We start from the raw sequence: 144,179 nt of genomic DNA, 5'->3' as shown, positions 1-144,179 counted from the left end.
AGGAAACCTGATATTACTGTTTTTAAATTACTTGGATTAGTTCCTCTCAGGTTATGCTTCCGACTCAATACGCAGCGAAGTTCATTTGTTTAATTTGCTTTCTATTTTTAGGAATAGCTTCTTTTCATTTTGATTTAATGTTGTTTTGTAGTTATGTAAAGAATTTACATGGTTCCAATGTCAAATCTATACAGTCAGTTATATTCAGAGAAGTTCTAGCTTCTGTTCTTATTCTCTCCGCTTTGATCCCTCGCTTCCCCTAAGGTAACTATTAAACAAATATGGTTTATCCTTCTAGTTTCTGAAGTATAAGCAAATGCACACTTACATGTGTTTATATATGTACATAATTTTATATACATACAAATATATAAATTTGTGTCTTCCCCTTCATTATTAGATAAATGGTATCATACTATATATACTTCCTTCAATCCTGCTTTTCTCACTTAATAGCTATCCTAGAGATTGCTCCATAATGGTATATAGAAATCATCCTTGTTCCTTTTGACTGCAAACTGTTCATCGAGTGGGTGCAGCACATTTTATTCAACCAGAACCTTATTGTGGGTATTTTGCTTGCTTCTAGTTTTTTTGGTTTTTGGTAATAACTAGTGCTGAAATAAATAACCTTGTACATACATGTTTGGATAATTTTTCCAGTGTATCTGTGGGATATATTCCTAGAAGTGAGATTTCTAAGACAAAGGGTAAATGTAATTTTGCTAATATTGCCAAATTCCCATCCACAGCGTTGTAATACCATTTCGCGTTCCCGCTGCTCCCACTAGCAGTGTACGAGAGTAGTTCTTTCTCCATAGCCTCTCCAACAGGACTTGTATTTTAGGTTTTTATTAATCTGATAGTTAAGAAATAGTCTTTAACTTACAATTGTTTTTTATTTTTAGTGAGGTACAGTGTTTTTCTCATATGTTTTAGGGCTATTTGCATTTCTTTCCTGTAAACTAGTGTTCATATTGCTTGTCCATTTTTTTTTTTTTTTTTTTTGCGGTACGCGGGCCTCTCACTGTTGTAGCTTCTCCCGTTGCGGAGCACAGGCTCCGGACGCGCAGGCTCAGCGGCCGTGGCTCACAGGCCCAGCCGCTCCGCGGCATGTGGGATCTTCCCGGACCGGGGCACGAATCCGTGTCCCCTGCATCGGCAGGTGGACTCTCAACCACTGCGCCACCAGGGAAGCCTAATTCTTTGAACAATATTGGCTGCTAGGCCTGGTCTGAGCTGAGCTCCAGTAAAGCTAACCACTTCCTCATTAGCTCAGAGAGAGGGTGACCTTCCTCCAGACCAGCTGAGAGACAGACTGGATCCAAGTCAGCCAGGTGATGCTCTTGCTGCATGACAAGGGAGGTCAGGGGGACATCTAAGAGGACACAGCTGGGGAAGAGATCTGGGGAGAAGCGCTCTATGGGATAAAGCGGTTGGTGTTATCAGCGCATGGAAATGACACCCGGGCAGGTTTCACAGCCCAGGCAGGATTCCCAGCGAAGGAACTCTCAGAAAAGGTGGAGTGGAAGGACAGCTGATGAGAATGCTCCTAGGGTGGAAGTGTTGACGTTTTGGCTGTGGCTCTGTGAGCTGATGCATCTGCCTAGCGGACTGAGCTGCGCATCTGATTGTCGTGCCTGGTAGGTAAGTAGAGCTGCGTAGGAGACGCATTCTACAGGAGCTCAGCCCAGGGCAGCTGTGAAGTGCTTTGATTTTTTTTTTTTTTTTAATTCACACCTGGATTCAAGCCTTGGAGAGTCCATTTTTATCTTCTTTGTTCCTCAGTTTCCTTATTTGTAAAGTAATAAAAATAATGACCTCCCAGTTTCGTTGTGAGGATTAAATGAGGTACTATGCTTAGACCAATTCGGAAAGTGCCCGGCAAAGGCCCGCATTAGATCGGTGGGTCTCAGCCTGAGCTGTGCCTTTGGTACCAAGAAGAACCTAGAGATGGTTGCTGTCAGGTCATCAAACACCAATCCTATCAGAATCCCTATGATTCCACGCAGCCAGGGCTAAGAACCTCAGTCCTGAAAATTTATTATTTGTCTTCAGAAAATTCTTTCAGGGGTTAGAAAAGAGTGGTGGGTTTTGGTTAACTTTTAGTCAAGTCCTGTGTTGTTAACTGTTATTAGTTTTCTTTTGTATTTGTAACTTAGAGACGGTACAGCCACCTCTGTCTTGTAAGTCTGTTTGGATATAGTCCTGGTTCTAGGCAATCCCCTTTGTTTCTCATGTTTAGGGAACAGATTTAAAAATAGTCCCTCTGGAGCCCTGCCTCTGTGACACACTGGTCAAGCTCATCAGGTTTAAATTAGGGGCATGGGGGTGAGTGGGATTCTAGCAGTTTAATTCAAGATGCTCTGCAGGGCCTCCCCCATGCTTTGTGAGGGAGACCTGGCGTTTCCTGAGCGTTCATTGGTGACCCCCGAGAATCTCTCCCCAGTGGCCCCCCTCCTCCCCTCCTCTGCACTGTGAGAAGCTCCTGAGGACTGGCAGAGGCAGGGGAACTAAGTAGATCGTAGATGTGAGATTTCAGCTCCTGGATTTTCTCATGTAGCAACTGGGAAATTTCAGGCTTAAGATAACAGAAGTTTTCCAGAAATTCTCCTGGGTTGTTACTGACACTAGGCTTAATATTACCCTGAGTGGAAAGAGCAAAGGGAGAAAAAAATTTCTCCTTTTTCTTCCGAGTTGCTAGGTGTGGTCATGTAGAAAGAAAATTTTCTTCCCTTTTGGGTGGGCAGTGAGTTTAAAGGGTTTCTCTAGTGTTGAACTGCCTGACCTGAAACACTAGGAGAGAGACCGAAGGGCCTGTTGTCGGTCACACTGTCTTCTCCTTCCTTCTTTGCTCAGGGCAAAGATAATCTTCAAGTACTGAAATGTTCTTATTCACATTTTTAACAGTAAAACATGAAAGAGGAGATCAAATAATAGGTAAGCTAAGTAAAACAAGTATATTTAAGTGAAAATAAAATAATTAAAAACCCTCAAAACATCTATGATAATAGAACACAATGAATTTGTTCTGAAATGCCTGGTCTGAGGTAACTGCAAATGTTTAGCCTGTGTCTTGTATTTCATATCAGGGTGGGTTTGGCTGCAGGACTTACCTCTTCCTTTTTTTGTTAACAGCTTTATTGAGATAAAATTAATGCACATAAAATTCACCCATTTAAAGTATAGAATTCAATAGCTTTTAGTATATTTACAGAATTGTGCAACCATCATCACAATGAATTTTAGAACATTTTCACCAGCACAGAAAGAAACCCCAGATCCTTTAACTATAACCCTCCACCCCATCCCCCTACTCCCTGACCTCAGGCAACCATTAATCTACTTTCTAGCTCTATGAACTTCCCTGTTATGGACATTTCACATGAATAGAATCATACAGTACTTGGTCTTTTTTTGTCTGGCTACTTTTGCTTTATCCATGTTGTAGCATATGCCAGTGTTTCATTCCTTTTTATGGCTGAAAACTATCCTATTATGTGGATATACCACATTTTGTTTACCCATTTGGCAGATGAATGGACATTTGGGTGTTTTTACTTTTGGTTATTATGAATAATGCTGCCAGGAACATTCAGGTACAAGTTTTTGTTTGAACATACGTTTTCATTTTTCTTAGATACATACCTAAGAATGAAATTGCTAGGTCCAATGGTTTAAGTTTTTGAGGAAACTTCCAGATTCTTTTTCCAGAGTGTCTGTATCATTTTACATTCCCACAAGAAGTGTATGAGGATTCTGATTTCTCTACATCCTCTCCAATACGTGTTATTATATGTGTCCTTTTTATTATAGCTATCTTAATGGGTACAAAGTAGTATCTTATTGCGGTTTTGATTTACATTTTGCTTACGCCTAATCATGTGGACCATCTTTTCATATATTTGTTAGCTATTTGTGTTCCTTCTTTAATAATGTCTATTCTTACCCTTTGTCTATTTTTATTAGATTTTTATGTATTTATTTTTGAATTGTAAGAGTTTTTCTTATGTCTTCTAGCTACAATTCCCTTCTCAGATATGTGATTTGCAATATTTTCTCCCATCCTGTGGGTTGTCTTTTCACTTTTTCAATAGTATTCTTTGAAGCACAGATTCTTAATTTTGATGAAGTCCAATTTGTTTTTTCTATTGTTTGTGCGTTTGCTGTTATATCTAAGAAACCATTCCCAAATCCAAGGACGTACAGATTTACCATTGTTTTCTTCTAAGGGTTTTACAGAGTTCTTACACTTAAGTCTTTAATCCATTCTGAGTTAATTTTTCTGGATGGTGTGAGGTAGGAGTTTGACTTCATTCCTTTGCATGTGGATATGCAGTTGTTTCAACACCATTTGTCGAAAAGGCTATTTTTTTCCCCAGGAAATACTTCTTAAGGACAACATTTTCAGAGGCAGTCCCAATGTTTTGTTGTCTAGTGAGAGACTCATAAGCAGAGGAGGGAAACCAATGTTTATTGAGCCCCCAATATCCAAGTCACAGAGTCCTAGACAAGGTTGGTGATTTCCAGGCATCTCCATTGCCAGTCTCCTATTTGTACCCATGACAGGAATTACTAATCAATCACAGCACACGTGCTACCAGGGCTAGCATGAAGCAGTGGTGTCCCAGGAGGATCTGTTTGGGAGGAATTAAAACCGTGTGGTTAATTTTGGATACGTTGAGTTCGTTGTGCGTTTGGGAAGTGTAGATGGTGCTCTGGCAAAAATTGGTTGGAATAAAAAGACTGAAGCCCAGACCGAGAGAGAGATCTGGGCGGTGAGAGAGACTTGAGACTTTGGTGTACAGATGGGAACAGATCCAACCTCCTAGAATGAGTGATGAGGCCAGACAACTTGGGATTGACCCCAGGAGTCTGGTGAGGCTACAAATAGGACTACCAGGGACTGGCTCGAGAGGTAGAAGAAAAACCAGGACCGAGTACTGGCAAACAAACCAAGGGTAAAGGGCAATTCAGGGAGAGCTGTGGATAGTGTCAGATGTTTTAAGAGGTCTGGTAAGGTGCAGCCCGGACAGCGTCTCTGATTATCATGAGGAGGTGTTATCACCTTGGCGAGGGCAGTTTCAATGGGGTACAGGAGGTGGAAACAACATGCAATGGTCTGGGCTTCAAACTGGATGTGAGGAATGACCCATGCTGGTGAAATCTGATAAGAGAGACAGAGATAGGTCTCAGAAAACCAACAAGATTATTGTAATTTCTTGGAATTAAGAAAAAAACTGAGGTCAAATAAAACATTCAGTAGACTGTGAAAAAAAATGTCTGAGGCAAGATGAGCATCTTTGTGTCTGCCAGATTCGTTCTTCACGTACAACATCAAGTCAACTGCAGTGTTGTATGAGACAGATCCTGCAGAAATGGATCCTAAATGATGGGGGGAAATTACTATCGAGCACAGGCCTTGCTAAAGAATATTTACTGGAGGATAAAGCAGAGAATCCTTAAGCTGTGTTTCTCAGAGAAGGGTCTATGTGATTACCCACATAAGGAATCCAGAGGGCTTTAAAAATGTTGACCCTTGGGATGCACCCCAGACCTACTGAACCAGGATCTCATGATATAAGGCCCAGTTTTAATAAACTCTCCAGATTTAGAAAGCTCTAGAAGGCATTTGTCCAATGTATGGCTGATGTGGATATTTCCTAACCATTCCAGTCACAGGATTCTCTAGCAGTTTCCTGACATGGGTAACTAGCGCCAGATCAAGGACCTTGTCTAATTGCCTGGAGCAACCATCTGTAGATGGAGTAAAAATATTTCTGAAATAAACAACTGCAAACCGGATCTACTTCTGTCAGAATAGAGAGCAGGGGAAAAAAACCTCTTGATTAGCCTCAAACTGTCTTTTTTGAATATTTTTATGTTGAACACAGGTGACTCTTAGCTAAGATTTTGCAACTGCATTATGTATGGTTCGGTGTTTCTTGGCATTAGTGATTTATTTTCTTATCTGACTCTTAAATCATTTAATAATGCCTTAAAGTGTCCTGGTTTGGAAAATTGCCCAAAACAACAAAAGAATCCCAAACTCAAACAAACCCACAGACGAGTATAAGAGCTGTAAATGTAGGGGGTGTATTGCTTATATTTAAACGCACACTGTCCTGGCCAGTGAAAGGAATTAGGGAAAATTCTGCTTCAGCCTCAAACATTCACTAGCAGAAAATTAGTTTCACCTCATCCCACTAAATAAATATGGAACAAAAGATGTAAAATATTGGTTTGAGGGGGTACAAAATCGTTCACTTGTCTGGGTTCCCATCAGCCTTGGTTGAGCCTGCCTGCAATCCTATTTGGAAATATGGAATTAAACAACTGAAAGGAGTTCAATTCTAAAAAGTATTTACTGAGTGCTAATGGAAGACAAAGTTTCTGCCATCATTAAGTTAACCTTAAGAGACAGATATCGAGTAATTAAAAAATATTATTGTTACGTATGTATGTATTATCCAACTTCTGTCAGGTGAGGCTGTATGTTGATAGGCTCATGATAAAATGTTCTCAAGACACATGATATGTAATGCAAATAAAGTCCATTTTAAAGTGCAAGTGCATGAAAAATGGAAAAATTTAGCATTCGTAGACTTCGTTTACCATGAGTTTTAAGTAATAGGAATATTAAAAATGTAACATACTTTGAATTTTAAGAATCATTCCAAATTTCATAAAGTTTTTATCTGGGAGGCTCTCCAAACTTTATTCATTGCTGACTAGCACTGTCCATAAATTAAATATTACTTATATATTTTCTAGGGCTAATGTTTGAGGAATGGTTAAAACATTATAGACAGAAGTGCTAATATGTTTTAATACCATGAAGCTGTTCGTCAGAAGTATTTGCCCAAATCTTTCCAATTGTTCACTTGTTTCCATCATATACATAATTTATGTCTACTTCGCTCTGATACAGGGAATTAGTCATCTTCATCAATTAGATTTTCCTTATTATTCCTATTATTACTGAGTCAGTATTAAACTACTGAACTAGAAATTCCTCATTTTTGTGTGACAATGGGTTCCTAAAATGCACTGGTGTTCACTCTGAAACACAGGGCAAAGCGTGCATGCTCTTAATCTTTGGATTTAATCTAGAATTATAAAATCCAGATAATTTTATAAATTATAAATGCATAATTTAATACATAAACGATGAAACACACAGCTCTGAGCACCATGCTAACCTGTTATCATGGAGAGCACAGGAAAAGCCTTTATAATCCGGAGATGCAATCACCTGTTAATTTCTCTGATGGCTTTTTTAATCAATCTGATGTTCTGACTTGGAAGCTACAGCCTAGAGGTAGCATAAAATATATAAGAAAGCCCAGTTCAGGAACTTGGCCATCTCCTGTCAGTAACGGCCTCACACAGAGGAATTTCTTCCTGTAGATTTTTTTATTACTTGGAGCCAGAAGGAAAATAATCTGGCAAGTTCAACACTTGTGGTGAATAGGTTGGGCTTTGACTCAGACAGACGAGGGCTGGAGTCCTGATTCTGTAATCACAGGCTGTGTGACTTGGGCAACAGGTAAAACCCCTCTGTGCCTTTGTTTTCTGTTTATAAGATGGAATCCACTTCAGGCCATGTTGTAAAGACTAACAAGAAAACATCTTTTTTAACATATGTATGAACATAGCTGTATAATATTGCTAAGAAACAAGGATTAAAAGTGATATATATACATCCTTTTACAGAAAACTTTATAGATTTAAACGTACTTTTTGCATACCTTATTAAAAAGTACAAAAAATTTCCAAAGAAGAAGCAAACTCCTTTCAGAGCAATGCCATGAGATTCTTGTCATTGATACGGGAAGTGAAACATACAAGAGGAAGCTATTTGATTTTGTGGAAACAGGTCATTTCATTCAGCTCAGGGGAGGGCACAGATGTTAAGAATGTGAGAGCTGCTTAGCCTCACTGACCTCATTTCGCTCAATGTAGTTATCTTGGCTGTGAGACAGAGGAAGAAGGATCTTTCCTGGGCCTGCTGGTCCACTGAGTATGCTAACCACTGGCACGCAACTAGATGGTTTCACGTCACGGTCCCCAAGATAAACGAGGCTTAGAGCAATCACTAAGTCTTCTCGAGGGGATCTGGGAAGCAAGAAGCCCATCTAGACAGTGGGCTGTGCTCTTGTGCTTTCATTGTGCTCGATGCCCACCTAGCAGATGGAAAACACAACACAGCTCAGGAGAAGCCCAGAAATGAATATCAGAATGGATATCAAATTTGACACAAAGGTGACCTTGATTCTCATCTTTAGTGTAGATTCCAAGAGTGACTGAGGGGTGGGAATCAGGAATCTGTCTAAAAGAGCCCTTGCCTTAAGAAATCTGGGGCCATGTTGTTTCATCGGAAACCTCATTCTGAGTGAAAAAAGTAGTAACTTGTTCTCAGGCAAATCCATTCTCAGAGTGGTGAGAAAAAGGACTTGGTTTGTGGTTTGGGTGAAGGCTACTGATGGTTGTTTCATGCAGACTTTGAAGAGGACCCTTGGGTTTCAGAAGCAGGTGCAGCCCGTTTACATCATTGGCTGTACCTTCTGAGTCATTTCCCATGTCTCTCGTGGCAGGTTATCAATGAACTGAGTCACTGCTCAGACATGGCACCCTGTGCTTGTCTGTGTTTAAGACGGAATCTACAAATATATGTCAGCTGAGTCTTCTGTGCTAAGTGGTGGGGGAGCAAAATATGGATGAAACTCTTGGATGTCATGGACCTCGCACTCTACAGATAGTTGAATACACAGAGAGTTTTTCCACTTTAACTTCTTGTCTTCTAATTTATTAAACCTACATTCCAAAATTCAGAAACCTGTTTTGAGATGTATTAGATGTGAATTAACTTCTTTTGGTACAAACGCATTTCTTTCCTGGAGTACAATACCTTTTATGACATCTGATGGTTCCTGAAAATCAATAAAGCCATTCGACGGTTAATGTTTGACTGAAGGTGAAGGGAGAGGCTGGGGAAGCAGAGCAGAGCAGGAGAGTGTCCTCTGGGGAAGATACTCAAGTCCCAGCAAGAGTCTCAACAGCTGAATGGAAGAAAATAACTTTTAACAACCATTTTGTTACTTACAGAAAGGTAAGCGTTGACATGTCTTAACTATGTCGATAGCGTATTTCTTTAAGAATGACAGAATAGATGGTGGAGGGATTAAGTTGCTGGACAAATTGATTCCTTGAGGGGTGCTATGTTATCATTTGCTGGGAAGGAAAGTTTATTCCTAGTGTGATAAGTTTTGTTTACCGAGCATAATTTCTTTCATGGTTTCTTTTTATTAGTCTATATCTTTTATAAATTCATTGGATGAAGTGGTTTGGCTTGAATCTAGCTTGGTAGTGACATTAAAGAAAAGAATAAACTTTTGGATGTTTAAATGTGGATTACACCCATTCTTTGTAATTAAAATATAAAAAAAGTTCCTAGCCCTGAGATGCCCTGGGGCTCTTATACTCTACAAATCAGGGCTGGAATCTCATTTTCACAAAGTGTCATTTCTCAGATGTGGTCTTCAAAAATTAGAGTGAGATTCAATTCAGGATTCTTTTTTTTTTTTTTTTTTTTTTTTGCGTTATGCGGGCCTCTCACTGTTGTGGCCTCTCCCACAGTGGAGCACAGGCTCCGGACGCGCAGGCTCAGCGACCATGGCTCACGGGTCCAGCCGCTCTGCGGCACGTGGGATCCTCCCGGACCGGGGCACGAACCTGTGTTCCCTGCATCGGCAGGCAGACTCTCAACCACTGTGCCACCAGGGAAGCCCCCAGTTTAGGATTCTTAGGACTGACTGCCCAGGACACAGCAGGGAAGGGGAAAGTCATAGGAGGAAAAATGCCCTTTCTTAAAAGAAGCGGAATAAGATTTGAAAACAGACAGATCTGCCTTCCCAATTGGGAAAGCAAGGCTGGTGTGTATGTTGGTCAGATTCTGGTCCTTCTTTTGGCCACATTGGCAGATGTAACATCAACTAATGTGTGATTATTTTGAGATGTCAAAACGTGTACAGCCCCTGCCTCTGTCTCAGTTTTTTCTTCATTGTGAGTGACCTTCTGGGAACAGATGCCCTCTGTGATGGGGGATACCAAACAGGAGATTGGAAGAGCAATGTATTCTCTAATATTTTCTTGTCTTTATTTTTCTTCAAAAACTTAGAGAGCAAGAGAGGAATAATTTGAAAGAAGAAGAAAGCATATGTTTAGGTGACATGGAAAATGGATGGCATTCAGCTCTCACCAGGAAACAAATGAGTCTTACTGAGTGAGGGTTTATCATGGACTGTTGGGTATATAGTTTATGAGTCTTCAGGGTTGGGCAGATGGGTTAGGCCAGTTTCATCATTTACCAGCCAGCAAGCACTGAACAGATTGCTTAAGCTCACTGTACCTTAATTTTTTCATCTACAAAATGGAGATATTTGCCTAACCAAGTGATTGTGAGAGTAAATTAGATCAGCGTGTAAAGAACTCATTACCTTATCTGACACCCAACAGACGTTCGATGAATATTATCTCTTCTTTCCATGAGAAAGTTCAAGCAGGTGATGCAGGTCAAACTGAGAAGTTGCTGTTTCATTCTCTAGGGGAAAAAGCCCAGTAATGCTGCAATAACTACATTGTCCATTGTGCAAGGGAGAAACCAATTCTATGCCAAAGAAGTGGGGTCCAATAGTATGAGAGGATGAGAAAACACTTGAGTTTTGCTTTTGTTTTTAATGAGGCATTTTATTTATTTATTTTTGAGGTTTTTTGTTTTTTTTTAACATCTTTATTGGAGTATAATTAAGCAATTATAATGGTGCATTAGTTTCTGCTTTATAACAAAGTGAATCAACTATACATATACATATGTCCCCATATCTCTTTCCTCTTGCGTCTCCCTCCCTCCCACCCTCCCTATCCCACCCCTCTAGGTGGTCACAAAGCACCGAGCTGATCTCCCTGTGCTATGTGGCTGCTTCCCACTAGCTAGCTATTTTATCTATTTTGGTAGTGTATATATGTCCATGCCACTCTCTCATTTTGTCCCAGCTTCCCCTTCCCCTTCCCCGTATCCTCAAGTCCATTCTCTAGTAGGTCTGTGTCTTTATTCCCATCTTGCCCCTAGGTTCTTCATGACCATTTTTTTTTTGTTTTAGATTCCATATATATGTGTTAGCATACGGTATTTGTTTTTCTCTTTCTGACTTACTTCACTCTGTATGACAGACTCTAGGTCCATCCACCTCACTACAAATAACCAATTTCGTTTCTTTTTATGACTGAGTAATATTCCATTGTATATATATGCCACATCTTCTTTATCCATTCATCTGTCGATGGACATTTAGGTGGCTTCCATGTCCTGGCTATTGTAAATAGAGCTGCAATGAACATTATGGTACATGACTCTTTTTGAATTATGGTTTTCTCAGGGTATATGCCCAGTAGTGGGATTGCTGGGTCATATGGTAGTTCTATTTTTAGTTTTTTAAGGAACCTCCATACTGTTCTCCATAGTGGCTGTATCAATTTACATTCCCACCAACAGTGCAAGAGTGTTCCCTTTTCTCCACACCCTCTCCAATATTGGACCTGCCCACCAGAAAGACAAGATCCAGCTTCAGCCACCAGAACACAGGCACTAGTCCCCTCCACCAGGAAGCCTACACAACCCACTGAACCAACCTTAGCCACTGGGGGCAGACACCAAAAACAACGGGAACTATGAAACCTGCAGCCTGCGAAAAGGAGACCCCAAACACAGTAAGATAAGCAATATGAGAAGACAGAGAAACACACAGCAGATGAAGGAGCAAGGTAAAAACACACCAGACCTAACAAATGAAGAGGAAATACCTGAAAAAGAATTCAGAATACTGATAGTAAAGATGATCCAAAATCTTGGAAATAGAATGGAGAAAATACAAGAAACGGTTAACAAGGACCTAGAAGAACTAAAGAGCAAACAAACAATGATGAACAACACAGTAAATGAAATTAAAAATTCTCTAGAAGGGATCAATAGCAGAATAACTGAGGCTGAAGAACAGATAAGTGACCTGGAAGATAAAGTAGCGGAAATAACTACTGCAGAGCAGAATAAAGAAAAAAGAATGAAAAAAATTGAGGACAGTCTCAGAGACCTCTGGGACAACATTAATGAGGCATTTTAAAGCCCCTCTGATGTTTCACTATAAGCCTTCTGGTGAGGTGTGGGCGTGGCATCCTTTGAAACTTGCTAAGATGTCCCCTGGGAAAAGTCACTGTCATTCAAGGTGAAGATTGCATTTCTGGTACCTCCTCCATTCTTTTATGAAAGGCAAAATCTATCCTGGCAGCAACTCGACTTCCTATTCCTTTGTCAAAGGAACTCTCTGGAGAGTGTGCTCTCTCTTTTCTTCCAGGTCAAGAGAGATGACTCTGAGAAGGAAAGCTGAGCACTACTGTGTCCCTTTCTCCAAAGGCTGACAAATAAGTGCTTTTATGGTTCTTAGTTTACACAGATAGAAATATACATATTTATTTGTTGGCATACAATTGTATTCCTTCAGAAACCTCTGGTGTTGAATTTAGAAGGAGCTAGTTGTTCTGTGGTCTCCCCAATGATTAAACAAGGAAAGAGTACTGATTTTTGTTAGGGGAATATCTATCTATTTGTTACTTGTGAGAACAAACATGAATGTTTATTTAGGTATAAGAAATATTAACTTAATAAAAGCAGACATTCACCTAGTGGTTGAGGTTTTAACCATACTCAAGATGATTTTTTCACTTATGCATATATGACAGACAAAGCTATCCTTGGCTATTGTGTATGTGACACAAAGAAAACTTAATTTCTCTTAAAATATTCTGTAAGCCTGACAATGAGTTCTCTCATCCATGATATTCTGAATCAATGATTTCTTACCGTATGTTAATTATTTTAAAACATTAGGACTTGTGTTTCTGAGTAAGAGATAAAGAGAAATCAGAAAAGTAGATTTATGCCCTTAAAGGATATTTAAACTAAGGATGAGCACATCTTCCTCACACAGAGGGTCTGTGCTTGGTCTCTGCAGTCAGACTGACACCCTTTCCTCAACCTCGCTGAGCTGTTTCCTGTCCTGTGGGATGACAACAGGACCTGCCTATAGGATTGTTGTGAAACTTGAATGAAATAAGTCTTCCAAAGTACTTAGCTTAGTAAATGTTCATTAAATGCTAGTTTTTTAAACTTTCAATTATTAAAAAAAACTAGCTAATGAGTGAGATTTCATAGTGGTATGGCATCCTTTATGAAGATAGAACTAAATTTATTTCCACCTTACTCTCTTCCCCATCCCAGTTGTCAATTATGATTTAATTACAGAAATCAGAAAGTTAGCCTACTACACTTGAGCATGACTGTGCATTTTTGTCATTGGAGTCCTTGCCTCAAGGTCACCTCATAAATGAGCTAGTATTATAGCAAGTCTTTTGTTTTGTTTTGTTTTAAATCTCAGTGTTTAAACCATATGGGATGGGATCTAATTGAGATTTACCTCATACTGAATTTCTAAGGCCAGAATGTGTAGTTTTATTATCTTGACAAAATACTCATCTGTGCACTTTATAATACACAAAGAAATGTTGTATAATGCATGAAGCAACACTTTGTAAAAAATAATTAAGCCACTTTTTTGAGAAATAGTGATTTCTACCCTCCTTTTTAGGCTAGAAAAGACCCTTGTGATGTTGTTCTGCTAGATATGGAAGAAAGAAAGTCCTCCCTCTGTCTCCCTTGTAGAGTTTCTGGGGTGGAAACCTGTGCACCTCAGAGAACTCAACACTGACATCCTTACTGCCAGCCTGCTTAAGATGTCAGAGAAGCACCACGGGGTGGGGGGGTCGCCATCTGTGTCCCCATGTGGGGGGCCTCCCTTCCCTCTGACCTCCTCACCCCTCCTGCCCCTTCCCTTGCTCACGCTGGGGGAGTGCCGGGTGGGACAATAGCCGGCTGGGAGTAAGAGTGAGCACGCTTCCTAAAATATCCCTTAGAACTCATTATTATTTTCTTTAATAATTATGCTTGTAATTTGTATTTAAGTCAATCATAGAAATTTAAAATATTTTAAGAGGAGCCATCTATCCTCTCATAAGACTATTTACCTGATCATGAACCTATTGATTAAGTAAGAAATCACCCTCAATTTTGCATATGTGTAAATCCAGATTTTCATATGCTGAAAGATTGGCATACTTATTGCGAAGTTTAGGGAGAGGACAAAGTGCTTACATTTATGTGTATGTTGGGTGGGGAGGGGGCAATCCACCCTTCCTTTTCCTTCCTTGGTCCTTCCTTCCTCCCTCCTAATCAGTCTGAAGTACAAGGCAGCAGCCCAGATTTTATGCCTGCCTGTCTGTTTCTAGCTTATTGATGGTCACTTTCATTGGGTCCTTAATTTGCCAAGAGTGCAAATTTGTCAGATCCTCCTGTGATTTTTTTCTAAACCTTAAGTGATATAATTGGTACCAGAGGTTTGTGAGTGAGAACACAAAAGATGGGCATGATTGATCTGAACATTACTTGATGAACAATGGTGTGAGCAGGCTTTTTATCTGATCTTTATTCATATCTGGCCTTGCTGTATAAGTTATGCTGCTCTTAGCAATATACAGTGCAGAGGTAAAGTAAATGGCACACAGGATTATTTGGTGCTGTTTGGTTCTGGTGATGTTATGAATTCTAGTCACATTCTTTCCTGTCCACATCACCTATGATATTTGAAAACAAATTTTGCAGTCCTCTCCTCTGTACCTTCTTTGTTCTTTGGAAATGTGTGGTTTAGCCTTAGAGTATGGTGAAGTGTTTTAATTCAAAGCCCTTAACTTTTTTTTTTTTAACAAAAGGGATGAGCCATGACTGACTCGATTTAAGGTTCGCCTATCTATCACTTAGCTTTCGTAAGAGGGGGGGAAAAACTCAATGCTTATGTATTGATTTACTTGCAGAGTTTGAGAACTGGGACCTAGAAATTTCCTGTCCTTACTCAGATAAATGGCAAAATGACAGGAGTGTCTAAAAATGCCTCTTGGAGTCTCTGGAGCCCAGCAGGAGATTCAATCAAGCTTGGAGTGGATCGCCTGGGATGCCGTGGGCACTGCATGTATAATAACTGGATAAAGTCCCATCCGAGGCCACCCTAACCTGGGACGGCAGTGCCTTTATCAGTCAAAACTAGAGTTCCTTGATATATTAGTTTGCTAGGGCTGCTGTAACAAAGTACCACAGACGGAGTGGCTTAAGCAATAGAAATTTATTGTGTCACGGTTCTGGAAGCTCGAAGTCCAAAATGAAGGTGTCTGCAGGGCTGGTTCCTTCTGAGAACCATAAGAATTGGTCTGGGGCCTTTCTCCTGGGCTCTCAGATGGCTGTCTTCCCCATGTGTCTTCATGTTGTCTTTCCTCTATGTGTGTCTCCACATCCAAGTTTTCCCTTTTGATGAGGACACCAGTTATATGGGATTAGGGCCCACCCTAATGACTTAGTTCTAACTTCATTACCTCTGTAAAGACCCTGTCTCCAAATAAAATCACATTCCGAGGTACTTGGGGGTTAGGCTCCAACATGAATTTTGAGGCAGGGGACACCATTCGACCCATAACACTTGGCTTGGTTGAAAAATGAGAGACTGCTGAGGTGAAGGTCAGAAGGAAAGGAGGAGAGAGGGTACAAATCAGAAATAGATGTGCTGTAGGAGCCAAATCTCCTAGACTGACGGCCCTCTGAGAAGGCAGACTCATGTCAGCGTCTGAAGAAGAAGGGCAGCTATGGAGTGAAAAAAAACCTTTTTGAATTTTTGGAAAGATGTGTAATAGATTCAGTGCCGCTAGATGTCTTCTTTATCAGGATGCTTGTGCTTTCATAGAGAGAATAATATATGAATAGAGTACAGGTGTGCAATTAGCCAGGCAGTGTGATCTTGGACAAGTCTGGTAACTGTTTTGACCCTCACCTCTTGATTTTTGATCTCTGAGAGAGCAATTTTAACAGTACCTGCTTCATAGGGTTCTTATGAAAAATCAATAAGATAATTCGTATAAATCTCTCAGCATGTGCTGAGACAAAGGGCTTCTAGTAGATGTTAGCTGCCTTTGTGTTGTTATCCTGGCTGGACACAGATTCAGGATATGGAGGGTTTCAGTGTTTTCTGGGCTACGGTTAATTAAACGAAGGCTTCAGCCCTAATCTGCAAGTCCGGTAGCCCTGATTCTGCATTTGTGAGTGGTCCAAGATTAAAGCAAGTGGTGGTGGCTTTTTAAAACTCCCCCTAAACCTTTGACCTCTGTTGCTAAGGATGTACTTGCCATCTCAGATAGTTGCCATAGAAACTGTCTGAATTTAGTCTTTGTACCTGAGGAAACCCTGACAAATAGCAAAAATTCCCAGCAGATGGTTGGATCAACTATTTCAGGTAGTTCAGAAGAAATGTCACTGAATTATCTGGAAATCTACTCCAATCCTTTGCCGGGTAGGGTTTGTGAAATAATCTATCAAGTGTGTATGGCTTGGTGATTTTAGGCCATTTGAGTTATAAACCATGGTTTCCCTCCAGCATCATTATGATCCAGGACGTGGTATTCATTAGTGAAATGATGGCTGTAAAAAGAGGAAATATAGGCAAGACTTGTTTGAGAGGCTGAAGTCCTCTTCTGGAATCATCCTAGCAGTGGTGTAGTTTGCCTCGGATCATTCAGATGAAGGCTTTGCCTGGCCACTTCATCTGGCTGTGAGGGTGTTGCTGTGAAGGGTACTTCTTGAGTATCCTTATGGCCAGGGCCGTTGAAAGCTGGAAATTGTGATAGGAGCTGTCCTGTGGGACAATATTTAATTTCTGACTAAGCACACTTGGGTGGCAGAAGGAATTTTTATTTGACAAACACTGTTCAAAGTATTAACTTATTGAGTCCCATAACTCTCAAAAGTAGATACTATTATTATCCTTGCTTTACAGTTGAGTAGACATTAGTCAGTGAAGGAGCCAGGATCCAAACCAGACAAACTAACAACCACATGGTATGATAGATTTGTCCACAAAGAAATCACGAGACCCTAGGCATGGGAGCAGAAAGCAATTACTTCTGTTTCCCACCAGAAACCCTTCTGTGAAGGATGAAACTGAATGTAAATGACAAAAGAAAGGATGAGTGTAATGCTGCGTTTACTTTTTAGGTTCCATTAAAACACCCTGGACGGTGGCCTGTTTGAGCATCTGACCAAAATAAGGCATTTAATTTATTTGTATTTGCTTTTTATCATTCAACTTACATGTCTTTGGGAGATTGAAAGTGCTAAAAAAATCATTTCAAGTGGAGATGATATATATATCAACCAGCTCTTAACCTATTTACTGAACAGAAATCTGTTCATGTATTTAAAAGAGAAATAATCCTCTTTGTCAACAATAAAAATGTATTACTTTGCATCAAAATAAATCTTTAGATTTCAAATTAGTTTCCTTTAACATTTTCTGTTTATTCTGAAAGCTCTTATAGATTGGACAAATTCATAGAATACCCATGTTAGACAATCACAAGTGTTTTAGAGGTTAAGAAACATCTGTTGAGAGCTTAGTATGTGCAAGCCATACTATGAAGAGCCATGAGAGGTTAAAAAAATATAATTTTAAAATGAGGCCTCTGTCTTGAAGGACTTTGTATTCTAGTAGTGGCAGCAACACAGACATGTAAATACGTGATAAAAAATAAAATGCAGGCAGGAGGGGCCTTGAGAGGAAGATGCTTCTGGCTGGAAATCAGGGAGATTTCATGAAGGATGTAGGTTCCAGCTCCATGAGGCAGACCTTGTACCCCTTAGTTTGTCATCCCCGTTCTTAGCACAGTATCTGGCATATAATAGAATTATTAAATTCAGTGATTTTAAAATAAATGGATAAGTTGGTCTTAGATGGTAGGGTATGAGAAGTAAAAGTAGAAGTGAGAAAGGATAATCTCAATCCAGCTTGATTCAGAAAATATCAATTGTCATTTACTCCAGGTGGGGCCCTGTGCTCTGTGGGGAGAACAGCCAGTGACAAATTGTGGAGACAGGGAAGCTCGGTGCAAAGTCCGTGGGGTGCTCAGCATTACTGGGTGTGGTGGGTGTGGGAGATAAGGCCAGACGAGTAAAGTGGAAGCAGCATTTAAAGGATCTTGAGGGACTTCCCTGGTGGATCAGTGGTTGGGAACCTACCTGCCAATGTAGGGGACACGGGTTCGAGCCCTGGTCCGGGAGGATCCCATGTGCCGCGGAGCAACTAAGCCCTTGCGCTACCACTGCTGAGCCTGCACTCGAGAACCCGCGAGCCACAACTGCTGAGGCCTGTGCGCCCGGAGCCCGTGCTCCGCAACGGGGGTGGGGGGCCACAGCAGTGAGAAGCCCGCGCGCCGCCATGAAGAGTAGCCCCCGCTCACCGCAACTAGAGAAGACCCACGTGCCAGCGAAGACCCAACGCAGCCAAAAAAATAAAAATAAAAGTAAATAAAAGTTCTTGAACGCTGAGGGGTTTGAGGAGAAAGATCCTCCAATGTGTCATTATTGTCTGTATTTTTACTTCTCTTAAGCAAATACTGGTTGATAGCTGATCATGTTTCTTTGGCTAATATAAAAAAAGACCAATTAGACTTAAGAATACCAATTTATTCATTTAGATACATTTCATATTGCAATATGCTAGAACCTGCAATTCTTATTTGTTTCTGTGTGTTTCCAAACCCCGTGAGCAGTCTAAAGCAGCAGAAAAATGTCTTGTTTGTGTTTGACAAGGAGCCAATTCTAAAATGATGTTTGGACACAGCGACCAGACTAATTCTGTTGCAAAAGCTCATTTCTAAACATTCACAAAATTTACAGCTCTAATTGCACTGAAGGGTTGTAGTCCTAGCTCTTCCTTAACATAGCTGTAGATCCTTGGGACAAGTTGCTTCATTTATATAGCATATACAAGCAATATGTACATTTTATACGTCTCTACATCTCTACACCTACAGCTACGTCTGTCCAGCTATCACACTGTGTAGGGTATAGCAGAAAGACTCGAAAGGCTCTTTGGACTTTGGCATCTGACAGATCTGGTTGGAAGCATGGCAATATCACTTCCTAGCTATGTGTCTTTAGGTGAATGGCTTAACTTTGAACCTCAATTTCCTCATGTACAAAATAAGAGTAACATTTCCTAACTCATGTCTGTGAGAAACTCATAAGAGCACTCATTTATTACTGAGCAATTGCTATGTATTTTCCATTTGAGGAAACTGAGGCACAGAGAGATTAAGTAATAACCCACGGCCACACAGCTAATGAAAGGCCAAGCTGGGTTTCTGGTCCAGGCTGACGCAGAGTTTACCTTCTGTACCTCTGACATCCTGTTTGTAAAGGTCCCTCCACTAATCTACCCTATAGAATGCTGCTTAATAAATGCTCATTTCTATCTTTATCTCCCAGGGCATTTGTGAAGCTAAAATGTGATAGTACTTTGACCTCTATAAAGTTCAAATATAAGCTATCCAAGAGTAAGGAATTAAACAATTTCAGGGTCTAAAGTTTTCGAGTAGTTAGAATTTTATAACCATTTTCCCATGCTGATTATATTGATGATATAAGTTCAATGCAGAAAACTTTAAAAAATAAAGAAAAAATAAAGAAATAAACCAAGATCATCCACAATCCCTAGAGGCAATAAAATAATTGGAATTTTAGTGAAGTGAATGCATTCTTCACTTCCCTGGTTTTTCATTTTGTTTTGTTTTAGCAGTCCAATATTATGATAGGCAGCAACCCTGCTTTACAGGCCGTGTGGAAAATTTATCTCAGATCTTAAAATCAGTTAGTCATGATGTGTCTTAGGGTGAAAATTATAATTTCTGTGAAATGCAAAGGCACGAGGAAAAAGGAAAAATAACATTGAACAGAATAGAAGAGGGGCAGAGTTTGGATTTTTACTGGGTTGCTTTTGAAGTAATAAGAAGTACATTTTTTCCTTAGATGTATGGCATAGTTAACAGCAAGGTTTAGAAGAGCAAAGAGGCAGCTGGTGAGGTCTTTGAATGAAGGGTTGTGAACATTCTTGGGTTCTTCCTGCTTGAAGAAGCTCATCTATTTGCAGGTTTGAGTCAGCACCACAAACATTTTAGTATCTACTTATTGTGGCATTTGCCAAAACATATATCCCCCACGCATATAATGAGTGAAAGTTATACTTATTGCCTATCATTTAAGACTCTTAAATGAAGAAGACTAATAAAGTGAAGCGGTTAGTAAAGATGGAATTAGCACACGCTTGTTTCCGGATGTTGACCTGTGGTTGCTGTGGAGGACAAGGTATCAGGAAGCTTCTGGAAGGCCAGGCTGTTCCACAGAGCAGAGGCTGAACTTCAGGGATGCCTTCTACTAGGTTTATAAATGAATGTGATCCAATGACCCTTTATGCTTGGAGAAACATAGTTTTAACAGGATTGGCAAATAATCAACTTATCTCCGGTTTATTCACAGGAGTTTGAATAAAGAAAACCATGACGATGCAAGCCCAACTGCACTGCTTGTGTCTCTTTACACTTTACTTGGTAAGAGAAGAGAATGTTCTTTATTTATTTAGTAGAATATTCCCAGTCATCCTTCTACCCCATACCAGGGAAGCAACGGCTATCATGATTTAAAAAATAGTCTATCAAAATTAACTCATTGTGAGCAAAGGACACTTTGCCCTGATGGACTATTTTTGTTGAAATAGCTACAAGTCATATGTCCAACCTTTAACCAGAGGTGTGCTTTCTCCTCAGCTCTTAAAAGCCAATGCCACTTCACGGGCAAGGTTTAAGCAAATCCGTCTACTTAGCTTTAGACCCTTGCATACAGCTCAGGGAATCTGGAAAGAAAAGTATACTGATACATGTGTTAGTCTATGTCCCTTAATCTTGATTTTTTTTTTTAAACTTTGACCATGAGAAATTACCACCGAAATTAAGAAAAGCATTTTCTCCATTTTTGACCCTGCTCTGCTCTGTACTTTTCTTCCTGTATATGGCTTGGAGTTTTCTGACCAAATTTGTGCTTAGTCACTTGTTGAGCTAACCCTATCGACTCGGGCTTCTAGAAGTTGGAGCTGGATGGAACCTGGGGAGACCAGACCTTAACCTCGGGTAGAGACAGGGATGCTGTCTTCACTTTCCTTATGAAGCCCATAAAGGTTGTACACTTGCCAAATCTGTTGCATTATGAAGCAAGATTATGGGGAAGCTTTTGCTTTCTCCTTAGAGGGAAGCTACTAGATCCTCATACCTCTAATCTTGGTTCCTTTCTTCTAAAACCCAAATATACCATATTGAATTTCAAGTTCCAGAGAGCCCACACAGTTCAAAATATTTAGAGTGAAATACAGCCAAACTTGTAAACCTACCAGAGCTCTCCCCTTGGGGGGAAAATCTGCAGTTCAAACCTTACGAGCAAGGTGCATCCTCACAGACCAGGGCTTGAAGCGTGTAGCTAAGACTGCCTAAGGACTGGGTCTAACATCCCCACTTGACTTCTCTCCTCTTCCTACCCTCTCAGATGTCCTTTGCTATCTGTATTATCTCAGAATGGTGGTGAAGTCAGTGCCTAGTTCAAACTCGGCACTGCTATTGATTGGTGATGAGAACTTGGGTGAGTTATGAAGCTCTGAACCTCAGTTTTCTGCCCTGTGAAATGGGTCTAATAATAGTACTTGCCTTATGTGGCAATTAAATGAGATAATGCATTTATCAAGCCCTTGAATCAATGACTCGCACAGTCTAAGGACTTGATAAATATTAGCTATTATTATTACTACCATGTTTTAAATATCCAGCATCTACACTCAGATGGACTCTGACCTCCATGAGGTCATGTGCAGCCTCAGCACATAGCACAGTGCCCGGAACAAGTTAGAACTTAAATACATACTACGGATTTATATTAGGAAACATTAGGAAACAACAGTGAGACCTAAGAGAGAGAGAAGATTCTGTCATGATAATTTGACATTAGCAGGCTCATCAGCTTCTTGTCTGAGAAAGGGACATGCATTTTTCTTCCTAGATAAAGGATGAAAGTAAGTTTTCCTTTTTCCCTACTCTCACCCCAGTGGGATTTTTACCTGGAGTAAGAAATACTGCCCAAACTACTGCTGGCAGCAAGAGCCTTGCCCAGGAGACAGCCACATGCACAGCTGTCTCTGGATGAAGGAGGGAGGCTGAGGCCTGTGTGCTGGGATTTCAGGGGCATTGGGATGGAGCCATTTCTCTTCTGCCTTCACCGACCCCTATGCCCAGACCCTCTCCTGTGAAGGCTGGAAGTTCAGTTGGAGTGTCTTTCCTTCAGCATAAGGCTTTATTCAGCAGAGGTAGCCATTTAAAGTGATTGCCAGTCATTTACTCTATACTATGAGTGGCTCTCCTGTTCTTTCCTGAGAACTGGTTCTCATAGGGGGTTAGAAACACTGCACGAATATATTGTAAGGGCACTGATGAGAGGGTTTGGGAAAGAGTGCTGAGTAGGGAGGCAGGGAAATCAAGGAGAAGCCAACTGTTTTGGAGTTTTGCCTGGGACTATGCTTCTTCTGGAAGGAAGAAGAGCTGACATACATACTATATAAACAGAGAACTCTTGCTGGAAAGTACAATGACGGTGGCTGCTAGGCAGGCAGATCTGATAACAGCATGCGTCCTTTGCTGACCCAGAAGGCAGTGGAGCAACGTGGTGCAGAGTTGGGGCTTGGTGGTCCAACAGAGCTGGTACCATCCCACAGCGGCACCAGTTATATGTGCCTCTGCTGTGGGACTCCTCCAGAGCTTTCCTGATATTGTTGAGGATCAGAAGAAATGACATGTGTGGAGGTTCTAGTTCCATAGCTGCCACACAGGAAACACTCAAAAATATCAGTTCCATTCTCTTCCTACTTTTCACCTCTTTATGCAAGATGGTGGGTTTTATTCTTCCAACTCTTTTCACAAATTTCCACCATAGCATTCCTCCCAGTTATGGATGTATGGCTTGATGACTCATGACGTGCCCATGCATTTTGAAATCTTTATAGCTCAGATAGCCAGGTTAATGGGCAGGAAGAGAGATTTGTTGCCCTGATACGAGAACCCAACCCAACTTTGAACATTGCAATTGAGACTTATCCTTTATTTCTCATAGGTGAGCCAGCTCGTCTACCTGGGGAAAATGCAGGCTTATTTGTGAGGTTTGCCTGACTAATGTAGTTTTCCTATAGATGTCGTCACTGGTGTGATCAGCTGAAAGATGGGCTGCTTGCTGATGTGAGCAGAAAGTTGATGAAGACATTTGCTGTTAAGCAGTAGCCCCACAAAAAGCACTGCCCTAGTCCTGTACCAACCATGGCACCTACTTCTTGTGTCCTGCCTTGCAGAGGAACTGCTGGAGCTGGAGAAGATGTGGAAAGGAGTGGAAGGGAGGAAGAGCCCCCAGAGGAAAATACACTTTGAGAGGAACTGATGAGCTAGAAGTCTGTATAGTTATTGTGTCAGTTAAGAATGCTTTTAGCTACAAGCAACTTTAGAGTCTTTCCAGTCAATAGGGATTTATTTTTCTCAGACAACGAGAAGCCTGTCGTGGGCAGTCCCGGGCAGGTTTAGCAGTTCTGTGATGTTATCAGAGATTTGGGCTTCTTTCTCTTTGCTCCACCGTTGTTTGAGCTGGTTTATCCCCTTGTGGTTTCATGATGGCGACCACAGCTACAGACATGAGGTCCATTGCTTGAGCAAGACGAACAGGGCAGAGGCCAGCCACATCTGTCTTTCTTAATCAGGAATACAAAATCTTGACCAGAACCATTCCCTCACCTCCACCCAGGCACAGCAGACTCCACCTTTTGTTTAACAAACCAGAACTGGGTCACTTGGTCACCCTCCTAGCTGCAAGGGAGTCTGGGAAAGAGACCACTTGTCTTCCCAAGGGAGAGAGGCTGGCAATGGCTGGGGACAGCTAACCCAAGGGCCTGACACAACTCTGAGGGAGAGGAGACCAAATTCCAAAGTCCTCAGTGTTCTTTTTGTTTGTTTGTTTGTTTTTTACATCTTTATTGGAGTATAATTGCTTTACAATGGTGTGTTAGTTTCTGCTTTATAACAAAGTGAATCAGTTATACATACACATATGTTCCCATATCTCTTCACTCTTGTGTCTCCCTCCCTCCCACCCTCCCTATCCCACCCCTCTAGGTGGTCACAAAGCACCGAGCTGATCTCCCTGTGCTATGCAGCTGCTTCCCACTAGCTATCTATTTTACATTTGGTAGTGTATATATGTCCATGCCTCTCTCTCACTTTGTCACAGCTTATCCTTCCCCCTCCCCGTATCCTCAAGTCCATTCTCTAGTAGGTCTGTGTCTTTATTCCTGTCTTACCCCTAGGTTCTTCATGACATTTTTTTTCTTAAATTCCATATATATGTGTTAGCATACGCTATATGTCTTTCTCTTTCTGACTTACTTCACTCTGTATGACAGACTCTAGGTCCATCCACCTCATTACAAATAGCTTAATTTCATTTCTTTATATGGCTGAGTAATATTCCATTGTATATATGTGCCACATCTTCTTTATCCATTCAACCGATGATGAACACTTAGGTCCGGGCTATTGTAAATAGAGCTGCAATGAACATTTTGGTACATGACTCTTTTTGAATTATGGTTTTCTCAGGGTATATGCCCAGTAGTGGGATGGCTGGGTCATATGGTAGTTCTATTTGTAGTTTTTTAAGGAACCTCCATACTGTTCTCCACAGTGGCTGTACCAATTCACATTCCCACCAGCAGTGCAAGAGGGTTCCCTTTTCTCCACACCCTCTCCAGCATTTATTGTTTCTAGATTTTTTGATAATGACCATTCTGACTGGTGTGAGATGATATCTCATTGTAGTTTTGATTTGCATTTCTCTAATGATTTTTTATGTTGAGCATTCTTTCATGTGTTTGTTGGCAATCTGTATATCTTCTTTGGGGAAATGTCTATTTAGGTCTTCTGCCCATTTTTGGATTGAGTTGTTTGCTTTTTTGTTATTGAGCCGCATGAGCTGCTTATAAATTTTGGAGATTAATCCTTTGTCATTTGCTTCATTTGCAAATATTTTCTCCCATTCTGAGGGTTGTCTTCTGGTCTTGTTTATGGTTTCCTTTGCTGTGCAAAAGCTTTGAAGTTTCATTAGGTTCCATTTGTTTATTTTTGTTTTTATTTCCATTTCTCTAGGAGGTGGGTCAAAAAGGACCTTGCTGTGATTTATGTCATAGAGTGTTCTGCCTATGTTTTCCTCTAAGAGTTTCATAGTTTCTGGCCTTACATTTAGGTCTTTAATCCATTTTGAGCTTATTTTTGTGTATGGTGTTAGAGAGTGATCTAATCTCATACTTTCACATGTACCTGTCCAGTTTTCCCAGCAGCACTTATTGAAGAGGCCTTCCTTTCTCCACTGTACATTCCTGCCTCCTTTATCAAAGATAAGGCGACCATATGTGTGTGGGTTTATCTCTGGGCTTTCTAACCTGTTCCATTGATCTATATTTCTGTTTTTGTGCCAGTACCATACTGTCTAGATTACTATAGCTTTGTAGTATAGTCTGAAGTCAGGGAGCCTGATTCCTCCAGCTCCATTTTTCGTTCTCAAGATTGCTTTGGCTATTTGGGGTCGTTTGTGTTTTGATACAAATTGTGAATTTTTTCATTCTAGTTCTGTGAAAAAGGCCAGTGGTAGTTTGATAGGGATTGCATTGAATCTGTAGATTGCTTTGGGTAGTAGAGTCATTTTCACAATGTTGATTCTTCCAATCCAAGAACGTGGTATATCTCTCCATCTATTTGTATCATCTTTAATTTCTTTCATCAGTGTCTTATAATTTTCTGCACACAGGCCTTTTGTCTCCTTAGGTAGGTTTATTCCTAGATATTTTATTCTTTTTGTTGCAGTGGTAAATGAGAGTGTTTTCTTGATTTCACTTTCAGATTTTTCATCCTTAGTGTGTAGGAATGCCACAGATTTCTGTGCATTAATTTTGTATCCTGCTACTTTACCAAATTCATTGATTAGCTCTAGTAGTTTTCTGGTAGCATCTTTAGGATTCTCTACGTATAGTATCATGTCATCTGCAAAGAGTGACAGCTTTACTTTTTCTTTTCCGATTTGGATTCCTTTTATTTCCTTTTCTTCTCTGATTGCTGTGGCTAAAACTTCCAAAACTATGTTGAATAATAGTGGTGAGAGTGGGCAACCTCGTCTTTTTCCTGATCTTAGTGGAAATGCTTTCAGTTTTTCACCATTGAGGACGATGTTGGCTGTGGGTTTGTCATATATGGCCTTTATTATGTTGAGGAAGTTCCCTCTATGCCTACTTTCTGCAGGGTTTTTATTATAAATGGGTGTTGAATTTTGTCAAAAGCTTTCTCTGCATCTATTGAGATGATCATATGGTTTTTCTCCTTCAGTTGGGTAATATGGTTTATCACATTGATTGATTTGCATATATTGAAGAATCCTTGCATTCCTGGGATAAACCCCAGTGATCATGGTGTATGATCCTTTTAATGTGCTTTTGGATTCTGTTTGCTAGTATTTTGTTGAGGATATTTGCATCTATGTTCATCAGTGATATTGGCCTGTAGTTTTCTTTCTTTGTGACATCCTTGTCTGGTTTTGGAATCAAGGTGATGGTGGCCTCGTAGAATGAGTTTGGGAGTGTTCCTACCTCTGCTATATTTTGGAAGAGTTTGAGAAGGATAGGTGTTAGCTCTTCTCTAAATGTTTGATAGAATTCGCCTGTGAAGCCATCTGGTCCTGGGCTTTTGTTTGTTGGAAGATTTTTAATCACGGTTTCAATTTCAGTGCTTGTGATTGGTCTGTTCATATTTTCTATTTCTTCCTGTTTCAGTCTTGGCAGGTTGTGCCTTTCTAAGAATTTGTCTGTTTCTTCCAGGTTGACCATTTTATTGGCATAGAGTTGCTTGTAGTAATCTCTCATGATCTTTTGTATTTCTGCAGTGTCAGTTGTTACTTCTCCTTTTTCATTTCTAATTCTATGGATTTGAGTCTTCTCCCTTTTTTTTTGATGAGCCTGGCTAGTGGTTTATCAATTTTGTTTATCTTCTCAAAGAACTTTTAGTTTTAGTTTAAAACTAAACTTTTAGTTTTAGCTTTTAGTTTTATTGATCTTTGCTATCGTTTCCTTCATTTCTTTTTCATTTATTTCTGATCTGATCTTTATGATTTCTTTCCTTCTGCTAACTTTGGGTTTTTTTGTTCTTCTTTCTCTAATTGCTTTAGGTGCAAGGTTAGGTTGTTTATTCGAGATGTTTCCTGTTTCTTAAGGTGGGATTGTATTGCTATAAACTTCCCTCTTAGAACTGCTTTTGCTGCATCCCATAGGTTTTGGGTTGTTGTGTCTCCATTGTAATTTGTTTCTAGGTATTTTTTGATTTCCTCTTTGATTTCTTCAGTGATCACTTCGTTATTAAGTAGTGTATTGTTTAGCCTCCATGTGTTTGTATTTTTTTACAGATCTTTTCCTGTAATTGATATCTAGTCTCATAGCGTTGTGGTTGGAAAAGATACTTGATACAATTTCAATTTTCTAAAATTTACCAAGGCTTGATTTGTGACCCAGGATATGATCTATCCTGGAGAATGTTCCATGAGCACTTGAGAAAAATGTGTATTCTGTTGTTTTTGGATGGAATGTCCTATAAATATCAATTAAGTCCATCTTGTTTAATGTATCATTTAAAGCTTGTGTTTCCTTATTAATTTTCATTTTGGATGATCTGTCCATTGGTGAAAGTGGGGTGTTAAAGTCTCCTACTATGAATATGTTACTGTTGATTTCCCCTTTTATGGCTGTTAGTATTTGCCTTTTGTATTGAGGTGCTCCTATGTTGGGTGCATAAATATTTACAATTGTTATATCTTCTTCTTGGATTGATCCCCTGATCATTATGCAGTGTCCTTCTTTGTCTCTCGTAATAGTCTTTATTTTAAAGTCTATTTTGTCTGATATGAGAATTGCTATTCCAGCTTTCTTTTGGTTTCCATTTGCATGGAATATCTTTTTCTATCCCCTTACTTTCAGTCTGTATGTGTCTCTATGTCTGAAGTGGGTCTTTTGTAGACAGCATATATATGGGTCTTGTTTTTGTATCCATTCATCCAATCTGTGTCTTTTGTTGGGAGCATTTAGTCCTTTTACATTTAAGGTAATTATCGATATGTATGTTCCTATTCCCATTTTCTTAATTGTTTTGTGTTTGTTATTGTAGGTCTTTTCCTTCTCTTGTGTTTCTTGCCTAGAGAAGTTCATTTAGCATTTGTTGTAAAGCTGGTTTGGTGGTGCTGAACTCTCTCAGCTTTTGCTTCTCTGTAAAGGTTTTAATTTCTCCATCAAATCTGAATGAGATCCTTGCTGGGTAGAGTAATCTTGGTTGCAGGTTTTTCTCCTTCATCACTTTAAATATGTCCTGCCAGTCCCTTCTGGCTTGCAGAGTTTCTGCTGAAAGATCAGCTGTTAACCTTATGGGGATTCCCTTGTGTGTTATTTGTTCTGTTTCGCTTGCTGCTTTTAATATGTTTTCTTTGTATTTAATTTTTAACAGTTTGATTAATATGTGTCCTTGCATGTTTTTCCTTGGATTTATCCTGTATGGGACTCTCTGTGCTTCCTCGACTTGATTAACTATGTCCTTTCCCATATTAGGGAAGTTTTCAACTCTAACCACTTCAAATATTTTCTCAGTCCCTTTCTTTTTCTCTTCTTCTTCTGGAACCCCTATAATTTGAATGTTGGTGCATTTCATGTTGTCCCAGAGGACTCTGAGAATGTCCTCAGTTCTTTTCGTTCTTTTATCTTTATTCTGCTCTGCAGTAGTTATTTCCACTATTTTATCTTCCAGGTCACTTATCCGTTCTTCTGCCTCAGTTATTTTGCTATTGATCTCATCTAGAGTATTTTTAATTTCATTTTTTGTGTTGTTCATCACTGCTTGTTTCATCTTTAGTTCTTCTAGGTCCTTGTTAAATGTTTCTTGCATTTTGTCTATTCTATTTCCAAGATTTTGGATCATCTTTAGTATCATTATTCTGAATTCTTTTTCAGGTAGACTGCCTATTTCCTCTTCATTTGTTAGGTCTGGTGGGTTTTTACCTTGCTCCTTCAACTGCTGTGTGTTTTTCTGTCTTCTCATTTTGCTTATCTTACTGTGTTTGGAGTCTCCTTTTTTGCAGGCTGCAGGTTCGTAGTTCCCGTTGTTTTTGGTGTCTGTCCCCAGTGGCTAAGGTTGGTTCAGTGGGTTGTGTAGGCTTCCTGGTGGAGGGGACTGTTGCCCGTGTTCTGGTGGATGAGACTGGATCTTGTCTTTCTGGTAGGCAGGTCCACGTCTGGTGGTGTGTTTTAGGGTGTCTGTGGATTTATTATGATTTCAGGCAGCCTCTCTGCTAGTGGGTGGGGTTGTTTTCCTGTCTTGCTAGTTGTTTGGCATAGGGTGTCTAGCACTGTAGCTTGCTGGTCGTTGAGTGAAGCTGGGTGCTGGTGTTGAGATGGAGATCTCTGGGAGATTTTCGCCGTTTGATAATATGTGGAGCTGGGAGGTCTCTTGTGGACCAGTGTCCTGAAGTTGGCTCTCCCACCTCAGAGGCACAGCACTGACTCCTGGCTGCAGCACCAAGAGCCTTTCATCCACATGGATTCGAATAAAAGCAAGAAAAAGTAGAAAGGAAGGAAGGAAGGAAGGAAGAAAGAAAGAAAGAAAGAAAGAAAGAAAGAAAGAAAGAAAGAAAGAAAGAAAGAAAGAAAGAAAGAAAGAAAGAAAGAAAGAAAGAAAGAAAGAAAGAAGGAAAGAAAGAAAGAAAGAAAGGAGGGAGGAAGGGAGGGAGGGAGGGAAGGAGGGAAGGAAGGAAAGGAAGAAAGAAAGAAGATAAAATAAAATAAAGTCATTAAAATAATTATTATGAAAAAAAATTTTTTTAAAGAAAAAAAAACAACCAAAAACAAAAAAACAAGCAAAACCAAAACCAAACCAAAACAAAACAAAAGGACGGATAGAACCCTAGGACAAATGGTGGAAGCAAAGCTATACAGACAAAATCTCACACAGAAGCATACACTTACACACTCACAAAAGGAGGAAAAGGGGAAAAAATAATAAATCTTCCTCTCAAAGTCCACCTCCTCAAATTGGGATGATTCATTGTCTATTCATGTATTCCACAGATGCAGGTGCATGAAGTTGATTGTGGAGCTTTAATCCGGTGCTTCTGAGGCTGCTGGGAGAGATTTCCCTTTCTCTTCTTTGTTCTCACAGCTCCCGGGGCTCAGCTTTGGATTTGGCCCCACCTCTGTGTGTAGGTCGCCGGTGGGCGTCTGTTCTCCGCTCAGACAGGACGGGGTTAAAGGAGCAGCTGATTCAGGGGCTCTGGCTCACTCAGGTCAGGGGGAGGCAGGGGCATGGAGTGCGGGGCGAGGCTGTGGTGGCAGAGGCCGGTGTGACTTTGCACCAGCCTGAGGCTCGCCGTGCGTTCTTCCGGGGAGTTGTCCCTGGATCCCGGGACCCTGGCAGTGGTGGGTTGCACAGGCTCCCCGGAAGTGGGGTGTGGACAGTGACCTGTGCTCGCACACGGGCTTCTTGGTGGCGGCAGCAGCAGCCTTAGCGTCTCATGCCTGTCTCTGGGGTCCGCGCTTTTAGCCACGGCTCGCGCCCATCTCTGGAGCTCCTTTAAGCAGTGCTGTTAATCCCCTCTCCTCGCGCACCAGGAAACAAAGAGGCAAGAAAAAGTCTCTTGCCTCTTCGGGAGGTCCAGACTTTTCCCCGGACTCCCTCCCGGCCAGCCGTGGTGCACTAACCCCTTCAGGCTATGTTCACGCCGCCAACCCCAGTCCTCTCCCTGCGCTCCGACCAAAGCCCGGGCCTCAGCTCGCAGCCCCCGCCCGCCCCGGCGGGTGAGCAGACAAGCCTCTCGGGCTGGTGAGTGCCGGTCGGCACCAATCCTCTGTGCGGGAATCTCTCTGCTTTGCCCTCTGCACCCCTGTGGCTGTGCTCTCCTCCGCGGCTTCGAAGCTCCCCCCTCCGCCACCCACAGTCTCCGCCCGCGAAGAGGCTTCCTAGTGTGTGGAAACGTTTCCTCCTTCACAGCTCCCTCCCACTGGCGCAGGTCCCATCCCTATCCTTTTGTCTCTGTTTATTCTTTTTTCTTTTGCCCTACCCAGGTACGTGGGGAGTTTCTTGCCTTTTGGGAGGTCTGAGGTCTTCTGCCAGCGTTCAGTAGGTGTTCTGTACGAGTTGTTCCACGTGTAGATCGTCCTCTGTGTTCTTGTTTGTTACTATTTTTTTGTTGGACAACCCAGATCAACTTAATCAAGATTCAATTAACCAAGGGATATAGTACAAGACCTTTTCCCCCATGATTTCATCCTAATTGTTTTTGGGTTATTCCCAGTTTCTATATGATAAGAGCGTACTAGCTCCTCATAAAGAAATGGAAAATAAATTCTCTTCTCGCCAGTTCTTCTTTCTTTTTTGGTTTTACCTGTCCAGTTCCCCAAACCATTAACTTTCCATATCGTACTTCTAATTCTAGCCTATCCCAGCCCTGATTCCCATAACAAGTAGGAGACCTGAAGAACCACTCGGGAAGGAGGGGGCACTGGCATCGGTGTGGGTGCCAGATCCTTCGTTCCAGAGGGTGCTCTCTGTGGTGGGTTTATGGCTGGCTGCCCCTTCCTGCGTTCCGCCTGCTCCGCTCTGCCTCACGACTCCCGTTAGTGACCATTCCTGGTGGGAGACGAAGGGATGGCAGGAACTACTGCTGAATACACCCTCCTGCACATCCCCATGCTGCCAGCTTCCCACCCCCTTCCCCCCACCCCAGGCTGTCTCGGCTGCTTCTGCTGTTGTGTAGTGGGGGTAGTGGCTAAGAGGGCCGGGTCTGGAGTTGCAGGTTCGAATCCTGCTTCCTGCACTACCTGGGCAAATTATTTAACCTCTCTGCGTCTCAGTCTAATCACCAGTGAAACAGAGCTGGCAATAATAATCTACCCTGTAGGGTTGTTGTCGGGATTCAATGTGTTTAGGACAAAGCTCAGCATATACTAATTTAGCAAGTGTGAGCTCTTCTTGTTGGGTGCTAGGCAAGCATTGTACTCAACACGTCTACATATTTTTTCCCCTTAAAAATTCAATTGTCTTTGAGGTGCCTGAACTCTAGCGTGCTGGGAATCTGCCATGGATTTCCTTATAAACTAACAGGAGTGGAATAGAGGGGTTTTAAGAAGCTGGTGTAGGGGCTTCCCTGGTGGTGCAGTGGTTAAGAATCCACCGGCCAATGCAGGGGATAGGGGTTCGAGCCCTGGTCCGGGAAGATCCCACATGTTGCGGAGCAGCTAAGCCCGTGCGCCACAACTACTGAGCCTGCGCTCTACAGCCCGCGAGCCACAACTACTGAGCCCATGTGCTGCAACTACTGAAGCCCATGTGCCTAGAGCCTGTGCTCCGCAACAAGAGAGCCACTGCAGTGAGAAGCCCTGGCACCACAACGAAGAATAGCCCCTGCTCACTGCAACTAGAGAAAGCCTGTGTGCAGCAACGAAGACTCAATGCAGCCAAAAATAAAAAAGTTAAAAAAAAAAGAAGCTTATGTAAAACCATGTAGAATTTAACAGCATAGTGGCATTGTGGGAAGATCATGAACTTTCCTTCAGCTAGAACCCAGTGTGTGTGCCATGTCCACTGCTTATGGGTTTTACTCTGGGCAAGTAGCTAACCTGTGTGAGCCTCATTTATAAAACGGGAGTGTTAATTTCTCCCCACAGGGTGATTGCTTGAATGGTTAAATGAGAAAAGCCGTGTTAGGCTCTAAGCAAACCATTTTGACATAGTAGAGCCTCAACAAATATTAGACCCCTTCCTGCCTGTTTTGACTAGATTTCACATTGTTTTGAGCCAGGTTAGAATCTTAGGTTTCATATATCAGTCCTGGAACCATAAGAAAATCAGCAAGTGACGCATATACATGCATAGTAGATGGTGATGCTAATTTTTTTTTTTTGCTAATTTTCTTTTTCTTTCTTTTTTTAACAGACAACTGGATATGGCCAAGAGGGAAAGTTTAGTGGACCCCTGGAGCCCATGACCTTTCCTATTTTTGAAGGCCAAGGACCGAGTCAAATCATATTCCAGGTAACGGCTACTCTTGATCACTGTCATCTTGATTTTGCAGGCTCTCTCTTTTACTCCTTTATCTACTGTACACCCAGAAATAAAATATAGGCATAGTAGATCTCATTATCAAGAATGATTTCAGAAGCTAAGTTAAACACAGAGATGAGTGGCTTCAGTGTTATAAGACGTTGTACCTAACTTCCTCATTCGGACTTCCTCAGTGGTGTCTGGGGCAAGTACTCCCATCTCTGGGGCGGGGATCTTGGTGCCTGTAGACTCTGCCTCTTCCCCCAGGGTGGGAAGGGAACCTGTCTCGGGAGTGACAGAGCCATCTGAGTATCTGTCTGTTCAATGAGCTGGCTGCTTGAAGCATTTGAAGATGCGGGTTCTCTGGATTACTGCTGGAATGGCCTGCTTTCCTCACTGCCTCCTCTGAGCCCATCCCTGGGCCCTCACCCATGGGTTGGACAAGGCACAGTGGGAGGCAGTCATCTCATTTAGTTAGTTAACCGAGAAAGCATCGGGTTGAGGCGTGGACTGCAAGAGACTTCAGCTGTAAGGGCCCTGAGATAATCCCGGAGATGTAATGGAGAGAGGGAGAAAAACATACTACTGCATTGACCAGAAATCCCCTGGGGAAGGCTGCTTGGCCTTGGAGTGGCTGAGGGTGCTTTGATGAGCCTCTGGGTGTGCCCATGATCTCCCATCCCATGCACTGGGGGAGCGACAGAGGGTTGCTAAACTACCATCTAAGGTGGATGCCTTCTGTTAACTGTCCAAGCATTTGTTTCGGCAGTTCCCGTCCACAGAGGAGAGACTGAAAGCTGCCTCATGCCACCTTCTGTCATTTGGTACCAAAGTAGTGCAAAGGGGCTCCATAGTACGAGCTGTTGGGGGTGCACGTGTATCTCTGTGCCCCGCTGTGGGTATTTTAGAGGCTTTGACCTCTCCAGTCAGGGAAGCCGGCACTGAGCGACGAGCAAATGCTTTGAGAGCTGGAGGCTAATAAGAGAAGAGTGTTCCAGCAAAGGCACAGCTTGGACACCTGCCCTGTGCTGGGAGAGGGCAGGGCATGCCCCGAGTTTTGGCGGAAGGCCAGCAGAGAGCCTAAAGAAGAAGGTAGGAGAGGAGGCTGCAGAGACAGGAAGGGCCCTGACGTCTAAGGCTCTTAGATTTTCTCCTCAAAGCAGCAGGCCTGAATCAAGTTTCCATTCAGGGCTACAAACTGGAGGGGGGCGGGAAACGGAAGAGGTTGCAAAGGAACTGGTTGGGAGTCTATGGCAGGGCTCACACAAGAGGTGATCTCGTTAACTAACTTTCCCTCCCTTGCCAGGGAGCACTTAGTTATAGATATCTTGTTTACATTTAAAAAATTCTGTTCAAGATGTAGAGAACAAACATATGGGCACCAAGGGGGGAAAGGGGGGGTGGGATGAATTGAGAGATTGGGATTGACATATATACACAGATATGTATAAAATAGATAACTGATGAGAACCTACTGTATAGCATAGGGAACTCCACTTCACTGTACAGTAGAAACTAACACAACATTGTAGAACAACTATACTCCAATAAAAAAACATTCTGTTCACTTGTGTATTTTTATGCTTCATAAGCTGGTAAGAATGCTGTGGGATAGGCACACGTTCATCTCTTTTTTTGAATTTGATATATTTGTATTTATTTATTTATTTTTATTGGGGTATATTTGCTTTACAATATTGCATTAGTTTCTGCTGTACAACAGAGTGAATCAGCTATATGTATACATATATCCCCTCCCTCTTGGACCTCCCCCTCCCATCCCACCCATCTAGGTCACAACAGAGCACCGAGCTGAACTCCCTGCGCTATATAGCAGGTTCCCACTAGCTATCTGTTTTACACATGGTAGTGTATATATGTCATTCCCAATCTCCCAATTCATCCCACCCACTACACCCCCGCCCCGTGTCCACACGTCAGTTCTCTATGTCTGTGTCTCTATTCCTGTGTTGCGAATAGGTTCATCTGTACCGTTTTTCTAAATTCCACATATATGCGTTAAGATACAATCTTTATTTTTCTCCTTCCGATTTACTTCACTCTGTATGACAGACTCTAGGTCCATCTACGTCTCTACAAATGACCCAATTTCATTCCTGATGGTGCCTATTGTTATAAGGCACTATGCTGGGTACTGAGGATACAAGATGACCCCAACACCATCCCTGCCCCCGCTGAGCTCATAGGGTAGTAGAAGGAGGCTAACAAGTAAGCAAACAATGTAGTGAAGGGTTCTGATTGGAGTCTGGTGGGCTGCAGAGGGAACCAAGCGCAGATGGAGAAAGAGTGCTCGATTTTAAGTGTGGGCGGTAGTGGTTGAACAGAAAAGGTTTCACTGACCCCTCAGCTGAGCATTTAAAGTTGAACAGGCACTCACAGACAGAAAGCAGGCCCTGGATACAGTATGGGAAAAAGCACGGGGGTGTGCAAATCAGCAAGAGAATGGAAGATAACAGGTGGTTTAGGGTGTGCAAAGGCGAGGCTGCCGAGGTCGGGTGGTGGGGATGGGTGTCCAGACCGGCCCTTTAACCTGTGGTAGGCTGCAGGGCACCTGTGGAGGGTTAAAGAAGGTGTGACAGAATTAGACTGTGCTTGCACAGACCTACTCTGTGATCACTGTAAGTGTGGGATGAAGGGGGTGAGCCTAGAGGTTGGAAGGCTCTTGGGACAGTTTGCCATAGACCAGTGGCAAGCGGTGGAGGCCTGGTTTAAGTAAGTATAAAGGGGGAGTGGAGGGAAGGAGAGGGGTGGGAGCAATGCCAGGAAGTCACACCTTCTGGGGTTGGTGACTGAATGAGTGCAGTGGGAGAGAGGAGGTGTTTAGGGTAACTCTGAGGCCTCTGGCTTGCTTCACTGGCTGGTTAGTGGTGTCATTCAGAGAGAGAGAGAGAGAGAGAGAGAGGAAAGGAGAGAGAGAAGGAGGGGAGGGGAGGGAAGATTTATGGGAAAGTCAGTAAATAAGTGTTAGGCCTATTGAATTTAAGGTAATATGTGGTGTTAGCTAGGTGGAGATGTTGAGGAGACAGTGGCCATGTGGATCTGGAGATACAGACTGGGGAGCCTTCCTCACACAGGTGCTAACCCAGTGCTTGGGTGTGAAAGTCCATCTGTAGTAAGTATCTCAACAGCCCACAAGGGCCAGGTAAGTGATGAATGATGCTATCTTGGGATAAGACAGGCAGTGGCAAAAAACAGATGTAGAAAACCCCCAACTGTGCAAACATGAAATTAACAGTCTTCTGATACTTGGCTCCAGCATGTGGAACACAGGGAATAGTGGGGACTGTGACAAACTGAGGGTACCTCAAAAAGTATAGCCTTAATTCAATTCCAAACGATTTCACAAGTCAGAATTTGTGTACAGTATTACTGGATTCTATAGTTTTTCCACAAAAGTCAGAAATTTTTATATTTATGTAAAATTTCCTGATCTAAGAATATTGGCACAGTAAAAAAAGTCATCTTATAATCTAAGCAAAATGTACTTGTGGGCCAGAGAGTCTGTGGTTACTTCTGCAACCTCTGTTTGAGGAGACTCTTGAGCAGAAGGGAGTAGATATTCTGTGAGTACAGGTCCACGTGCCACTGAACAGAATCAGAACTGTACCTAGAGGCAATGTCCAGCTAACAAACGTCACACACCTGGAAACTGCTTCATAGGATCCTTCTGCAGTCTCTCAGGAGCCCAGCCAGTAAAATCATTCCTTGGGTTACTCCACTTCTTTTTCTGTTCTTTTTCCATTAGCCACACTACAAAGCTTGTTTCTTCTTAACAGAAAATGATAGCCCAACTGCCATGGCTGAATGCTTCTTGTTTATGGGTGTGTGTGTTGGAGTGGAGGAGTGTAGGCAACGAAGGGGATTTCCTTCTAGAATCTCAGAGTCTTTGTTCTAGAAAAGACCTTAGAGACTTTTTGTACCAACTGCTTGTTTTACAGATAGGGAAACTGAGGCTTAAATAAGTTAATGGCATAACTGATATTAAAACACTGATATTCTCATTTTCTAGTCAAGCATATCATGCTACTTAACACCATATACAAAAATTAACTCAAGGGCTTCCCTGGTGGCACAGTGGTTGAGAGTCCGCCTGCCGATGCAGGGGACACGGGTTCGTGCCCCTGTCTGGGAAGATCCCACATGCTGTGGAGCGGCTGGGCCCGTGAGCCATGGCCACTGAGCCTGCACGTCCGGAGCCTGTGCTCCGCAATGGGAGAGGCCACAACAGTGAGAGGCCTACGTATGGCAAAAAAAAAAAATAAAATAAAAAAATAACTCAAAATGGATTAAAGACCCAAATGTAAGACCAAAACCATAAAACTCCTAGAAGAACACATAAAGAGAACACTCTTTGATATAAATCGTAGGAATATTTTTTGGATCTGTCTCCTAAAGCAAAGGAAATAAAAGGAAAAATAAACAAATGGAAACTAATTAAACTCAAAAGCTTTTGCACAGCAAAGGAAACCATTGACAAAATGATAAGACAAACTACTGAATGGGGGAAAATGTTTGCAAATGATATGACTGATAAGAGGTTAATATCAAAAATATAGAAAGAGCTCATACAACTCAACATCAAGAAGCGAACAACCCAATTAAAAAATGGGTAGAGGGCTTCCCTGGTGGCACAGTGGTTGAGAGTCCACCTGCCGATGCAGGGGACACGGGTTTGTGCCCCGGTCTGGGAAGATCCCACATGCCGCTGAGCGGCTAGGCCCATGAGCCATGGCCGCTGAGCCTGCGCATCCGGAGCCTGTGCTCCACAACGGGAGAGGCCACAACAGTGAGAGGCCCATGTACCGCCAAAAAAAAAAAAAAAAAAAAGGTAGAAGACCTGAATAGACATTTTTCCAAAGAGGACATGTAAAAGGCCAACGGGCACATGAAAAGGTGTTCAACATTGTTAATCATCAGAGAAATGCAAGTTAAAACCACAATGAGATATCACCTCACACCTGTCAAATGGCTATCACTAAAAAGAACACAAATAATAAATGTTGGTGAGGAGAAAAGGGAACCTTCACGCACTGTTGGTGGGAGTGTAAATTGGTGTAGCCAAGGAAAACAGTGTGGAGCTTTCTCAAAAAACTAGAAACAGAAATACCATATGACCCAGCAATTCCACTCCTGGGTATATATCTGCAAAAAATAAAAATACTAATTTGAAAAGATACATTCACCCCAATATTCATAGTAGTATTATTTACAGTTGCCAAGATATGGAAGCAACCTAAGTGTCCATCGGATAAAGAAGATGTAATCTGTCTATCTATCTATCTATCTATCTATCTATCTATGTGCACACACACACACACACAATGAAATACTACTCAGCATAAAAAAGAGTGAAATTTTGCCATTTGCAACAACATAGATAGACTTGGAGGGTATTAAGCTTAGTGAAATAAGTCAGACAGAGAAAGATAAATACTGTATGATATCACTTACATGTGGAATCTAAAAAATAGAACAAACTAGTGAATCTAACAAAAAAGAAAAGACAGATACAGAAAACAAACTGGTTGTTACCAGTGGGGGGAGTGCAGGTGAGAGGGGCAAGTTAGGAGTAGGGGATTAAGAGGTAGAAACCATTATGTATAAAATAAATAAGCTACAAGGATGTCTTGTACAACACAGGGAATACAGCCAGTATTTTGTAGTAACTATTAGTGGAATATAACCTTTAAACATTGTGAATCACTATGTTGTACACCTATAATTTATGTAGTATTGTACATCAACTATACTTCAATTTAAAAAAAGACCAAAATAAAAAGTAGGTTACATAGCAAAAAAAATAAAGTAACATCTGGCATATACAAAAAAAAAAAAAATAGCATACTGTGCTCTCTCCATCTTCTTACGTGGAAATGATGTGGAAAACCCAGCCTTGGTAAAATGTACTTTGAGCTCTTTATCACAGTGGTGGGAAGGAGTTGTCCCAGTTCCCTCATCTGTATCCCTTGAAATATTCTTACCTGAAGTCAGGGAGGAACAAAGCAAGCTTTCTGCCCCATGAGGTTGATCCTTGGGTTATTAACAGGTCCTCCAAAAAAAAAAAAAGAAAGAAAGAAAGAAAAAAGAACTAAACACCTATAGACTTGTCTCACTGAGGATTTTCAACTATCCCCAGCTCTGTACTCTCAGGGGCTTCTAGATCTAAGGATAGTATGATACATATTTCAGATAGGTAATTACTTTTCTTCTTTTTTTTTTGCTTCAAAGGAGTAATGTTATTTTATAATTCTCCCCATTTATTAGTTGCTTAGTACTTGATTTTTAAAAGTGCACATTAAAAAAATGAGAGTTGAATGACTTTGGAATAAAGAGGTCAGGAATACCAAATAAATTGAGTCCGTTTTTAGTTTTGTTCATGATAATTAAAGATGATTCAGCAACGATGGCTATTTTACGCAGCTCATTCAGGAGGGCTTCTAGTACATGCAAGTGCATGCACTTGATACAGAGGAGGATTTCACGAAGTTTCAGTGATGACTAGAAATATCATAAGGTGACTATGGACAATCTATAAACACCTGTTGTTGTCACTGGACAGAGAAGGCGTCCAGTTTTCCAATTCACAGCTGGAACCAAGCTCTCGGATCTTCCACTCGTCTTCACTGGCCAAAAGAAAACTTTGTAATGGCTGATATTTTTTCCTTACAATTTCAATGAAGCCTTAGATTGGATCACATGAAAATGCCTCCGCGTATCTTCCAGAACTCCCCAATACCTTCCTTAATAGCATATTCAGCACAGTTCTTGCACTCTTGGGGTGTAATCCAATTAATGCTCTCCCTGTAGTACCAATTCCCCGATCACTTGTCAATTTTTTAATTTGAGCTTCTATGTAATAAGGAGATACATAATAAAAATGGTCCCCAAGGACACTGTAAGCCATGTATTGAGAGCCTTCTGAGGTTTCTGTAACTTCTTGATCTTCAAAACTCTCTACATTGCAAGCTATCTCCATTTTCCCTTCATGAGGAAAAGTCATCGTTTGGACGCCCTTCAGTCCATTCGCATTTGAGCCCCGAATGGCACTAGCGATCTCTTTTCCCAGAGCCAAGTCTTGAGATCATCTTTGGTAACATTGCAGTTCATCACATACGGGCTAGCTACGACGCCTGATGTGAAAGTTTGCTTCTCAGTTTGCGGTTTCGCTCAGCTCCTGCCTCCCGCAGATTGGCTCTCGTCTGCTCTAGCGGCAGCATGAATCTCCTCACTGCAAAGCTGAAATTCCAATTTTGGTCCAACGCAACTGTCACAACACCCTGAAGCAAGCTGTTAAACCACATCTTCGGGCAGGTGCAGCTCCCAGGTTAGGTTTAAGAACACTGAAATCCCTCCTTGTGAACCAGCCCAGTTGCTTCCTTCTCTGGACAAGAGTGTGCTTCTCAGGCAGGTCAGCCTCACCAAAGAGAAACACGCTGCAGCCAGGAACACGTTGGACCAGATTCTCAGCAAGGCTTCTAGCCACAGCTCCACACTCTTCCACTCCAACACCAGAGAGAGGGTAAATGGGAATCGGGTCCACTGCTCCCAGGCAAGGATGGATCCCCTCTTGCACCTCCATATCAATTGACTGGAAGGCCTCCAGGCAGGCAGCCAGAATGGAATTGCGTAACTCAGCAAGAGAAGCTGCTATTGTAATGTCTTATGTGTTGCACCTTTTTTTTTTTTTTTTTTTTGCGGTACGCGGGCCTCTCACTGTTGTGGCCTCTCCCATTGCAGAGCACAGGCTCCGGACGCGCAGGCTCAGCGGCCATGGCTCACGGGCCCAGCCGCTCCGCGGCATGTGGGATCTTCCCGGACCAGGGCACGAACCCGTGTCCCCTGCATCGGCAGGCGGACTCTCAACCACTGCGCCACCAGGGAAGCCCTACCCTTTAAAAATGTCCAATTCAGTGGTTTTTAATATGTCACAAAAATGTACACCATCACCACTATCTGATCCCAGAACACTTTCACCAGCCTCAAAGAAACCCTGTACCAACTAGCAGTCACCCCCTATTCTCCTCTCCTCCCAGCCCCTGGCAAACACTAATTGACTTGCAGTCTCTAGAGATTTCCTTTATAGACATTTCATATAAATGGAATCATGTAACATGTGACCTTTTGTGTATAATTTCTTTTACTTAGCATAATGTTTTCAAGGTTCATCCATATTGTAGCAGGTATTAGTACTTTTTTCCTTTTTTATGGCTGATTAATATCCCATTGTATGAATATAATACATTTTGAATATCCAGTTATCATTTAACGGACATTTATGGCTATTATAAATAATGCTATTATGGACATTCATGTACAATTTTTGTGAGGATATGTGTTTTCCATTCTCTTGGATATATACCTAGGAGTAAAATTTCTGGGACATAGTTAATTCACTTTTTAACTTTTTAAATAACTGCAAATCTGTTCTGCAAAACAACTGAACCATTTTACATTCCCACCAGCATTGTATAAGTGTTCTGATTTCTCCACATCCTTGCCAACACTTGTTACTTATCTGTTTCTTTATTGTATTGATAGCTATCCTAGTGGAGTAAAGTGATATTTCTCTGTGGTTTGGGTTTGCATTTCCCTAATGACTAATGTTAATATCTTTTAATGTGCTTATTGGCTATTTGTATATCTTCTTTGGAGAACTGTCTGTTCAAATCCTTTACCTCTTTTTAAATTGAATTATTTGTCTTTTTATTGTTGTAAGAGCTCTTTATAAATTCTGCATAAAGTTCCTTATCATACACATGATTTGCAAATATTTTCTCACATTCTATAGGTTACTTTTCACTTTCTTGATAGTTCATTTGAAGCACAAAAGCTTTTAATTTTGATGAAGTTCAATTTATTTTCTTTTTTGTTTGTGCTTTTGCTATAACATCTAAAAAACTCTTGCCTCAGCCAGAGTCACAAAGATTTATCTTCTCAGTTTTATAGTATTAACTCTTAACATTTATGCCTTTGGTCTATTTTTAGTTAATTTTTGTGCATGATACGAGAGGTAGGGATCTAACTTCATTCTTTTGCATGTGGATATCCAGTTGTTCCAGCACCATTTGTTGAAAACACTATTTTTTCCCCATTGAATTATCTTAGCACCTTTGTCAGAAATTAATTTGACCATAAATACAAAAGTTTATTTCTGTACTCTTGATTTTGAATCCATTGATCTATATGTCTGTCCTTATGCCAGTGCCACACTCTCTAGAATACTGTAGCTTTGTAGAAAATTTTGAAATCAGGCAGTGTTAAGTCTCCCAACTTTGTTCTTCTTTTTCAAGATTGTTTTGGTTATTCTGGGCCTTATACATTTTTATATAAACTTTAGGATCATCGTGTCAATTCTACAAACAAGACAAAATAATTTTGATAGGGATTGTGTTGAATTAGTATCTCAACTTGGAGAATAGTACTATCTTAACAATATTAAGTTTTTCAAGTTTTGAGCACGGGATGTTTTTTCCATTTATTTAGATCTTCTTTAATTTCTTTCAACAATGTTTCATAGTTTTCAGTTTACAAATCTTGTATTTCTTTGGTTAAATTTATTCTGAAGTATGTTATTCCTTTTAATCCTATTGTAAATGGAATTGTTTTCTTAACATCATTTTCAGATTTCTTTTTGCTAGTGTATAGAAATACAGTTGATTTTTTTTTTTTTTGTATATTGATCTTTTATCTTGCAACCTTACTGGACTTGTTTATTTGCTGTAAAACTTTTTTATACTCTTTAGGATTTTCCATATGTAAGATCATGTCATCTGTGAATAGAGATACTTTTACTCATTTCTTTCCAATCTGGATGACTTTTATTTCTTTCTCTTGCCTAGGATTTCAAGTACAATGTTATATAGAAGTGACAAGATTGGGCATTATTATCTTGTTCCTGATCATATAGGGAAAGCTTTCAGTCTTTCACATTATGTATAATATTAGCTGTGGGTTTTTCTTAGATGCCCTTTATTAGGTTGAGGAAGTTACCTTCTATTCCTACTTTGTTGTGTATTTTTTTATCATGAAAGGATGCTGGATTTTGTCAAATGATTTTCTGCCTCTCTAGAGATACTCATCTGGTTTCGTCCTTTATTCTATTAATATGGGGTATTAAATTAATTGATTTTCATATGTTGAACCAGCCTTGTATTCTAAGATAAATTCCACTTGGTCATGATATATAATTCTTTTTATATGTTGCTGGATTCAGTTTGCTAGTATTCTATTGAAAACTTTTGCATCTATATTTATGAGATATTGCTCTGTAGTTTTATTTTGTTATTTTTTTTTCTGTTTTGCATATAAGGATGACACTAGCCTCATAGAATAAGTTGGGAAGTATTCCATACTCTTCTACTTTTTGGAAGCATTTGTGAAGGTTTGATGTTAATTCTCCCATACTTGTTAGGTAGAATTCACCAGTGAAGTTACCTGGTCCTGGGCTTTACTTTGTGGGAATTTTTTTGATTACTAACTCAAGTTCTTTAGTTGTTATAGTTCTATTCAGACTTTCTACTTATTCTTTGGTCAATTTTGGTAGTTTTTAATCTAAGAATTCATCCATTTCACTTAGGTTGTCTGATTTGTGGGAAAACAATTGCTTATAGTATTCTATTTCATCCTTTTTATCTCTGTAAGTTTGGTAGTACCGTCCCCTCTTACATTCCTGATTTTAGTTGTTTGATTCTTGTGTTTTTTAAAAAAATATTTATTTTTTTATTTTGGCTGTGCTGGGTCTTAGTTTTGGCATGCGGGATCTTTTTTTTTAGTTGCGGTGCGCGGGCTTCTTAGTTGTGGCATGTGGACTTCTTAGTAGAGGTATGCATGCGAGATCTAGTTCCCTGACCAGGGATCAAATCCAGGCCCTCTGCATTGGGAGCAGGGAGTCTTACCCACTGGACCACCAGGGAAGTCCCTCTTGTGTCTATTTTTTTCTTGGTAAGTCCAATTGAAGATTTGTCCATTTTGTTGATCTTTTCAAAAGACCAACTTTTGGTTTTGCTGATTTTCTCCTTTGCTTTTGTATTCTCCATTTTATTAATTTCCACTCTAATTTTTTTTTTTTTTTTGCGGTATGTGGGCCTCTCACTGCCGTGGCCTCTCCCGCTTGCGGAGCACAGGCTCCGGACGCGCAGGCCCAGCGGCCATGGCTCACGGGCCCAGCCGCTCCACAGCATGTGGGATCCTCCCAGACCGGGGCACGAACCCGTGTCCCCTGCATCGGCAGGTGGACTCTCAACCACTGCGCCACCAGGGAAGCCCTCCACTCTAATTTTTATTTCCTTCTGCTTGCTTTGGGTTAGTTTATTCATCTTCTTCTAGTCTCTTAAGGTAGAAGATTATTGATTTGACATTTTCTTCTTTTATAGTCATTTACAGCTATAGATTTGCCTCCATGTACTGCTTAATCTGTATCCCATAAAGTTTGGTATGCTGTGTTTTCATTTTCATTCATCTAAAAGTATGTTCTAATTTCCCTTTTAATTTCCTCTTTGACCTATTGGTTATTAGAGTGTATTGTTATTTCCATATATTTGTGGTTTTCCCACATTTCCTGTTATTTGGTTTTAGTTTCTCCATTGTGGTTAGAGAACATATTTTGTATGACTTCAATGATTTAAATTTATTGAAACTTGTTTTGTGATCTATCATATGATCTAGCCTGGAGAATGTTTAATGTATATTTAAGAAGAATGTGTGTTAGGATTTTGTTGGATGGAGTGTTCCATAGATGTCTGTTAGCTTCTGGTTGGTTTACAGTGTTGTTCAAGTCTTCTATTTTCTTGTTGATCGTCTGTCTGTTTGTTATATTCATTATTGAAAGTGAAGTTTTCAAGTCACCAACTATTATTGTTGAATTGTATATTTTATCTTCAATTCTGTCAGTTTTTGCTTCATGTATTTTGGGGTCTGTTGGTAGGTGCATGTATGTTTATAATTGTTATAGAATCTTGATGGACTGACCCTTGTATCAGTGTAGAATATCCTTCTTTTCTCTAGTAATAATTTTTATCTTAAAGTTTGTTTGTTCTAATAGTAGTATAGCTTAATTTCACCCTCATTTTGAAGGATAGTTTTGTTGCATATACAATTCTTAGTTGGCAGTCTTTTTCTTTCAGCACTTTGAGTATGTCATTTCACTGTCTTCTGGCCTCCATGAGAAATCAGCTGTTCAGTTTATTGAGGATCCTTTGTATGTGATGAGTCTCTGTACTTCCAAATTCTCTTTTTTTTTTTTTTTGTGGTACACGGGCCTCTCACTGTTGTGGCCTCTCCCATTGTGGAGCACAGGCTCGGGTCTTGCAGGTTCAGCAGCCATGGCTCACAGGCCTAGCCGCTCCACGGCATGTGGGATCTTCCCGGACCGGGACATGAACCCATGTCCCCTGCATCGGCAGGTGGACTCTCAACCACTGCACCACCAGGGAAGCCCTTTTTGTTTTTTTTTTTAATAAATTTATATATTTTTATTTATTTATTTTTGGTTGCATTGGGTCTCCATTGCTGCATGCAGGCTTCCTCTGGTTGCGGCGAGTGGGGGCTACTCTGCGTTGCAGTGTGCAGGCTTCTCATTGCAGTGGCTTCTCTTGTTGTGGAGCATGGGCTCTAGGTGCATGGGCTTCAGTAATTGTGTCACGCAGCTCAGTAGTTGTGGCTCACAGGTTCTAGAGCACAGGCTCAGTAGTTGTGGTACATGGGCTTAGTTGCTCCACGGCACATGGGATCTTCCTTGACCAAGGATCGCACCCATGTTCCCTGCATTAGCAGGTGGATTCTTAACCACTGCACCACCAGAAAAGTCCCTGTTTGTTTGTTTTGTGTTTTATTATGATGAGTCTAAGTTTGAGTCTCTTTGAATTTATTGTATTTCAAGTTCAGTGAACTTCTTGGAAGCATAGATTAATGTTTTTCTCAAATTTGGGAAGTTTTTGATTAGTATTTCTTCAAATAATCTTTCTGCCCCTTTCACTCTTTCCTTTTCTTCTATGACTCTCATTATGCATGTTTGCTTGATGATGTTCCGTTTGCCTCTAGGGTTCTGTTAATATTTCCTCTTTCTTTCTGTCAGGGTGGATAACCTCAATTGATCTATTATCAAATTCACAAATTCTTCTCCTGTTAGCTAAGACTTACTGTTGGGCCTTTTCTAATGAATTTTTCATTTCAGTTATTATGCTTTTCAACTCTAGAATTCTTATTTGTTTTTTTAAAAAATAATTTCCATGTCTTTATTTATATTCTCTATTTGGTGAGACATTGTTATCATACTTTAGTTCTTTAGAGATAGTTTCCTTTTGTTTTTGAACCTGTTTAAAATAGTTAATTTAAAATCCTATTTAGTAAGTCTAACATCTAGACTTCCTTGAGGACAGTTTCTGTTGACTGCTATTTTTCCTTTATATGGGCCTTACTTTTCTTTTATTTGCATGTCTCACAATCATTTGTTGAAAACTGGACTTTATAAATAATATGATGTGGCAACACCAGAAATCATATCCCATTGTCTTCCCAGGATTTGTTGTTGTTGCTGTTTGTTTGTTTAATGACTTTCCTGAATTAATTCTGTAAAGTCTGTATTCTTTGCCATATGTAGCCACTGAAGTCTGTTTGGTTAGCTTAGTGTTCAGCTAATGATTGAATTAAGATTTCCTTACAAGCCTAGAATCAATAAGTCTTCCAACCTTTGCCAATAGGCTCTGTGTACTTGTTGGGTACATCTTCAAAGATGTGACAAACAGTTTACAACTCTGCATTAGCCTTTACTTCCTGCTTGCACAGCGCCTCAAGGTCAGTCAGAGGTGAGAGATTAGGGCCTTCTAAGGTTTTTCCTGGGCATGTGCACAGTTCTACTTATGAATGTGGCCTTTTAGACTCCCAGGAATCTATTGGAGATTTTTGATGTTCCCCTGGCCCCTGCAAGAGACATCTCATTCTCAAGCTTTACCTTTTAAGTGTTTTAGTTAAAGTCTTATTTGCATCAACTGCTATCACTGTCTCAGGCAGCTGCAGTGTTAAGCAACTGCTGATGATTATTTTCAACAGATTCCCCAGGAAGAAAATTGTTTGCAGTGAGTGAGCTCTGAGTTGGGTCAAATAAAGACAAGCTGCATGAATAGGTATTTCCAGGGAGCTTCCAGATAGGTTAGATAATATCAGTTCTTTGGGGACAGGACTTCTGGGAAACTCCAAACTCCAAACTCCTTCTACCCCCTACATAGTACCATGGTTGTGAGGCTGTTGGTTTTCAAGGCCACTGCATATCCTGAGAAAGGATGATGGAATTAGGGCAAGTCAAAGCAACTACAAAGCTTGCTTCTAACTGATAGTCAGTAATTTTCTTAAATAAACAATCCTTGGATTTTGCAAGCCACAGTTCTACCCATGTAACACATCAGCTGTTTGTTTTTTTTTTTAAATTCCATTTCTTGCCAACCGACATGAATACACTTGGTACTGTTACAATCATTATCTAGACTTACTCATGTTCTCCTTTTGTTACTTTACACCATATCATTGTTCTTTTGCTGATTCATAATTTATAGAATGAACATTTTAATGCTTAAAATTCATTAAGTTTATGTGTTATATAATTTTATACCTTTCTTTTTTTGACCATTTAGGAGTTTTCAACTTTACCAGTATTGTAGGCTACTATACTACAAGCATGCAGTTTATTGTTTAAAAAATATTTCCTTAGAATAAATTCTATTTAGTAATATTTGCTATCAAAGGCTACAAACATTTTATGCCTCAAGTTATTTCCAAAAGGATTATACTAATTTATATTTTCATCAATAATATGTGTGTTTATTTACATCCTTTACAACATTGACTATTAGTTTTTATTTTTTAAATATATAAAAATATATTAGGGGCTTCCCTGGTGGTGTAGTGGTTGAGAGTCCGCCTGCCAATGCAGGGGACACGGGTTCGTGCCCCGGTCTGGGAAGATCCCACATGCCGTGGAGTGGCTGGGCCCGTGAGCCATGGCCACTGAGCCTGCGCGTCCGGAGCCTGTGCTCCGCAACAGGAGAGGCCCCAACAGTGAGAGGCTCGCGTACCGCAAAAAAAAAAAAAAATATATATATATATATATAATTATTAATGAGATTGAACAACTTTTACATCTGCTTTATTTTATGTGAATTTTCTATTCTTGTGGTCTTAAAAGTATTATAGCTATCCAGCTATCCCATGAATAATCATTGGTATTTTCTTTACTTCTGAAAAAGTGAGATTGTCATATAGAACTTTATCAATTAAAACCACTTTTAAGTTGTTTTCCTTAATATTACAATGTCTTTTAATCTTTGTCACAATTTGTAGAAGTACTAAATGACATCTTTTTTATCCTAGCAATGAAGCTACCCTTTTTAATGTTACTTAAAAGCTAGTAGTATTATAGCTTTCCGATATTCCCAGAAAAATCTCATCTAACTTTAGCTACAATTTAAAGCATCTATTGGCTTTCATCAATGTACTGAATTATGTCACATATTGTTTCTTGAGGAAAATGTATTTTGAATGTACATAGCTAACGTTCAAGCAGACTTTTAGAATGTATCACTTTAAAAGCTTAGAATTTCCTATTTTAGTGATTGTACAAATGAAAACGTTACCTGAAATTGGTGACTTACTACAAATTCTACAACATTGTTTTTCCTTACAATCTAATCTAATGTTTGCTTTTCCCCAGTTTAAGGCCAGTCCTCTTGCTGTGACTTTCAAACTAACTGGGGAGACAGATGACATATTTCAGATACAACCAGATGGACTTCTGTATTACAGCAAAGCCCTGGACAGGGAAACAAGAGCTGTTCACAAACTCCAGGTGAACTGAGACCAGACAAAGGACACTAACTCTAATCTCTCTGAGCACTCTTTGTCCTGGAAATATCACTGGCACCTTCTTTCCTAGCACAGAATCCTGTTTCAGCTCTCCTGACACTAATGACATGCTTTGCAAATCTCATTTGTCTTTTTAAATTTTATTTTATTTTTTAACAACTAGAGAGGCGTGTGGCAAAGGTATCCTCTTTTTTAGGCTTTATGACCAGAGTAACCCAATTTATATTGCTAAGGCTCTTAGATGGCATTACTCATCAAAATGAGTGGAAACCTGGATGGCACATGGATCAAAACTAGCCAGTACTTCTCTGCTATTACACTGGTGTCTGCCTATGGCTGTTGGGTGGTCTCTGGACCCACAAAGAAGGTGGCAGTGGTACTAGATGGAGCTCCTTTGGGCCTTGCAAGAAGCAGAAGTAATCAATGACCAAAGTCAGAGGCTGCCTAGAGAGACCCTTCTCTCTCTCTTTCCCCCTTAGTTTTCATGGTTTGTATCTCTATCTGAATGATAGAGAGCTAATTGTGGGGAAAAGAGCAAGCCAAAAGCTTTCTGTTTAAATTCTACTACTGGCTCTGCAGATCAACCACTAAAATGCCTCTGTAACAGGACATACTTTCATACCCTCAAGGGTCAAAGTATTCTTATTTTACTGATTCCAGCTATTTAGAAAAAAAGCATGTCCAGTGTCCAGCCAACCTCACTGCTGGAAAAACACAGTCATGATTAGATTGATTTAACTGATAGGGCCTCTATTTTAGCAGCTCCCAATTTGGGCTCTTATGGGTGTCTTTCTCCCCTGTAGTGACCAGGTTATTGGTTATTTGGGCTCTAATTTCTTTCAAGTGACTCTTGAATGTGTGATATGAGGTCCAGACTCACCAAGGAGGTTTCCTTTTCCTGTCAACATCAGGTCTCAGCCCTGGATGCTCACGGCAATACAGTGGAAGGCCCGGTCCCCATCACCATAGAAGTGAAGGACATCAACGACAATCGACCTGTGTTTCTCCAGTCAAAGTATGAAGGCTCAGTAAGGCAGAATTCTCGCCCAGGTAATAGGCAGGAGCCTGGAGATATCTGTGGAAAGATGCAAGTGTAACAGGCAGAGGGGCAGCTTTGTGTGGCTAACATGTGTAACTAGCATTCATTAAGGACTTACCATCTTATTTAAATTTTATTTATCTTATTTAAACTTCACAGCAATCCTCTAGGAGTTGTTTTATTATCCCTACTGCTCTGGGACACAACATCTCAACGTTGGCACTATGGACATCTTGGGCCTGATAATCCTTTTTTTGTTAGGGGCTGTTCTGTGCATTATAGGATGTTAGCAGCATCCCTGACATCTATCAATGCAGATGCCAGGAGCAACACTTCCCTTCCAAATTGTGACAGCAAAGATGTCTTCAGACATCGCCAAATGTCCCCTGGGGGGCAAAATCACCCCTAGTTAAGAATCACCATTTTAGGGTGAGAATTTAGAACACCTTACAGCTTTAGAACACTGTAGAACACTCTGGAAAGGTAAGCTTACTCTCCCACATCCTCCCAGAAATCCACATTCTCATGGTCACTGCTGGCTTCCAGTTCTTTTTCTTCTCTGACTTCAGCTCCTAGCTATGACTCATCCCTTCACTCTTTTACTTTTCATTTCTACAAAAGCCCCTCATCAAAGCATAGGTATGTGTGGCAGGCTTTACTGAAGATTTAGAGGAATGAAGGAGCATCATGTCATAACAGTGCACAAAATAAACATGAATATTAGACTGTGAGTTCTCAGAAAGACTTTTGGCCATTTCCATCAACTCACTGTCAAACTTCCCTCTGTGTCACTTAATCGCTATCTCTCACTCTTCAATGCCCACTTCCAATAACTCAGGAAGAATATTCCTTCCACTTTATTATGTGGAGCAATTTCACGTGTCTCTGTCCCTGAGGTTGCATACCAAAGGCTCACCACTAAACTCTGCCAAGTAATAATCTTCCAGGTCTTATTCTTTACCAATAGGGTTTTCTAATTCAGTGATTCTCAAACTTTTTGGTCTCAGGGCCCTTGTATTCTCATAAAAACTATTGTGGACTCCAAGAAACTTTTGGTTATCTCCAGTGGTGTGCTAGTAAATTTTAATAGCTGTCTCTCCAGGGAGAAAAAACCCTGATTTGTAGAATTTGTCAATTTCTGTGGTATAAGTACTCTCACCATAACCTATTTTAAGCTACCACTGGTGTTAATAATTGGCTTACAAAATTTCTGAAAATTCAACTAGGTCTCACGAGTTGACTCCAATACGTCACTGGTTATATCTATCAATATTTATCGTATTTGAAATTAAAACTGAGAAATTAAAAAATATTTATTTAGTGATTGATTTAAAGTAATAAGCATATTTTAATAAAAATAACTATTTTCAAAGACAAAAGGAATGTTAAGAAGAATGGCATTGTTTTAATCTTTGCACCTCTCTTTAATGTCTGGATTAATTGAGAACAGTTGGATTCTCATTTCTGTTTCTGCATTCATTTTGTTGCCATATGCTGTTTTGGTTGAAACATTTAAAGAAAAACTCTCCTTACACAGTGTTAATAGTGTAATAACGCTTCAGATAATTGTGGATATTCTTTGATACTAGACCAAAACTCAACAAGTGGTGGTTTCTTAAATGTTATTTTCAATGTAGAATCCGAAACCATATTAATGCCTTTTTTGGGATACTTCTTTATGCTAAAATCCATCAAATTATGTGGTTTTTTTTTTTGCGGTGCGCGGGCCTCTCACCGCTGTGGCCTCTCCCGTTGCGGAGCACAGGCTCCGAACGCGCAGGCTCAGCGGCCATGGCTCACGGGCCCAGCCGCTCCACGGCATGTGGGATCTTCCCGGACAGGGGCATGAACCCGCGTCCCCCGCATCGGCAGGCGGACTCTCAACCACTGCGCCACCGGGGAAGCCCTTATGTTGTGATTTGAATGGGTCTTTCACACATGTATGACCCTAAAAACAGTCTCAAAGACCTCTAGAAGTCCCTGGACCATACTTTAAGAAACCTCATCCTAGAGGAAAGGGGCAGAATAAAGAATCATTTCACCACTGATATGAATTATGGCACCTTCCTCCATTCTATTTCTGCCTCTTAGAAGGCAAATGTGTCTGTGGTTGGTTTGGGTTTCAATTAATATCTTTTTTTTCTGGGTACATTTTGTTAAACAGGAAAGCCCTTTATGTATGTCAATGCTACAGACTTGGATGATCCAGCCACACCCAACGGCCAGCTTATTTATAAAATTATCATGCAGCTTCCCAAGGTCAACAATATCATGTACTTTCAGATCAACAACAAAACGGGGGCAATTTCACTTACTCTAGCAGGTAAGTTAAGTGATGTCCTCATATGACTCTCTGAGGCAGTTAAAAGGACCTAGATCTGGATCACCTTCAGAGACATTTGCTTTTCTTTTCTCTCCTACTTCCCATAGGATCCCAGGAACTGGATCCTTTGAAGAATCCTTCCTACAAGCTGGTGGTCTCAGTGGAGGACATGGGAGGCCAGAATGAGCATTCCTTTAGTGACACCACATCTGTGGATATTATGGTGAAGGAGAATATTTGGAAAACACCAGAACCAGTGGAGATTGAAGAAAATTCAACTAATCCTTACCCCATTAAAATCACTCAGGTAGTGCCCAAGGAATGCCTAGAGCCTACCCAGTCAATCAGCACTCACATTGTAGGGGCCCACCCTCATGGTCTTCACTGACATTCCTGCATAGCGTCATTATGAAGCAAACTAAATAGACAAGGTCTCTGGCCCCAAGTGTCTGGAGTTTGCCATCATGGGTAAACTCTGGACTTTACAACTTGGATTCAGATATATATATGTGTGTGTATATATATATATATATATATATATATATATATATGAGTTTTAAAAGAGAACTTCACTCACCTTCACCTTCCAAGTAGATAATACTGTTGTTCCCTGTCAAGACTGTAGGATATGGCTGCCCTAGAGTGGGCTGTATATGGCACATGTACATGATTCAAATTTGGGGCTGCAAATTATTTTTGAAAGGCTGTTTCTTATTCCTTTGGGAAAAATCTCTATGCGAAAGACTCAACCCATCACAGGCTGAGGAACAGAGATAAGACTGGTCAAGTGTAAAAACTGAGTAGATGACCTTTACCTTTGGAGCCCACCCCTGCCAACTCCATCTCCTGTGGGTACCTCTCCCCTCCATTCAAACCCTCCCCCGGTCCCACCTCTATGGCTGGTGTTCATCCTGAACCCCCTCCTCTTTCTTTAGCTCCTGGAAATCCACTCTGGGGTTCACCCAGATCTGATCTTTTCTGGAAGATCAGGAAGTTTCTTGATGCAAAAGCTGTGAGTTAGTGGGAAAGCACTGGATTTGGAAGCAGATAAACTGTTATGAGCCCCAACTTCTCACCAATAAAATGGGGATAATAACAGATCTTTGGGTTGTTGTGGAAATTAATTAGTATCTGTGGAAGTGAATAAAAGGTATTAACGTTATGAAGGAGTTGTAGTCTGTAGTAGCCCTAATATTTTTTAGATGACACTGTTGTTAAGGGGTCCTGGAATGGCCTATCCCACCATATCTATTGTCTAACTTAAAAGAATTTTTATTTATTAAACATTGAATTAATGAATTTCACCTTCAGAGGAAAAAACAAAAAGAATGAAAGCAAGAAATATTCTGCTTTACCAGCTAAGAAACTATGTCAGGACTCTTTACCGTGAGAATTTCAGATTGGGTTCCTTTACTAAAGTCTTCCCGTTTATTGTTTAGGTTACCTTCATAAGGATTTGTAAATGCTAAAAAGAACACATACACTTGTTTTCACTTAGGGCTGTCAAAGAAAAGAAAATCTAAAGAGCCACCCCAATACCTAGGCCTGGGGAAGGTACTTTGTGTGGCTTGAAACTGAATAAGAGTGGAGGGGGACAGCTCAAGAGAGAACTAAGGCTGAATTTTTAGGACATCAAAGGAGCTCGCTTACAACTGAGAACATGGTTTTTGTCTTGGACAGAGGGTGTGCTTAAATAACTAGAAAGGGATACCCTTCCCAAGCTGGTTTGAGAGAATAGTTTAGTGTGGAAATTTCAAATGGCTGTAAGACTAGAGGCAAGTCACTTAAATTTTTGTGACCTAGTTTCCCCATTTATAAGGTGGGGATAACAATAGTCTCTACCTCATGGGGCTGTTTGAGGATTTAATTAGATAACATATAAAAGTGTTTAGAATTATGTCTGGAATGGGGTAAAACCCTCAGTATGTGTTGTTATTAGTACTAGACTATCAGATAGGCCAGGCTCTGTCTGTAGCAAGTAGACAGGTCTTAGTATTGAGTTTACTGATTTTTTTTTCAAACACCTTTATTGGAGTATAATTGCTTTACAATGTCGTGTTAGTTTCTGCTGTATAACAAAGTGAATCAGCTATATTCACTTATATCCCCATATCCCCTCCCTCTTACACCTCCCTCCCACCCTCCCTATCCCACCCTTCTACAGTGGTCACAGAGCACCAAGCTGATCTCCCTGTGCTATGCGGCTGCTTCCAACTAGCTATCTATTTTACATTTGGTAGTGTATATATGTCCATGCCACTCTCTCACTTCGTCCCAGCTTACCCTTCCCCCTCTCCGTGTCCTCAAGTCCATTCTCTATGTCTGTGTCTTTATTCCTGTCCTGCCCCTAGGTTCATCAGAACCATTTTTTTTCTTAGATTCCATATACATGTGTTAGCGTATGGGATTTGTTTTTCTCTTTCTGACTTACATCATTCTGTATGACAGTCTCTAGGTCTATCCACCTCACTACAAATAACTCAATTTCATTTCTTTTTATGGCTGAGTAATATTCCATTGTATATATGTGCCACATCTTCTTTATCTATTCATCTATCAATGGACACTTTGGTTGCTTCCATGTCCTGGCTATTGTAAATAGCGCTTCAATGAATATTGTGGTACATGTCTCTTTTTGAATTATGGTTTTCTCAGGGTATATGCCCAGTAGTGGGATTGCTGGGTCATATGGTAGTTCTATTTTTAGTTTTTTAAGGAACCTCCATACTGTTCTCCATAGTGGCTGTATCAATTTACATTCCCACCAAAAATGCAGGAGGGTTCCCTTTTCACCACACCCTTTCCAGCATTTATTGTTTCTAGATATTTTGATGATGGCCATTCCGACCGGTGTGATGTGATACCTCATTGTGGTTTTGATTTGCATTTCTCTAATTATTAGTGATGTTGAGCATTCTTTCACATGTTTGTTGGCAATCTGTATGTCTTCTTTGGAGAAATGTCTATTTAGGTCTTCTGCCCATTTTCAGATTGGGTTGTTTATTGTTTTGATATTGAACTGCATGAGCTGCTTGTATATTTTGGAGATTAATCCTTTGTCAGTTGCTTGGTTTGCAGTATTTTCTCCCATTCTGAGGGTTGTCTTTTCGTCTTGTTTGTGGTTTCCTTTCCCATTTGTTTATTTTTGTGTTTATTTCCATTTCTCTAGGAGGTGGGTCAAAAAGGATCTTGCTGTGATTTATGTCATAGAGTATTCTGCCTATGTTTTCCTCTAAGAGTTTTATAGTGTCTGGCCTTACATTTAGGTCTTTAATCCACTTTGAGTTTATTTTTGTGTATGGTGTTAGGAAGTGTTCTAATTTAATTCTTTTACGTGTAGTAGTCCAGTTTTCCCAGCACCACTTTATTGATTTTTTTTGCCAAGTTGTTTACAAAACAACTCTAGGAGTTGGCAAATATTCTTTGTTTTAAAAAAGTAATTAATGAGTTAATTTATTTCTTTTTGGCTGCGTTGGGTCTTCGTTGCTGCACGTGGGCTTTTCTCTAGTTGCGGTGAGTGGGGGCTGCTCTTTGTTGCGGTGCGCGGGCTTCACATTGAGGTGGCTTATTTTTTGTGGAGCATGGGCTCTAGGTGCGTGGGCTTCAGTAGTTGTGGCTTGTGGGCTGTAGAGCGCAGGCTCAGTAGTTGTGGTGCGTGGGCTTCGTTGCTCCACAGCATGTGGGATCTTCCCTCATCAGGGATCGAACCCGTGTCGCCTGCATTGGCAGGCGGATTCTTAACCACTGCGCACCCAGGGAAGTCTGTTGGCAAATATTCTTATCCCTGAAGTCTTTAAGACTAAAGACTTAAGGGAGGAATGTTCTTTATTTATGTGTCATTTGTCTTGCTTAAATAATAGCATGGTGAAGAACTGAAAGTGTCTCATCATCTTCACTGGTGAGTTCTGGGAGCTTGTTGTCCATCATGGCTTAGTGCTCAGATAACGCCGCTACTAAATACATTTTGTTTCTTAAATTGGGGTTTCGTGACATGAAATCTTCACATTCGGACTTCCAAAAGAACAACCCACAAACTCTTTAGAGGGTTCACAAAGAATTGCTTTAGAGAAGAAAAATACCCCTATATGCTTATTTGGAGCAATATAACTTAGTACAAAGGAGAAAAAAGCGGAGGGATTATTTTAAGCTGAAAACGAAAAATGTAATTTAGTAGTTATAAGAAACCACAGACATCTAAACAGGGTTGTCAGAAATTTCAAATCGAGAACCAGAAAATTGTTTATTTCCTTTCCAGTTCTCTCTGTCCGGATGTATCTTTCCTGACAATTCACTTTGGGCCCTGTAGGTGCGGTGGAACGAACCAGGTGCACTATATTCATTAGTGGAAGAGGAGAAGCCATCAAAATTCCCATTTTTAATTGACCAGGAAGGAGATATCTATGTGACTCAGCCCTTGGACCGAGAAGAAAAGGATGCGGTGAGTAAAATTAGTAGGAGTTTCACAGGTGATGAGATCCTGGGCCCATGGATATCTGAGAGCAGAAACAATTTTACTTAACACCCAGCCCCCCCCAATATCCCCCAAACTGTGTTCTGAACTCAGTGCATTATTGCTCTCAGAGACATGATAATACCCTCACAGATTCAGCCCATTTTATATTTTCTCATTTCCCAATTCTAAGCGAATTGATGATAAGGGGATAAATGAAATAGCATTGAAATCGTTGTTTTCTCTGCCTTTTAAAGGGGATGATGAAGGATTCATGTCTTAACTCTGATCTCGTTGTAGTATGTTTTTTATGCGGTTGCAAGGGATGAGCATAGAAAACCACTCGCATTGCCACTGAAAATTCAAGTGAAAGTTAAAGACATTAATGATAATCCACCTACATGTCCATCTACCGTGACTGTACTTGAGGTCCAGGAGAATGAACAAATAGGTAAGAAGCCGTGTATCTGTCCTCCCTATGTTAACTCTGTAATCCCTTTCTCCTCTTTGTCAAGTAAAAGGTGGGCAGGTAAACCTGATTGGGGATCAGTGGTCCATGCCCAGCACAGCATAGAGGTAGACTAGACTTGGGGACTCACATAGGTACAGTATTTAATTTCAAGCAATATCTGGGAAGAGTTTTTCAAAATTGGACATTTTATAACTACTACTCATACTCCTAGCACCGTTACTGCCACTACTATTACTACTACTACTACCACCCTTACCACTACCACTAGCACTGTAACCATTTACACCAGTATCCTGTATACATGTATAAGGTTATCTCTTTGCAAGGTTTTTTTTTAGATTTTATTTATTTATTTATTGGCTGCGTTGGGTCTTCCATTGCTGTGCGCCAGCTTTCTCTAGTTGCTGCGAGCGGGGGCTGGTCTTCGTTGTGGTGCGAGGGCTTTTCATTGCAGTGGCTTTTCTTGTTGTGGAGCACAGGCTCTAGGCACACAGGCTTCAGTAGTTGTGGCACATGGGCTTTAGTAGTTGTGACTCATGGGCTCAAGAGCACAGGCTCAGTAGTTGTGGCACACGGGCTTAGTTGCTCGGCGGCATGTAGGATCTTCCCGGACCAGGGATCGAACCTGTGTCCCCTGCATTGGCAGGCAGATTCTTTTTTTTTTTTTATAATTCATCTATTTTATTTATTTTTGGCTGCAATGGGTCTCCGTTGGTGCGCGCGGGCCCTCTCCAGTTGTGGAGAGCATGGACCACTCTTCATTGCGGTGCACGTGCCTATTGTGGTGGCTTCTCTTGTTGCGGAGCACAGGCTCCAGGCTCACGGGTTTCAGTAGTTGTGGCACGCGGGCTCAGCAGTCGTGGCACACAGGCTCAGTAGCTCTGCGGCACATGGGATCCTCCCGGACCAGGGCCCGAACCTGCGTCTCCCGCATTGGTGGGCGGATTCTTAACCACTGCGCCACCAGGGAAGCCCCTGCAAGGTTTCTCCATAGATTCTTATCTGCCTTCAACAAACTCAGTGACAGGTAAAATCCCGTCAAACTTGCTAAATAATTTAAACAAACATTCACACCCAATGTCAGATATCCTGCAATTGACCCTTGATTGTCCCTCTCTAGGAAGCTGATAATAGCTCATGAGGCTGGAAGATGAAGTTCAAATCCTATCTGTTTTTGACCTTTTGTTCTTGACCTGTTTTGTTTCCTTGTACTGTGCCAGGATAGCTTTAGTTTTGTACAGGGACGACTACTATTACAGCACTGTGATTTCTGGGAGTTTTATGACTTTGCTGGATTTGGGACACCTATTGTCTATTACCCCTTGGTGTTGAGCCCATTGGCTGAGCGGGCTGGCATTGCTTGAAGTGTTTTTGTCTGTTTCGTGTACATTTCAGGGCTTACAGGGTTAGCAGGCTCTCATGACTACCATTCCCAGGGCTTGGCTGCCCTTGTAGGCAGATCCTCACCTGCCTCATGGGCATTCTCATCATTTTTTTTTGATCTCTTTACTCTTCTTGCCACACACTTTTCACACAGTGGGTGCTGTCTTGGTGGACACTGCTCACATGGCCTGCTTGCTCAATGCTCACTTTTTTTCCTTCTTGCTGTCAAGAGTCATATGTAGGCTATCTATTGTCACTGTGTTCTGCTTTGGTCTTCTGTTTTTCATTTATTCCAGTTATTCTTACAACGGGAAGTATTAAATGACACTTTGAAGGATTTCAGTTAATTTTAAGGAAGAATCTTCTAAAGTGACAGTGGAGTAACAATGAAATGTGTGACAATAGCCAAGAAACACCTATGGCATCACCCTTTTTGAAAATATGGGATGGTCTGTGATGCTGAATGAAGGCAGAAGATCTTTGAAGACCTTTGTAGATGATACCTCAAGTCTCTTTGCATAGGGCCTAACATTTAGTGTATCAGTCATCCATGTTGCATAACAAATTGTCCCAAAATTTAGCAGCTTAAAACAGCAAACATTTATTATCTCACAGTTTCTGGAAGTCAGGAATCTGGATATGGGGTGCATGCCTTTGATTTAGAATCTGGATGTGAGGTGAGTGCCTTTGATTCAGAGAGAGAGAGAGAGAAAGAGAAAGGGAGAGAGCTCAAAAAATGGCAAGTAAGATGGAAGTCAGGGGTTTCCCTGGTGGCGCAGTGGTTGAGAGTCCGCCTGCCGATGCAGGGGACACGGGTTTGTGCCCCGGTCCGGGAGGATCCCACATGCCACGGAGCAGCTGGGCCCGTGAGCCATGGCCGCTGAGCCTGCACGTCCGGAGCCTGTGCTCCACAACGGGAGAGGACACAGTGAGAGGCCCGCGTACCTCAAAAAAAAAAAAAAAAAAAAAAAAGATGGAAGTCAGTCTTCTTATAACTAATCTTGGAAGTAACATCCCATAACTCTTGCTATATTCATTAGAAATGAGTCACTAGGCCCAGTTCGCGCTCAAAAGGAGGAGGTTACACCAAGGCATCAATATCAAGGTTGGGGGGATTGCTGGGAGCCACCGTAGAGGCTGCCTGCCTTATTTGGGAGGAGGACAGTACTAGTTTTCTGAAGCTGCTGAGGATGTCATTGTTGGTAAAACAAATGTTCAGGGATGCTGCATGCTCTTTGCATCTCCAAAAGTGAGAATTTATTTTGTAACAATATTTCACAAAGTCTTGAATTGTGGACTTAATGGACCAGGAATTCTTATAAATCAACACAGATTGAGTCTATTCTCTATATGTAGCCCAAAGGGGTACAAAAAATGTCCCTGCCTTTTGGGGGCTTACTGTCTAGCTCAATAAAATACTCAATTATTCCTTAGTATATTTATATTCTCCTGTTTGGTGTCTTATATTGGCCAGAATCTTGTGGGACTCATGTCCCCAAGTCTCAGCAATAACAACATTAATTCTGAAATCCCACCTGCTACCAAGACCTCTGTGTTCATACAGGAACTTCATCCTCTTATAAAAGCCCCACCTCCCTAAAGTATTTCCGAGTGCCCCAAGAGTTGCTGTATGTACCTCTGAATCAGTTTGGGCTGCCACTTGTTCCTGGCCTTTGTCACTCAGGGACACTTCTCTGACTCCTGGCTCATTCATAAGTTCTCTGCTCCCACTGAGTGGTGTCTCCTACTGGAATTTCCCTGTCACTGACGTCAACAGTCTTCATGGTGCCTCTGACAACTGGAGATTTCCTCCGTGGTGAGGGAAGGACAGTGTCCTCTGTGTTATGCTCACTTGCTGGGGGGAAAGGTCCAGAGCAGGGCTGCTCAGACACCAAACAATCACAGAAGTTAGCAAGACACTCTTTCATTCCAACACACAGATGCTTTTCTCACAAGGGCAGATGCATGTTCCAAAGGTGACTCGGTTGTTTGTGAAAGCAGAAATGGCAGCAGCTGCAACACTAGATACGTGTTCTCTTCTGCTACCCACGTTGCCCTGCCTCCCCAGCCCATGAGACACGTCTGCACATGCCAGCTCCATTATAGACATAACATAGGTACTTCCATTCCTCCCCTCACAAACCCTCCAAATCTCCCTGTAAATCAGTAGATGCAAAGTAACATGGGGAAGGGGATGAAACCGACCTCCGCAAGTGGGGAATACATATTCAAGTTTTAGCCCTCACATGGGATTCTGGCTGTGTGTAGAGAAACCCACAATTCTCATTTCACAGAGCAAGATGAGCCAGCACCTATCAGAACTCAGCCAGACCTGGGTGGAGCACTGAGTCAGAGCAGGACTTCTGGAACTCCCTGGACTGAGACATCAACAGAAATAAAACTCAGGACCATAAACTGCAGCAAGGCAGAGACGGTCCCTGCTCTCCGTCCCGCACCCGTCTTTATCTTTGGGGTGGAGTCAGTCTCTGCCATTCTTCCAGGAAGTTACTTAGAAGTAACCACGGTTGGCTTGTCCTTGTTTAGTTTTACCATTTGCCTTGTGTATTAGTGTCTGAGGGTGGCCGTAACAAATTACCACAGACTTGGTGACTTAAAACAACAGAAATTTATTTGCTAAGAGTTCTGGAGACTAGAAGTCTGAAATCAAGGTGCCAGCTAGGGGAGAATTCTTCCTTGCCTCTTCTGGCTCCTTGTGGCTCCTTGGCTGCTTGTGGCAGCATTGCTGCGGTCTCTGCACTCTCTTCACATTGCCTCCTCCTCCGCGGGCATCTCTGTGTCTTCTCTTCCTCTTACAAGAACGCCCATCACTGGATTTAAGGCCCACTCCAAATCCAGGATGAGGGACTTCCCTGGTGGTGTAGTGGTTAAGAATCTGCCTGCCAAGGCAGGGGACACATGTTCGACCCCTGGTCTGGGGAGATCCCACATGTCGCGGAGCAATTAAGCCATGTGCCACAACTACTGAGCTTGTGCTCTAGAGCCCGCGAACCACAACTACTGAGCCTATGTGCCATAACTATTGAAGCCCGTGTGCCTAGAACCTGTGCTCTGCAACAAGAGAAGCCACCGCAATGAGAAGCCCACACACTGCAACGAAGAGTAGCCCCCTCTTGCCACAACTAGAGAAAGCCCGTGCACAACAAGAAGACCTAACATAGCCAAAAGTAAATTAAAAAGAAAAAAGCAAATCCAGGATGATTTCATCTCAAGATCCTGAACTGTGTCCTCCCAAAATTCATATGGTGAAGTCCTAACCTCCAGCAACTTAAAGGGTGACTATTATTTAGAGATAGGGTCTTTAAAGAGGTAATTAAGTTAAAATGATGTCATTAGTGTGGGTCTTAAGCCAATATGACTGGTGTCCTTCTAAGAAGAAAAAATCTGGATAGATACAAGTACGGGGGAAGACCATGTGAAAACACATGCACCAGACAGCTATCTACAAGCCAAGGAGAAAGGTCTCAGAAGAAATCAACCCTGCTGACACCTTGATCTCAGACCTCTAGTGTCCAGAAACTGTGAGAAAATAAGTTTCTGTTGTTAAAGCCATCCAGTTTTTGGTACTTAGTTATAGTGCCCCTAGCAGACAAAGACACTTCTCCACACACTGTACTACTGAAAGGGTTAGAAGAACCAACATCGATCTAAGAACTTTAGTCTGCTACTCAAAGTTACTTCCAGTGCTTTCTAGGAACCTGATTCTTTGGTAAAATCATTTTTTAACAGAGTAAAAAGAGCCTATAATGGATGGGTTTCCTTCTTTTCTTCTCTACAGGGAACAGTATTGGAACACTTATTGCTCATGACATGGATGAAGAAAACACTATCAACAGTGTTTTAGGATACAGAATTGTGGATCAAACCCCCAAAGTTCCTAGAGATGGACTCTTCCTGGTCCAAGCCTACTCAGGAATGTTCCAGTTAGCCTTGCAGTCCTTGCGGAAGCGAGACACTCCGCAGTACAACTTGACAGTAGAGGTGTCTGACAAAGGTTAGTATCACCTTCCCTGTGTCAAGAGCGATAACACTTGTTTTCTTTCTAGTTGTGATTTTCTAGGCTGCTCTGATGCCTGGGTGTATTACAGAAGGATGCTGTTTAAGGGTTCTTGCTTCCTATGTAAAACACAGCACAGAGGCAGCAGGTCCAACATGGTAATGGCCAGAGTGGCAGCTTAGGCAACATTATTACGTTGGTTCCCTGAGAAGAAGATGCCCAAGAGGGGATTAAATATATAAGGATTTTATTAGGGGAATTGCCTATGAGAAAAAACGGGGAGGGATACAGAGAAGGCTGGGAGAGCCATCAGACCTCAATACAAGCCGGACGCTGAGTGAAGGAGAGAAGGAAGGACAGTGGTGGGAGCACCATAGACCACTAAGCAGTCAAAGGGAAGCTCAGCAAGGTCATTAGGGGTCCAAAGTTGGCCGTGGAAGGAGTCTGTGATCTCCAAAACAGGCCTACCTTAACCTGCCGGACTTGCTCTGTCACTGGCTTGGGCCAGCCAATGGGAAGCAAGACCTTGGTGCAAATGTGGTGATGGGTTTCAGAGCAAGGTGGCATGTTGCCAATTAAGTTGTCAATTAACAACCCCTGGTGTTAGGGGTTGGCAAGGCACGTTGTCATGGCCACCATGGTCACAAACAATAAAATTAGTTGTATTTCCCAAGTCTCCCTTTCAGACTCAAAGGATTCTACTGTATGACAGTGAAGGAAAAATGTATCGTGTGGGAAGTTTTGTCTTCTTATATTAGCTTCTAGGTGGCCATTTGACGATATCTGGAGACATTCTTCCTTAACGCCTTATCCAATTTCAAAACAAGTGGTTTTTAATCTTTGTTAAGTCATGAGACCCTTTGAGAATCTGATGGAAACTATGAATTCCTCAACAAATGTACACATTATCAACAAATTGCACAGACACACAAACTTACATGAACTCAGGGACAGGCTTATTTTAAGATCATTAATACTCCTAGGCTAAGAATCGTTCTTTAACTGGCACTGAATCTTAGATTACCAAGTAGTTCAGTAATTGTTATGCTACGAGAGAGAGATTATACAGGTGTGCTGAAGTAAAGAGCGCCATCTCATACTGTGCTTCACATTTTATTTTTCATTCCACAGTTGCTGAGATACTGAAGAGAGCTGGGGTTTAGCAGGCCCCCGAAGCAGAATGTTTGAGATGTAGTGATTAGGCAAATATTGAGGGCCTTACATAATGTCTAGCATTATGTTAAGAGGTACAACAGAAGTGGGTATAATAAATCGTCCCTGCCCATGATGAGCTGACAACCTCACACCATTAGCCAGCCATTCTTTCAGCAGTTATTGAGCAGTTACCATGATTGAGGCACCATTCAAGGTACTGGGGATACACAAATGAATAAGACCCCGTGTCTGTCCTCAAGGAGCATTTGTGGTAGAGGAGATGGACATGGGAATAAATAAATTGTAAGAAATATGTACAAGGTAGCCCATGAAGGCAATGAGGGACTCATGGGAGAGGTAGAGAGCTGATAAAGCTTTCTGGAAGAGGTGTCATTGCTCTGAACTTTGATGGATGAATATGACAAGTTACAAAATAGTGTAAAGGCTTACAGAGGAGAAGAAAGCCCATGTGAAAATGCACGGGGACCTGAAGCAGTTTGAGGCTGCAAGAGCATCAGATTACAAATTGTCTATGTACCTGAGTACATCTACAGACTATATGGACCAGATTATACAGTATATTTATATATAACTATATATGTGTATTGATGGAGTTAAACATCCAGTTGCGTACTGTAGAAAATTAGACTGGTAGGCGGTAATTAACATAGTTTTACCTAAAATCAGGGAAGGTCTGTTAGCCAGGAGGTCCACTGCTGGCCCAAATAAGGTTTGTGCAGAGCAGGGAGCCAGTGAGTTCAGGCCCTGGGACCTCCTGAAATCTTCAGCCATTCTTGCTGTCTACAAATGTTCTGGGGACTGGACCCAACTTGAGTTAACATCCACTTATTTGTAATACTGTTATTATTAGATTACATGCCTGGCTTTGTGTCCAGTGCATCAAGCACAAGCTTTAGAGCTAGGCTGTGTGAGTACATTTGTCAGGATCCCAGCAGGAAACAGACAGCCCCCTCGAAAGAAGTAACCAAAAAGTGTTTAGAGAGGGGATTATTTGTAAAGGCTGGGGGTAGGGGTTATGGGAAACCAACAGGGGGTGTGAAGCACAATGGCAGCCTTTCTTACCTGAAGGTGAGAAGGGATGAGGGAAGGTAACATCCCCTGAAGGAACAAAGCCTGTTCCTGTGACTATAGAAGAGGCTGCTGGCAGTGACCCTGTTGCTCCTGCCCTTCCTTAGATCTCCTGCCAGTGCTACCACTGGTGGAACCCAACTTCTACCCAGAGGGCCAGGATGCCCACTGATGCAGTTCCTAAGGTCAGCCTCCAGGGCACAAAGCAGGGTGAAGGGTGGAGAGTGGACAGAGAGGGAAAAGGAACGCATGGATTTGAATTCTGGCTTGAACACTAGTTAGCTGTATGACCTTGGTCAGGTCACCAACTTCTCTGTCCTTTGGCTTCCTCATTTGTGAACTCAAATGATGTGTGTGAACTCATCATGTGTGTGAACTCATTTGAGTGTGAACTCAAACTCAAATGAGAATGATAATTGTACCTACATCACAGAGTTAGAATGAAGATGAAATTAGTCATGGAAGCAAAGCACTTAATATGGTGCCTGGTACATAGAGAGTGCTAACAATGTCAGTTAGGACGAGAACCTTGGCTCTGTTGCAATCTACATTTTTTAGATAAACTGACTACTGCACAGAGATTTTGAGTGACATTCCCAAGCTCTCACACGTCTGATAAGTAGCAGAGAAAGAATTTGAACAGTGGGATTCCAAAGCCCAGAGTCTTAGCCTTTGTATAATATACTACTTCATAGATAAAACAATGGAAACCCCAACAAAAAACCTATCATGTTGACTCTCACTGTGGATATTTCCCTGGGGATCCCATCCCCACCTGTACTCCATGCTCATCTTGGACCTAGGTTGAACCTGCTGTCTCTGACTAGGTCTCTGAATTGTCAAACCCACCCCTCAAAGCCTATGCCATCTCCTAGAGTTCTATGAGCTACCTCTGCCTCTGTAGGCTGGGCAGCCAGGCCTTTTGAAGGGGGCTAATTATACCTTTCCTCCCTCATTTGGGCCTTCCCTTTAGGGGGAGTTCAGAAGGGATACAGGACAGTAAGTGCTGGAAGTGTTCAGAGTAGGAAAGACAACCCTCTGGGATGCTCAAAGAAGTCTTTCTAGAAGGATAGTTTTGTACTGGGCTTTGAAGGCTACATAAGTTTCACTAGCCAGAAAAGAGAGGCTGCTTCACAGAAAAGAAGGCATCTTGCTCGGGGACAAGCCTTACTGAGGAGGGGGCAGGTAGAGGGAGTGGGAAGCCCAGGGGAGCCTCTCGTGGGGTTTTCTTCAGCCCTTGGTGACCTGCTCATGGGTGCAGGTGGGGGCAGAGAATCCTCTCACCACACAAATCGCATGTCAATAGTAAAATTGTGGCTACGGCCGTCACTTTACTTGCCAACTGTTTTTCTTGCAGATTTCTGATTCTTATGCATGATTTTCAGTGAAAATTTCTGTGATGTGACTTTGATTTTCAGATTTCAAGACCCTCTGCTTTGTGCAGATCAACGTTATTGATATCAATGATCAGATCCCCATCTTTGAAAAATCAGATGTGAGTAGTTATCACCTTGCTTTTTCTTTACTTTGTTCATATTTACCTGACCCCTACTTCTGGAATAAAGACACAAACAGTAGTTCGGGAAAATGCCAGACTTAATATCTTAGTCGATGCACTGGTACCAAACTCAAACACCATCTTCAGTGGAACTCTTCAGGGAACAGTAACATTCACGGTTATAGTATCTGGAAGCATCTGGGTTTTTTATTAAAAACTTTTGCCAACAGCTCATTTATTTCAAGGACTGCTTGGAAGCTACAACCAGTGTGTAGCAGGACAATAAATTGATTACTGCTAGGTCTCAAACAAGCATGTGTAGTCAGAGTTTAAAATTTTGAATATTGCCAATTTAAACTCATTTTGTAATTATTGGATAAGAGAAAAGGGGAAGAAAAAACGAATCTCTGGTTTATGCCAAAAACTGTGCCCAAGACATTTGCAGGAATTAGAATTGGGAAAAAAGAGCAGGAGAAAAATGATCAGTTGAGTATATCAAGAAGAATTCAAGTTAACTTATTATTAATGTGGGGGTAGTTTGATCGACGCTTCCCTTAAAATGGACACCTCTATTTATTTATTCTGGAGAAGAGAGAAGCCCTTTTGGCTAGATTGTGACGTTTGAAGTCAGTTTATGAGGCGGCCCAGAGCCTTGTGACGATGTTCGTAAATCACAATAGGGATAAGGCAGTGACAAAGAACGGGAATTGATTTATGGGAGGGTTTGAGGAGGTACAAAGTGTGACAATATAACTTGTATAGTAGGCACTGAGGTTAAGCAAGCGTGAGAGTAAGAGCCTGTTTCTACTCTGCCTCCATTCTCTTGGGCATTTGATCCTTTCTGTGTGTTGTAGTTTCCTTGCATTACATCTAGGCAGTGTTTTTACATTGAGGGTAAGAGTCCTGCATTGGGAATCTCAGAGCTTGGAAAGGCAAACTGGGCCTTAGAAAGGTGAGTCCACTTCTTTCATTGCCGTGGTCCTTTCCTGGACCCTGCCTGTTACCGTCTTCATGATCATCATGCCAAGAGACATGATGTGGGGGATTTTCAGCGGAGGAGTGGAAGATGGTCTAGGTCAGTGTTAATTAAGAGCACCTGCTTTGGAGTTGGACAGACATTGGTTTGAATCCCAGTTCTGTGACCAGCGAGCTGTGTGGTCTTGGGTGGGTTTTACCTCTCCAGTCTTTTGCTCCTCTGTCAAATGGAGATGATAATATAGCTACTCAGTAGGGTGCTTTTTTTTTTTTTTTTTTTTGCGGTACGCGGGCCTCTCACTGTTGTGGCCTCTCCCGTTGTGGAGCACAGGCTCCAGATGCGCAGGCTCAGTGGCCATGGCCCACGGGCCCAGCTGCTCCGTGGCATGTGGGATCTTCCCGGACCAGGGCACGAACCCGCGTCCCCTGCATCGGCAGGGGGACTCTCAACCACTGCGCCATCAGGGAAGCCCGGGTGCTTTGTTTTGTTGCTTATCTTTATTGACCACTTATTATGTGCCAGGCATTCAGGGGTTTTATATGCATCGTCTCTGTAAATCATCACAGCACACATGAAGTAGGTTCTGTTATTATGATTATCATCATTATCATCTCCAAGGACAGATGATGAACCTGAGACTTTAAAAAATTAGATAACTTATTTCAGTTCACCCAGGTCATAAGTGACAAGCCTAGGATTCATACCCAGGCCGTTTAACGCTGAAGTTCAGGCTCTTAACCACTATTCCCTGATTGATTTAAGAATTAATTAAAATAATGTAAAGTGCCTGACACATTGTAGGTACGCAATACATAGTAGCTATCTATTTGTCTCAACTATAATGATAATTACAGTTATTAAACATATTGGATGTGAGTGGAGGGATAGGTTTTAGAATCCTATCAGTAGATCTCTGAGACGTTGTGTTTCCTGGCACAATGGATATCAGTCTACAAGTATGACAGATGTCAAAATCAACTGTAACCCACTCATTAATAGAAAAAAAACATGCTTGGTAAGTATTGATGCAGACTGTGACTTGTGTCCATTCTGAAACCAAGGAGACAAGTTTGCCCTTTGACAATTGTACTCGATGACAATGGACATTCTCATTGTTTCCTTCCCCTGTTTCCTTCTTAGTATGGAAACCTAACTCTCCCTGAAGATACAGCCATTGGAACTGTCATCTTAACCATCCAGGCCACTGACGCTGATGAACCATATACGGGAAGTTCTAAAATCCTGTACCGAATTACACAGGGAGACAGTGAGGGACATTTGGAGATTGAAACAGATCCCGAAACCAATACTGGATATGTCAAGGTTAAAAAGGTAAATAGCACGTTGAATGGAATTTGTCTTTTTCAAAGGTTAATTTACTTAGGACCATTCAAGGACCTATAAGTAGAGGTGACATATTAGCAGTGACCTCTCAGGTGTGTGATGGACTCCTGGAACACTCTCAGTCATTCCTGTCCTCCCAAAAGACAGAAGGCAGGATTCTTGTTCTGGCTCTGTCACTAACTGACCAAGTAGCCTTTGCAGAGTGAGGTAGGATTGACAACTAAAATATATAAACTACAAGATAGAAAATTTTTTAGTATAAGTATGTCCCATGAAATACTTGGGACATACTTATACTAAAAAATTGCTTGTTGTCTACCTGCAATTCCAATATAACCAGTTGTTCTATGTTTTTATTTGCTAAATCTTGGGCAAGGTGGTGCTCCAGGCTTTATTTCTCTCTTTGCAAATGTGGAGTATTAGACTAGATGAACCCTGTGAGCCCTTTAGGCTGTTAGACTCTTTATTCTAATGGGCCAGCCATTGGCTCCTCTTTAATAATGACCGGAAATTGGTAGGTCTCCTTTAATAGACAAGTTTTAATAAACAAGTTTATTCTTTCATGGCTTCTTCCCTGCCTACCCCTTACTTTCATCTTTTATGGTATTGCTGCGTCCACTGGCTCTTGCTTCGTCTCTCCCTTTGTAAGGACTGGGTAGTCTACAGCCAAAATCTTGATTACCATGATACTTGCTTTTTAATAGAGGGTCTTCCCATCCTTCCCTCAGTCTAATCCCATCCCCTACTGTGTACAGCTGAAGTTTGACCCTTTCCTCCATGGCTGCCTCATTTGTGCTTTAGAGCATGTAAACCGTTTACCAGATGACTCAATAGGAAGCAGCGCTTGTCATCCAATGTAGTTAGAATTAAAAGGGGTCAGAGTTACAGCAATTGAGACTTTGCAGACATGGTTAGATGCTGAAGGTTTGTAGGGCAGTGTGTTGGAGGCTGCAAAAGAAAGCTCTGGAGGAAAGTTTTGACCCAGAATAAAGGAAAGCTGAAGTAGAGGCTAAAAATGAAGACAGAATAATTTCACAGAAAATAGATAGAAGCACAGGGAGAAAAGTGCTAATGCTGAAGGAAGCCCTGGGGCAGAATCTCAGAATTCTGATACCATTATGACTATATAACCTACTTCTGACAAAAGGCCTCGCTGAGTTTTAGCTGCGAGGTTTTTGTGTGGACCTACTCAAGACATTAGTATTTTGTGTGAGTCTGACATTTGGAAAAGGTGCCGTAACATCTTCCCCCTCTATTCATGGCTGCCTACACGGAGACAAAGAACCCAGAAGGAAAGGCCAATCTTCAGAGTTTGCAGTGGGTGGTCCAGGCAACATACGTGATCTTTTGGCAGGAGGTAGGGGCAGATAGCTTCTATTCTCCCACAGGCCCAGAGCTCTCTAGGCATCTAAGAGAAGATAAAGCCCTGTCCATCTCAGTATGAATGAGTCCCACATGTCAGTAATTTTTCATGGTGGCTTGTTGTGAATCAAGTTAATTGGACCATTTGTGGCTAAAGGGCACCTATAGGGAAAAATTGGTAACCTTGATGATTAGCGGTAGGTAAGGGCTGTAAGTATCCTCCCACGTGCTCTTGACACGAGGAGGTATGTTACAGTACAGCAGGCCTCTGGCCAAAAACTTTGTCACATCCTTATTTTGTTTGTGGTTATATTCCAATTGTCCAGAATATCGCCTGGCACGTAGTGGAGGTTCAATAAACATTGGTTGAGTTGAATAAATAATTGAATTCTGTGCCATGTACAATTAATAACAAGCTGGGACAAAAAACATCATCCAACTTGTGCTTTCGGCTTGTGACGTCCCAGCTCTCTGTCCCTCAGGCACTGTGGGCACAGTACTCTATTGAGAGGATTCATCTGACTGTCCACAGAAAAGGTGTTGATACAGACAACAGAACTGGCGTCCTGGAACTATGAAGGCTATAAGCTGCTGGACTAGCCAGATGCCACACTCTTGTTCATTTAATGACCAAGACATATACTATATTGTTAACCAAACTGCATGTCGTGAATACCACTAATATCACAAAACCTCTTTGTAGGATCACTTTGCTAATTAACAAACCTTCTAGTGCAGCTTGAGATAGTGTGAGCTCAAAAACTGTACAAGCTGCCTCTGGAGTGTGGATCTCTGATTAGGATCTGTCAAATGCTAAGTGACAGCCAGCCCAGAGGTGTGGATTCTTGATGAGGATACACTAGATGTTAGCCAACTGCCCCTAGGATGTGTGTACTCACACTGACAGATGTTTGTATTCATACAGTTTTCAGTATTTTAAATAAATTAGACTCTATTATGTGGTTTTTCGCGTGTAGCTTAGCCTTACTTCTAATTCCCTCCCCATTAAGCCATCCATTGCTTCAGGACCATTGTGTTGATCATTTTTTAAAAATTTAAAATCCCAATATAGACTACTTTTCTTTTTCTTTTGCGGTACGCGGGCCTCTCGCTGTTGTGGCCTCTCCCGTTGTGGAGCACTGTCTCCGGACGCGCAGGCTCAGCGGCCATGGCACACGGGCCCAGCCGCTCCGCAGCATGTGGAAACTTCCCGGACTGGGGCACGAACTCATGTCCCCTGCATCAGTAGGTGGACTCTCAACCACTGCGCCACCAGGGAAGCCCCAGACTACTTTTATTTCCTAATATTTTCTTCATTTTTTTAACGTCTTTATTGGAGTATAATTGCTTTACATTGTTGTATTATTTGCTGCTGTATAACAAAGTGAATCAGCTCTACATATACATACATCCCCATATCTCTTCCCTCTTGCGACTCCCTCCCATCCTCCCTATCCCACCCCTCTAGGTGGTCACAGGGCACCAAACTGATCTCCCTGTGATATGTGGTTGCTTCCCACTAGCTATCTATTTTACAATTGGTAGTGTATATATGTCCATGCCACTCTCTCACTTTGTCCCAGCTTACCCTACCGCTCCCCATGTCCTCAAGCCCATTCTCACTTCTGCGTCTTTATTCCTGTCCTGCCCCTAGGTTCTTCAGAACTATTGGATTTTTTTCTTTAGATTCCATATATATGTGTTAGCATATGGTATTTGTTTTTCTCTTTCTGACTTACTTCACTCTGTATGGCAGACTCTAGGTCCATCCACCTCACTACAAATAACTCAATTTCGTTTCTTTTCATGGCTGAATATTCCATTGTATATATGTGCCACATCTTCTTTATCCATTCATCTGTTGATGGACACTTAGGTGGCTTCCATGTCCTGGCTATTGTAAATAATGCTGCAATGAATATTGTGGTACATGTCTCTTTTAGAATTATGGTTTTCTCAGGGTATATGCCCAGTAGTGGGATTGCTGGGTCGTATGGTAGTTCTAGTTTTAGTTTTTTAAGGAACCTCCATACTGTTCTCCATAGTGATTATATCAATTTACATTCCCACCAACAGTGCAAGAGGGTTCTCTTTTCTCCACACCCTCTCCAGCATTTATTGTTTGTAGATTTTTTGATGATGGCCATTCTGACCCGTGTGAGGTGATACCTCATTATAGTTTTGATTTGCATTTGTCTAATGATTAGTGATGTTGAGCATCTTTTCATGTGTTTATTGGCAATCTGTGTATCTTCTTTGGAGAAATGTCTATTTAGATCTTCTGCCCATTTTGGGATTGGGTTTTTTGTTTTTTTGATATTGAGCTGCATGAACTGCTTGTATATTTTGGAGATTAATCCTTTGTCTGTTGATTCATTTGCAAATACATTGTCCCATTCTGAGGGTTGTCTTTTTGTCTTGTTTATGGTTTCCTTTGCTGTGCAAAAGATTTTAAGTTTCATTAGGTCCCATTTCTTTCTTTATTTTTTTAATTTCCATTTCTCTAGGAGGTGGGTCAGAAAGGATCTTGCTGTGATTTATGTCATAGAGTGTTCTGCCTATGTTTTTCTCTAAGAGTTTTATAGTGTCTGGCCTTACATTTAGGTCTTTAATCCATTTTGAGTTTATTTTTGTGTATGGTGTTAGGGAGTGTTCTAATTTCATTCTTTTACATGTACCTGTGCAGTTTTCCCAGCACCACTTATTGAAGAGGCTGTCTTTTCTCCATTGTATATTCTTGCATCCTTTATCAAAATAAGGAGACCATATGTGCGTGGGTTTATCTCTGGGCTTTCTATCCTGTTTCATTGATCTATATTTCTGTTTTTGTGCCAGTACCATATTGTCTTGATTACTGTAGCTTTGTAGTATAGTCTGTAGTTGGGGAGCCTGATTCCTCCAGCTCCATTTTTCTTTCTTAAGATTGCTTTTGCTATTTGGGGTCTTTTTTGTTTCCATACAAATTGTGAAATTTTTTGTTCTAGTTCTGTGAAAAATGCCATTGGTAGTTTGGTAGGGATTGCATTGAATCTGTAGATTGCTTTGGGTAGTAGAGTCATTTTCACAATGTTGATTCTTCCAATCCAAGAACATGGTATATCTCTCCACCTGTTTGTGTCGTCTTTAATTTCTTTCATCAGTGTCTTATAGCTTTCTACATACAGGTCTTTTGACTCCTTAGGTAGGTTTATTCCTAAGTATTTTATTCTTTTTGCTGAAATGGTAAATGGGAGTGTTTCCTTAATTTCTCTTTCAGATTTTTCATCATTAGTGTATAAGAATGCCAGAGATTTCTGTGTATTAATTTTGTATCCTGCTACTTTACCAAATTCATTGATTAGCTCTAGTAGTTTTCTGGTAGCATCTTTCGGATTCTCTATGTATAGTATCATGTCATCTGCAAACAGTGACAGTCTTATTCCTTCTTTTCCAGTTTGGATTCCTTTTATTTCTTTTTCTTCTCTGATTGCTATGGCTAAAACTTCCAAAACTATGTTGAATAATAATGGTGAGAGTGGGCAACCTTGTCTTCTTCCTGATCTTAGTGGAAATGGTTTCAGTTTTTCACCATTGAGAATGATGTTGGCTGTGGGTTTGTCATATATGGCCTTTATTATTTGGAGGAAAGTTCCCTCTATGCCTACTTTCTGGAGGGTTTTTATCATAAATGGGTGTTGAATTTTGTCAAAAGCTTTTTCTGTATGTATTGAGATGATCATATGTTTTTCATCCTTCAATTTGTTACTATGGTGTATCATATTGATTGATTTGCATATATTGAAGAATCCTTGAATTCCTGGGATAAACCTCTCTTGATCATGGTGTATGATCCTTTTAATGTGCTGTTGGATTCTGTTTGCTAGTATTTTGTTGAGGATATTTGCATCTATGTTCATCAGTGATATTGACCTGTAGTTTTCTTTTTTTTGTAACATCTTTGTCTTGTTTCGGTATCATGATGATGGTGGCCTCGTAGAATGAGTTTGGGAGTATTCCTCCCTTTGCTATATTTTGGAAGAGTTTGAGAAGGATAGGTGTTAGCTCTGTTCTAAATGTTTGTGAATGTTCTAAATGTTTCGCCTGTGAATCAATCGGGTCCCGGGATTTTGTTTGATGAAGATTTTTAATCACAGTTTCAATTTCAGTGCTTGTGATGTGTCTGTTCATATTTTTAATTTCTTCCAGTCTCAGTCTTGGAAGGTTGTACTTTTCTAAGAATTTGTCCATTTTATTGGCATATAGTTGCTTGTAGTAATCTCTCATGATCCTTTGTATTTCTGCAGTATCAGTTATTACTTCTCCTTTTTCATTTCTAAATCTGTTGATTTGAGTCTTCTCCCATTTCTTCTTGATGAGTCTGGCTAATGGTTTATCAATTTTATTTATCTTCTCAAAGAACCAGCTTTTAGTTTTATTGAGCTTTACTATCATTTCCTTCATTTCTTTTTCATGTATTTTTGATCTCATCTTTATGATTTATTTCCTTCTGCTAACTTAGGGTTTTTTTGTTATTCTTTCTCTAATTGCTATAGATGTAAGGTTACATTGTTTGTTGAGATTTTTCTTGTTTCTTGAGGTAGAATTGTAGTGCTATAAACTTCCCTCTTAGAAATGCTTTTGCTATATCCCACAGGTTTTGGGCCATCAAGTATTCATTGTCATTTGTTTGTAGGTATTTTTAAATTTCCTCTTTGATTTCTTGAGTTATCTCTTGGTTATTTAGTAGCGTGTTGTTGAGCTTCCTTGTGTTTGTATTTTTTACAGTTTTTTTTTCCTGTAATTGATATCTAGTCTCATAGCATTGTGGTCAGAAAAGATAGTTGATATGATTTCAATTTTCTTAAATTTACCAAGGCTTGATTTGTGACCCAAGGTGTGATCTATCCTGGAGAATGTTCCATGAGCACTTGAGAAGAAAGTGTATTCTGTTGTTTTTGGATGGAATATCCTATAAATATCAATTAAGTCCATCTTGTTTAATGTATCATTTAAAGCTTGTGTTTCCTTATTTATTTTCATTTTGGATGATCTGTCCATTGGTGAAAGTGTGGTGTTAAATTCTCCTACTATTATTGTGTTACTGTCACTTTCCCCTTTTATGGCTGTTAGCATTTGCCTTATGTATTGAGGTGCTCCTATGTTGGGTGCATAAATATTTACAATTGTTATATCTTCTTCTTGGATTGATCCCTTGATCATTATGTAGTGTTCTTCTTTGTCTCTTATAATAGTCTTTATTTTAAAGTCTGTTTTGTCTGATATGAGAATTGCTACTCCAGCTTTCTTTTGATTTCCATTTGCATGGAATATCTTTTTCCATCCCCTCACTTTCACTCTGTATGTGTCTCTAGGTCTGAAGTGAGTCTCTTGTAGACATATATGGGTATTGTTTTCATATCCACTCAGCCAGTCTATGTCTTTTGATTGGAGCTTTTAATCCATATACGTTTAAGGTAATTATTGAAATGTATGTTCCTATTACCATTTTCTTAATTGTTTTGTGTTTGTTATTGTAGGTCTTTTCCTTCTCTTGTGTTTCCTGCCTAGAGAAGTTTCTTTAGCATTTGTTGTAAGGCTGGCTTTGTGGTGCTGAATTCTCTTAGCTTTTGCTTGTCTGTAAATGTTTAATTTCTCAGTGAATCTGAATGAGATTCTTGCTGGGTAGAGTAATCTTAGTTGTAGGTTTTTCCCTCTCATCACTTTAAATATGTCCTGTCACTCCCTTCTGGCTAGAGAGCTTCTGCTGAAAGATCAGCTATTAACCTTATGGGGATTCCCTTGTATGTTATTTGTTGCTTTACCCTTGCTGCTTTTAATATTTTTTCTTTGTATTTAATTGTTGATAGTTTGATTAATATGTCTCTTGGCATGTTTCTCCTTGGATTTATCCTGTATGGGACTCTTTGTGCTTCCTGGACTTGATTAACTATTTCCTTTCCCATATTAGGGAACTTTTCAACTATAATCTCTTTAAATATTTTCTCACTCCCTTTCTTTTTCTCTTCTTCTTTTGGGTCCCCTATAATTCGAATGTTGGTGCATTTAATGTTGTCCCAGTGGTCTCTGCGATTGTCCTCCACTCTTTTCATTCTTTTATCTTTATTCTGCTCTGCAGTAGTTATTTCCACTATTTTACCTTCCAGGTCACTTATCCATTCTTCTGCCTCAGTTATTCTGCTATTGTTTCCTTCTAGAGAATTTTTAACTTCATTTATTGTGGTGTTTATCATTGTTTGCTCTTTAGTTCTTCTAGGTCCTTGTTAAATGCTTCTTTATTTTCTCCATTCTGTTTCCATGGTTTTGGATCATCTTTGCTATCATTACTCTGAATTCTTTTTCAGGTAGACTGCCTATTTCCTATTCATTTGTTTGGTCTGGTGGGTTTTTACCTTGCTCCTTCATTTGCTGCATATATCTCTGTCTTCTCATTTTGCTTAACTTACTGTGTTTGGGGTCTCCTTTTCATAGCCCACAGGTTTGTAGTTCCTGTTGTTTTTGGTGTCTGCCCCCAGTGGGTAAGATTAGTTCAGTGGGCTGTGTAAGCTTCCTGGTGGAGGGGACTGGTGCCTGTGTTCTGGTGGATGAGGCTGGATCTTGTCTTTCTGTTGGGCAGGACCACATCCAGTGGTGTATTTTGGGGTGCCTGTGGACTTATTATGATTTTAGGCAAACTCTCTGGTAATGGGTGTAGTTTTGTTCCTGTCTTGCTAGTTGTTCTGCAGGAGGTATCCAGCACTGGGGCTTGCTGGTCATTGAGTGGAGCTGGGTCTTAGAGTTGAGATGGAGATTTCTGGGAGAGCTCTTGCTGATTGATATTATGTGGGGCCAGGAGGTCTCTGGTGGCCCAATGTCCTGAACTCAGCTCTCCCACCTCAGAGGCACAGGCCTGACACCTGGCTAGAGCACCACGACCCTGTTAGCCACACAGCTCAGAAGAAAAGTAAGAAAAAATAGAAAGAAAGAAAAATAAATAAAATTAATAAACTAAAAAAATTTTTAATTATTAAAATAAAAAAATTTTAAAAAGAAGAGAGCAGCCAAACCAATAAACAAATCCACCCATGATAACAAGTGCTAAAAACTGAACTAAGATAACCATATAAATCAGAAACTAGTCAGTCGCATACAACAAACCCAAAGTCTACAGTTGCTCCCAAAGGCCACCATCTCAATTTTGGGATGATTCATTGTCTATTCAGGTATTCCACAGATGCAGCGTACATCAAATTGATTGTGGAGATTTAATCTGCTGCTCCTGAGGCTGCACAGAGAAATTTCCCTTTCTCTTCTTTGTTTGCACAGCTCTTGGGGTTCAGCTTTGGATTTGGACCCGCCTCTGCATGTAGGTCATCCTCTGGTGTCTGTTCTTTGCCCAGACAGGAGGGGGTTAAAGGAGCTGCTGAATAGGGGGCTGTGGCTCACTCAGGCCGGGGGGAGGGAGAGGTATGAAATGCAGGGAGAGCCTATGGCGGCAGAGGCCAGTGTGACGTAGCAACAGCCCAAGGCACGCCGTGTGTTCTACCGGGGAAGTTGTCCCTGGATCACAGGACCCTGGCAGTGGCGGGCTGCATAGGGTCCTGGTAGGGGAGGTGTGGATAGGGACCTGTGCTCGCACACAGGCTTCTTGGTGGCGGCAGCAGCAGCCTTACCATCTCATGCCCGTCTCTGGGGTCCGCACTGATAGCCGCGGCTCGCACCCTTCTCTGAAGCTTGTTTAGACGGTGCTGTGAATCCCCTCTCCTCGTGCACCCCGAAACAATGGTCTCTTGCCTCTTAGGCAGGCCCAGATTTTTTCCTGAACTCCCTCCCGGCTAGGCATGGCGCACTAACCCCTTCAGGTTGTGTTCACGTCACCAACCCCAGACCTCTCCCTGGGATCCGACCTCCAAAGCCCGAGCCTCAGCTCCAAGCCCCGCCCGCCCTGGGCGGGTGAGCAGACAAACCTCTCGGGCTGGTGAGTGCTGGTAGGCATGGATCCTCTGTGCAGGAATGTCTCCACTTTGCCCTCTGCACCCCCGTTGCTGTGCTCTCCTCCGTGGCTCTGAAGCTTCCCCGCTCCGCCAACCGCAGTCTCCGCCTGCGAAGTGGCTTCCTAGTGTGTGGAAACTTTTCCCCTTTCACAGCTCCCTCCCAGAGGTGCGGGTCCCGTCCCTATTCTTTTGCCTTTGTTTTTTCTTTTTTTTTTTTTTTTTTGCCCTACCCAGGTACGTGGGGAGTTTCTTGCCTTTTGGGAAGTCTGGGGTCTTCTGCCAGTGTTCAGTAGGTGTTCTGTAGGAGTTGTTCCACGTGTAGATGTATTTCTGATGTATCTGTGGAGAGGAAGGTGATCTCCACGTCTTACTCCTCTGCCATCTTGAAGCTCCTCTCCCTGATATTTTCTTAACGACAATTCTATCAGCACCTGTTCATACGAATTACAAATGTGCTAACGCAGGTAAAATTCACCGAGGAGCACACACTCCACAACTGAAGCCCCTTGTGCTTCATGAAGCACTTCTGCACAGGCTCCTTTTCTTCTCACACTGACTCTGAGGGAGGCGGAAATAGCCCTGCTGTACAAATGAGGTTCAGGCCCACAGCAAGATACAGTCAGTCCCCCAGGGATGGCAGAGTTGGGAACTTGACCCCAGGCTTCTGACTCCCTTCAGGAAATGATTTCTGTTGGGGCCTGGCATTGCCATTTACTAGCTCTGCGACCTTGACCGAATGTTGTAACCTCAGACCTCAGTTTTCTGATCTGAAACATTGGTGAAATGGCAGCACCTTCTTGATAAGGACATTGGAGGATTCAGTGTGAAAATACATATATAGCTCTTAACACAGCCCCCAGCAGGTAGCAGTCAATTTAATGAATGTCCAGCATTATCTTAATTCTAATTAATTAGAGTGAGGGCAGAAGCCAGGATTCTGCCTGTGGATAGATGTGTTTTCGCTTCTTGCCAAGGGGACCAAACTTGTCTAATCCAAGAGTCAAATGGTGCCCACTGGGGACTGCTGACTCAGCCTCTCTATGGGAGGACCTGGAAATCAGTAATTTTAGTGCCTGCAAAGTGTTTCTCCTTTACTCTTGCATTACTACCACACTTCACTTTTGACACCAGGTTTGTGGGTTTTCCACGCATCAAGCCATTATCCAACACCAGGCTGATGTCCTACAATTTAACTCAGTTCTGACACTGTCTACCTGGAGATAGCATCAGACCGCACAGGTTAAGGGCTCAGTCCCACAAGACTCCCCCGCACCCCACTTCAAAAGTCAATTGCAAGTCCTAGGTTTTCACCCGTACTTCTGACTGACTGGCTATAAATCAGAGGTTCCCATGACTCTCTCCTTGGGTTGGATCATTTGCTAGAACAGCTCACAGAGCTCAGGGAAACATATTTACCAATTTTTATTTGATAAAAGATATGATAAGGGATATAGATGAGCAGCCAGATGAGGAGATAAATAGGGCAAGGTCTGGGAGGGCCCCAAGAGTAGGAGCTTCTGTCCCATGGAGTTAGGGTGTGTATCCACTTTCCCAGCACATGGATGTGTTCACTAACCCACAAGCTCTCTGAAGGCCTTACTTTGGGGATTTTTACTGAGGCTTCATCATGTAGACATGATTGATCATTAACTCAATCTCCAGCCCCTCTCCCCTTCCAGGGGCGGGTGTGTGTGTGTGGCGGGGGGGCTGAAAGTTCCAAGCTTCTAATCATGGCTTGGTCTTTCTGGTAACCAGCCCCCATCCTGAAACCATCCAAGGAGCCACCAAGAGTCACCTCATTAGAATAAAAGGCACTCCTATCATCTGGGAAATTCCAAGGGATTTAGGAGCTCAGTGTCAGGAGCCAGGGGCAGAGACCAATATATACATTTTTTATTGTTTCACTTGCCCCAAGTGATGCTTAGGATTAAGCAAGTTTTAGAAGCGCTGTCCTCTCTCTGTTTACTGCTGCCCCAAGCTCTCGCCTGTTGTGTGGTAGATCATCATACCCTTGGGACCAAGCAGGTGCCAGGAGCCAGGAAGCCTATTTCTTTGAGCCCTGCCTGGCTCATCAATAACTCTCCTGGCACCCCGTTTCTTGAAATTCAGGGATTTGTTTTGGCTTTAATTTTTTTTTTTATACAAATGTTGTCACTTCTTCATTATGGCTGATTCTTTTTCATTCTTAGTACGTGACTTATTTTTGACTAGCAAGGGTATCATCTGGAAAACTAATGTGCACTTTTTCCTCATCACCGATGATTGGTGTAAATGTTAAATATCCCCAGTCTCAATTCCTTTCCTTCGGCACTTTATCTCTGCTTTCAGGTTGAATCTAAATCATGGGGTTTGACCTTTGAGCAGTTGTATGCAGAAGAGCGATTGTGGCATGAGCATGTGTTTTCAGCTTACCTGAGGAGTAAGTTGCCCAGATGGGCCCGAGGTAATCCCAAGAGGCCGTGAGGGTCTCTTGACCTGGCTTTGCAGACCTGCCATGTCATGAAAGACAGTATACGTGGTTTGACAAGGCTCGTCCTTGATTCCACTCTGCTGATTATCATTTGCAAATTTAGCATCTTCCATTTCTAATTTTATCCCTGGAAAACTTGGTTCAGTGTTTTTCCTGGTGTGAAAGTTAAGCAGACTGATTGATGGCAGGCTGATTCTTCCATTCAGTAAGTGTTTCAGGAGCACTGACACCCTCTCCTAGGAGGGTGACTCCCAAGAGATTGACACTGGTCTCCCTGCCCAGGTCAGATGAATTCAAATCCACCCCTCCCATGGCTGCTCCCAGAGTTAACTTTCTACAACACAAATCCCCGCCCCTTGTCAGTCTTGTGCTCACCACCTCTCTCTGCTCATCAAGGATAAAGTCCCAACTTCTTAGCTTGATGTGTATCTTCTCTGTCATCTCTCTCTTCTCTCAGCTTCACATGTTCTGTTCTGGTAACACAGGCTGCTCCACCTCTGCAGATATACCATCTCATTTCTTTACCCCTCATCTCTGGTGACCACATGAAGGGATGGAAAAGCCAGGGAGGGGACTTAGGACCTGATGGTAAGAATGGGGGGTGTGCATCCTCTGCCTGAGCACATAGAATGCTGTGCTGCCTGTCTGAGCTTGGGTGTGGCTGGACCCACAAGGAACAGAGTGCTGTGTCCTTTATCCACACGGCAGGCTTGCTCTGGGGGCCGCTGCCTTCCTGCTCCATCAACCAGACCTTCTCAGTTTGACACCCCTGCCCTTATCCCCTGAGATGATGAATGGGTCCCTGGGAGTCAGATGCTCCAGCTTGCACACACCTCCTCACAAACCCCCAGGTGAGCGGCCCTTTCAGACCATGTGGTAGTGATCAAGAGGTCATCATGGGGTTGTGCCCTGCGGGCAGTGGGTGCTTATGTCTATGAAAAACCTCATTTTTACATCGTAGCTAGCTTACAAAATTTTATATCCTGTATTTTAACAAAAGTCAATTGATTCTTATTTTCTATCTCAAATGACCTTGAGTCTTCATACTTAATTCTTTCTCTTCCATATGGGCAAACTTTCTATTATACTTTCTTTTGAACTAGAAATTGGGTTGTGATGTTGTGTGTGTTTGTGTGTACGTGGAGGAGAGGGTTTCTAGAGAGTGGGGATTTTCTCCAGAATCTCTTTCCCACTGGAGTCTGCGAGGGCTTGAGAAGGACCAAGGCCTTCTCATTTTTATCTATCTTAATGGATATACTATGGGCACTGCATGTCAGGGAAGTGATGAGAAGCGAAGAAGAATATAACACAATTCCTCTCCTCAGAGAACTCATGGTCAATAAGGATCTAGAATATATAACCAAACAAGTAGAATCCTGAGTTAAGTATGATGAGATTACAGACGACATGGAGCTCACCCATTTGGGGATAGAGAGGAAGGTCCAGGGAAGCCAATATGGAGAGGACAGCATTGAGCCAATTTTTGACTGAGTGGGAGAATTTTTTCCGATGTTGGGGAAGGGCAGGCCAAGCTAATGCAATCATGTGTCAATTTTTCTCTTCATGAAAGGATACTACCATTTTTGTTTAACTGATGAGAAACTGATATAAACTCAAGTTAAAGAGCTGACAGCTCACCAGGAGATCCTGGGTCCTCCAGGCCTGGAAGAGTGAATAAAACAGTGCAGTTCCCATAATCTATAATGTGCCTTTTGGGCTTTACTTTGGTTCCTTCATCTTTTTGAGGTCATGGGTACCTTTGAGACTCTGACAAAAGCTACATATCCTCCCCCTACCAAAAGATTCACATATGAACATATGTATTGTTAAACAACAAAAATTCAATTGAGTAAACTTAAGGATCAAATTGGCTTTATTAAATACTTCATAAATCAAGTGTCATCCCATTTAGCAATTAGAAAGAAGCTCCACCAAGCTGTAGAAAAGAAAAGATTTTTTAAAGGTAGAAAGGGGGCGGACAAAGGAAATTATTAGCGAAGAATGCATTGCTTCAGACAAGGCTGCCCCCCTAAGGGGAAAAAAAGGGCCTATGGGGTGGATTACCTCACTAGTGCTGACCAGATAATTCAAGACTGACTGGTTAAAGGTTGCATTCCTGGTGCAGGGATTGAAACTGCAATAGGTTAGTTATTAAGTTTTGATTTGCTTACGTGGGGTTTAGCACAAGTGACTCCATTTTGGGCCTGCTGTTTCTTTTTAACAATTTTCCCCTTTTGATCAGACTCTCAGCTTATCTGAGAGATGTGATCAAAATGTAAGGCATTAAATGCCACTATCACATACCTCTCTGTAGTTCTCTCAGCTTCTGTTGATCCTCTGTGTGGTACTCACAAGTCATAATGTTTTTTCGCTTAATCTCTGTGATAGTCACGGGCATCAGCTTCAGGTTCACAATTTTTAAGTTGGTCATTCTCTTTGTCTCTTTTCTGATGCTCTAGTCTTAGGGAGACTTGGTAGTTAGCAGTCGTGAGCATGCATTTAATGCTTTTTTTTGCGGTACGTGGGTCTCTCACTGTTATGGCCTCTCCCGTTGTAGAGCACAGGCTCCGGACGCGCAGGATCAGCAGCCATGGCTCACGGGTCCAGCCGCTATGCGGCATGTGGAATCTTCCCGGACCGGGGGCACGAACCCGTGTCTCCTGCACCGGCAGGCGAACTCTCAACCACTGCGCCACCAGGGAAGCCCTGCATTTAATGCTTTTGAGAGAATACAGCACATGAGGGCGAGTACTCTGATTCTAACAAGCAGGATAGTTCCCAATGTTTGGAGAGCACTTTGGAGCCATGGTCCCCAAGATCCAAACCAATCAAATCAAATAAGTCAAAGAAAGACTCCATGGCAGAAGTAACCCTTTTAAGCCAAGAGAAGTGGCTTGCTCAGTGATCTTATGGAACTGAATTTCAGCTTCCCCAGAAGTGTTACTCCAGGTGCAGCAGGTGGTGTTGGCCACAGTGCAGACAGCTCCTTGCTCAGCTAAAAGAGAATCAAGGGCTCTATTATTATCAAGAACAACTTGGGCCAGAAAGTCTAAAGATTTTTTTGTTGGACAGCTATTGCTCTAACAGAGGATTTTTCAATATGTTTCAATATTTTCAAGAGTTAAGGAAAGGTTCCTGATCTAGTCTCATTTACATATACTCTTTTTTTTTCTCTCATTTACATATACTCTTAACTGGGGAAGTATGGCCCTGCTAAAGGAAGTGAATCCTGAGTCATGAATACCTCTTGATAATCCCTTTCTAACTCAATGATGTAAATCCAGGGGAGTCAACCAATGAGGTGTCTCAGTTTGTGAACATTTAGGGGAGCAGTTAGATAACCTAAGAGACATTGCCTGATATGTACCAGCCGTCTAGGTACATAAGAAGAATGACAACCACCACAGACAAAGATAAATCCTGTCGGGACACAAATCACTTCCACCAAGGTGGCACTGTTAATAGATTCACTTGCAGGGATAGTTGCATTTGCCTGTTCAAGCTAGATGTCAGTTAGGTTTTCTCCTAGCCTGAAATAGTAGTTGTTTTAAACTTCAGAGGTTACCTCCCTTAGCAATGGCCTGGAAGATACAGATGATGGTGTTACCTTTCCAGGCCAATGCCAGAGTAAAAGAAAGGGAAAGAAAAAAAAGTCTCTTTTTCAGTTGAAGTGTGAAGTCTTGATGTGGTGTCTTGGAAGGAAGCATCTACCTCAGGGTCAGCTACTTCTCTTCCCAGTCAATTTGATTTGGAGATTTCCAGCATTTGTATAAGACCAGATGTCAGGTGGAGTCCTCTTCAGCTGTGAGATGTGTATCCAAGGTTTAAGACCCTGAAGTTTGGCTGCCATCAGGGTAGTGAGGAAGACCTGGTATAGTCCCTTCCAAGGAGATTCAAGGGCAGTCTTTGTTCTTAGTGATTCCAATTCAGAAGGGTGGGAGAAAACTGGAAACATTAGTTTGGAAAGTTGTAGCCAGATATTTGAGGAAAGTAGAAAAATTCAGGATCCAATCCAGTTTTCATGTATATAACAAATCCTTAAAGATAATTAGCAGGATTAGAATCTAATATAGATAAAGGTGCAAACATAATTTATTAAGCAGTTAATAAATTTAAGAAGTTATTCCTGCATTTTAAAAAAATTCTTTTTTAGGGTAATCCTACTAAAACTTAATTTGTTTGCATTAAATTTGCCTTGATTATTTACATAAGTGCAACAAGAATAGTGATTGACTATATAAGCTCTTTTTAAGATTGCTTTGCTGGAAACTTGGAAGCAAGGTACTCTCTGAGTCTATGTACATCTCTCTCAAATGTGACAATTCAGTCCAAGCCTTGGTAATATGGTCAATGTTTCCAGTTGTGTTCCATTACAGGAGAACAGATTCTTATTGAACTTATGTGAATGACTACCTATATTGCCATGAAAAGAATACATTAAGAGTTCCTAAATTCTGGAGAGATCATGTAGAAAAAAAATGTCATTTTTGTTTACAAAGGTATAGTGTATCAATTGCTGTAAGTCATAGATTGCTTAAGTGAAAAGATTTCTTTAAATCTGGAAAACCAAAGCATTAAGGAACCAGCAGTGTTTTAAAAGTCATACAAATTATAATCAATCATCCTCCTCATTTTATTTAATCCAATGTAATTAATACTTGCTCTGTTTGAATCGAGTTTTTCCACTAGTTCTGGAAATTCTTACTCAGTTTAGTTTTATGATCTTAAAATGATCAGAGGGCTTCCCTGGTGGCGCAGTGGTTGGGAGTCCGCCTGCCGATGCAGGGGACGCGGGTTCGTGCCCCGGTCTGGGAAGATCCCACATGTCACGGAGTGGCTGGGCCCGTGAGCCATGGCCGCTGAGCCTGCACGTCTGGAGCCTGTGCTCCGCAACGGAAGAGGCCACAACAGTGAAAGGCCCGCGTACCGCAAAAAAAAAACAACAAAATGATCAGAAACCTGTATTCTAGAATACCTGTCAGAGTCCTTTTTATGGATTTCTCTGAAGATGAAGCAATTTTGTAGGAACGTTTTTGCAAAAGCATTAGAATAAAAATTTAACTATCTGTAAATGACAAAATCCTTAAAATGCCCATTATTAAAGATCTGATGAGAATTCATTATAATGGAATTGACAAGGAAATTTGGTTATTTTTGTAATATGTAATGTTTAAGATAATAATTACAATTATGACTGATAACATCATACCAGGAAATAATAGATTTCCAGGAATTTTATCCCATTTCTGTAACACTTATAACATGTATCTATACAAATATAACATAAAGAAGGCTCAGTATTACTTGTTTGACGATTTTTCCCATGTAATTTAACATATCAAATAAGCCTAATTAGTGTCACATCTCTCTTTTCATAAGGAGAAAGAAGAAATCTTTTCTGATTTTTCCAAAGGCCCTATGGAAAATCCCAAAGTTATTTCCAGGTCAAAAAGACTTCACTTAGAATTTGATTTGGGGAAGTTTGCCAAAAAATTCAAAAGGTTTTGGACACTTGGCTAAAAAGGATCACAGATCATTATGAAACAATACTTAATTATCCACTTAATTATCCAAAGTGACAATAAAAGATTTCAAGAGCAAATGCAATAAGTTACATATTTCTGAGCCAAACTTTGCTCTTTTAATATTGAGAAGACTCAGTTTACTTAAGTAATCAAAGACCTGATAATAAAGATATAAAACACAAAAAATTATTTTGATAAAACACAAAATCTTTGCTTTCCAGGCAGGTTATTTTAAAGATAAAGAAAAAACTTTGTTTAAATTTCTTATTAAGAGTAGATCTCATTTATTAGTAAATCTAATAAAACTTTGTCCTTTTAACAGAGGAAAGAAAATTAAGTTTTAGTTTTACATAAGTATACTACTGGTGTTAAAGCTTATTTTAAAACCCTTATAATAACAATTTAATTTTTAGCCAACTTGACCACACAAGATTTCCTCATTTTCCCTCTCTTTTTCTGTTTCTCTCTTTCATTCTTCTTAACTTCCTATATCCATAGTTTGTCCTTTTTTTTCTTCCCATTTTGAAATAACTAGTTTTACTTTAGAGCAAAATCACTTTTATTTCCCTCAACAAAATGTATCTCCATACTTCATACCCTTTTAACCAAAAAAAAAAACAAAACTCCAAAACAAAAAACACATCCAATTTTCCTTGCATACAGAGTTGTTTCTTATTATTTTTACATATTGCATATTATATTATATATATAATATATATTATATATTGCATATATTAGAATTCTTAACCCTTAGAAACCTTAATTTATAGTGAAAACTTAGCAGTTGTGAACTATTCCACTAGCATTCTTTAGATTAGCAAATTTGTGAATACATTTCATAATTTTTAGAAATACATGCTTCTTCATAGTAAAATTTTTAATGTGGCAAAAACCATATATACTAATAGAGCCAAATGTCTTTAGTTCCTCTGCAAAAGGAAACCAAAAGTAGGTAAAAATCTACATTCAGTAATTAATGTTTTAGTATTTTATATTATTTAGAAGTGATCTAGATATTCAATGAACTTCTATCATTTAATTTAGCAAAATGCTAAGGGTGTAAGTTATTAAAGAGAGACTAAGTACACATACCATAAAATATAATTATTGCAGAAAAAAGTTTACCTAAAAACTCTTATCCCACTTACATCTATCTAAATCACTTGCTCCCAACTATTATGTTTAGATTACCCATGAAAACTTCATGAGACATTAGACAAAGTCAGCCATCACCACAAGCTTTTTTTTTTTTAATTTTTTGCTGACAAACTTTGTAACAGAGATAACATGGACTTATTTGACTAATAAACCCATGTAGAATAAAATTTGTGTGCCTGTATTATATTCAGTGTCATTCTAGACACATTCTATTTTAATCAAACCAGCAACTTTAAATTAACTTTGATATAAAATATTTTCCCAGAATATATAAAACTGAAAAACATTTGGATTAGCCTCTATTATATTTTTGAGACTTTCTATGAAGACTAAATTTATATAAATGCTTGTTTGTTTAAGCCAGCTAAATAGAACTCTTTTGTAAATGAGTTTTAGCAATACCATACATCTGCAACACACGTATATGTAGACACACATGAACATACAGACGGATGCAGAGACCTTATCACATCTGTTTTACTAGTTATTAAAAGAGTTGAATTTAAGTTGCTTTTTTTGGTCCTAAATTTCAAATGACCTTTCCCCTTTTTGTTTTTCTTCTGATAAAACTTACCTCCCTGAAGTTTGTACTTTAACATTTACATCTCAGAGGCACAGGGAAAGAATGCAAGTTATAAGCCTTTTAAGATAAAATAGGGGCGGTTTGGAGATTGGTAAAAGGAATAGGTGAACTTTGAATCGCCTCTAGAGCTGCATATCTAGTTTTGCAAAGATTTGTAAGATGAAAAGAATTGCTCTTGATTCCTCAAGGAATTGGTTTGAAACCTAAATGACATCATCAATAGCTGTCAGTTTTCAGCCTGTTTAAATGGTAAATGTTTCTGGTAGTATTAAAGAACTCCATGGACCCAAGAGGTATCCTCAAAGAGGGTGCAAAGGTTACTACCTTTCTAGGATCCAGAGTTACTCCCAAAGATAGTGAAAGGAAAAAACTGACAGCCTGCTTGCCCTAGGTAGGCAGAAAGCCAAGCTAAGCTCTTATTTTATTAATAAAAGGTAACTAATTAATAGTTTCTTCAGAGTGGAGAGGCAATTCAGACAGAAGATTACCAGAATGAATATTCAAATAAAGGAGGATGGAGGGGAGCAGTAGGAATTATGTCAGTCCTACAGTCTTTTTTGGGCACGTTTTATATCTCTACTTTTTTATTAGCCTTTTGCAACGATATTTTCAATGACACTATTTTGGAAATTTTAAGTCTTTTGGAGGCTTCTGCATGCCCATTAAAATAGGTATTCCTTGATTTTAAGTGCAATTTTTTTTTTTTTTTCGGTACGCGGGCCTCTCACTGTTGTGGTCTCTCCCGCTGTGGAGCACAGGCTCCGGACATGCAGGCTCAGCGCCCATGGCTTACGGGCCCAGCCGCTCCGCAGCACGTGGGATCTTCCCGGACTAGGGCATGAACCCGTGTCCCCTGCATCGGCAGGCGGACTCTCAACCACTGCGCCACCAGGGAAGCCCTAAGTGCAATTCTTAAATGCTTTTATCTAATTGGAACGTTTGCTAGGACGCTTAGCAGCAAATGGAGTTCAACTTCCATTACTTTCCGTTCAGCCATATTTGGGACCTCAGTCTGATGGTTACCAAGCCAAGTTCTTATGCACAAAATTCTAGGTTGTCTTTAGTAAAATTTTGGCCATTTTTTGGTAGGTATTTATAGCTCCTGAGACATAGCTTTTAGACATAAAATAAGCAGGTATGCTGGAAGGTGGTGCACTTAACTCTTCAGCGTTTATGGATCCCATTAGCTATGCTGAACTAATACCTAAAAGGGCTGTGCCACTGACTTGGGGATTGTGCATTGTTTTACCATGTATTGTACCTTGTTGCACAGAAATTTTCTTTAGGTTGGCAGGTGGTCTGTATCAGTCTAGCCTGTTCTATGACCAACTTATCCTAATACAGGAGTCTTTGAGTTAGGTGGTGAGCATTCTAACAGCCCTTAAATGCTCCATCTGTACCCACCAAATTTTGCAGCTTTTTTTTTTTTTTTTGGCTTCTGAGATCTCTGCTAGCAATAGCCCTTATCTACACAAAATAAGACAAACAAACATGTACACCTTAACACACCAGAGGTAACCAAGAGAAGGTTGTACACCATCAGCAATTCCCAGCATGGATTAAGTCAACAGATTCCAGTAAATGGGGACTGTGGACTGGAACTAGGGAAAGGGATGCTATACAACCGAGGGGAACTTCAGACAGAACCAAGGCCTAGGGACTCAGATTCTGCATGGAACCATCAGCCAGCTCAAGTTGACCCACTGAGCCCTGGACTGGAAAGCCAAGTGGATCAGGAGCTAAACACAAAGAGAGTGGAGCTCAGAGGGGTTTACCCCCAGCTCTTGGAAATGGCAAGAAGGACAGTGAACTTAGTTTTTGAGGGGTACCACACCTGTGTTTCTCGTTGTCCTCAAAGCTGTTGTAAGTCTCCTTCAATCCCACCACTGCCACCAAATTTGTTAACAAAAATTCAACTGAGGAAATTTAAGGATCCAATTGACTTTAAATGGATTGGCAGAAAAAGGAAATTATTAGCAAAGAATGCATTGTTTCAGGCAAGGTTGCCCTCCTAAAGGGAAAAAAAGGGCCTATTGGGCAGATTACCTCACTAGTTCTGATGAGGTAATTCCAGGTTGATTGGTTAAAGGTTGCATTTCTGGGCAGGGGTTGAGACTGTAATTAGGTTAGGTATTAAGATTGGGTTTGTTGACATGGGGTTTAGCACAAGTGACCCCATTTTGGGCCTCCTGTTTCTTTTTAACAATGCAATATTTAGATTTTGGTTTCTAGGAGTTCATGGATCCCAGGAAACCCTTTCTTTCCCCTTTAGAAGCCCTACTTTAGGGTCTGTCTCACTCCTCAGCAGGTCTCTAGGATTAGGACTTTTTCCCCATAGAATTATGGATTCTGCCTTAAGAGGAACCTTAAAAGAATGTAAACCAATTGTTTGGGTGATATTTAAAAAAAAAAACAATTGCTTAAATGATACTTAAGTCCTTTTATGCTAGCCTGACATGTATTGTTTAAGCCTATTTTTTTTTTTTGCGGTACGCGGGCCTCTCTCACTGCTGTGGCCTCCCCCGTCGCGGAGCACAGGCTCCGGACGCGCAGGCTCCGGACGCGCAGGCTCCGGACGCGCAGGCTCCGGACGCGCAGGCTCAGCGGCCGTGGCTCATGGGCCTAGCCGCTCCGCGGCATGTGGGATCTTCGCGGACCGGGGCATGAACCCGTGTCCCCTGCATCGGCAGGCGGACTCTCAACCACTGCGCCACCAGGGAAGCCCTGTTTAAGCCTATTCTTGAAAGCTTCCAGAGTTAGGAACTTGCTTTTTGAAGCAACTCTTTCTGTCTTGGGTAGCCCTAACCGTTAAATTCTTCCTCAAACTAAACCAAAATTAGTTTCTTGATTTTCATTCCTGGTCCTGTCCGACATGGCTTGAACCAGAGCAGACCATCGATCTCTTGATTGTGTCTGCTAAACTCTCCCACCCTCCATGAGTTTAAAGTCTTTTATTTTGAGGTTTAAGTCCTGAGGTTTCTGGGAAATCATCCTCCACCAATGTGAAAATCTCTGCATGAGCACTTCCCAATGACTTCTGAGAACCATCTTGAGAGAATCAGTAAGTTTGTGCTGAATGAATGAATTACTCAAGGGTTAATAAATTTGAGGAGTGCTGCATTGATTTCCTCTTCTAGGAGAGTCCGAACACACATTAGCATATTAAAAGTCCTGAGAAGTCCTGCAGCAAAAACTTTTCCATGGCTCTATTATCCTGAAAAGTAAGTTTTTGCTGACACTAGATTAAGAACTGCTGCTCTGTAAGCGTTTTTTCAAGGAACATAGGGAATGAATCTTAAGAGAGCTAAGTATCCCCCAATTAATTTTCCTTCTTTTTTTCCCTACACAGCCTCTTGATTTTGAAGAAGCAGATGTTTACAATATTGTGTTCCAAGCAGAAAACCCGGAGCCTCTGGTGTTTGGTGTACAGTACAATGCCAGTTCTTCTGCTACATTCAGACTTACTGTGACAGATGTGAATGAGGCACCGCAATTTTCCCAACAACTATACCAAGCAAAAGTCAGAGAGGATGTGGCTAAAGGCACCAAAGTGGGCAACGTGACTGCCAAGGATCCGGAAGGTCTGGACATAAGGTAAAGGAGAGCAGTGCTGGGCAGACCTAGCCGTGCACTGTGACCACAGATGGTGGGGAGGAGGAAGGGCTGGGAAGGGCAGAGAAGCTGGCCTGACTCCAGGGCTCTCCCCTAAGGGAGCAGCCAGCAATCTGAGGCCATGTCCCAGTGCACTTGGTGAATCTGCCCTTGGTTCTGGCAGGTGCCAGTACCCTGGGGGGCATCAGGGAGAATCCAGGCTCGGGCAAGCGGGAAGCGGGTCAGATTCCACCCCAACCTGCCTACTGCAGGTCCCAGCTGAGAGCTGGTGAGTTCAGGAGGTGGGGTCTAGAGACTGGGCTGTCTAAAGCTAGGCCCTCTGTCTGGACCAGTCGTGGGACCAGGGTCTGGGGAAGAGTTCCAGCCCCTAAGGCGGACTGGAGTTCTAAACAGAAGAATAAAGCAAAAACCTGACTCGGCAGACTCAGCCACCTGACAAGGTGAAGGGAATCTTCTCAAAGGGGGTCGTATAGGAGCCTCAGCTTTGCAGAGAGCAGGTCTGGGGCAACAAGACTCATTCCAGAACTCAGCCCTGGAGAGATGAGTACATGGGCTGAGAAGGTTAAACAAGATGTGTAACTCTTTCTACCTTAGCAATTCTCAATCTTTTTTTTTTTTTCCTGTGCAATAGAACCCACACAGATTTGCCTTAAATATGTGCAATGATAATTAATTTTTCTAAGATAACAGATGTATGTATCCATATCTGTATCAATATCTATAACCTTTTTAAGATCATCTAGTTAATAAGCACACAGATAGGACTTGAACCCGGATCTTTTGCTTCTATTGTAGAACATCAGTCCTACTGTCCATGGCATGACAGATATTTTAGCATGACTTAAAACCCATGCATGTGGTTATGAATGACAATTCCTTAAGTGCCTCTAAACATTTAAGGGGAGTTTTGCTTCCCATTGAGTGATCATTTAGGCAATTGGAATCAGTTCCAAGACCTTTTTCTTATTGTCTGTCAGAGTAAAGATCCCACCTACTGTTTTGCTCTGCAAGCACTTGTCAACTTTCATAAAGACAAATATGAGGGCTTCCCTGGTGGCGCAGTGGTTGAGAGTCCGCCTACCGATGCAGGGCACACGGGTTCGTGCCCCGGTCCGGGAGTGTGCCGCGGAGCGGCTGGGCCCGTGAGCCATGGCCGCTGAGCCTGCGTGTCCAGAGCCTGTGCCCCGCAGCGGGAGAGGCCATAATAGTGAGAGGCCCGCATACCACACACACACAAAAAAAAGACAAATACGAGAAAGGAAAGACGACTTGGGTTGTACTGTATGGATAGTGTAGATACTGCTCCGTACATCAGTCACTAATTATGATGGGGCACAAAACGTTCCTAATTTAACAACCATGTATTGTTTAACAAATGCTTCTATCTCCCTTATGAGAATGCTATGAAAGTTATTAGTCAGAGACAAGTGAGTAAAAATTTGAGTTTATGAGTGGAGAAAACAAAGGCATTTAAGATCATTCCTCAGATGGGTCCAGGAAAAGATATAACGTATGTACTATTAAGTTATAATCAGGAAGATGAGAAAGAAGACTGAGAAAGGGAGTGTCCTGTAAGAGACAAATGAAAAAAGTACTTCATGAATGAGGAATAATCAATAGATCGAATGCTAGTAATGAGTCAGTTAAGAATTAAGGATGACTCAAAAGCTGCCAAAGCCTGAGCAATTTAATTCTTTTCTTTCTTTCAGGTCCACAAACTTAGAATCCATTAGCACCCAATGGCTCCTAATCCAATGTATCAGTAAATATTAGAGATTCTTTCATTGAAATATATCCAGAATCCACCTGCTTCTCACCACTTCTGCAATGGTCCAGGTCACCATAATCATCTCCTCCACCCCTCCCTGAGTCCATTCACTGCAATCAGAGTGTGGGTCTTTAAAAAAGTAAATCAGATCCTGTGACTCCTCTGAAAACCTTCCAAAGGGTGTCTGTCTCACTCAGAAATCCCGACTACATAGGAATTTTTAATTCACCGACCATACACATAACCTAACACAGTGCTTGGCATATAGAATATTCTAACGCTGGGGAAAAATTAATTTGAACTAACACATTATAACTTCTTAATCATTCTCCTACTACTGGACATGTAGGTTGCTTCCAGTATTTTTTTTTTAATTCTAGAAAAGTTTTGAATGTATGTATATAATTCTTTTTCTTAACTTCTATTCAATTGTTTTTTATTTGGAGAACATTTCCAGAGGTGGGATTCTTTGACCTAAAGATATAGACATCCTTATTGGCTCCGATGTGTTGTTCCCAAAAGGCTATAGAAATTGGTTTTCCCGTGGTTCTAGGCTTGTCTCTCTCAAATTCACGTTTCATACACCTACCAATGAGTTCCATTGAAGACACAAACATGACTAGGTCACCATCCTGCTTACCACCATTCCCTGGCTGCCCACTGCTTCTCATGTTTCAGCTCTTTCCAATCCCTCTGGCTTCATTTTTGCCATCCAACGCGTCCTGTTGATATGTTATCCCACCACTGCTGGAACGTCTGATGCCTCCACACCCTAAGCTACTCCTTGGCCTCTCAGCCTTAGTTCATACAATTCCTTCTGCTTAAAGCATCCTTCTTTGTCTTGCTTTAGTTAACATCTACTCTTTCAGAAAGACTTCTCTGATTCCCTTTAATTTATTTGGGATTCCACATGGCCTCTTTGTATTCACCACATTTTACTGGAATTATCTGTCTCTGTGTCTGTCTCCTCCACTGGCCTAGAACCCCTTTGTGTAATCTCCTCTCTTGGTCCACAGCATGATATTTGCTAAGCCCTCAATAGATGTCTGCTGAATGAGGAATTCACTGCGCCACCCACCAGTAGCCTCTGAGTATCCACCCATTCACATATTTCCACCAATGAGTGTTCAAGTTTTCTGAGAGGGGGCGGTTTGCTAATCAATTTTAGAAGATAATTCCAGGTTGTTTTAATTGAAATTCTTTGATTGCCAGAAAAGTTTAACTTTTTTTCTGCTAGAGTTTGTGACGATACCTTTTGTTTTAAAACAAGTACAAAAACCACTTTGTAAGGATGAACAAATCCTCCCTTTGAGGGCAGATGGTTTGCAAATAAAGCAGTAATAATATTAGATCATGTTTCTTTAAATATGTTGTCAGTAATATGCAAGGGATAGTGCTGATATAATAGCATAGTGTTGCATAAACTATCTTTACATTTTCCTGCAGAGTAATGTGGGCTTCCTTTGCTCTTTTCTCTTACTAAAGTTATTCACTAAGAGGTGACAAGAGAGGTTGGCTAAAAATTGACCCCGTCACCGGCGAGATCTTTAGTGTGGCTCCGCTGGACAGGGAAGCTGAAAGTCTGTATCGGGTACAAGTGGTGGCAACAGAAGTAGGTGAGCCGAAATGGATACATAAATTAAAAATAATAATAAATAAAAGGTAACACAAATGATTAGGGGCTACATCAGTAGAAATGGGAAGGAGGGTGAGGTGGGTGGGAAACTGGGTCAAATTGTCAGAATATCTTACAGTGGAAAAATGAAAAGGGTACAAAAGTGGAGAGAAGTGCTCCACTTTTGGCTTGTTCTTGGCTTTGTTCAAGATGAGAACCCCCGTGACCGGTAGCAGGGCTCTTTCAGGCAGGGATGCACCCGGAGGCTGGCTAGGCTTCAGGGCTGCTGCTCACTCTGTGGTATCCTGAAGGGACCACAGCTTCTAGGAAGGTTCCTGTGTCCCCACTGAGCTACCTCCCTTCTCCAAAGTGGCTGTGGGTTTCTCCAGGGAGCAGGGTCAAACCACTGACCTGCCTACCTAGACTATTACTTGCTCCTTCAGGCTTAAATTGCAGTGACCGAGGTCTCATCCTTTTGAAGCATAAAATGTTTTGTTCAATGTTCTCAACTTCATATATGCCAGAATCACCCGGGAGCTTGTTCCATACAGATGGGAATTCACCTTGCAGATTCTGATTTGGTAGATTTGGGTGGCCCTGGATATCTGTTTTGATGAAACCAGGTGAACTTTTGAAAGGAAAGATTTATTATAAAGATGAGCCAAGGATGTTTGAATCTTATATAGCTATAAAAATAAACTCACAGGAATATTATGCTTACCAGTGATAAGGCTCGTGATTAAAACACTGAGTTTCTTTACGTTTAAATGGAATTTTCCAACTTGGAGTCGGGATTCTGTTGATCTTATGCTGGTCAGAGCCTTGAATTAGACAATAAATATATCTGCCTGGCTTACCAAAAAATTAGAGTTGAACAGATTATGACTAAATAAATATAGTTTTATACCAAAGAAGGAAACTTTCAAAATGTGAAGCCCAGGGTTGGGAGCTGGAATGCGGAACATTCCAATAGGTGGGAACCATGAAAATGGTCCCTGTGTGTGAAAAGATGAAGAAAAACAAAAGTACTGCAGCACGTTAAACCAGTGAGGGTAGACACGCAGAAGCGTGTGTCGAACTTGGAATGGTGGTGTGTGAGTGGACGGGCCTCGCTGAGGCAGGTCGGGGACTGGCTCTCTCTCTTACGTCTAGTTGATGTGCTTCTTTCTAGCACATACCACTATCACACTCCATAAATTTAACTCTCAATTTAAAAGTTCCTGATTTAATCAGCAGGAAGTTTCTGGCTAAGCCTTTGTGCTGTGCCTTCCGCTAAAATGTACTGTGGGGTCAGCACTTCGCTTTGGATGTGTCCTAAAGGTCTCTCACATTTTAGAAGTTTCATGAATCGAAACCAGGGTTCAAAACCCTGCTCTGTTTGCCGTTGTTGGCCCTGAAATGACACACATTGATGAAATGACTTCCTCCTTTGGTTAGGGAGACAGCCGACAAGAAAAGCAGGCAAGTAGTGTTTACTGGAATTGAAGCAGGTCTGAGTCAGAAATTGTAGAAACATCAGGGAGAATGAGAACAGTAAGTGTTTACGTTGTACTGACCGTCCTGTTCTAAGCACTTACCCCTCATACAACACTATGGGGTAGGTACTATTATTGACCGTATTTGATGTATGAAGAAACCAAGGTACTGAGAAGTAACTTGCCCATGATCACACAGTTACCAATTGTTCAGGCTACAGAGGTCAAAATTTTCTCCAGGACACCGCAGCAAATAACATTTGTACAGCTCTGTACAATTTTCTAAGAATACATGTCAGATCCTCATAAAGTCACGTTTTACAGCTGAAGAAATGAGCCTTAGAAAACTTAACGAACACGCCTTTAGAAAACTTAACGAACATGCCTAAGTCAGTGTTGAGCGATTAAAGGTGTGGGCTCTAGAGTCAGATCCCCTGGGTTGGAAGCCTCTCTACCGCTATGTGACCTTGGGCAAGTCACACAACTTCTCTGAACCTCAGTCTTCTCATCTGTAAATGTACACCAGTGTTATTTTGAAGTAATGTATATAAAATGTGAGCACATAATTCTTATTATTATCAAGACTTTCTAAGCAGAAAATGAAACTAGGTCTGAATTGTAAATATTTTTTTAAAGAAAAGGAAATATCCTTTCTTATTGAGAGGAGAATGAGAAAGCAGACACCATATTTCAATGATTCAATTCCTTAGGTGGATCCTCCTTGAGCTCCATGGCGCAATTCCACCTGACCCTCATGGACGTGAACGACAACCCCCCGCGGCTGGTCAAGGAGTACACAGGCTTGTTCTTCTGCTATCCCCCGAAAGCACCCGGAAGTCTCATTTTCGAGGCCACCGATGATGATCAGCAGTTATTTCGGGGTCGACACTTTACATTTTCCCTTGGCAGTGAAAGCTTACAAAAAGACTGGGAAGTTTCCAAAATCAATGGTGAGTTGTCAAAAGAACATCGAGAAAAACACTGATGGGCGATGGAATGAGTTTTTATTTGCCTTGGTATGCATGCAGCACTCAACACAGAGCTTTCTTCCACGCTCCAGGAAGGAAGTTCATGCTGTGGAAACTTGCACAGGCAAACTCTCCAGAGGGTTGAAAGCCCCCGGGGTTTGGAGGAAAGAAAGATTGTTAATACACAACATCTCTCTTAGGGTACATGAATAGTGGGACAATCAGAGCAACATTGCAAAATTTCCAATGGCAGCTGAGAAACAGGTTTCATCATGATTATTTTTAAAATAAATTTATTTATTTTATTTATTTTAATTTTTGGCTGTGTTGGGTCTTCCTTGCTGCGCGGGCTTTCTCTAGTTGCGGCGAGGGGGGGCTACTCTTGGGTACGGTGCGTCGGCTTCTCATTGCGGTGGCTTCTCTTGTTGCTGAGCATGGGCTCTAGGCACGAGGGCTTCCGTAGTTGTGGCGCACGGGCTCAGTAGTTGTGGCACGCGGGCTCTAGAGTGCAGGCTTAGTAGTATGGCACATGGGCTTAGTTGCTCCACGGCATGTGGGATATTCCCGGACCAGGGCTTGAACCCGTGTCCCCTGCATTGGCAGGTGGATTCTTAACCACTGCGCGCTAGGGAAACCCGCTCATCATGATTTTTAAAAAGAGCTTTATTGAAATATAATTGACTTACAATTAACAGCACATATTTAAAGCATACAATTTTATAAAAATCAATATATGTATATACCATTGAAGCCATCAGCACAATCAGATAAGAAGAGTTCCACCCCCCCCCCAAAGTTTTATTCATGCTCTGTTGCAATCCCTATTTTCCACCCCACACTGTCCATCCCTCACTCCAGGTAATCACTGATCTGCTTCCCGTCACTATAGATTCGTTTGCATTTTCAAGAATTTTATCTAAATTAAATAACAGCATGTACTCTTTTTTTGTTTGGTGAATATCACTTAGTATACATATTTGGGGATTTCACCATGTTGTTGCATATATCAACACTTCACTCCTTTATACTGTAGAATAGTATTCCATTGTATGACTATATCATGATTTATTATTCATTAACATATTGATTATTACTTAAATTGCTTCCAATTTTTGCTATTTCAAATAAAATTGCTATGAACATTTGTGAACAAGTGCTTTGTAGGAGCTATGCTTTCATTTTTCTTGGTTAAATACCTACAAGTCATCATATGGTAGCTATACAGTCAAATTTTTAAGAGAATATCAAATTGCTTCCCGAATAGTCTGTAACATTTTACATTCCCACCAGTGAATGAGAATTCTAGTTGCTTAATATTCTTCCCAATGCTTGCTATGCTCAGTCTTTTTAATTTTAGCCACTGTAGTGGGAGTGTAGTATTTCATTGTTTTTTTTAATATGGTTATATGAGTTGTTAACATATTTATTAACTTGTTTTTTTTTAACGTCTTTATTGGAGTATAATTGCTTTACAATGGTGTGTTAGGTTCTGCTTTATAACAAAGTGAATCAGTTATACATATACATATGTCCCCATATCTCTTCCCTCTTGGGTCTCCCTCCCTCCCACCCTCCCTATCTCACCCCTCCAGGCGGTCACAAAGCACCGAGCTGATCTCCCTGTGCTATGTGGCTGCTTCCCACTAGCTATCTATTTTACGTTTGGTAGTGTATATATGTCCATGCCACTCTCTCACTTTGTCCCAGCTTCCCCTTCCCCTTCCCCGTATCCTCAAGTCTATTCTCTAGTAGGTCTGTGTCTTTATTCCTGTCTTACCCCTAGGTTCTTCATGACCTTTTTTTTTTCTTAGATTCCATATATATGTGTTAGCATACGGTATTTGTTTTTCTCTTTCTGACTTACTTCACTCTGTATGACAGACTCTAGGTCCATCCACCTCACTACAAATAACTCATTTTGTTTCTTTTAATGGCTGAGTAGTATTCCATTGTATATATGTGCCACATCTTCTTTACCCATTCATCTATCGATGGACACTTAGGTTGATTCCATGTCCTGGCTATTGTAAATAGTGCTGCAAGGAACATTGTGGTACATGACTCTTTTTGAATTATGGTTTTCTCAGGGTATATATGCCCAGGAGTGGGATTGCTGGATCGTTATGGTTTTAATTTATATTTTCTTAATGACTAATGGTGTTGAACATCTTTTCATATGCTTATTTGCCATCCGTATATCTTCACTGGTGTAGTGTCTGGTCAAATATTGTGCCTGCTTAAAATTTTTAGCAGTTTGGCTTCTGTTGTTGAGTCATAAACATTCTTTATATAGTCTAGATTCAAGTTCTTTGTCAATATTTTGGCAAAATATTGTCAAAAAGTAAATATTTTTTCCCAGGCCATGGCTTACATTTTTATTTTGTAACAGTGCCTTTTGAAGAGCAAATTAAATTTCTTCTTTTTTTTTTTTTTTGCGGTACGCAGGCCTCTCACTGTTGTGGCCTCTCCCGTTGCAGAGCACAGGCTCTGGACGCGCAGGCTCAGCCACCATGGCTCACGGGCCCAGCCGCTCCGCAGCATGTGGGATCTTCCCGGACCGGGGCACGAACCCGTGTCCCCTGCATCGGCAGGCGGACTCTCAACCACTGCGCCACCAGGGAAGCCCGCCCCTAAATTTTTTTGATGACATCTGATTTACTGACTTTTTTCTTCTATAATTTGTGACTATTTTGTGTATTGTTTAAGAAAGTTTTGCCAAGGTCACTAAATTTTTCTATTTTTTTTTCTCCCAGAGGTCTTATAATTTTAGCTTTTACAGTTACGGCTATCTAATTGTTTAAACACTATTTATTGAAAATATCATTTTTCACATTGAATTGTCTTGGCATCTTTGTCAAAAATCAAGTGACCACATATATATGAGTCTATTTCTAGACTTTCTTTTCTGTTTCATTGATCTCTTTGTCTTTATAGCAATACTCTAACGTTTTGATTACCGCAGCTCAATAATAAGACTTGAAATCAGGTAGTGTAAATGTCCTTGCTTTGTTCTTTTTCAAAACATTTATTTTGCATTTCTACATAAATTTTAGAATTGAACTTGTCTATTTCTACCCAAAAAACCTATGCAGATTGTGATTGAGATTGTGTGAATCTATAGCTGAATTTGGGGGAGAATTTACATCTTAACAAAGTTGAATTTTCCAATCCATGAATATGATTATGTCTCCACTTATTTAGGTCTTCTTTACTTTCTCTGAGCAATGTGTTTTAATTTTCAATGTATAGTTCTTATAGAATTTCCCCTAAGCATTTCATATGTCTGTGCTATTTTAGATGTTTAAAAATTTTAAATTTTTAAGTAATTCCAGGATATGGAGATATAATTGATGATTTTTGTATATTGATCTTGTAGCCTTGTAACATTGCTGACCTCACTTGTAAGTTCTCTTTCCCTCTTTTTCTTACGTTTTCATAGATTTTCTACATAGACAGTCATGTTGTCTGTGAATTATAGGTTTTATTTCCTTTCCAGTCTGGATGGCTTTTATATCTTTAGCTTGCTTTCTTAGCGGCTAAAATCTTCAGGACAATGTTGAATGAAGGTAGTGAGAGCAGAAACAACTTGTTGTTCCTAATCTTAGGGAGATGGCATTCATAGTCTTTCACCATTAAGTATAAAGTTAGCTATAGGTTTTTTGTAGATACCCTTTATCAGACTAAGGACTCTATCTTCTATTCTTAACTTGCTGAGAGGTGTTTTGGGGTTTTTTTAAATTAGGAATGGGTGCTAAAAATTTCAGGTGTATTTTTCTGCATCTATTGAGATGATTGTATGGTTGATTTGGGGTTATGGTTGTTGTTGTTGTTGTCGTTGTTTTGGGGGGGTACGTGGGCCTCTCACTGTTGTGGCCTCTCCCGTTGCGGAGCACAGGCTCCGGACGCACAGGCTCAGCGGCCATGGCTCATGGGCCCAGCCGCTCTGCGGCATGTGGGATCTTCCCGGCCCGGGGCACAAACCCATGTCCCCTGCATTGGCAGGCGGACTCTCAACCACTGCGCCACCAGGGAAGCCCTGGTTGTTGTTGTTTTTGTCTGTTAATTGGAGAAGTATATCAATCAACTTTTGGATGTTAATTCAGTCTTCTCTTCCTGGGATAAAGCTTACTTGGTGGTGAAATATTAGCATTTTTATATGCGGTTGGATTTGATCTGCTAAAATTATAAGGTTATTTCTATCTATATTCCTAAGGGATATTGGTCTGTATTTTTCTCTTCTTGCAGTGTCTTCGTCTGATTTTGGTATCAGAGTAATGCTGGCTTCATAGAATGAGTTAGGAAGGGTTCTACCTCTTCAATTACCTGGAAGTTTGTGTAAAATTGTTTTTTATTTCTTCCTTAATGTTTGATAGAATTCACCGGTGAAGGCTTCTGGCCCAAAGTTTTCTACAGTAGGACTCAGTGCCTACTGTAGTCCTTACCCTCTTTCAACTGGTGTCCTTACCATGAGTTAACTACAAATTCAATTTCTTTAATAGATATAGGGCTATTCAAGTTATAGATTTATTTTTGGTTGAGCTTGTTAGTTTGTATCTTTCAAATAATTTCTCTATTTCATTTGATTTGTCTAATTTATTGGCACAAAGTTATTCATAACATTATTTTATTATTCTTTTAATATCTGCAGAATATGTAGTGATATCACCTCATTCTGATATTGGAAAAATTTGCCTCTATTTTGGTCCTGATCAAGCTGGCTAGAGGTTATTAATTTTTTTGATATATTCTCAATGAACCAGCTTTTGGTTTCATTGATTTTGCTCTATTTTTTTGTTTTGTATTTCATTGTTCAGATCTTTGTTATTTCCTTTATTCTTCTTATGCTGTATTTAGCTTGTTCTTCTTTTTCTATTTTTATTTAGATGGAAGCTGAGGCAATTGAGAACTTTTTCTTTGTTAACATAGGCATTTGGTGCTATAAATTTATCTCTTAGTGTCATGTTAGCTGTATTCTATAAAGTTTGATATGTTTTCGTTTTCATTCAGTTCAAAATACTTTCTAATTTCCCTTTAGATTTCTCCTGTGACACATGGGTTATTTAGAAGTGGGCTATTTAGTTCTCATATATGTGGGGATTTCCCACATATTCCTGGTTACTGATTTCTAATTTAATTCTGGGGCTTCCCTGGTGGTGCAGTGGTTGAGAGTCCGCCTGCCGATGCAGGGGACACGGGTTCGTGCCCCAGTCTGGGAGGATCCCACATGCCGCGGAGTGGCTGGGCCCGTGAGCCATGGCCGCTGGGCCTGCATATCCCGAGGCTGTGCTCCACAACGGGAGAGGCCACAACAGTGAGAGGCCCGCCTACCATAAAAAATTAAAAAAATACTTTAACTCTGTAGTGACCAGAGAACATTTGACTGGAATACTTTTTTTTTTTTTTTTTCTGTATGCGGGCCTCTCACTGTTGTGGCCTCTCCCGTTGCGGAGCACAGGCTCCGGACATGTAGGCTCAGTGGCCATGGCTCACGGGCCCAGCCACTCTGCAGCATGTGGGATCCTCCCGGACTGGGGCACGAACCCGTGTCCCCTGCATCGGCAGGCGGACTCTTAACCACTGCACCACCAGGGAAGCCCTGACTGGAATACTTTTAAACTTATTGAGACTTTTTTCTTTCAGTACTTTAAAGATATTTCTCCTTTGTGTTCTGGATTGTATTGTTTCTTCTTCGTTCCTTTGAATGTCATGTGTCTTTTTTCTCTGGATGTCTTTACGATTTTTTTTTTCACTAGTTTTAAGTAATCTGAGTATTATGTGCCTTGGTGTAGTTTTGTTCGTTTTTCTGTTTCCTAAGATTTGTTTGTCTTCTTGGATCTGAGGATTTAGACTTTTCATCAAATTTGGAAAAAAGTTAGCAGTTATTTCTTCAAATATGTTTTCTCTTTCTAATTCAGTGTTTGCGGCCACTATATGGAACATAACTACCACGAGTAATGACAACCTGCTATGTTTAGTATTCATTTCTAAAGAGAAGTCATGAATTGAGAACTTGAAGGATGTTTTAGCATCCTTTTTGACATTTTGGAGGGTACCTGTGGAGTGGTAATACTTTTGGTAGTTTAACTCATACTTATATCTAACCATTTCCTAGTCAACTTTAGTATTATATGATACAGAGATGAACTTTATTCCTGCTCATCCAGGGGCCTGCAGTTGTGTTCTCACATCAGTCATTTTTTCCATATTCTGACAGGAACTCATGCCAGGCTCTCCACCAAGCACACGGGCTTTGAGGAGAGAGTTTACCACATCCCAGTCCGCATCAGTGATGGCGGTTGGCCACCCTTGGAAGGAACTGTCTCTTTACCAGGTAGATATTTTGCTGCAGGCAACTTGGGATAATGTCTGTCAATATGGTAGTTTGTAGGAATTCTTGTCTTTGAGATGGGATTCTGCAACTGTTCGCTCAAAAATTTATCTACAAAATATGGTTCTGTTTTTCAGTTACTTTCTGCAAGTGTGTGGAAGATAGGTGTTTCCAGCCAGCAGATCACATGCCTGGGATACCTACTGTGGGCGTGACAGTTGGTGTACTCCTTACCACCTTTTTGGTCATCGGTGAGTATAATTTCTCAGATTCAAGGATTTCTGTTCTGGGCCTTGGAAACATAAGCTCACATCAGGGTCTGACTTCATGGACTGGTGTGGGGCTGCTCAGATGGCAATCTAGGCAATAACCAAGAATATAGATCACCAGTAAACCATATCCAATTTTCCTGATTGGGAGCTACTGCTTTAGGACCACCCTCTACCTATCACTGCCTTGCTGGTTAGGTTGGGAAATACAACATAAGAGGCTTTAAAGAATAAATTATTGTATTGTATGCTTAGTTACCAAGCTTTCATGATGAAGGAGAAAGAAATGCAGTAGCTGTGCCTCTGCTATGTGTCAGGCACAGTGCTTGGTGGGGAACACAGTGACAGATATACACAGATCCATCACTCACAGAGCTTATGGTCTAGTCTGCCATTGTTGGAATAGGTAGAAGCTAGCCTTCCAGTGGAGATGCTGGCATACCTGAAATGTTGCAGAACTCCCCTTTTTATGTTTTGTGACTGTGGGCCTTGATTCTTTATTATCTCAGAATAATTCCACTGCATCACAGGCCTCACTCTGCCATGGCCCCTGGCCTGGCTAGATAGCAGAGTTCCCTGTCTTCTTTTTTGTAAACAGCTCAGTACCTGCTGTAGTCCTTACCCTCTTTCAACTGGTGTCTTCACCACAAGTTAAGCATTAGAAGTAGATACTTCTTCTGCCCATTTTTTAATTGAGTTGTTTGTTTTTTTGCTGTTGAGCTCCATAAGCTACTTGTATTTCACCAAAGAAGACATATAGGTGGCCAAGAGGCACATGAAAAGATGCTCAAAATCACTAATTATTAGAGAAATGCAGATCAAAACTACAATGAGGTATCACCTCACACGGGTCAAAATGGCCATCATCAAAAAATCTAGAAACAATAAATGCTGGAGAGGGTGTGGAGAAAAGGAAACCCTCTTGCACTGTTGGTGGAAATGTAAATTGATACAACCACTATGGAGAACAGTATGGAGGTTCCTTAAAAAACTAAAAGTAGAACTACCATATGACCCAGCAATCCCACTACTGGGCATATACCCTGAAAAAACCATAATTCAAAAAGAGACATGTACCACAATGTTCATTGCAGCACTATTTACAATAGCCAGGATATGGAAGCAACCTAGGTGTCCATCAACAGATGAATGGATAAAGAAGATGTGGCACATATATACAGTGGAATATTACTCAGCCATTAAAAGAAACGAAATTGAGTTATTTGTAGTGAGGTAGATGGACCTAGAGTCTGTTATACAGATTGAAGTAAGTCAGAAAGAGAAAAACAAATACTGTATGCTAACGTATATATATATATGGAATCTAAAAAAAAAAAATGGTACCGATGAACCTAGTGGCAGGGCAGGAATAAAGACGTAGACACAGAGGATGGACTTGAGGACACAGGGTGGGGAGGGGGAAGCTGGGGTGAAGGGAGGGTAGCATCGACATATGTACACTACCAAATGTAAAATAGATAGCTAGTGGGATGCAGCAGCATAGCACAGGGAGATCAGCTCGGTGCTTTGCGATGACCTAGAGGGATGGGATAGGGAGGGTGGGAGGGAGGCTCAAGAGGGAGGGGACATGGGGATATATGCATGCATATGGCTGATTCATTTTGTTGTACAACAGAAACTAACACAGCATTGAGAAGCAATTATACTCCAAAAAAGATGTACTAAAAATAAAAAGTAGATACTTCATCAATTCACCTGTGTAAAGGGGTTTATACAGTTCCACATCCTTTCTCTTTTAAAGGAAGAGCTGGGATTATTCTAAGTCTTCTTAATTGCTCTCTTGGCATCTGGTCTTTTCTGCCACCATCAGTCTACCACATTGGACTCTGATTCACAGCTCTAAAAGAGATCTCATTTCCTTATACCCTTCCATTCGAATTCCTCATTATTATGGCATAGAAGGGCCTTTGTGACATGACCATTACGCATCCTAATATTGCATGGTGACCATCATTTCTCTTTGAGAACCACAGTTTGGTGCACACCTTTTATACTAATTGAGCTGGCTTTTGAGGTTTACTCACTTATCAAACTCCCCTCTACTTCTATGCCTTTTCTTATTCTATTTGTCCTCTCATCTTGAAAGGATTTTTGAGTTTTTATGCCATGGTTTTCTAACATGACCATTTACTCTCATAATTTTACAACAAGTTAAAGATTGGATGAGTTTGGTGATCTAAAGATAGAAGTAATAGGATCTTGTAGTTTCATATCCTTACTTTTTTCAAAATAGGAGGATTGGGATTATTGCAAGATTCTTAATGGGCTTCTGAGCATGCAGTCTTTTTTGCCATGATTCCTCTTGTAAACTTACTGCCAGGTTAATTTCTTAAAAACAACTTACTTTTCCAGATAAGTCTCTGATTTATAGTATACATAGTGCTAAAATGCACAATGTAATTTTGTAGTAGGTCAGAGATGGGGGAAACCAGAGAGGTTAGGTAGTCCACTCAAGCTGGAGCGACAAAGAAGACGGCAAAGAAAATGTAATACTTGATGTGGACATGGTGAAAGTAGGCTTTAGGTAGGTGAATTGGTCTAAGAACAGCTTTTTGGTTTTTCTCATTGGACTACTTCCTCTAGGGAAGAGGAAGAAGAACTGGAATCAACATTTATTGACTGTGTCTGAAGTTCGGGAATTCTGTCTAATGCTCACGCACTTAGTCTTCAGGGTAGTGTAGGCATTAAGTCCTATATTCCTTGATAGAGACCCAGCGATAGCCACCAGCTTCGATATGACTTGGGACTTGTTACATATTTACTGACAACAAGATAAGTGGTAAGCTTACTTATCCAAGAAAGCCCATGCCTAGAATCTCTTAATCACCAGGACAATGAAACTTTGTTGAACCACAAACAAAAATGAAATTATATGAGTCATTTTTTCCTATGCAGGTGCTACTTTATAAATGAATGTGACAGTACATTTTAAGACTCCATCTCTTTGACTCTGAATTTTCTCTTTTAGGTATAATTTTAGCTGTCGTGTTTTTCCAGATAAAGAAGAATAAAGGCCAACATAATGTTGAAAGTGCTCAGGCATCTGAAGTCAAGCCTCTGAGAAACTGAATGTGAAAAGGAATGTTTGAGTCTATGTACCAAGTGCTATTTCAGTAACATAACCATTTAATCCCATAATTTTGCTTTTCATCCAACATGTGCACTATAATTTTTTACGATATACCTTCCTGCCCTTTACTATTTTATTACTCTTAGATATTTCATGTGCTGTAGACATTAGAGATATTTTCCATTTTCTCATGACACTTTTCCACTCTGCAAAAGCCTTAGCTATTTATCCAAACACAAAAATGTATGTGCTTTTCCCTCTTAGGGAAAGAGGGGCTGATGAAATACTCTGTGCATTTTTTCTTCATTAAGAGATCTATCAGTCATCCATCACAGCACATCCTGGATTCCATTTATGCTTTTTCTAATTCCATCCCGTGTCTCCTTCCTCCATATCTCCTTTGGTATTTCACTAATTTTAAAACATTTATTGGAGGAAAGAACAAAGCTAAGTCTCAGGAAAAAAAATTAAAGCGCAGACCTGTCCCTTAGTTTGAACAGAAACTTTTTGTTGTTATTTGCCTCCTTTAGCCCCACGTGGCTTATGTTGCTTTTCGTTGGAGGATTTTGCACTTGGGAACAGCATGAGACCACTGCAGACCATGCAGAGGCCTGCTTCATAAACCCTGGTGCCGACACCGGCCACTACCTACCACGCTCACATGCTGCGCATGTTTTCTTTATGTGTATATTAATAAAGTTCCGGTTATTATATATTTAACAGTAGAGGAAGATAAGGAAGCACAAAAGATGTAGTGACAAGAATCAAGAATAAACATTGGCTTTGGTTTTGTTTCTTGGATCTCTTTGTCTCTGCTTCCTGGTTCTCTGCATTTGTTGAGGGAAGGACTAGATAACAATGGTTATCTATCATTTATCAAAATTGCCTCCCATGTAGAATTAACCCATAAAGAGTGGGTCCACAATGAAATAAAAATTCCCTGTGCTCACGACTGTGGAGTGGGGTGTTCGAGGCAGATACACTAGGAATTTTAAAATCTTAAATAAGAAAACCTTAGAGATTTGGAAGCATTTCGAGGCCCTGGAGCTGTTTTCTGGCTTCTGATTTGAGGCTTGAAAGCATTCAACATTACACAGCCTCTCAGAATTTTCAAGAATGTTTGGGAAAACAACTTGTATCTGAAAAGGTGCTCCTACAATGACGGCTGAAGCAGGCCATGGAGTTCTGTTTTTCATAAATAATCCTCTTTGAGGGCTTTTATTATCTTTTTTTAAGGCAAAAAAGTAAAACAAAAGAAAATATCCGAACTCTATTTCTAAGACCTCAATATTACTTTCTTGTATTGATAGAATGTTATCCTGTGCTTCAGGATAATATTGAGCTCTCTTACCTGTTTTTTTTTCCACACAAGGCTCATTGGAAAACTCATAACGGGCGAGGTTCTCTCTTGTCTCACCATACGCTGAAAGACAAAACAAGAAAACAAAAATCTAAGAGCACCAGCAGCAAATTATATCCCAACCTAAGGAATGGTTTAACTTTCTCAGCAACTTCTGTAGATATTTTCTTGTGTGTTTTTGACCAAGAGTGACTGTGATATGACATTTAGTTCACTTAAAATTGCATCATTGCTAGCCCTGCTTATTTTCCGGAAAGCACTTTATCATTCCTGAAAGACTGAGGCAGTCCCAAAGCAGGTCTGCTCAGAGGGCTTAGGGATGCCTCCTGCCTCAGTTCAGGGTTGTTCTCTCTGGACCAACTTGTATCATCGAATGATAGACTGATTACACATAACCTTCTCGTCTAAAATCACTGATTAGTATTCACATTTCTTGTGCTGCTCTTCCTCTGGGTGGGCCTTCCCTCTAAACCTTCTCTTCCTTCCATGACCAGATCCCACCCATTCCTGAAGGCTTAAAGACCAATTTATATACTGGTCCGTTTGGGAAGCCTTCTCTTAGGAAACTACAGGGTACCAGGCCACTACCTCATCTAAACTACTATACTGTGGTGAGGAAAATTCTAGGATCTATTCCCTCTTCTGGTAAAGATGGTTCCATTTCCACTGGAAAACACCTTCCCCTCCCCTTCACCTGGCTCTTCTACACCTAGTCTGTATAGTTTGAGTAGAGTCAACTTCCGGTTTTCCCCCATCTCCCCATCTCTCACTTCTAGAATTGTGTTGAAGCTCTTAGAAAATAGCTCTCTTTAAGTGGAATTTGCTAAACTAGTAGAAAATAAACTCAGAGCATTCTAGTTACCACAAAAGGTAAGCCTACCCCAGAACAAGGACCACACAGAGTTGAGAGAAGATTCTGAAGATGTTGAGTGCCTGGATCCAGCTGTGCCTGAAGGCAACCTTGCCCTGGACTTTCCTATCCTGTGAGCCAGTACATTCCTTATTACTTAAAGCTCAATATATTTCTGCCCTTGCAACCAAGAGTGCATATTTGTGCCTTGCTTATGGACCTTATGTTCTACAGTTAGGGCCCATTTGATCTCCTTAACTAGTCTGGGACTTCTTGGAATCCTCTCAATGTCTCTATGACAAGTCTTGGCTCATAGTAGCTCCTCTATAAGTTTTTGAAGAATGAATACATGAAATAGCTGATTTATGTAGGCCACTTATGCTACTGTCATCTTAGAGCCACCCACCTGACAAAATTGAAACTAATCCACTCTCTGTTTTTAGTTACAGTATCCTCAAAGAGGCGTTAAACTCCCACTTCACTACATTCCGTTTCCCTACATACAAACTCTGACGCTCCGTTCAAACATCCTCAGAGCTGAATGCAATGGTGAATGAGGCTGTGAGTGACAAAGCCCTCAAGAATTTCTGGATGGTTAAGAAATAGCAGGGAGAGTGAGGGGGTCTCAGGGTGGGGGTGGGAAGTATAGGGGCAACTCCTGTGAGTAGCTACGTAGAAAGTCTCAGGGGTTTCTGGAGAGCAGTAAATTAAGAGTAGAGATCTCAGGGTGCTGGTCCATGGTCTAGACAGCTCACAAGCAGGAAGCTGAGATTACCTCTGAAGCATCTAGGGCAAGAAGGAAATAATTTGTTTCCAAGATTCTGTATAATGCCATATGCATCATGGGAACTTGTTAAACTTGGAACCTTAAAAGTTACCTGAAAAGGTACAATATCTTACAATTTGATTTTAAAATCTCATTTCAACTGTCTTGAAATGTACAGTTCAGTTGCATTGAGTCCATTCACGTTGTTGGGCAATCACCACCATCATCCACCTCCAGAACCTTTTCATCTTCCTAAATGAAACTCTACTCATTAAATAAGAACTCCCCCGGGCTTCCCTGGTGGCGCAGTGGTTGAGAGTCCGCCTACCGATGCAGGGGACGCGGGTTCGTGCCCCGGTCCGGGAAGATCCCACATGCCGCGGAGCGGCTGGGCCCGTGAGCCATGGCCGCTGAGCCTGCGCATCCGGAGCCTGTGCTCCGCAACGGGAGAGGCCACAACAGTGAGAGGCCCGCGTACCACAAAAAAAAAAAAAAAAAGAACTCCCCATTCCTTCCTACCTCCAGTCCCTGGTAACCACTATTCTAACTTTCTGTCTCCATGAATTTGAGTGTGCTAGGTATAAATGGAATCATACAATATTTGTTCATAATATCAATGTTTTAAAACAGGTTTTACAATAGTAAGAGAGAAAAAAATAGCATTCAAGCCGAAAAGTTATCTTATGAGGAGACTCTCTCAAGACTAATGCTATTTTTGATTTTGTTGCATTCAAATGTGTCACACATTGTATATACTTAAATATACATTTTGCACACCTGTGAAGATATCCATACAATGTATACACCATGCAGGTGTGTTCTCCAAATACCACTCATTGCTCCTAAATTTCTTCTCACCAAAGCCTGTCTCATTCTGACTGAGTCCCAAGACTGTGGTCAGGTGTCGGATGCCCAGCTCTCTACCACAGGAGTGCTCAGTGGGTGCAGGTTAAAAACACCTGGGGGAGTTTTTCAAAAATACTCATTCCAGAGCCCTACCCCCAACTGAGTCAGCATCTCTGGGCAGGGGGCCCTAGCTTTAATATTCTGAAAAAATATCCCCATGTGAGTCCAATGTGCAACCACAGCTGAGCTCCCTTATTCCAGACAATCCCTAGAGGGGTTAGTACCAGTCTGGTGTGGAATATGATCTTTTGTAGGGTCTGAATCAGCGTCTTTCTTCAGAACATCACCTTCCCAATCCTCTCAACTTTCTGGGCACCTTTAATCCTAACCAGGCCTGCTTAGACCCTTTCCCAGATGCAAACATGGGCCATGCCCCAGAGTTCAGGGAAGGTAGGAAGGGCTGCTGTCAAGAGAGCCATTGCTTGGCCCATAGAGATCCTTCAGCTAAGAGCAGCCTGGTGGGTCCAGCCCCAGGTCACTCTTGCCAGCACATCGGAGCCTATGAACTCCAGCCACGAAGCTGAGAAGAAAGAAGCTGGTTTCACCTGCAGGAGAGTAGCCCCTTTGTAGACCAGAGCAAAAATTACTGTGAAAACACACATTTCTGTAAAGTGATCTTCTTGTGCTTGTGCTTGGAGAGCTGGCTATTTAAAGGGAAATTCCTGACAGTGTTAACAAAAATAAATAACATTTTTTATAACACAATTATTTCCCATTTTATTGGTTTTCCACTTTTACCTCCTAGCATAGTTCAGGCTCCATTCGACATTTCAGAGTGACTATACGCTATGTGTTAGTCGTGTGTCAGCCATCTGGGCCCTTAAGACAAGGAGGACGGCCTCCTGAGATGGTAGATAATTCTAAAGGGTAAGGGGCTGCCCTGGAATCCAGGGTTAAGAATGTCGATGGCTAAAGCACAAGTCCCACTTTAGGCCTCCACAAGTTACTTGCCACGAACAGTCATTGGTTTCTTTGGACGGAAATCAAAACTCCCCTTTTTTTCATGTGATCCTTATCCTGGAAGGGCCGACTGAGTGCACAGTGGGACAGGAAGGGGTGTGACGAATGGCCGGTTATGGAAACAAGTGTTCATCTGATTGAGAGAAAGAGTTCTCATTTTTTCCATTGCAGCACTTGGGCTGAGGAGAAGTCCAGGATTTGGAGGGCTGCATTTGGAAGGGGAGGAGGGTATGCAGCAGGAGGTGGGAATAAAAATAGGCCCTGTGTGTACCCAGCATTTCAGTTAGTCTCTTGAATTAAGCACAGGACAGGGGGAAACAGAATATATTTTTGGTAACAGAAGTTAAACTGAGCCTCTTTGGCTCCTGGCCAAGAAGAGATCCCGGAGGCAGAGTTTCCGGGGGCTCTGCTCTGGGACAACCAGAGTCAGCCGTGGCCTCGGTTGGCGGTGGACGCAAAGAACCAGGGAAAGGTCCACTGTGGGGCAGGAGGGGAGAGGCCCCAGCTGAAGTTCCCTGCTGCATTTTGCCTTTTGTGGTGGGGTCTCAGACAGCCTTCCTGGGGCCTACGAGGGGGAGGGATTCCCCTGAGTAAGCAAACGGGGCTTGGTGTATGCTCGCAGAAATCCCAGCACAGGGATTTTGACCCTGAGCCGTGATGGAAGGTTGATGGGTGTTAAAGAAGAGAAGGGACTCAGGCCCATTATACAGCTCTGGGAGAGCCTGGGCCAGGCGGGAGCCGAGCCCCGAAGCAAAGACTGATGGAGGAGCCCCTGTTCGGCAGAAACCACTGATCTTAGAACCCCTACTCTGCCAGGTCGCTGACCAGGGGTGTGATCCTGAAGGTGAAGATGGCCATCAGCCAGTGGGGGCCTCTTGAGGGAAGGTCTGAGCCTGCCCCCCCCCCATGGCTGTCATAGTTAGTTTGCTGTTTTAGTCTTTTGCTTATTTGTCAGATATTTATCGAACCCCCATCATGGCCAGATACTGAGTTGGTCACTAGGAACACAAACAGCAGTAGCTAATAATTCTACATTTATAATGTGCCCTGAACTATTCTAAATGCCTTACAAAATGTTGTCATTGAATCCTTACAACAACTGTATGAGTGAGATACAATTATTATGTCTATTGTACAGATCAGAAACTGTGATAGAGAAAGCTTAAGCATAAAACTCGCTCAAGGTCACAAATAAACTATCTCAGAAGTCTTACTCTGAAGGTCACGCCCAAAGCTACCGTATTTCATCTAATCTATGGAACCGAAAATTGTAAGATGTGTTATTTTATGTGACACTAAGAAAGAAAAGAGCACTATCAGTTAGCTTTGCCGTACCATTATAGGATTGCATCCTCAACTTCAGAGATGTTAAAATGTGAAAAAATGTGAGTCTTGAATTGACAGCTGTTACACAGAGGCACTGTCTCTCTTCTCATGGGCTGCACAACTGCACACGAGAGACCACCTAAACAGTCATCATGCAATGAGGTGAGCATCAGGTATCACCAAGGTGGAGCACACAGATTGCTGCGGTGATGAGAGAAGAGAGACCTTCACTTTTTTTTTTTTTTTTTTGCGGTACGCGGGCCTCCCACTGTTGTGGCCTCTCCCGTTGCGGAGCACAGGCTCCGGACGCGCAGGCTCAGTGGCCATGGCTCACGGGCCCAGCCGCTCCGCATCATGTGGGATCTTCCAGGACCGGGACACGAACCTGTGTCCCCTGCATCGGCAGGCGGACTCTCAACCACTGCGCCACCAGGGAAGCCCTAAAGAGACCTTCACTTTTGCCTGAGGGTCTTGGGAACCCATCACAGAAGTGACACCCAGCTATGCCTTAGCGTTTCTCCAAATACAGAAGGGGAGGATGAAATGGGAAATCTGGGGCATTTTAAGGGCCATGGTTGATAATGCTAATGCGAATAATATAGCAATAGCTAACAATAGCTAATCATTAAGCACTCACTGTGTGCCAGGAACTGCCTAAGGGCTTTCTACGCATCATCCCATTTAATCCCCACAGAAACTCTGTGAGAAAGCGCTCTTGTCAGCCAGAAACCTGAGGCTAAGGAGGTGAAGCAATTCATCCCGCAGGGCACAGCTAGAGGGAAATATACCAGGATAAGGATCTCCGGAAGGCTGACTCCCAAGTTTCAGACTTGAACCACACTGCTGGACCACCTCTCAGAAGTAAATTAGTCTGATAACACTGTACGGTGTAACTGAAATTTGGAAGACAGTAGAACTTCAATGTTCTCACACACACACACAAAAGGTAAATATGTGAGGTGATGATTGTGTTAATTTAAATAGTTCAATGGGAGGAATCCTTTCATAATGTGTATGTAACTCAAATCATCACGATGTACACTTCTGAATACTGGATTGGCCAAAAAGTTCATTTGTAACATCTTACAGAAAAACTCAAACGAACTTTTTGGCCAACCAAATTTTATTTGTCAATTACTATACATCTCAATAAAACTGAAAAAAAGAAGAGAGTTAGTGATGAGACATGTTCACCAAAGTCATTCTCATCCACTGAGCTCTCCATTTCCTGGGATAAGCACGAGTGAGGGCTGGACATTGTCAAACACAAGGATTGAAGAGAGACCTCTGGGAGACCTGACTCTGAAGTTGGGCAGAGAATGACTGATGGGCGGGAGGTTCTGGAAGGGTTGCTCAAGACGGGGACCTCAGTCATTTCAACTATCAAGTATCTGCTGAAATCTCATCCTGAGCAAAGGTCTGTGCCAGGCATTAAGGGGACTGTTGAAGGAAGTCGTGGCCTGCGGGCCAATGCTGAATGAAAGAAGCACAGCGTTGAATCCCTTCGCAGGCCTGCCTGGTGTGGCACTCTGACCTGGTCTCCTGGCTCCTCCCTCTTGCTCACCATGCTTTAGCCACACTGACCATCCAGCACTTCCTTGACGAGGCTGAATGCCTTCCATTTCGTTCCTTTATGCGTGCCTTGCCTGGAACATCCTCCCAGCTCCAGCCTCTTTTGTATGGTTTGCCTTTTCTCTTGCTTTAGGTCTCTGTAAAGTTGGTCTCCTCCGAGCTGTCCTGCCAGTTATTTTCTACCTGTTAATTTTCTTCCTAGCACTTTTCAGAGTGTAGAATATGTCCTTTATTAGTTTGCATCTTTGGGGGCAGAAATTTTGTTCACCGTTGTGTCCCAGCACTGAGCGTGGTGCTGGCATATCGTAGACACTCCCTATCTGAATGGATGAATGGCTTAGCTTAGAATCTAATCATGGAGCCAAGAGGTACATCTATGATACAGAAAATAGCTGCTGAACTTCTCAAGGAATGGAGAGATTGATGTGGGTGGAAACGGTCAAGGAGATGCATTGAACAGGGTGGGCAGAATTCAGAGACTTAGGGATGACCTTGGAGAAAAACCAGCTGGGGGAGATAATGCAGTCTGTGGGAGAACAAAAAATAGTTTTCTCTTTCCTTCAGGTTTGAAGCACCTTTATTTTCAGTATCTGGAATCACCCTAGCTTTCCTTACCTCCTGAGCTCTCCTTCAACTTACTGTAACATGGGTGAAAGCCATGGCGGCCAGTTGTCCAGCCTTCTCTCCCAGAGTGCTTTGGTGGACTCCCTTCGGGGACCAAACACAACATTGAGACTGAGCTCTCATATGGCTCCTCAGCCTAGGAATGGGGATGTTTGGGGGAAACCTTTATGGATGCCGTTCTCACTTCCAGCATCATGAACAAAGTGATTCCCAATGTCCAGAAAGGACCTCAGATGGTCATATTTTAGAATCCTTTCAAGGATTTTAGAAGCAGAGATATAGCTCAATAATTATAGTGTCTTCAGTCAGCTATTCCTGTCCCCTCGCCACCCACTCACATAAATCTAATAGAGCACATCATGTGACTCACTCTCTTAATAGTTGTACAACTTTGAATTTCATGGATTTCCACACCATAAATTTTGAAGGTCAAGATTTGTTACCATTTCATACATGTTTTGCCTTATTTATCTTACATGTCTAGAAGGATGTCTGTCTACAGAGTATTAAGTCTTATTTTTATTATTTATTCATGCGTTTACCTCTCCTCACCCCACCTCCTGAGGGCAGGAGACCATGTCCTATTATCATTGTAACTCTGCTGCCAGCAAAGCATCTTTAACAAAAGTTTCTTGGTAAACTTGAATTAAATTGAAGAGTTCCAAGATCTTCCAGAAGTTCAGTTCTCTTTTTAGCGGAGCAAGTTGCCTCAATTCACCTGAGCCCAAGGTTGTTGCCTGTTAACCATATAAACCAAATTCGTGTCCTCCTTGTCAAAGACTATTAAAGAGCAGACATCTCATTTTAGCTTTGATTGATCTGTGACTTAATTTGGGAAGCCTTGCCTTACCCAAGATTAGACGTTATTGAACAAGAAAACAGAGAATGAACTAAAATAACTTTCTGCTATAATGGAACAACAATTTAAAAATTTAAGCAAAACTCTTTGCCATCAACCCTTTAAAAAGCATCTAGTTATTTCAGAATTTGTAGGGCATATTAATCGCCACTTTTCAGCCAAGGACAACACCATGCAATGGAGCTAGGAATGAAGTCATTTTGGTACGTGTTTTCTGGAACGGTGCCCTGAATAGTTTTCTTCTTGACATATGTCCAGCTCTTTAATACAGCTTAACATTAGTAATGCTCATAGTTTGTTTATAAAAATCATGTTTAGAATATAAAGGAAGCATGGAAAAATTCTCAGAGTGAGGGAAAGGAGAGAAAAGTAAGGAAAAAAGCAGTTGTTGAGGATGAGTGAACATTTACCCTGAGAGTGCGCGATGAGACTGCTCTGTCAATGAGAGCCTTATCCAAAGAGTCATCCCAATGATTGACATGACATTTGCTCCCTGAATTAGGACACTCTGGATTTAGCTAAGGATTATCTTCTTCAGATTCATGCATTATTCACTTAATCCACAAATGACTATTTATTACTTTTTATTCCTACGAAGCAGGCAGAAGCAGTGGTAACAACCCCTATAGCTTTTGTTCATGCATTTTCCTCTCCATTAATCTTCTCATTCAACAGAACCCTGTCAAGTCTTCAGAAGGAATTGTGGATGTTCCCAGACTCCAGGTTCAAGGACTCTTCCACCAAGTGATTATTAAGTAAATGTTTGCAGTAATATTTACCCACTTTGGACTGTTCCTATCTCTGGTATTTCACCACAATCAGAGCCTGATCCCAAGATCAACTTGGAAACATTTTAAGGAAATAAAAGGTAAAATCCCTTTGTGAGGGCGGAACTACGGAATTACAGAGAGACTTGGTAAATTCTCCCCAGCAGCTGGGAACAGTCAGCCAGAGAGTGATGCAGAATTCATAAACCATGTTAAAAGTTTTGGTGCCCTGGAAAAAGCTCTGAAATGTTCCAATCATTAAATTACTCAACTGAAATCACTTTCAGATGAGCCAATTCAGAGCAAACATTACCAAGCTTTTAAACTACATCATATGTTCCAAAAGTAAAATGGAAAACAATAAAGCAGAAAGGTCTGTTCCCCCACTGGCTTATGCAGGTGATTTCAGATTTAATACAAAGAAATCTCCAGTATGTCTGCCCTCAGCACCAATAACGTGAATAAGCTTGGACCACTGATTCCAAGGAGTTTAATCTTTAAATGGTTCTGCCAATTAGAGTGGTTAACGTCAGGACACTTCATACGTGGTGGATGTTCAGTAATGTTCATTTCACTGATACGTAAACACATGGATAAATAACATCTGATGAAGAGAATAAGGTGAAAACTCCTAAAGTTTGGCAGAGTAAGATAGCCCTATGAAAGAGGATAAAAACAGAGGTCAAAAAAGTAAGACAAAAACTTGCAGACTAAAGCGCTGACAAAAATTAGAGAAGAGAATTATAAAAAGGAGTAAGTGGTTGACAAGATCAAATGTAGTGAGATGCCTTGGACTGATAAGTGTCAAGTGGATTTAATAACAAAGTGGTAATCTGGATGATGATAGTTGCAATTTGCATATAAGACCAATTAAGTAGGCAGCCTTTACCACTACCTCCAACTTCCTGCGTTCACACCCTTGTATAATCCCCTACCAGGAGTGTGGGCTGGATTTAATGACAGGATCCTAGTGAATAGAATCGGGCAGAAGTTATGGATGTTACTTCTGGTGTTAGGTAGCAGAAAGACTGTGGCTTCTCTCTTGGGCGGCCCTCTCATTCTCACTCTCTGATTCGCTTTTTCTGCCACGTTGTGAGCTGTCCTAAGCAGAGAGTTACATGACAAAACCCCTAATGTTTCTGGCCTGTAGCCAGGGTGAACCTGAGGCCTGCCAGCAGCCATATGTACCCAAGCACATTTCTGCAGTCACTTACTCTGTTAGGAATATGTATTAATAAACATGGATTATTTTCATTGGTCTCAAGAAGTACTGCTATGCTATTGCTGAAGATCACAGGGTAGCCATTCTCTCACCTAACAGCAAAGAGTGGTGGCCCTATGGGCTTAAGGATAACTATGGAAGACATCCCTCCTAAATGACTGAGCTAAGAAGATGTATGTCTTCTCACATTCAATTTACTCTTTAGTCTCCCAATTCATGGTTTCATCTATTGCTTCAATGTCCATTTAGAAAATTCCAAACTGTTTTGACTAAATAGGCAAAATAGATAACTAAGAGCCAAAACAAAATACTTCAGAAATTGTGATCTTTTAAAATGGGATGTGTTTTAAAGCCACTTTCTCTTTTGAAAAAAAATACCTGAAGAAAAACATTTTAACAGGATTGATTAACACAGCAATTTGGTTGTGGTTATTTTGATATAGGAAGTATTTTGATGTAACTGTTTTGATCACAGTATTCTGTTGCTTCATCAGAATGAAAAATTACAGTTTATTTTTTAAAATTATCAACTGATATACCCAATAAATTAGTGGATATTTCTACTCTGATCCTCCCCCATCCTAGATCACTTTGATCTTAATTTCCAGGTACAAGTTGACGATGGGATGAAACTTGGGGATTAGGTAAGGATGACAACTTCACAGTATTGCAGAATGATATTTAAAATATAAAATTTTACATTACAAGGAACTAGCAGACAAGGATGGTAAAACAGCTGTATTTGAGTATTTAAAGACAAAATATTGAGATCAGTAGAGCTATAAATAAGAACTCAAATGGAAATTCTAGAGAGAAAACCCAAAATATCTGAAATTTTTAAAAGTTCACAGGATGATATTAAGAGCCAACGAGCCACTACAGAAGAAAAGATTAGTGAATTTGAAGACATAACAATAGAATCTATACACACTGAAGCAGAGAGAAAAAAGACTGTAAACAATGAGCAACTCAGTAGAATGAAAAGACAAGTCACAGACTGTGAAAAAATATTTGCAAAAGACATATATGAAAGGGGATTGTTATCCAAAATACATGAATAACCCATAAAACTCAACAATAAGAAAATGAACCTGATTTAAAAATGGGCAAAAGACCTAAACAGAAACCACACTACAGAAGATATACAGAAAAAAAAGTACACGAAAATATAGACAACATCATATGTCATTAGGGAATTGCAAATTAAAAAAACAATGAGACACCACTACAAAAAATTTAGAAAACATTTAGATTTAAATGAAAATTAAAACACAACATACAAAATGTGTAGGATTCAGCTAAAGCAGTTCCTAAGAGGGAACTTTATAACTCTACAAGCTTATATTATAAAAGAGGAGGGACAAAATCAATGATCTAAAATTTCACCTTAAAATACAAGAAAAAGAAGGGTAAGTTAAACCTAAAGTAACCAGAAGGAAGAAAACAATAGAGCAGAAAACAATAAATTAGAATATGGAAAGAAATAGCAAAAATAAATTTATGTAAAAGCTGATTCTTTGAAAGATCAATGAAATTGATGAACATTTAGCTGGACTGATCAGAGAGAGAGAGAGAGAAAGACACAAATTACCAATATCAGAAATGAAAGAAGGAACATCACTATAGATCTTATAGACATGAAAATGATAATAAGGTAATATTATGGGCAACTTTATACCAACAAATTAAAAAATTCAGACAAAATGGACACATTCTTGAAAGACTCAGATTACCAAAACTGACTCAGGAATAAGTAGATGATACTTATGGAGTCAACCTAGCACTGATTCACTGAATGCTATTGAAAATGACTAGTTTTGATCAGATTTTATCTAAATATATCAGTGGGCCAAAATTATAGACGATCTGAACAAGATTAGGGTGTCCAAATAAAGCCAAACAACCCATTAAATAATAAAATACACAATGCAATTGATGACTGCACCACCAAACAAATGAAATATTTTTCACTGAGCTGCTGAACAACTTGACTCAGTTATTTAGGAGTTTTATAAACCTGACCTTCAAGATTTAGATGCGAAGGCACTGTGGGTTGGCTTACTCAACAGCCTTTCCCCTTCCCTCTTGCTTATTTTCTAAGCCTCCCTTGCAGCTAAATAAAGGTGGCCATATGCACCAATCTGGCAAGAGTTATAAGCAGATGTCTGCTAGAGGGTGGGGGAAACACCTTGACAAAAGGAAACAAAGTTCAGCAGCCGTCTTGCAAATGAGACAATTGCAGGGACAGTGGTCCTAACATCTTTTAGCTGTTGAATCAGTAATGGAAATAATGGCCTTCTTATTGATTTTTTCTTATTGTTATGTGAGAAAAATATTTATTTAAACAGTTGATGTTGAGCTTTCATTTACTTGCAACTAAACACAGTCTTAACCAAAGAAGACCAGGGCACATTTATATACCCCCATAACGAAGGAAACAACTAAGGCCAAAAGGGAGCCGTCATTCAGCTCTTCCCTTGACTGGCTACAAAATCTTAGAAAAATTACTTAGCATCAATGAACCTGAGTTCTGACACCAATAGATTAATAAAAATAATAACAACAACAATAATAGCTATCTAGTAAAAACAGTGCTGAGAGAGGGAACAAATAAGAGGCTTCAGAATCCCTTTTGGCCACTGGAAAGAAAGACGGTATGTCAATACAGGAATTTTTTACACATCAGAATTGCTAAATCTAGGCTGTGATTCTCCATGTGGCATAATAAAACTTCACTAGGCATCGGTTTTAGTATGAATATGAAGAGTTTTGAAATTTTTAGAGGCACTGACACTAAGAAGGAGTCAGTCAACTCCTAAGAGGAACAGGAAAAGTAAATTAAGCACATTCGGTGTTTCCCCAACAGAAGCCTGTGACAATATTTCATATGAAGGAATCTTTGCCTCTGTGATTCACTGCAAATCCCATGACCTGTGTTTCTTTTCACATGACAAACCACCAGGGTTCCCCCAGAATAACTCCTTGTTTAGCAGATATTTGTGGTCAAGGTTCAGAGAAGATTTTTGCCCATAAATGGCTTGTGCTCTATCCAGCTGGAGGAAAGGAGGGCTCATGGAATTTCAGAAGACTGCAACTGCCCAGGGAAATCCATGCAAACCAACTGGGCATGTAAGCAAACAGAGCAAGCCACAGTCATGTGCCACTTCCAGTTGAAAAGGAAAGGGAATAAGATTGGAATACACACAACCACGGTGCCTTACCTTTCTTTCTTGAAGCATGGAGCTCTGTTAGCTTGCTAGTCTAATTGGTTTCTTGTATAAAAAGGAGGGCTTTGACATCACCCAGCTCCACCACTTACCAGCCGGCTGTGTTGATACTGGGGAAATAAACAAGTTGTGTCTCAGTTTTGTCATATGTAAAATAAGGATAATAATAGCCCCTCAATAATAATAACAATAATAATAAATTTATTGAGCGTTTACTTCATACAGAACACTATTTTAAGCACATTAAGTATGTTAAACTCCTGTAATCTTCACAACTCTATGACGTAGACTCTATTATCATTATTGTATTTTATGTTGAAAAAAATTCAAGAAAGGGTAGGAACCTTCCTGAGGTCACATAGCTGGTAAGTGGCAGAGATTAGATAGAGGGTTACTGTCGGACTGAATGCAATAATGTATGTATGTAAAGCCCTGTCTGGCGCATAGTAGGTATGTGCCATGATAAATGCTAGTTGTTATTTCTAGGTCACCTATTGCCCACGATGTCACCTTAGAAACAATTACAGGAATCTATTGGAGGCCATGTGTAGGGAAAGTACCACAAATAAAAGCACTGAATCTTTTCATTGAAAACCAAGTTAGTGGGATAGGAACATGCTGGGTAAGGCAGTTGTAATAGTTTTCTTGGAAGCCTTTCGGGAGAAGCAGCCAGCACAAACCAGTTACAGAGCCATTGTCAATGGAGAACTAAAGTCAAGCTTAGGAAAGAAACAAATGCTGAGTTCTCACAATGGCAGGGGAGCTATACGAGAATGTAAAGTGGGTAACCCTGCAACAGACACATTCCCACTTCTTTCCAAAATAATCTACAGGGATCTAATCCTTTTGTTTTTCTATTTCATAATTAAAGAGTCACTGGCTATCTTTCTGCTCCCCAGACAGCCCCTTCTATTAATATGGACTCTTAGAACATTTTTTCCATTCCCCAAGATATACTTAATGCTAATCCACTCTTGAGTTCATCTTTAGCCAAGCTGAATTTTATGCATCTTTACTTGTATCGCCTCCAACCGAGTTTAGAACTATTCACTGAGCTATTTTCTCAAAGATTTTTTCTGCAATCAGTAAGATTTATTCCTTAATGAACTTCATGGAAATAATTTTAAGTTTTTTTCCTTCTTTCTTTTTCACAACTCTCCAACACAGCTTTCTGTTCTGATATATTTTAGAAATGGGACCTTTGGGAACTATCCTGTGATTTGTAATATTCTCAGAGAGATGACTCCTTCCTTTCCCAGAGGTCTTGCCCTCTGACCAAGGTTAGCCTCCTGTGCACACCCTTGACTCCTTCCTCTCCTTCTTGCCCTTTGAGTCCACTCTTACTCTCCTCTTCCACCATCATCCATCGCTCCCTCTCCTGTGTCCCCACTTCCCACAGTCTCATTGATCTCTTGTCCCTTTAGCACACCAGCCCCCTCTGCTGTCTTCTTACTTCCTTCCCACAGTGGTCAGTTCTCTCCAACAAGTGGTATCACTTGTAGTTTCAGCTGTGCCTCAGTCTTATTTCCCTTTAAAAATACCGTCTCCTTGATGACCTATGACCTCCTACTTGTCAACGTCAACAACCTTTCTCTGGTTTTTGTCCTCCTTAAGCACTCGGTACTATTTGGCGCTGTTTACTCACCACACCCTTCCTGAAATTCTCTTCCTTCTTCTGGCTCCTATTCCTGACAGAGGTGCTTCCTTGGGGTAGCTGTCAATCCCTGATTTCCCCAAATGAGATGCGACTTCCTCCTTTCTGCAATTGCATGTGTCTATGTCGTATCTGTTCTAGATTATTAATTCCTTGAGTGCAGTGACTTTGTTTTTATCTCTTTCTCCACATACATATATACACATACAACCTAGAACTAATACAGTGCCCTGCTCAAAGCTAGTATTTAGCAACAATGAGCACAGATAGAAACATGGCCTCAGAATGTCAGGATGCAGGCCCAAAGTCTGAATGTGGCCCAAAGATTAACTTAATTTGTCCCACTTACTTTAAAAGATTTAATAATCAGCTTTTTAAAATTGGGATATTTCACATCAAATATTCATATGTTTTGGTCATTTTTTTGACACATCTGATTTAATCTGATCTGGGTCCCTATTCCTATATGGCAACACTTAGAGGATCTGAGCATCCACTGTCACCATGGGGAGGACACATGTCCCCAGTTTTCCACTTCACTCATTGACATTTCCTTCTTGGACCCTCTAGGTACTTTTGTTTTATGAACTCTTGATAAATGAACCAAGACAATTGGATCAAGGAGAGATAGACTCTTCAATTTCTCCATCAGTTTTCCTATCAGCTCTGTCCTCTGGCCATCTATTAAGAATTTGGAGTGAATGGCAAATTGTTAAGTCTCTCTGAGCTTCCTGTAACTGGCCAGGATCTGGAGCTAATGCTTCCTCCATGAAGTCTTCCATGGTTGTTCCTGCTAATACAGGACCCTCAAACTCAACATACACACACACACACACACACACACACACACACACACACACACACACACACTTCAGTCAGCTTTGGCTATATATATGGCTTAACTTTGACTGCCTACACCATGATTGCATCTTGGGGTCTATTCCCTCTGTTCATACGTGTCTGAGCTTCTGGTTGGTGAGCGGTAGAGGAGCGGGAGCCTTGGTGGGGGCAGGGAGAAGAGGAGGAGGAGATTAGAAAGGATGATTTGGTCTCTTCCTCAAGGGCAGGCCCTATGGACTGAGTGTGCCTCATGGTGAAGGGGGAGAGCCTGAAGCTGACACCAATGTCTGGAGGGGCTCTGGGTAGGGCTGCCCAGATGCCCCAGGAGACTCAAGGTGGCCAGAGTTGCAAAAGAGTCCCTACTTACCTTTTTTTTTTGGCGGTACGCGGGCCTCTCACTGTTGTGGCCTCTCCCGTTGAGGAGCACAAGCTCCGGATGCGCAGGCTCAGCGGCCATGGCTCACGGACCCAGCCGCTCCGCGGCATGTGGGATCTTCGCGGACCCGGGACACGAAGCCGTGTCCCCTGCATCGGCAAGCGGACTCTCAACCACTGCACCACCAGGCATAGCCCCCCTACTTACCTTTGTAAAGAACTTTGGCACCGCTCTTTACCCAGAAGGCTGGAGAGGTTGGAAGCGGGGGACATAGTCTCTTGGCCTGGGTAGTGGCCATCTTGTGATGGGCAGTGACTGTGGCAAGGCAGGCCAGGCTGAAGGCAATGTGGGTGACAGGGAGCAGAAAAGGAAGGATAGAAGAAGTGTGCACATTAACAAACTAGTTGTGGGCTAGTAAAGCACCTTCTGGGGCTCCCAGGAGTACGTGGGGACACCATTACGCAAACGGGGCTTACCCAGTTATTGGGCACTGATTTACAGGTATTTGTGTTCACGTTTCTATTAATTGGTGTCTTTAACAAAGAGACCTAAATAACAGTGATTTAAATGATAAGTTGACTTCTCTCCCAGGTAAAAGTACAGGGAGATGATAGTCCAAGGCTGGTATGGCAGCTACAGAATCATCACGGTCCTAGCTCCTTCTATGTTGCTGCTCTGCCATCCTGAATAGGTGGCTTCCACGTCATGATTCTAGATGGCATCTCCTGCTCCTGCCATCATGTCTGCATTCCAAGCAGCAGGAAGGAAAAGGAGGGGGAAAGAATGGGAGCATTGCTTCTGTTTCTTTTTTCTTTTTTTAATTTATTGTTTATATTTATTATTTTTATTGCGGTATAGTTGATGTACAATATTAGGTAAGTTTCAGGTGTACAACATAGTTACAATTTTTAAAGGTTATATTCCATTTATAGTTATACAATATTGGCTATATTCCCTGTGCTGTACAATATATCCATGCTGTTGCAAATGGCAAAATTTCATTTTTTATGGCTGAGTAGTATTCCATTGTGTATACATACCATCTCTTTTTATCCATTTATCTGTTGATGGACACTTAGGTTGCTTCCATGTCCTGACAATTATAAACAATGCTGCTATGAACATTGGGGTGCATGTATCTTTTTATTTTAATTTTAAAATATTTTATTGCTAAAAATTCCAAAACAATTACAATAGTAACATCAAAGATCACAGATCACCATAATAAGTATAATAATAATAATGAAAATGTTTAAAATATTGCAAGAATTACCAAAATGTGACACAGAGATGTGAAATGATCAAATGCTGTTGGAAAACTTGTGTTGACAGACTTGCTCAATGAAGGGTTGCTAAAAACCTTCAATTTGTAAAAAAAAAAAAAAAAAGGCAATATCTTTGAAGCACAATAAAGCTAAGTGCAATAACACTAGGTGTGACTGCAGTTGTAGTACTACACTTATGTTACTATTAGCAGTCCTTGGTCACAGTGAAGCCCTCCAAACAAGGTGCTAAACCTTTCCTGGTTCTCAGTCACTTGTCTCAAGATTCCTATTTACTACTCACTCTTAAAGTCAGCATCCCACAGTTTAACATGTTTAAATGTCCTCTAGTTTCTTCAAGTGCTTTAGTCTTCTTAATTGTAAGTATTATAGGGCAGAGACCATGTCTTGAATTCTCAGAGATTCTGATTCAGCTAAAATAGCATGGGGTGCAATGGTTTGTTATAAGCACCTGAAGTGATTCTAATGCAGGTGGTTTATGCAGACCACATTTGGAGAAACAATAAGATAATGGTTTAGAGTGAGCTCTGGAGCCAGGCTGCTAGTGAGTGGTTGTAGGTGTGGGCAAGTCAACTTGCCTCTGTTACCCTCAGTTTTCTTGTCTGTGAAAAATGAATAATAGTACCTGCCTCACAAAAGTTGCGGTGAGGATTGAATGACATATATTGATTTAAAGCGTGTCTCATTGGATGTGCCTGACCCACCATAAGTGCTCAATAAACAGTAGCTCTTATTATTCCTGTAATGCTATTTATATTAATCACTGCATGTGCACTTTTTGAGTTAGTGTTTTTATTTTTTTCAGATATACACCCAAGTGTGGAATTGTTGGATCTTATGGTAGTTCTCTTTTTAGTTTTTTGAAAAACCTCTGTACTGTTTTCCACAGTGGCTGCACCAATTTACATTCCCATCAACAACAGTGTACGAGTGTTGTACACTCTGCATCCTCACCAGCATTTATTTGTATTCCTTTTTTTTTTTTTTTTTTGTGGTACACGGGCCTCTCACTGCTGTGGCCTCTCCCGTTGCGGAGCACAGGCACCGGACACATAAGCCCAGTGGCCATGGCTCACGCGCCCAGCCACTCCGTGGCACGCAGGATATTCCAGGACCGGGGCACGAACCCACATCTCCTGCATTGGCAGGCGGACTCTCAACCACTGCGCCACCAGGGAAGCCTTGTATTCTTTTCGATGATAGTCATTCTGACAGCTGTGAGGTGATAACTCTTTGTGGTTTTAATTTGCATTTTTCTGATGATTAACAATGTTGAGCACCTCTTCATGTGCCTGCTGACCATCTGTATGTCTTCTTTGGCAAAATGTCTATTCAGGTCTTCTGCCCATTTTAAAATTGGTTTGTTTGTTTTCATGATGTTGAGTTGTGTGAACTGTTTATATATGTTGGATATTAACCCTTATCAGTCTTATCATTTGCAAGTAAATATTTTTTCCCATTCAGTAGGTTGTGTTTTTGTTTTGTCTTTTCTGTGTAACAGCTTTTAAGTTTAATTCAGTATCATTTGTTTATTTTTGTTTTTGTTTCCTTTGCCTTAGTAGAGAGATCCAAAAAAAGATTGCTTTGATTTACATCAAAGAGTGTTCTGCCTATACTTCCCTCTAGGAGTTTTATGGTTTTGGTCTAACATTTTTGTCTTTAATCCATTTTGGTTTTATTTTTGTATATGGTGTGAGAAAATGTTCTAATTTCATTCTTTTACATGTAGCTATTCAATTTTCTCAGAACCACTTATTGAAGAGACTGTCTTTTCCATTGTATTTTCTTTCCTCCTTTGTCATAGATTAATTGGCCATAAGTGCCTGGGTTTGTTTCTGGGCTCTCTATTCTATTCCATTGATCTATGTGTCTGTTTTTGTGCCAGTACCATACTGTTTTGATCACTGTAGCTTTGTAGTATAGTCTGAAGTCAGGGAGCATGATACCTCTACCTCTGTTCTTTCTCAAGATGGCTTTGGCTATTCAATGTCTTTTGTGTTTCCATAAAAATTTTAAAACTATTTGTTGAAAAATGCCACTGGTATTTTGATAGGGACTGCATTGAATCTGTAGATTGCCTTGGGGATTATGGGCATTTTTACAATATTAATTTTTCCAATCCATGAACATGGTATATCTTTCCATCTGTTTATGTTTTCTTCAATTTCTTTCATGAGCCTCTTATAGTTTTCTGAGTACACATCTTTTACTTCATTAGCCAGATTTATTCCTAAGTATTTTATTCTTTTTCATGCAATGGTAAGTGGGATTGTTTTGTTAATTTCTCTTTCTGACATTTCGTTGTTAATGTATAGCAATGCAACAGATTTCTGTATGTTAATTTTGTATCCTGCAACTTTACTGAATTCACTGATGAGCTCTAGTAGTTTTTTGACGGTGTCTTTAGGATTTTCTATGTATAGTATCATGTCATTTGTAAACAGTAACAATTTTACTTCTTCCTTTCCAATTTGGATTACTTTTATTTCTATGTCTTCTCTGATTTCTGGGCTAGGACTTCCAAAAAAGTTGAGTAATAGTGGTGAGAATGGGGCTTCCCTGGTGGCGCAGTGGTTGAGAGTCCGCCTGCAGATGCAGGGGACACGGGTTTGTGCCCCGGTCCAGGAAGATCCCACATGATGCGGAGTGGCTGGGCCTGTGAGCCATGGCTGCTGAGCCTGCGCGTCCAGAGCCTGTGCTCCGCAACGGGAGAGGCCACAACAGTGAGAAGCCCACGTACCACACACACAAAAAAAACATAGTGGTTAGAATGGACATCCTTGTCTTGTTCCTGATCTTAGAGGAAATGATTTCAGTTTTTCACATTGAGAATGATGTTTGCTGTGGGTTTGTTGTATATGGCTTTTATCATGTTGAGGTACATCCCCTCTGTGCCCATTTTTTTGGCAAGTTTTTAATCAAAACCTTTTTCTGAATCATTTGAGATGATCATATGGTTTTTATTCTTCAATCTATTCATGTGATTATATCACATTGATTGAGTTTGCAGATATTGAAACATCCTTGCATCCCCGGAGTAAATCCACTTACTCATGGTGTATGATCCTTTTCATATATTATTGCAGGGGTTCCCAACCCCTGAGCTGCAGACCACTACCAGTCCGCAGCCTGTTAGGAACTGGGCCGCACAGCAGGTGGTGAACGAGTGTGTGAAGCTTCATCTGGTGCTCCCCATCACTGGCATTATTGCCTGAACCACCCCCCAACCCAGGCCATGGAAAACTTGTCTTCCATGAAACCGGTCCCTGGGGTCAGAAAGGTTGGGGACAGCTGTATTATTGGATTTGGTTTGCTAGTATTTTGTTGAGAATTTTTGCATCTATGTTCATCAGTGATATTGGCCCATAGTTTTCTTTTTTTTGCGATATTTTTGTCTGGTTTTGGTAACAGGGTGATGCTGGCCTTGTAGAATGAACATTTGGAAGTGTTCCTTCCTCTGCAATTTTTTGGAATAGTTTGAGAAAGATTGGTGTTAACTCTTCTCTAAATGTTTGGTAGAATTAACCTGTGAAGCCATCTGGTACTGGACTTCTGTTGTTGGGAGGTTTTTTTAAATTACTGATTCAATATCAGTACTGGTAATTGGTCTGCTCATATTGTGTATTTCTTCCTGATTGTGTTTTGGGAGACTGTACATTTCTAGGACTTTGTTAATTTCTTTTAGTTTGTCCATTTTATTGGCAAATAGTTGTTTGTAGTAGTCTCTTATGATCCTTTGAATTTCTGTGGTGTTGGTTGTAACCAATTTTTCATTTCTGATTTTATTGATTTAGGTCCTCTCTCTTTTTTTCTTGATGATTCTGGCTAAAGGTTTATCAATTTTGTTTATCTTTTCAAAGAACCAGCCCTTAGTTTCATTAATCTTTTCTATTGCTTTTAGTCTCTATTATTTCTGTTCTGCTCTTTATGATATCTTTCCTTCTATTAATTTTGGGTTTTGTTTCTTCTTCTTCTAGCTCCTTTAGGTGTAAGGTTACATTGTTTATTTGATACTTTTCTTAGTTCCTGAGGTAAGCCTATATCACTCTATACTTCCCTCTTAGAAATGCTTTTGCTGCATCCTATAGATTTTGGATCATTGTGTTTTCATTTGTCTCCTGGTATTTTTTTATTTTCTCTTTGATTTCTTCCGTGATACATCGGTTATTTAGTAGCATACTTTTTAGATTCTGTGTGTTTGTGTTTTTGCAGGGGTTTCTTTGAAGTTGATAGTTTTGCTCTGCTACTGGGCTGGGCCAGGGCCCAGTTGGTCCCAGGGCAGGATCTGGCCTGCTAGTGGGTGGGCTGGGTCAGCAGGCTGTGGGATGTTGGGTTTCTTGAAGGTAGTGTCTGTCCACTGGTGGGTAAACCTGGGCCTGAGGCTAGAAGAGGTTCACTAGTGGGTAGGGCTGGGGACCAGCTGGTCCCAGGGCAGGATCTGGCCTGCTGGTTAGTGGGCCAGATCCATAGACTGCAGGGCTGCAGTTTTCTTGTGGCTGGTGTCTGCCCCTTGGTAAGGCTTGTCTCAAGGCTAGAGCAGGTTCCCTGGAGGGAGGGGCCAGGGCCCAGGGGATCTAGGGCTGAGCACTGCCCACTGGTGGGTAGAGCTCAGTACTGGGGTCTCTGGCTGGAGGGCCCTGGTAGGGGGGGTTGTCTCATGTCTGATGCCTGTGTACTGGTACATATGGCCAGGTTCTGGCCCCTTTGGTGGTCAGGGTCATGTCCAGCGGAAGCTGTGGGCTCAGAGGGTCTTAAGGCAGCCTGTCTGCTGGGGGGTGGGGTTGTGTCCATGCCCAATTAGTTGCTTGGTCTGAGACATCCTAACACTGGCACCTACAGACCGTTGGGCCAGGGCAGGGCTGGGTCCTGGGACTAATGAGCTAGAGGGAGGATTCCAAAATGACATTTGCCAGCACCATTGTCCACGTGGTAGAGGAGCTCCCCAAAATGACAGCTTCCAGGGCCTATGTCCCCAGGATGAGCTGCAGTTGCCTCCTGCATGTCCAGAAGACTCTCCAAGATCAGCAGATAGGTTTGACCCAGGCTCCTCCCAAACTACTGCTTCTGTCCTGTGTCCCGGAGGGTGTGAGGTTTAGTATGTGCCCTTTAAGAGTGACGTCGCTATTTCCCCGAGCTCTGGGACTCCTGAAAGCAAGCCCAACTGGCCTTCAGAGCCAAACGCTATTGGGGGCTCATCTTCCTGGCACAGGACTCCCCAGGCTGTAGAGCCTGACATGGGTCTTGGACCTCTCACACCTTGGAGAGAATCTCTGCAATTGTAATTATTTTCCCATTTGTGGGTTGCCCACCCAAGGGTATGGGACTTGACTACATAGTGATTCTGCCCTCCTACCCATCTCTTGTGGTTCCTTTAGTTATCTTTAGTTGTAGGAGATATTTTTCTGGTAGGTTATGGTCTTTTTCACCAATGGTTGCTCTGCAAATAGTTGTGATTTTCGTGTACCTGTGAGAGGAGGTGAGCTCAGGGTTTTTCTACTTTGCCATCATCGCTTCTTTTTAAAGGCACAACTAAGAAATTGTGAAGACCACTTCTTATATCCCATTGACCAGAACTTTGTTATAGGGCCATTCCTAGCTACAAGGGAGGCTGGGGAATACAGTGTTTAGCTTGGTTATAATGCACCCACATAAACATTCTCTTTCCTAGGAGAAGGGGAGAATGAATTTTGGATTTCATCTGGAAGTCTGTTTTACAACAGCTGTTTCCAATACACTGAAAGCTCATGGAAGACCGGGTCTTTGGCAACACTTATTCCACTAAGTACTAGCATAATATGTATGCATAGTTGGTTCATAAACAAGAACTGCCATGAAATCTGCTCTTGCCATCCTGGTCACTATGGGCTAGTCGTGGAGTTAGTGCATGCACCTGCAACGGAAGCTGATCATCACAGAATCAGTGTCTTCTCTACTACTTTCTAGCTGGGGATCTTTGAACAAGTCAGCATGGAACCGAGTCTCTTCATCTATTCAGTGGGAATAATAATACCTGCCGTCACAGTGTCGTTAGGATTAAATGTATGCTTAGTGTTTGGTACTAGGTCAGTGCTCAATAAGTGTTTTAAGAAACTAGAATCGCAAGTAGATTATCCCATAGCTGATAGGGACAGAGTAAAGGGACTAAGTAGGTGATTAAATAGTTAATCCCACTAAGGGATAGTAAGTAAAAAAAAAAAAAATGTTGGGAGACCCCTGTAAGTTAATGATCACTCAAGGAAGCAGGCTTGCTTAACAGCAAAACCAAGCAGGCTTGCTTAGCAATAAAACCATGCAAAAGAAGCATGAGACATGCCCTGAAACATTTAAGCAATGGTGGAATGAGATGCACATTGTGCCCAGTGAGGTCAGTAAGTTAATGATTCCTAGGACATACTCCTCTGTGCACACTAAAAACAAAAATATAAGGAAAAGGTGACATTATAGTGAAGCCTGAGATAGTTTACCATATTTTAGTATATGTTACTTGCCTTTTTGCTAATCTCGGTAGCACCATGACAATCTCAGTTTGACCATGTAGGGACAAGAAAACTCCCCCACCCAGTGTGGAGGAGGAACTGATAATGGAAGCTTGTCTACACATGAGAATGAGGAAGAAGGTGGTCTTCTCCGCACCCCCACTTTTCCTCTGATTATAAAACTGTAGCCCACTAAGTTCTTGGGGTGGCACCCTCTTGCCCACCTGCTTGTAAACCTCACAAGTGTCCTATTCTAATAAATCACTTCTTTTCTCTCACTTTGCCTCTTGCTGAATTCTTTCTGCCCTGAGACATAAAGAACTGGAGCTCCTTGAAGCCCCGGAGCTGCATTTCTGTGGTTTCATAGCAACATCAGGGAGGGGCCCCACACAGAATCCCCCAGTTCACACAGCTGCTTGTAAGGAAAACAGAATAGTTCTCGGTAGGTGTGCGCTTGCTTGAGGAAACCCAATTTATAATCATCTTTATAAACAACCAAAGAAAATCCTCAGCAAGTAACATTAGGAGGCCAATAGCTTGAATTTCTCCACTGATTTATGATATAGCTTTTCTCAGCATGACTCTTTTGCCAGGTACCAAGAGAGATACTGGGAATGTCTTCTTTCATGATGGAAGGGTACTAGTGGAAGGCACAGAACTTTTCAACTAAAGGTTGAGCACTGCAGAATTCTAATCCTGTGGGAGGTTTGTCTATGAGACCTGCCCTAAAGGGCTTCTCCTGTTTCCAGACGATAAGAATTCTTGGCTCCAGGGCTGAATTTTTCTTGTGAACTCTCAAGGCAGTTGGCTCCTTTTGTGCTCTCTAGAGGGGTGAGAGTCTAGACCTCCCTCTAAATCACACAGTCATTGCAAAAACCATGCAAGCTACCATTCCCAAAGTGCTGCCGCATTTTTTTTAAAGTAAATGGTCTTGAGTGTATCACCTGCAGGAACAAGAGTCATATTGACAAACACAGTGACATGGGAAGAGCATGGATTTAGAATCAGATGGACTTTGGATCAGGCCCCAGCTCCACCGCTTGGCTGAAAGAATTTGGGCAAGTCCTGTAACTTCACAAAGCCTCAGTTTCCTCTGGAGGTGAATGTATTGCCTCAATCGTATCCTTAAAAGAGTCAAATCAACTAACATCATGTATCAGAAAAGCACTTTGTACACTGAAAACCTCTGAAAACATTATTTCTAATGTTGTGAAATTGGTCAAGGGACCAATTTCATGCTTTTAAAGGGACCTCTGGGGTCCTCTTCTACACAACCCCCCCACCCCACCCCCATTAAAAGGCTAGGGTGTTATGCCGCTCTGGCCTCTTATCCCTCCCCCATCTGATGAGGAATATTCAAGGAAGAATTACACTCGCTCCCTTGTGATGTTTCATCCCCCACGAGGGTCTGGATCATTGTTTCCTTGGCTACCCTCCCCTCCATGAATGGCCCCTTCTCAAGACTAGTTAGCAGGTTAGACCTTGGCATCAGAGTCAGCGAAATCCTGTTTTGAACTCTGTTCTCCAACTTTTGAGCTAGTTAGTTAGCTGTCTGAGTCCTGATTTTCAAGTGGGGGAAAAATAATAGCAGTGTATGAGCTTTGGGCTGCAAGTAGCAAAACAATCCAACTCAAACTGGCTTAAGCAGTAGGGTTATCTTATATAACAGGACATCCAGAAGAATTCTGGGAAGGAGACAAGATTACTCTCAAATGAAGCCAGCTTATCACTGGTGTGGGAATGCATTTGGCTTTCCTGAGGCTACACTGGGGAAGAACAAAACTGTGATTCAGTTAGAAGAAAGGGAAAAATGGATGCTGGGTGGGCAACCGAGCGTTTCTCCTGCCAGGATGCTACCAGGGATATGTGAGAGTTAAAGAAAATAAGGTGATGAAAAGGAAAACACTTGTTCCCTTAACTCACTATTCACTAAAGGCCTCTGTACTCCAAGTATAGGGAGGGATTTTTCCCTTACCAAGCAATTCTCCAAATTTCAGTGGACATAAACTTGGTGTGCTACAAATTTAACTCAATCCCAACACTATCTACCTGGAGATAGCATCAGATCCTACAGGTTCAGGGCTCAGTCCCAGAAGACTGCCCCACTCCCCACTTTAGATGCCGATCTCAAGTCTAGGTTATCATCTGTGCCTCTGACTGAACGGCCATAAATAGGAGGTTCTCATGATCCCTCCTTGGGTTTGATAATTTGCTAGAGTGACTCACAGAACTCAGAGAAACAGTTTACTTACTATGGATTATTGGTTTGTTGTAAACGGATACAACTCAGGAACAGCCAGGTGGAAGAGATGTATAGGGTAATGTATGAGGCAAGGGGTATGGAGTTTCCTTTTTCTCTCAGGCTCACCACCCTTCCTGCACCTCCATGTGTTCAGGAACTGGGAAGCTCTCTGAACCCCATACTTTAGGGATTTTTATGGAGGTTTCATTACACAGGCATGATTGATGAAATCATTGGCCACTGGTGATTAAACTCCATCTCTAGCCCCTCTCACCTACTGAGAAGTGGAGGGGTGTGAGGCTGAAAACTCCAACCCTCTAATCACTTGGCTGGTTCCCTCAGGAGCCAGCCCCCATCTGTAGGGGCTTTCCAAAAGTCACCTCATTAACATAAACCCAGATGTGGTTAAAGGGGCTCGTTATGAATAACAGATGATGCTCCTGTAGCCTTTAGAGCACTTATCACTTAGGGAATTACAAGGGTTTTAGGAGCTCTGTGCCAGGAATAGGGACAAAGACCAAATAACTACTTATTATATCTCAGGATCACAGGTAGTGAGTGCTTAATAAATGCTACCCATTAGTATTGTTCTTTGTTTTTTTCTTCTCCTGTCAAACCTTCTTTATCCTGGATCTTTCGTCCTCACGATCCAGATGTGTGATCAGACAGACACTTAAAAAATGTAGCACTTTCTGGTATCAAGCAGAACTGTGAGGACAAGACTTTTAAGCAGAGGGGACACAAAACCCGTCAAATCACAACTGTACGGAATTCTCCTTAGGACCAACGTTGGTCACAGGTGTCTTCAAAGCAGCCCCTCAGGCCTCTTGCTGTGGTTGCTGTGTTGGAGGAGCGGAGGGCCTGGCACAGTCCTCACAGGTTATTCTTTTTTTCCTTTTTTAACATCTTTATTGGAGTATAATTGTTTTACAGTGGTGTGTTAGTTTCTGCGGTATAACAAAGTGAATCAGCTATACGTATACATATATCCCCATATCTCCTCCCTCTTGCGTCTCCCTCCCACCCTCCCTATCCCACCCCTCTAGGTGGTCACAAAACACTGAGCTGATCTCCCTGTGCTATGCGGCTGCTTCCCACTAGCTATCTATTTTACATTTGGTAGTGTATATATGTCCATGCCACTCTCTCACTTCGTCCCAGCTTACTGTTTCCTCCAGTCCATTCTCTACGTCTGTGTCATTATCCCCTCACAGGTTATTCTGTTGCTGCAGGAGCTTGGCCTGGTAGCCTGCGAGCTCATGGCCTTCTCCACCACCCCCGGGGCCCTCCCTCCTCTTTCTTTGCTAGCTCTTTCTAGCAATGGAACCATGCGCTTGTGATCCTCAATATCATTTTTGGTAGAATTATTCTGAGCAAAACTGCAAGTACAAGAGGGACACTGTTTTGAAAATATGATTCTGATATAGTTTTTCACTTGCCTATAGTCCTTGAGTCATAAGTCTGAGCACTAGGCTTACTACTTAGAGAAAGAGGGTGGTTTGCTCCTAAAAATAGTAAAGATACTGTTTTTCGTAGTTCATTCTTGGATATAAGTTTCCACATTAGAACATTCCAAAGCCTAGAATGGGTTATTGTTTTTACAAGGCCATCTTGCTCAGATGCCTGCTCTCAAGAAGACACGTTCTTCATATTTCCCAGTTGGGGGTAAAGGAAAACAGCATGACGAAATAACTCCCTGGTGAAGGTCTGCTTCTTCACCCACACTAGATTCCTTCACTCTTTCCTCTGGTCTCATTGCTTTGGTTGTATTCTTCTCTCAACCTGTCTTTTCTTTCTCTTTGCCTACTATTATTTATTTCACCCTTCCTTCAGGGTGGGTGGAAGTTCTGCCATATATGTCTATGTTAAGGACAACAATATAGTAATTATACATGTGGTAAGTAGAAAACGAGGTAGGTGCAACCAACCTTATTAATTGGAAACTTCATTCTAATCAAATGGATGTTATCCTAGTAATTTCATAGAAATACCAGGCGACAGAGACAGAGGTGTTCAGAAATTTGTTGCTGCCTTCTGAAATGTAGCAAAACATACTAACCAACCAACTGAAATCTCATCAAGATACATTGCTTTCAATGATTCTCCTGTGGGCAGGTTACTCTCGCCTTTGAAGTTGATCAGTGTGGTGATATCACGTCATCATTAGTGTTCTGAACGTGAATAACGCTAGCAAGCAGTATTGGTTGTGGAGGCAAGAATCCTCTTTCTTAATCTAACTCTGTGATTGAGAGCAAACCCTCACACCTGCAGAAAAATAAAAAGCAGTGTATTATAGTCAAGATACCATCCAGAACGCATCTTTCTTGGTCCCAAAAGTCCATGCCACAGATTCATTAGCTTTCCCTTGGGGTGCCCACTTAATGCCATTAGTGAACACTTGTAATAACAAGTGTTCATATATTACATATATACATACATATATATATGTGTGTGTGTGTGTGTGTGTGTGTGTAACCAATTTTTTCAATATTCTCAAAAATATACAAGAGATTACACAAAATTTTAAAAGGACATCATCCATTTCTAAAGGTAACACCAAATATATACTGTGATTAATTCACAGGATTTACTCACCAAATCCAAAGGGGCACCTTAGAATAGCTGGGATTAGGAGATACTGAAGTTATCAGATAACAGACTTTTGACTGAGATTCCATAGTGCTTCCACTCTAGACATTATAATCAGAGTAGCATTTTTGAATTGGATATCTTCTTTCAGACAGATTTCACCTGTCATGCCTACAGGATTTTCCAAATTTTCTCCCATCTGCTGGGACTTTCTATCTGACTTTTTTTTTTTGCGGTACACGGGCCTCTCACTGTTGTGGCCTCTTCCGTTGTGGAGCACAGGCTCCGGACGCACAGGCTCAGTGGCCATGGCTCACGGGCCCAGCTGCTCCGTGGCATGTGGCATCTTCCCGGACCAGGGCACAAACCCGTGTCCCCTGCATCGGCAGGCGGACTCTTCAACCACTGAGCCACCAGGGAAGCCCTATCTGATATTTTTTAAGTGTCTTTTTCTTTTAGCCAAACACTTTACAGGGATATGTCCTTCTCTAGCTTTAACATTTTTGTTTCTTTTTCTGTATACATAGTATGAGGAGGTATCCTTTTAAAACTTCACTTATGTAGTGCTTTTTATTTCTTCACCTAAGCATTTAATGTAATTAATAATCTACAACTTCTTGTCAAGTAAGTCAGCGACCATTTCATCCCCTGCAACATGGATACTCTTGGAAGTAGTTAAGTCTTAAGATATTGCTCCATGAATGATTGAATGGAACTTAATCCTTTTGTTGAGTATAGATGAGTATGTTTAACAAGAGCGTAATGGAAATAATTTCTTCCAGTTTCCTCCAAAGGTCCATATCATGGCTCTCAGTCAAGTGACCTTTCCCTCTTATCTAACCTCTGCTCAAGGAGAGAAGATGGGCCAGTGACAACTGGTGTAAAATTCTTGTTTGCAAGTTTCTTCAACTTCCTGGAATGAAATGCTGACTCATTGTTAGAAATGATCCTGTATTTTAGATCCAGGATTCCTGGGATCCAATAAACAGGAAGGGGTCAGCTGGATTTCAGTAACTTCCTATTATGCCTGCAGATAACTGACACCATCTGAGATTGCAGTAGAGATCTGAGCTAGAAATAGTAACATATGAGTTATTTGGAAAATAATACTCCAGTTCAAATTGTATTCTTCTGTTACTTTCTCAAAGTACATTATTCTTTCCTATCAGAGCATTTATAATTTTAATGATGTGTTTGAATGCTTATTCATTAATGTTCATCTCCTCAACTCATCAGGAAGCTCCAAGAGGGCAGGAAACTTATCCTTCACTATTATTGTTATTGTTTTTGAGATATTACTTACCTATATAAAAATACACAAATCTTAAGTACACAGGTTGCTGAATTTTTGTGTGCATATACACCCACATATCTACCACCTAGGACATGATATAGACCATTTTCATCACTACAGAAAGTTTTTTAATGTCACTTCAAGTCAATATTCTGACATATAACTACAGGTTAATTTTGCCTGTTCTTGAACTTCATGTAAATGGAGATATACAGTATATATACTCTTTTATGTCTGGCTTTTTAAAAACTCAATATAAATGTTTTTAAGATTCATCCATATTTTTCTATGTCTCCACAGCTGTTTTTCCCCTATACTAGTATATAATATTCTATTATGTGAATATATCACAATTTATGTACCATTTTCCTGTATATAAACATTTGAGTCATTCTAGTTTTAGTCACAATGAATAAAGTATCTTATAGGAGTCTTTTGATGACAACACATTCATTTCTTTGGGGTATATACCTAGGGTAGAATTCCTGTGTCACAGGGTAGACATATGCTTAACTTTAGTATACACTGCTAAGCAGTTTTCCAAGATAGTTGAACCATTACCACTTCCCCTAGTAGTGACTGAGAGTTCCCATTGCTCCATATCCTTGACAACACTTAGTGTTGTCAGTCTTTTGGTTTTAGCCATTCTGGCTGGTGTGTAATGGTACTTCATTGGGGTTTTAATTTGTATTTCCCTGATGAGTAATTATGAAATGAAAATCTCCTTCAGGATGATATTTTCTTTCCCACATCTGTAAGTAGACTATTTGTTGGTTGACCAGAGTTAGTTTGACTAAAATAGATGCAGGTATCATTATATTTCCTGCATTCTGCTGGCCCAGTTTATTAAAGTTCTTTCTTCACTTAAAGTGAAATTTTAAAAGCATAGAATTTCTATTAGAAATTTTACCTTTACTTTTTGAGACATGAAGAGAAATCATCTCAGTAGAAGGAATTTTCCTGAGGCCATTATTTCTGAAAGTTTGGTTCCAAGAGCGCTTGTAAGATGGTATACTGGGTTGAATATATTGACCCCCCCAATTCATATCCACCTAGAACTTTAGAATGTGACTTTTTGGAAATAGGGTCTTTGAAGATGTAATTAGTAAAGATGAGGTCATACTGGATTAGGGTGGGCCCTAAATCCAATGTGGGTATGCTTATAAGAAGGCCATACAGGGCTTCCCTGGTGGCACAGTGGTTGAGAGTCCGCCTGTCGATGCAGGGGACACGGGTTTGTGCCCCGGTCCGGGAGGATCCCGCATGCCGCGGAGTGGCTGGGCCCGTGAGCGGTGGCCGCTGGGCCTGTGCGTCCAGAGCCTGTGCTCCGCAACGGGAGAGGCCACAACAGTGAGAGGCCTGCGTACAGCAAAAAAAAAAAAAAAAAAAGAAGGCCATTCAAAGACACATATACAGAGGAAAGAAGGCCATGCGAAGACAGAGGCAGAGATTGGAGTGATGCAGCTACAGGCCAAGGAACACCAAAGATCCCTGGGAGCTACCAGAGGCTAGGAAGAGGCAAAGAAGGATTCCTCCCTGGAGCCTTCCGAGGGAGCATGGCTCTGCTGATGCCTTGATTTCAGACTTCTAACCCACAGAACTATAAGCAGCTACATTTCTGGTGTCTTAAGTCACTCAGCTTGTGCTAATTTGTTATGGCATTCCTAGGAAACTAATACAGATGGCTTAATGGAGAACTTCATATCCAAGGTAATGGAGCAGAGTCAGCTAAGAATTCTTAAAGGTACCCCAATGTGGTGCAATAGTGTAGAAGCTCTGCAGTGGAAATAGCAATGCTTCAGGTGTGATTTTCTTTTTTGGTAAAACGGAATAATAAGATGGTGCTGATGAGAAGTACATCCTTAATATTTCAAGATTCACTAAATATTCAAGGATTAGGTCAAACAGTATTTCTGAGTTCCATAGGCTCTTAGGAGCTGACTCATTCCTGTTGAAGACTTTCTGTTTCATTTACCTCAAAGGAGAATGAAAGTCTCTCAAGACAGGGCACAGCTCAGTGCCTGGCACAAAGAAAGAGATCATAAATATTGCTCAGTAAGCTTTCAGTAGATGGGTCTCCTTCAGTTGTCAAGCAACAGAAGCCAATTTAGACTTACTTTCATGGGCTCACAGAACTGTGAAGACTGGGACACAGCTTGTTTCTGGCAGGGCCAGACCCAGGGACTCAGAAGATGCTCGCAGGGGAATGTCTTTCCATTTTTCAGCTCCATGTTAGCTTTATTCGTGGGTACCTTTCTCCCACCTCTCCTTGTAAAGGCAAAGAGAGTCACCAGCAGCTCTAGGCTTACATGATTCTCGCAGTTAAGGATTCCTAATCAGAAAAGAAAGGAGTGCTTCTTTCTTACTAGCTCCAGAAAAAGCCGAGTGTAAAGCTCTGATTTATCCCAGGTAACAATAACTGTGGTGGGGTGTGGAGAACACTGGACGGGCCCAGGTCACATGTGGGTAAACCACAAGGATGGAGAATGGGCGGGATATTTCTCTCAAGAGACCTCAGAAAACTAAACACATATCCATCTCCTGCCTAAAGCTGTCATTTGGAGTCGTCTTTGGAATGGATTGCCATGCTGGTAATTGCTCAGATTTTTTTTTATAGCTTCCCCTGTTGTCTCTAGAAGTTTCATTCTGTCATTCAGCAGTCAGAAGAAAGCAAACCATCGGCCACAGCTCTTTTCTGGAGCAAACTTCCCTGGGTTAATATGCAAAATCCAGTAGAATACAACTGTAGGATCTCCAAAGGAATAAAGGACACTAATGGAAATTTAAAAGAATAAAAGCACTAAGAATGAACCTCATTGGGTCCTAGCACACAAAAGATCCATTTTAAGATTGGCAGAGCCAGGTAGCACTGCAAGGAGTCTTCAAATTTCTGAACCTGAATGAAATCAAGTGGAGTAATCAGTTTGAAAAAGAAAGGCATCTATGCCTGCAGAACCAAATTAGGCCTGATTGAGATGCGCCATCATCTTCTCGTTGATGATTGAGAATTCTTTCTCTCTATCTCCAAAAGACAAGAATTAATCAAACTAACGTTTTAACTATTCAAAATAAATAGGATTTGGGATACAAGCACATTTATTTTATGTTAAAAAAGGGGAAAATTGAGTTAGAAATGATTAGCACCTAGCATTTATTATAAAATACTTATTATATGTCAGGTACTATGCTAAATGCTTTATATGAAATAGTTAATTCTCCCAACATCCTTATAAGGCAGATATTACCATCTCTGAGCTACTTCTAGGATTTTCCATTCAGCAGTTTACAAGCTAGTTTTCAATAACGCATTACAATTTTAAAATCCCACCCCTATGGTCTTTAGTATAGAATGGGGGAGCAAAAGCCACACTGGTCCATGTGGATCACAGAGGATGAAGCCCAATAACACATGTAAGAAGAGGACTGGCCCAGGGCCCAATCCAGCACATGAAGGGGTCTCAGTCCACCCTCAGGCGCTCTTGTTCACTCCGGGCCCATTGTGTTGCCACTTCTAGCTCCACATCTGGTGGACTGGTCTCGTTGAAGTCCTAAGAACAATGAGAGCGAACTGCCACAGCGAAGCAGAAACAGACCCAAAGAATGAAACACTGTCTGAGGGCATGTCCCAGGAGTCCAGGCACTGTTTGCTCTGAGAGTGACAGGCAGCAGGCAGGCGGTGCTTCCAGGCTCCCTCCTGTGCCACTTGGCTGGCGTTTCTCTGAGTACGTGCTGCACGTATGAGTTCTCTCAAAACACAGGCTCTCTCTTTCTCAAATGCTTCTCGGAGATCCTTGAGCTTCTGGCTTATCACAAGAAGTATTCCTGCTATTCCAGAAGTAATTTTTTTCATATCTGAACACCTGCTGATAATTGAGACTTGGACCTGTGAAGCAATCCTGGACCTTGTCATGAGTGAAAAATTCTGCTGCAGCAGCCCTCTCCCTGACGCTTTGACTATTTAAAAAATGATTTTTTTAAACTTTACAAAAGGATATATGATCTTTTACAAAAATTAGAAGTCAACAAGTAAAAGGAAGAAAACAAGAAACATAATCTTATCTGTCTGGTTAATACACTAGTTTGTTTCCTTCTAAATCTTTTCGTCTCTCCGGGTTCATATAATGCAAACTATTTTGTGATTTGCTTTTTGCATTTAATAATATTCAAGTAAATGTTTTCCTATATCTGCAAATATACTACTATCGCCCATAATTGTATAACTGAGTAGTATTCCACTGTGTGGGTACAACTATTTTTACATTTAAAAGTATGGTAGGTGTCTTTATGTTCTGATGTCATATTAAAGCAGACATTGAAATGATTAGCTGGCAAACGTAAAAAAGAAAAATTTTTAATGGTGGTTTTCCTAGTGGTATATCGAATAATTGGTTTGGTTACTTTTTCCCGAGACCAATACCTTTTTTTTTTTACTGCATTAACTTAATTGGTCTGTAGCTCTGAGGTTCTGTGCATAGATCTTAAATGCTCCTGAAAAGCTAAACAAAAATATTAGATAAACATTGGATGTAGGTTTTCCTGCCAAGAGTCAGAGCTGTCTGCTTTGCTTTCCCTGGCACGCTGACTGGAATGCTAGCCTTGTTTACGTTCTGGGGACCATGCAAAGTCATTAGACGTGGGAGGGAGGGTGCAGGAGGTGAGAGGCACTTATAGCCTGCTGCTCCTCTGGGTGCTTTCTCCTTGAACAGATTTCATCTTGTCACTGAAATGATTCTTTGTCATTTGTGGAGGCTTCCTGGCAGTAATATTTAGGAATAGTGCCTTTCTCGGTTTTCTGTCTTGTTTTATTAGCCAATGTGTAAGACAGTGCTCCCTTGCTTACCGAATTATTCTTAGGCTGTTGAGGAGAATGGAAGAGAAAACAGGAGTGTTTGCTAGAGCTTTTGAATCAAGAAAGAGCATCTTCCCTTTAAGGAGACTCAGGAAGGCTGTGCTGCATACGGCCACACCCCTGAAACTGATGTTTCACAACCTGTCACCTTGCAGCGCAGTGACACATCTACACAGGGGTTATATTTTGTACACTTACCTCCCTAGCCTTCCAAGTATGTGCTGTTAACCACTGCACCACCTTTCTGGGGAGCGCCTCTCCAGCAGCAGAGCTGCAGCTTCTCTGGAGGTCTTTCCCCTAATCTTGACCCTGAGACAGATCCCGTGTTGGTATCTCCCTTCTGCCTGGCACTGGCTGGCTGGGAGTAGCCTCTGACACTGGGTTACCTCCATTTCAGATCTGCTAAAGAGCTTTGCATCACTAAGTTCTAAGACTTCTTGTGGTGAAACAGACGAGTTGGCAGTGGGAACACAGCGTATCGTCAGAGAGCAGGCTAAGAAAAGGATAAATTCAGAGGCAGAGGTTGTGTGAGGAACTAAGCATGTTCTTAGAGCTGGGTTTCCCCGAGACCCCCCAAGGGCACACAGCCCATCATTTGGGACAGGAGTTAGCTCGTTATCTCTGGCCCCGGCCTCCCTCTGGCTGACAGGTCTCCTCCTCTCTCTGCATTTCTAACCTTGGTTCCGGCTTCTCTTATCCTGGAGGCTCTTGCTCTGGCCTCTAAAATTTCCCCTGAGTTTAATGGTATTTCAGCACGAGGCCCCGACTCTTGTGTTTTGACTTGTCAAATTTGACCTCTTGGGCTTCCCTGGTGGCGCAGTGGTTGAGAGTCCGCCTGCCGATGCCGGGGACACGGGTTCGTGTCCTGGTCCGGGAAGATCCCACATGATGCGGAGTGGCTGGGCCCGTGAGCCATGGCCACTGAGCCTGCGCGTCCGGAGCCTGTGCTCCACAACGGGAGAGGCCACAACAGTGAGAGGCCCGCGTACCGCAAAGAAAAAAAAAAAAAAAGTAAAGGCAGAACTGGGATTAAAATAGAAAACTAGCTGGCTCCAGTACTTGTGTTCATCTCACTATGTCAGACACCCATTCATTGAC

General features: G+C 41.3%; 1 protein-coding gene across 1 annotated transcript; it reads left to right on the top strand.

The window, feature by feature from the left end:
- Positions 1-25,163: 25,163 nt before the first annotated feature.
- CDH17 (cadherin 17) lies at positions 25,164-107,802 on the top strand (the record flags this gene model as incomplete). Its single annotated transcript, XM_060128119.1, has 17 exons — positions 25,164-25,178; positions 33,121-33,219; positions 48,950-49,084; positions 50,013-50,151; positions 52,305-52,463; positions 52,571-52,770; positions 56,770-56,901; positions 57,214-57,364; positions 62,565-62,780; positions 66,446-66,522; positions 68,642-68,833; positions 91,263-91,507; positions 94,779-94,909; positions 97,094-97,333; positions 103,566-103,682; positions 103,817-103,930; positions 106,938-107,802. Coding segments are annotated over 17 exons (2,463 nt in total), but the record flags the coding sequence as incomplete, so codon positions are not given.
- Positions 107,803-144,179: the final 36,377 nt, after the last annotated feature.

Source organism: Lagenorhynchus albirostris, chromosome 17 (genome assembly GCF_949774975.1).
Source record: "Lagenorhynchus albirostris chromosome 17, mLagAlb1.1, whole genome shotgun sequence".
Classification (NCBI taxonomy): Eukaryota; Metazoa; Chordata; class Mammalia; order Artiodactyla; family Delphinidae; genus Lagenorhynchus; species Lagenorhynchus albirostris.
The sequence above is the reverse complement of the archived record's forward strand: the minus strand, read 5'-3'. Positions and strand labels throughout refer to the sequence as shown.